This window comes from Patiria miniata, unplaced genomic scaffold, assembly GCF_015706575.1.
Source record: "Patiria miniata isolate m_02_andy unplaced genomic scaffold, ASM1570657v1 HiC_scaffold_7, whole genome shotgun sequence".
Lineage (NCBI taxonomy): Eukaryota > Metazoa > Echinodermata > Asteroidea > Valvatida > Asterinidae > Patiria > Patiria miniata.
Window position 1 is genome coordinate 25,451,928 of NW_024037074.1, and position 107,071 is coordinate 25,558,998.

The 107,071-nt window shown below is 40.7% G+C and overlaps 4 protein-coding genes across 6 annotated transcripts; 3 read left to right on the forward strand and 1 right to left on the reverse strand.

Moving 5' to 3' along the window:
* The first annotated feature begins 1,220 nt into the window (after nt 1-1,220).
* LOC119744501 (flocculation protein FLO11-like) lies at nt 1,221-8,513 on the forward strand. 3 transcript variants are annotated; one of them, XM_038220445.1, is made up of 2 exons: nt 1,221-1,455; nt 5,832-8,513. In XM_038220445.1, the coding sequence occupies exon 2, from the start codon at nt 5,877-5,879 to the stop codon at nt 7,608-7,610; it is 1,734 nt and encodes a 577-aa protein (XP_038076373.1). In that variant the 5' UTR covers nt 1,221-1,455; nt 5,832-5,876; the 3' UTR covers nt 7,611-8,513. The 3 variants fall into 3 exon arrangements, with proteins under 3 accessions (XP_038076373.1, XP_038076372.1, XP_038076371.1); XM_038220444.1 differs by lacking the exon at nt 1,221-1,455 and adding an exon at nt 5,207-5,275; XM_038220443.1 differs by lacking the exon at nt 1,221-1,455 and adding an exon at nt 5,223-5,452.
* Nucleotides 8,514-23,693: 15,180 nt separating this feature from the next.
* Nucleotides 23,694-48,383, forward strand: LOC119746488 (SKI family transcriptional corepressor 1 homolog-B-like). The gene is made up of 5 exons (XM_038223459.1): nt 23,694-24,151; nt 35,799-37,601; nt 40,086-40,242; nt 45,840-45,908; nt 46,771-48,383. Exons 1-5 carry the CDS (start codon nt 23,981-23,983, stop codon nt 46,836-46,838), a joined length of 2,268 nt encoding a protein of 755 aa, XP_038079387.1. The 5' UTR covers nt 23,694-23,980; the 3' UTR covers nt 46,839-48,383.
* Nucleotides 48,384-51,241: 2,858 nt separating this feature from the next.
* LOC119745411 (osteoclast-stimulating factor 1-like) lies at nt 51,242-65,879 on the reverse strand. The gene is made up of 8 exons (XM_038221735.1): nt 65,743-65,879; nt 63,963-64,009; nt 61,650-61,700; nt 60,037-60,100; nt 59,688-59,779; nt 57,039-57,237; nt 55,090-55,188; nt 51,242-53,897 (listed from the first exon to the last, which is right to left on the reverse strand). Exons 1-8 carry the CDS (start codon nt 65,795-65,797, stop codon nt 53,854-53,856), a joined length of 651 nt encoding a protein of 216 aa, XP_038077663.1. The 5' UTR covers nt 65,798-65,879; the 3' UTR covers nt 51,242-53,853.
* Nucleotides 65,793-82,996, forward strand: LOC119745409. The gene is made up of 14 exons (XM_038221734.1): nt 65,793-66,071; nt 66,252-66,288; nt 69,687-69,808; nt 71,000-71,142; nt 72,177-72,239; nt 72,831-72,941; nt 74,655-74,766; nt 75,233-75,343; nt 76,393-76,491; nt 78,200-78,379; nt 79,326-79,417; nt 79,907-79,985; nt 80,122-80,152; nt 82,822-82,996. The coding sequence occupies exons 1-14, from the start codon at nt 65,812-65,814 to the stop codon at nt 82,846-82,848; spliced, it is 1,467 nt and encodes a 488-aa protein (XP_038077662.1). The 5' UTR covers nt 65,793-65,811; the 3' UTR covers nt 82,849-82,996.
* The last annotated feature ends 24,075 nt before the right edge of the window (nt 82,997-107,071 follow it).

The window sequence follows — 107,071 nt, forward strand, 5'->3', positions numbered from 1 at the left end:
TTGGGCCCAACTCATCAAGTCATCATGAAAATGAATGAATGAAGAAGAAGAAGACTTGTAGCAGTGTTAAAATGAGATGGTTCTCGGCTGCATAACACTTGATCCACCCTTGTCATCAAATTCTTTTATAGGCAACGATATCTTGGAACAACATTGAAGACAAATCTCACATTTGCGTGACATTAAAAGACTCAACTCAGTTACGGAGTGGAGAAAATAGTCTTCAAACCGGGTACTTATTAGTTTGGCCTTTTAAGACTAGTTGTAGAAGCTGTCTTCTCATAATAACGTTTGTTACAGACAGCACGGCATATTGGTGATGGGATTGTTCATTTGACGATACAAGCACTGAATTTGGCACACAGTCAGAGTATGTCATGAGAAAGATAGTTGGATATAGGGCCATCTCTATTGAAATAATATATAGGTAGGATAACAAGCAATGGCAGCCATTTTGAAAATTGCTTGTTATTCTACTCATATTGTTTTTCAAAGTACAAATCTGCGATGGCCCTATAGCTAAAAAGTTTCTCTAGGGCATATTCTTACTGTGTGCCAACTGTCATGCTTTTATCATCAAATGAGAAATTCTATCGTATTCTGCACCAATCTCCCTGACTAAGACTATTTACACAAAACAGAGCAGTTATGGAGTGCATGGGAAATAAATAAGTTTTCTTAATGGCCATGTTAAGCGAGTCGTTATGCCGATTAGAAAGGCAAACTCGTCAGTCAAACATTACCAATTCAAAATTCTGCAAGCAACGGTCCATCTACTCCAAACCACTAATTAATTAATGTCAGTACTGCAAATTCAAGCATGACAAACTCAGCGAACATGTGAAATGGTTCAGAGGTTAAACCTTTTGCGAAATCTGGACATTAATCAGCAAAACTTGGGGCAGATTGGTATAACTCTATCTTTATCAAAATGGATTGGAGTCAGTATGGGTCGCTATATATTGCGCTAAGCAAATATACAAAGGTCCTGTGCTGCCAGCCGACGAGGTGACATCTTGCTACAACACAAAGACGGTGTACAATGTACAAAACAATGGAACAATGCAGAGAGCGTAGTGTGTATTATGAACCATTCTGTTCACAACTTCGTCATTCATCAACATGACAATGACACGAAATATTACCAAACCATTCATCGGTTAATGAAAAATGGCGGGAGGTTTCGGATTTCCGTTGTGTTCGAGCAGAGGTTTGTGATTAGTAATCAAAGTTCGGATCCCAAATAAAAAGGTTTGTAACGCGACACGTTAAGGTGCTGATTTTGTTTCGGGAAAATCTAGCCCACAGAAGAGAACATTCGAAACAAGATCCTCAAACGCTAAGTGAGTGCAGAAACTTAACTTGGCACTACTGATGCCAGAACTGAACGAGACGATCGAATATTTTCCAGGCTAGTCGACGTATATGGCCACCAAAGGAGGAAGCTCCTCAGGGGTACGTATTCAAACAAAATATCGCCGTTTTTATGTCATTGAATATAATAATTTGCTCTCTTTATTCAGTTTACTAGCAGTCAAACATCACCAGTCCAATAAGTTCATTCTAGTTGAGAGAACGAGTGAAAAATCTACGATGAATGGGAATCTAGTCAAAAACTATAGCGGCCAGTTTGTGTTGTAATGTATTTTGACATTTGTTCAAGTCATTCAAGTCAGTAATTAATATAAACCTGCACCAACCGCTACTGCGCAGTAAACAAATGTATTATTACAGATGTACCGTCCGTGTTAATTTGAAGTTTTAACTTGAAAGTAGACTAGTTTATTAACTATGTTTTTTTTTCCTCTGGCAATGAAAAAGTTATTCACTTTTAAATGATGAAAACTAGAATTAGCTGTTGCAAACTGCTTACCAACCAAAAGGACCTATGGTATAAATGCAAAAAATTAGTTAGTGGCCTGACGTCAGGCCACTAACTATTGTTTTGCACTTTTAAATGATGTATGTATATGGGAACGAGTAAATCAGGCCCGTTAACATGGAATGATAATTTTACACATTTCGAAATACTTTCGGCCAGACAATAATTTCGGTTTTCACAGCGGAGACTGGTTCCGTCCCTATCAGAAAGATAATATATAAGGACTGGGGACCAGTCTACTCACAGGGACGGATCTGTGTTCAACAGCAACACAAAATATACGAATTTGTTTTATAGAGATGCAGACGGCCAAAATCAAAAAAAAATCCTGAAAATAAAACATATAATTTAAGATTCGTTATAGAGCACGGGCAGTACATGTAATGGTGTTTAAAATGAAAAAAAAAAAATCAATATTGTCATCATGACAAAGATTAAACCTATACTTATCAGGATGAAAAATGTCTGATCAGGCCAGTGGCGTTACGAACGTGGAGGGGTCGTGGGTGCACGGTCCCCTAGCCGAGGCTTAGACAAAGCATGAATGTACTTGTTTGGTTTCACAATTGCAGGAAAAAAGTATGATTTTCCATTTATTCAACAGCCTTTTCATATTCATAACACCTTGGTGGCGTCCTCTTGATCACATTGGTTAAGCTCAGTGATAATTGATTCAGTTTAGTGGTTTAATTCATGATGTTTGGTTGAAGACCATGTACGCCAAAGACTGCCTCTCTAGTTAGGAAGTATTTTTTGACGTGACGGTGTCATTGGTGTCTTGTCCGCACCATTTTGTTCCTGCTCGCTATTAAGCAAGTGCGAGCGTCTCTAACGGGGGGATGATCAACGTCATTGCGTAATTTGTAGAGCCTGACTCATAAAGATATTTAGTCAAGGGTGTCAATCGCTTCTCAAAAGTGGGAGAGGGGAAACATACCTTTATCAGAACCAATGTGAGTGAAAAAAGGGCGAAGCCCTTGCGGCGTGGTTTCTAGATGCTCTGTGGTGCCATCTGCGGCAATATCTCACCACTTTTACCAATTGTTTCTTGAGTAAAAGATCATTAGGTTCGGAGTCATTGAATCAGCTTTTCTGAGCTATGGTATCAAATATAGGCTTTGATTTTTATTCGGGGACGAAAAAAGTTGGGGGGGGGGGACCAACGATGTGATATCCCCAACTTAAAAATATCCCCCCGTCCCCCACCGATTGACGAACATGTTTGGTAACCACTAATGCGGCCAACCTCGAACGGCTGTTCCAAAATGTTCGACGGGTTCTCGATTCTTGATAGACATAAAACATCCACTAGGAAGCTTAACAAGGAGGCAATAGACACTAGTTCAGCCGTTGTCGTCGACCAGCGTACGTTCGAGCAGATGAGTGTCGACCTATGGTTCACCTAGTTCTTGATCGAAATTGCCCTGGAATTGTGTCGTTTCCACACCACCAAAAAGTACCAGCCATACTTGAAAAAAGGTTTCAACAGCTACCCAGTGCGATTACCACTCAACTGAACATTGTCCAAGTGGTCCAAAGATGACAGGAGATGTCTAGCTCGTTTAGTCGTATCAAGCCTAGCCATCAAGCCATTTTGTTGATATGTTGACCTTTTGGTTAAAAACATATTCAAAGTAGTCGGCAAGCTCGGTTCGTAGTCTGAAGTCAGATTAAACTATTTCGCGCAACAAGTCATTTATAGCGCCAACGAATTAATTATTTAATTAACGATCGTTAATTTTGTCGAATCTATTGAACCCCTAAAAAGTCCCAGCATACAATCTCTCCTTTAAACTGGTCTTAAAATTGAAATCAGCCGCTTCATCATACCAGCAATGAAAGTGAGTTATATGACTAGGGCCTGAAATATCATGTCAGAATTTAGACTACCGGGCTGATACAGAAGTAACAATGAAACAAAAATGTTTTGCCATTATACCTGACTTTATATTTTCTAGTAAAAGCCGTGTTCAAATATTGTCCAAGTGTGTGCCTTTGTATTGTTTCACTGCTGCCATGCGCTGTAACAATACAGCGCGTCCCAAAATACCCGCAACAGTTTTTGCGAGGCTCTAGCATCGCCGCGGAAACACGTACCGCCATTCATTTTATATCATTTTAAAGCTTGGAATCTGAACTTAATCTCTGGTTAGTATTGGTTTGATTTACACAAGGGTTTTGAAATTATTTGCGTTCCAATAAAGGCATGTCGAAAACAAGCTCAACCGACTTCAAGGAAAATCGATGATGTGGTACATCAGATGCAAACTCGAGTCAACAAGCTGTTGAGATAACAAAAAAAAGTTGATTTATATCAAAAACACATTGAACTTGAAACGAAGAACAATATTGTTAATTTATTTAAGGTGTAGCCTACGTGGATCGATAAGAAAAGGAAACACAGAAAGTAAATGGCAACGAGATCGTCACATCATGAACCATTTCCACATTAGAAATTTTTTTCGCATGATTGACTTTATTGAGCTCTATACGTTTTCACTGTTTAGGTTGATAACATTTTTCGTGAAAATCCTTTCCGCAAAGGGCTCATGGGCCCCGTGTCTTCAAAAAGGATTGTTTCGCCAGGATTGTTGTATGATGCAATTATCGTTTGAAAATGTCTCATTGTCACAACGCCCTCTTACGTCCATAAAAAAACCTTTGCACCTGCTATGCCTGGAATTTCCCCTTGAACCTTCTTGAACTAAACGCGTCACTTCTTCAAATTTTCGAGCTGATTCTAAATCATTTAATTGATGTTGACATTTCTTTCATGCGACCATCAAACGAGGGTAATCATCCCATCGCTGTTAGTTCTTCTATAGCCGCAATGGACTCTCACAATTGCGCCATAAAACACCAAAAGCATTAATTTACACCCAGCAATGGTTAAAGAAAAGCTAACACGATTAACCCACAAGTTCCTAAATAAAAATGTTGGAGTATGTTTGTTGACAAGCACTTGTCCGGTTTTTTTTCCTCTCCGCGTTTTTTGACAATATGCGTCAAGATAACGATCCGATTTATTTTTTGTTTCTTTATAGTGCAAACAGTTTGTGTGTGTACCGGTGGCTGGTTTTGAGTGGTGGAGATAACGAGAACTAAAGCCAAACTTTGTACTCATTAGTAACTGAGGAGATGTCTGTGTGCCGACGGTAGATGTCCACGTGCTAATAGCCTATTGCCGTTGGGTTTTTTTTCTCTATCGGTTAACTTTGGGGTGGAACGCCTGTTTGGAAATAATTAACTCGGTACACACGGCTTTGTAGTGTTTGATTTGTCGCAATATCAGCAGCCCGTAATTGTATAGGAAGGTTAATTGGAGGTGTTTAGAGTCGTGGTTGATCCAGAACATGTTCACATCAGCAAGGTTTATAGCACGAGAAGAACACGGTACGATGCAGCTATTTCAATTTTACCGACGACTTGAAGGATTGACGGAATGTGAGCGAGCTGAATTCGTTTGATTGAAGATGAAAACGAGGCTTCTTTTGGCAGCACGGTTTGAGCTTCTTGCTCTGAGCGCGATGACTTTTTAAAGACGGGCAGTTGAAGTTGAAGACTTATCGCGTGAGCAAAATCAAGTTGCTGGCTAAATAATTGACATTCATTTTACAGCTGTTTTTGTTTACAGATGTTCGGCTACATGCACGGAGACTTACAATAAAAATTGTCTTTTTTTTGGTGTATAATTATGTCTTTGGCAAGTTGGCACATTAATAACGCAGTAGCTATATATTACGCAAAAGCTTCCAATGCCGAAACTGCACGTATAGGACATACAACTAAGTTATAGTAGTAGACATACATGTGCAAGAATATACGAGAGATATTCAAACCACGTCGCTCGGTGATTCAAGAAACACTGAAATTTATAACATAAACTTAGGAATAGATAGGAAAACCATAATATTTACAATGGACAATTTTCTCTGATTTTTTGCTTCAGATTTGTGAAAGGAAATTGGAAGAAAGAAGCTAGTGGACCGGTAAAATGGAGAACAGGCTGATGGCCAACCGACCGTCGACAGGGAGGACGCTACCGCCGCTCGTCACGGTTCCAGGTCCCTCGGCCAAATCCGGTGCCCAGCTGCAGACAGGTCGGTCCTTCGACAAGGCCCTACGGAACATCGGCCAGGAGCAGACCTACTCCCGGCGGATTCTGGATAACGAGAAGCAACAGATCAAAGCCCGCTATGAGCGGCTGAAGAAGAAGGCCTCCCAGATCCGGTCCAACCTGACCCCGGAGCAGATCGCCGAAATCAAGGGGATGGAGAGGGCGACTCCCAACGCTCACAGCACCGCCGAGGCCGGTAACAAGGTGGAGCTGAGGAACCATAGTGCGCGATTAACCGCTCAGCGCGGCCAGAGAATCTCCCTGGAACTGACTACCGCCCCAACAGGTTCGGCCGCTAACGCGTACGCCAAGCCACCCACTGCCTCGCAAAAACGTCCCAAGTCGTTGCGGGCAGAGTCCGCCATCATCGTCCCATCTGCGCTTGCGATGGGTCAGAAGCGAGTCCGTAAATCAGCGACCTCAGCTAAACCGGACTTCAAGAGCAAGGAGGACGCGATTCCCAAAACAACTGGGGCGCAGAAACCCGGTTTGACTAAAAAGAAGTCTGCCGAAGACGTAAGAAAATTAGACACTTCCACGATGACATCTTGGAGCGCCTCGCGTCCGATACCTATACCGCAAACCACGACATCGGATGTTCTGTCCAAACCCAAAGAGGGAGAATTGAAAAGGGACCGCTCTGCAACGTTCATATGCGGCCCACTCACCGGCGGTAATTCACCCACCAAGGAGGAGCCAAGCATTGCTGAGATGCTCAACCGTCCACGGGCCAGCTCAGCCATGGGCAGGTTGCAAACCATCCCGGCAAACTCTTCCACACATCTGCCCACCGTCCCCGAGGAAGTTCGTAAAGTTTACTCCCCGGTGACCACGCGTAAGTTCTCTACGCCCTACCCGCCCACACGGCCCAAGAGTTCCATCTGTGCTCCATCCTCCACGCAGATCTCATCCGAGCACCGGCTAGCGCCCGTCAATCAGGCTCTTCGGTTTGGTCGCAAAGTTTCAAGTATCACCCCATCCTCTGCCAGGCCTGCCAGCAGACGCAAGTCATGCCACGCCTTGCCCAGCCCTAGCCCCGTCAGCGCCCCCGTCCGTTCACCACCAGGAACCGCCTCAGTGGAGCCGCCGGCGGCGTTCTCGTGCCACGAGCCCAAACTTGAGGACGTCCTCTCTCGCTCGTACCCGGCCAAAACCCCGGCTGCCATCCGGCGGATTTCCACCGCGGTCTCGCCTTTTCAGGAATCTCGCGTGAGGAAGCTAGAGGAGTTGAGAGAGGCACGCCTTGACGACAACGAGTCGCTGGCCCTTGAACTTGAGCAGCGTAAGGAGAAACTCATGAAGGGCCTCCAGCACATTGGAGGGCGCCCTCAAGACGAGGGGAAAGAGGAATCCGTGCAGGCCAAACCGGAGGAGGTGCCAACCTCACCAGCAAAACTCAAAATGGAAAAACACGTGGATTGCAACAGCAATCAGGAGACGGTAGAGATCGAGGATAAAGGCCCGAACACCGCATGGCGCGAAGAGATGATGAAAATACGCTACCTCCGTCTTCCCAACGACAACGAGGAAGTCATAACAAGCGACATGTTGACCCTGGCAACGGCGCAGCATAAAGCTGTCTCAAAACTGCGCAAAATGGACAGTATATAGCTTAAATCGCCTTCTGAATCACCCAAAGGATCATATAAGTCCGTCAAATATGGCCATCGATCGTCATAATATTTCAAAGACTGAAACGTGATTAAATTAACTGAGCTTAGAAAGTATACATTGATAAAGAACAACTATTAAAAATTAAAACTAATCGTTTGCAGCTATTCAACAGGAAATTCTTTAAAAGTATCTCTTCTGATGAGACAAATCTTAACGAAAATGCTTTGCAATACCAAAAACAGACACACAGTCAATATTCAGTGCTTGAGAAACAAAATAATTAAAAATGATTTTGTTCTATTTCACAAGGAAATGTTTATTTCTTTATGCTCGGTCTCCAGATTATCCTCGAGATAATTATGACAGACGTAATATCCAACTAGCGCGCTGCTATTGTGTCAACCATGTCCAAAAGGTTAACAGACCATAATGCGTTCGGGCGGGGTCAGAGGGCAATGGGTATCGTTCATTGCTAATAAAACAAAATAGCAAAGAATCTCCTGAAACACCCACAACGCGCAAAGCCCGCCGCACACGGTGAGCTACGTGCTGAGCAAACGGCCTCAGAGTCTTTTGGCTCGGCACGTATAGCTCTCGTGCGCGGCGGGCTCTCGTTCTATATACAAACCAATCCAAAAGCACAGAATTCAGTGCGCCAGTTGGGAGGCCGTGGGGAGGCCACATCGCATTAATTTGTGACAATTTGGTGGCCGTTTTGAACACTATAGCTTCCACAACATGTGGCCATAACTGCGGTGTCCCGTAAGTGTTATATGATCACATGCTCCGGAATGTTCATGTATGTTTTGAACATACATACCCATAACTCTTCAAACAAAAAGACTTTTTTTTCCTAACGAATTTTGAATTCGTGTGTTTTTAGCTCAACAAATCATCATGTTTCTCTGTTAGTCCGTTAGTTAGTAACAAACGTTGACATTGTCTATTGCTCCTAAACATTTTGACCGATTTCAACCAAACTTTGTCAAAAGTATCAGTAGCCCTGCCCCAACATGTCACATGACCAAACTGGGGTCAAAGGTTACATGGGGTCACTGGGGTTAAAAAAAAAACCTGATTATTTTACTCAAAACACTTCTTCCAGAAATTACATGGCACAATCACGTGACTCATGCTTGAACACGAATTCGTTGGCTTCCGAGATATTTCCGATCGAGCTTGCTTTTCTCCAAACGAATTTTCAATTTGTGCGGGTTTTTTTTCTTGGTTTTAACGGAAAAAAAACCTACTTTTTTCGATTTTGGGAGCCTGCAACGCTTTAAAAAAAAAGGCTTTCATTTTGTGCACAAATAACCCTGTGAGAGCCGAATTATTGTCTGGCGGCCAAGAATTCGAACTTGTGAAGACATAATTCCATCAATAAACGTCGGTGGATTTTTTGTTTAATGTCTCATTCAAATGTGAATAACTTTTATATTGCTAGGAAAATAGCAATTGAAAACAAAATTTAAAATCTGATTTTAGAGTTCAAACTCAAAACTAGCATCGGAAATCCATCTTTAACATGGCACTAGGTCTTCCGTATTGAACATTTAATTCAAGTCAATAATGACACAGTATGACTGAGGTAATGTCTAAAAGAAATTGTTTAAAAAGCCGGTTAATAAAAACAAGAGGTAAAATGATATGTTGATAAGTGAACGTTTTCTGGTTACTGAATGCGCTTTATAAACGGTGCATAGCGCCACCTGATCCCCTAAAGCCCCTGTCACACATCCAAGACCAAAGACTAAGACCCCGCCAAGACCATGAGATTTAAAAATATCTTGAAAATCGTACCAAAAACGTAGGAAATGTGGCGCCAAATTCATATTTCTGCGATGTCGTCCCGAATACTTCGACTCCGAAACGACCTCAAACCGAATATTACGACTTTGCTACGACTCTTGGATCCGTTCAATTGAATTTTTATTTACGAGTGAGTCCCGATCTCGTTACGACATAACTGGCAAAGTACCGACAGAGTACCGACACAACCGATTGAGTACCGACACAAAAGATCGAGAACCGATGCCGAAGTGACGTCATCTTCCGTATTTCACGTCGTAATGGTCGTATCAAAGTCGGCTAAAAGAAATTGGCCGACCATGTACGGCCGCTGCCGATCTCGTACAGAGATCGTACAGACTAGGCGCTGTTGTATTACAAAACGCTGCGTTCGAATTGACCAATCACAGCGTTAGTCCTGATTTTGGAAAGAAATGACGTAATAAATGGAGCATTTATAAAGCGCTTTTAACAAAGATCAAAGCGCTGTACAAAACTACAAAACTACAAATCTACAAATAAACAAGGCAATTTAGTAAAGTCACGATTTAGTAAAGTCGACTCCGATTGGCTGGCGCGCGGCTTGCATAAATCTGCATGCTTTGACATATCAGACGTTAGACAGGAGATGGCTCCGTGGATAACGGGTGCTACTCACTAGACTAGCCAGTGCACTGACACCAAGGAATGTTCACTGCATGAAAATTCAACGTCAGTGACATGAAAAGCCGAACAAGCCACATTACCCTCGACGCTGAGATTCCATCGATAGGAATTGTAATCAACATAAAATCCGATTTTAATGGTAAATTAAAGCTAATTAATGTGCTTTTGGGTGATGCATTAGAATATTGTGTCCATGCTTCATTTACGAAGCAGTAACGTTTCACACACAAAAACTAGCCGCCTCGGCAGCAGAAGCGCAATATATTTCATGTCGTGTTATACCTACAAATACACAATCAACCTAATTGACAGCTTTATAATGAATAGAGGAAAGAAACAACATCCTGCCAAAAGTTTACGAAGCTTACCTCATTTTCCCTCCCTCTTAAATCCCTCTATTCAATTAATATGCTTTGTTTGGTAAGTGTCAGCCGGGCGGCTGTCGGCGGTAAATTTCAAGCGGAGCGCTCACCGCTGGACGGACGGGTGAAACACAACCCATCTCCCCGCTAAAGAGAGGACCTAATCACGCTACTCGGGCTGAGATTGAAAGTTGACTGTGTATTAAATGATATAGTGTTACCTGCAAATGGAGTACCGGCGGAGATAATTCACCCCGTTGACGGCCCGCTGTCAGCAGGACTAGATAAGGAACGTTATTATTACCCACGGTGGATGTTTATAAAGTGCTGCTTTATTATCTTGAGGAGTTTGGAGCGAGGAGCAAACTTCAGCTGAACCATTCGCGAGGCATCTTAGGCCAACGATCCGAAAGACAGAAGTTACAGAATCCCGCAGAAGTTATGAAAGCGGATGGAGGATTTGAAGATGCAACATGTTATAAAAATAAAATGAAAAATGTTGTTTATTTTTGTTCACTGGACCCAAATTCGTGTCAAGGCTCATCACGTTGGCAAAAACGTGTCCTCTGATCTGACGAATTTTCGCGTAGTCTTCTGCAAAAAAAAAAAAAAAAAAAAAGGAAAAAAAGAAAAATAGAAATTGTGTAAAAAAGAAGTAAAAAAAATAACTGCTTGTCTTATCCGGTCCGTGCATGAACAAGAGAGCGCTGTTTAACGTACAATCAGAGCCTGGAAACAGTGGCTTATCCACAGGTGATATTGGTCTGGGGGGGGGGGGGGGACCATGGGCGTCGGCAGACCAATTTGAATGAGGGGGTGTGACAAATATTTTGCGGCCAGCAATAATACTTGCCAACGATAATATTTGCAATGATATCCGTGCAAATTCGGCGATAGATTACGCATAACAACACTGCCTCTTGACCTCCAGATTCTGACCATTCAACGGGCGCCATCTATCGGGTCTTCGTTAACCCGTCGTATTAACCAAAAATGTGGGAGCAAATTTAATAATCAACAGTACTGTTTAATTTACAGTACTGCACGAAATGACGACACAATTTCTTAGGTCGAACAACGGATGATATATACTTAGACTGGGGGGGGGGGGGGGTATACCGGGTAGACATCATCTGACTAATGGGGACGTTGTTCGAAGTTGATGTTATTTGACATTATCGGATGATAAATGGCGCAAATTTTGTCCGTCAAAATGGTTACAAAAGGAGTGTAAGCTTTTGAGATGCTGTCGCTTTAATTTCTTTCAAAAACTTACGCAAAATGTCAAGGCCTAATGCAACGATTGCTATAGGCAGCTCTAACTACAAAAGAGAACGATCATTATATACATAACTCTCTGGCAAACGTCGATATCTATTCATAAGACGCGAGATCCCAGTGTATATTTAGATACTTTTATTCATGTTTTTAGGGGGGAAGGGGGAGTGGACACACCTATCTGTAGTTTGTGTCGGAGATATTTTGACGTTCGGTTGCAGTAATACTTCACCGATGTAGACTATGAAATCCGACGGGGTGGGGCTTATTTAAAAAAAAACCTAGCTCAACATTGTTCACCTATAAGTAAGAATACTGAAACCACAATACCCGAAGACATGGTGGTGCATTATGCAGGGGGGTGGGGTAGGGGAGCTGATCAAAATCAGGGGGAGGGGGAAGGGATTATATTGCGTGTTTCTTTGGGGTGGGGGAGTGGAGGTACTAGCATCCCCTCATCACGTCCTTGGCTATAGGACACTGCAATGGCAACCCCAGGAGATCTAGATGTACGGTACCGAGCTGGTTATCATTCGGCACCAGTTACTCCAAGCTTCTTCCCCGAACAACTTACACCGATGCCCCCTTCCGTAAATCTCCGGCCTACTCATAATCGTTGACACGGGCCGACTAGAATCGCTTACGAGTTGCTCCAGGAGCGCATGAAGAAAAGCCTTTTAACGGCTTCCATTATGTGTAATTGTATCATCATCTTCAAATCCCCAGTCGAAAGAGGCTTCCGTGTTTTTTTTTCCTTAAAAGATGAACCTTATAAAACACTGAAGCTCCATCTAGATTTTTTTGTTTCTCAATTGTGTAAGCCTTCGTTGTATTTTCCCTCCGTGAAGTTGGGTGGAATTCCCCGGGGGTGGATGGATCTCCAATCTACGTTCGTGGTGATTGAATTTTCCGGGATTGAAAGGAGCAGAAGACATGAATTTAGGGTTCATTAGTTTTGATTAGTTGAAATGTGTTTTTAAGCCTTGTTCGGTGGCGACACGATTGCCATCAATCGTGGTCTAAGAAACCCGGGGAATTTATACGGGAATTAGTCGACGCTGGGTGCGGGTTAATTCAAACGATCTATAAACACCTCAGCGGAGGAAAGGCCCCAACTAGCCTGCTTCTCATAGCTTTTTTCCCTCTTGTATTGGATGTTTGTTTTTCGTTTTTGAGGACATCTTTTCCCCCCAATAAGACCCATTTTCACTCGCGCGGATGTTGCACACATTCATCATCCAGATAACATGCAATTAATGCACTGCACAATATACTATTTTTCTTACCAAGAGATGAGATTACAGTATTCTGTCATCATCATCAACATCACTAGTGTCCCCAGTTCCGCGAGATTTAGACGGAGCGGGCGGGCCGGTTTAATGTTACCCGTGCTACGTGGCGATGATACGGCGTTGACGGCGACCGCAGTCGCCCGAAGAGATCACTCGGGGGACTCCAAAGCCTACTGATCGTAAAAACATTTTCCTATTTATTTATTTATTTATTTATACGGAGATAGCTGATGGTTCCTCCGACCGGCCGTGAAATGAGAGCTTTGATGACAGACAAAACGATTCATTTACATCGAGCCTCCACCTGTTTATTGTTTTTGAGGTTTTAATGCCGCTGCGAGATGTTCAAATGCCATGTCTCGTTTTCAGATTGATTTTAATCGCATCGTCGCTTCTCCAAATAAAACTTAATAATTCGATAAAGTGGCTTTTTAATTTTTTTTTTTATCAAAGTTCAAGGCAAATTGTGTCAATTTGATTCCTGTGTATGAAAAAAATACCCCCTTCTTGTACATAATTTTATCCACAACCTTCGCTGTAATAACGGATTTTCATACTGATTTGTCAAATTTTTTAATTCGTATGGTCTCGTCTACGCAATTTCATTTTCAAATTTCATTTATCCAGTGTCACCAAATAGCAGCAAAACGGGGACAATAACATTAATCAGAAACGTAGCAAACGGACCATGACTTATCATACACCTGAAAACAGAATTCATTAAAAACTCAATTAATTATTTAAGAGGAAATCTTCCAAAGTGCTGTGGTTTCACACAACTCATGTTAATCACCATCATTGACTGGTGTATGATTTCGTATGAATATTTAATTGTCGACATTATTATTACTCTACGGACCAATTGCGTCAGTGTTATTATGACAACCTGTCTGCTTAGCTCGCACACCGTACATCACTCTTTGCAAAATTGATAACTGCTGCCCACTTCCCTTTTCTTTCCCTTATTATTTTTTTCATGTTCTTTCTTTTTTAATTCCAGAGATTATTTTGCTTGGGGTTGTGCCTATATACTAGATATCATCAAAAATTAAAATCTAATTGCAGAGTAGTTCGCCATCAGCTCTCGGCCAATCACGACCAACTGCAAATCTGATGTAGCGATAAAAAAAAAGGCGGGAAAAGAAAGAAGTGAGAAGACAAATGCTCGTGCCTTGTCAGTTTTGGCGGGAAAAGATGACGTCTGGAATTAGGCGAGGCGTGCAAGACGGAGAGACGGGGGCCGGGCGTGCGACGGCTTGGGACGCGGTCAAGTGCACCGTGCTCCCATCTCCTACTGGTGAAAGTGCGAGCGAACCAGTACCAAATCATCATCGTCATAGTCGGTGTCGAAGAGACTTTCAAACCAAGCCAAGTTTAGACTGATGCTAGACGAACACCTGTTTGGCTGTGGGTTATAGATACGGGGACAACCTCATCAGTTAATTGAAAGGCAAATGCACTGTAAAATAACCACTGTCACCAATAACCACTGTCACCAATGTGTCTATATATACAGAGGCTGGGATTTAACAGTCTAACTGCATGTAAGATAATGCAAGTCCACCACGTTGGCGACCAACCGACCGTATCTGCAGTATGACTGATGATACAAAACCCTTCGAATCGGCCACAAAATGTGTCTTTGTCTCGGGAACATGGTTAGCATATCGGTCACATGCTTAGAGAACATAGATAAACGCAAAGTTGTAAATGTGCGTATCTGGGTAAAAATCATGGGCGGGGCATTGGAGGGGGTAGTTACACAGCGGGCAAAGAATTCTGAGCCGTAGGAGTTTCGTGGTATGTGCCCCGCCCATCTAGAAACAACACAGTATGACGTAATAATGTTCCGATTTAGCACATAGACCTGTTCCAAGGCAAATTCTATCCATTTCTATTTAACCGAAAAGCCTGATGTTTCATGAATGACACGATAGTTTAACATCTCTAAATATGTTTAATTGTTTCTAACTTTGTAAAAAAATAAGCACCCGCATCTAATTCAAAGCTTCCAAGAAAACCATTTTTACATTCCCACAAACTGGAGGTTTTTTTTAATGTGTATTAAATATCAACAGAAGGGATTTAAAACCGCATTACAAGGACCATTATGTGTTGTGCAATAACTAAGCCACTTAAGAGTAAAAGAAAGCAAAAACCATACTCACCGCAACAGGCTGAAGAGGGTGGCCATTGTATCAAATTAATGGCCTCTCCAAAGCACCGGCCTGTTAATTGCAACCTGCGTCCCTTCAAAAAAAGAAAAATATACGGGCCGATGGCAGTAGCAGGGGATTAATAATGTGCAAAAGGATGGACGGGAGGTAAGGGACACAAAAGACATGGGGAATTAACAGCATCACGCTGTACCTGAACATGAGTGGGCATCGAAGATAGAGTAACGCCTCACTGCATATGGCGATCACATGTTGTTGTTTCTTCATGATCATCGTTGCTCCGCAGTTTCTAGTTTCAAGTAGGTACTTGCGTCAGAAACAGTGGATTCAGTTTCGATCGGGAATGAGGATTTTGTCGTCAAACTTTGATTTAGTCGAATGGCAAACGGGACAGTAATGAATTAGTCCGACCTGGTTGTGCTCGCTGATCGGTTGTCCACACGAGTAATGTGACCAGCAGCTTTTTTTCCCAACCGAGTGAAAATGTGATTGCGCAGCACTAATACATAAATTATAAGGGACCTTTTCATGAAAAATTAGTTGCTCTAGAAATTTAAAGATGTGCTTCGGACCGCTTCTAAAAATGTTTTAGCTTGTACTCCAACCCCATAAGCGCGTTTGATGAAGTTATTTGTTTGTTTAAAGATGTACACCCCATGCTCTTCAAAAATGGATTTTTTTTCTCCTAACGAATTTTCAAATTGTATGTTCTGTTTTAACGCAAAAAAAGCAATTGATTCCGATTTTGGGCGTCTATACTGCCCTCTGAAAAAGGAATTTTATGTTGCGCACAAATGAACCTGTCCTGTAAGAGCCAAATTATTGTCTGGCAGCCAATAATTGAAGACATAATTCCGTAACTAATCGTCTCATTCCAAAATGAATAACTTCTATATTTCTAGAATAATAGCAATTGAAAAGACTAATCTATTTTTCGAGTTGAAACCCGAAAGTAGCTCGGAGAATCCTCTTTAATGTTTTCAAAGGACTGTGGTAATGTCACAGGTGTACACAAGTTTCCCCTTCATTTTGTAGACCCTTATTAATTATTTAAATCAATATCTCTTAAATATTCATTTCCAATGACCGCATTCGCCGTTACCACAATAGAGGTTTCGAATACGAGGCCCATGTTAGCATGGCCTCCAATGCTAACCGGTGCAGAGAGAAAGCCTTGTCTTAACAACTTCCCTTTTCGTATTTTCAATCTTCAGATTAAATCACCACACAATTGAGACACCGAAACCTCTTCCCCTTTTTAATTACTCTAATAAAACCAAGAGACACACTAATCAGGTCCATTTATTCCGTTCGGCCTTTTTTTAGGTCATACATGCATGTATTTATCATACTTTCGTCTTGTTTTGGGGTGTTCAGACCTGATATGGAATAAACAATCAATAATGTGGCTATATAGCGGCGTGGATTCAATGAATTCGACAATTATCACATGGGATTAGCAACTGCAAGCGGCCAATGTTTTCCATCTTTCTTAAATGGACCATCTGGCCAGTTTTTCGATTCATTTTAATTGCCGGCACCAATCAAGCCGATATAGATTGTTCGTGAAGAATTACGTATTGAGGCCTTAACATTACATGGAAACACTTAATGTTTTAATTTTATCTACAAAGACTTAAAATATCTCCTTTTTGTCAATATTTATGTTACTGGACATGTGTTTGGCCTCTGATTGACTTGCAGTTGAGTTTGATCATGATGGGCTTGCGATGCGCCTGACTATTAAGGGTGAAACATATTCACGATGTGTTGTAATGACATAAATATAGAACAAAAATAAAAGGCCATGCGATGTCATATGATTTGAATACAACCTCCTCATCCAATATTAACTGTAAAACTCACGACCTGTTATCGCATGAAAAGTTTATTTATTACTTATTATTATTATTTATCAGATAATTTCTCAGGCACGAGACAATTGAAATATAAAAATATAAGACAATTTAAATTCAATTACAAAAATATTGCTAGACACGACAACGAATATCAAAAGGACAGACTACAAAAGGTTACTATACACGAAACTATCAAACAAACACATTAAAACACATTCGACATTAAATTGAACTATGTGCAGGCCTGAGGGATTGTCTAAAAAGCATAAAATAAGCTTGTCGAGAGGCTCTCCAACTACAACAGTACTTTTTTTTAGACACAGAAACAAACAAAAACAAAGGACGACAAACATACAGGCAGGCACAAGCTCACACACACAAACAAGTAAAACAAACATGAAAAAACAAACAAACAAAAAACATGTTGTCGCATGCTTCTGCTACTTCTTTGCCTGATCATGTTGATCAGTAAATTCAAGACAGCATTGTCAACAGTTCGGGTCAGTATAAAATAATACTGGGATGGTGAAGAATGACCCGACAAACTAAACGCAATTATGCACTTCAAACTCGGAAGTGTGTGAGTGCTAAATCTTCCTGATCCCCAGGGATTGATGTCAATGTTTGGAGCGGTATTATGTAGTCTTGCAGATTTTAATCGCTTGACTCTTTCATGTTTTAGATCGACATACGGTAGGCATAGCCAGAGACTTTGTTTTCACTATCGTTGCAAATCCCATGTGCACATTGCTGGTATGATATCCCAGCGACTGACTTGCAAATTTCCACCCGTCTCACAAAAACAAGTTAATTAGAGACACGGGAACCTCATTACCGGTTGCGCTAATTAATTCTCCACGGGAAACGAAGGACAAAACATTGTGTAGATTTCTTGTAATTACAAACTTCAGGGGATGCAGTGAGTTTTAAAGCCTATTCTATGTCCAGCATTAGTCCACTAGACGTTTTTAATGACCTGTGTGGAAATCGGACCGCCTAACCTGAGTTAATCGTCTGTGGAAACATAGTTTGCCCAAAAAAATCGCCTTCATATTGCGACAGAAATAATTAGCGTTTTAGAAGGTAGTACGCAGGCTAATAATTGAGCCACGCGGTTACGTTAGTCGGAGCATCGACACAGGTATAACGGGAACAAGGCCGGCACCGGAGTCGATCCCGGGAGGGGGGGGGGGGACTTACGGTGTTATAATGTTCGTCCAGTTCACGTAAATTAAACAGATCACTGCGAAAAATGGGCGTAAAATGCAAATAAAAGTGTGCACAGCCACATTGTATAAAAAAAAATGTAAAAATCTGTAATTTACAACAAAAGTGATGGCAGCAGCGTCGCCAGACATTTTGGTGTTTCTTTTTTTTTTAGTTTCACGTCGAGTGTTGAGGACTCCCTTTGCAGCATTTGCGTAAAATGATGTTACACTAAAGTTGAAAAATAACTTTCATCTGAAAGTTGTTTTTTACAACTCTTTTACTCGGGTTGCCAACAAAATAACTCTACCCGTCACTTTGTAGCTCCAAAATAACGGTTGCTGCTATCCTTGCTCACATTTCCCGTAGTATTAACAGCAATGCACCGTATACCGCAATGAAACGGATGATATCTCGGATACTGCAGTTATAAGTGAAACGGATGATATCAGTACCGAGGCATTTGAGGGGCCGGACGGAGAGGGAATTGACGATGGACAGGACAAAAGGCCTTTATGATTAGAAGAATACGGGTAGGATGTGGAGGGATACTTAGTCTGATGGACAGTGGGGTTTGAGACGAGTATGGCGGGGTATTAAACGGGTCGAGGTAGGGTCGACACCTTCTTGAGCGATATCAAAGCCTTGCGATTGTGACACAGACAATAATCAGCCATGATACACCCATGGGCGTCGCGAGGGGTGGGGGGGGGGCTTGAAAAAGCACACACAAAAAGGAGGGGGAAAAGAAAAGGGAACAAGACGAGGGGCGAAGTCATATGAATGCTGTTAATTTAATGTACATTTAACAACATGGGCATCCGCAGGCGTGTCAATGAGGGTGGAGTGGGAAAAATGTGCCCCCCCCCCCAACCAACCCTCGAAAAAAATTATCAATTGCGAATATGCTAAAGAAAGTACAAAGATTTTGAGAGCTTTGCCGCCCTCTTCAAAAAAATACTGGCGACGCCCATGGATACACCTTGTCGTGTCATGTTAATATTGAGCTTAGCGCCGACGTGTATGAATCACAGCGTTAAAAAAAAAGCGTTTGTAAGCTTAAAAGTGACGGGCTGGGAATTGGTAACGCACATAAGTACAAAAAAGTAAAGTCTGTCACGAACCTCCGGTTTCAGTAGCATGAAACGACTGAGAATATTTCTACTCCCCCTGGATGGGATGCCATTCCATCGCAGGTTACTCCCCAGCTAATGCCGGTACCCATTGATACTCCTGGGTGGAGAGAGGCAAGTGGGATGAAGTGGATTGCCCAAGGACTCAACATATGGCCAGCAGCTGGATTCGAACCCCTGACCCTCTGATCATGAGCCACAAACCCTAACCACTAGGCCACACTCCCCCTTCTCGGGACAGTTCAAGCAATAACGGCAGAACTACTTATAAGTTTGAATTTATTTTTGAAATATACTGTAATATCAGGCATTACAAATGTGTTTTTTTCTCAAAGACATTGCATTGATTCTTTATTTATTTACAATGCGGATCTAGCTTTCAACTTTACCAATATTTCAAATAACAATCTGAATTAGTATTCACAGATTAGGTTACACATGAAAAGTTTATTTCTAAAACGCGATATAGGCCATATTCATCTTTAAAAAGTGACATTTGGCACTTTTATGAAACTGTACTATTGGTTAGACGTGCTATTTTGGTGTGGCACCTTGAAAAATAGATTTTCAAATCGACTTGATAATTTTCTAGCATTACACTAGTTATGAGCTTTCCAGATCCAATGAAACATATCACGAAAATAATCAGCCCACGACAAGTAATCAGTTAATTAATTCCAACTTTTGAATCCTAATTCGTTCTGAATAGTCTGCGCAATTTCTAAATTGGAGAGCGCCATTTAAAACCACTTTTTAAAACTGCAAGTTTATTTTCTACAGGACATTATACTCCTTTACATTTCGTTCGGAAAAAGAAAATGGAATTATGACAAAGCACAACTTTAAAGAATAAAAACGACAACAGCTGTTTCTAAGCTCCATATTGTTGCAACACCCCCCCCCCACCCCGTTCATCCGCTGACTAATGTTATGAAACTAGTAAAATGGGGCCCAAAATACTAAATGAAATGCTAAATGTATTCTCTAATTGCCTTAGAATGCAGGAGAAAGCAGCGTAGAAGCCGACACGCCTTTCACTCAAGCCCCCTCCACGTATCAACCCCCCCCCCCCGTTTCCTGAAAGCTAGATCCGCCCATGTATATGATGTTATTTTGTTGGTAGTTCTGTTGCTGCCCAATTGCCGGTTATTCATTAATTGTTTCTGGCAGCTGGGTTGTTTGGCTTTTGCTTGTCATTGTCTTAAAGATATGAGCAGTTAGCATAGCCTTCAAGCTGTATTCCGACCAGAAGTTGGCAATATTCTTTGGAACTTCATGCCATAATGTGGAACTTTTTTAGCCTATTCATCGTGAGGAAGAAATCCAACCAAATGACAATTGCTTACATATGCGAGCGACTAAATGAAGCAAATGCTTTTCTTTCAAAAGTCGATGATTATATTTAAATAATGAATAGACCTCAGACTCTTGATGGAGCGAGGGGGCACGATCTTTTAATCCCAGGTACAGAGCGGTACGGCGCAATCAGTGCCTACTCATATCTCATCAAAAAAGTAATCATTTTACAAGTAATCATTCAGCGGTGTGGATTAATACAGCGAATTTCTCTTGCCGTTTGGACTTGTCTCCTATACTCGTCTTCCCCTGCAGGATCGTCCCATTCCCCTGGGCCATGAGGTCTGCAATCCCCGGTCTGCGGACGAGCTCACCGGGCAGACAAATTACTCGGCACGGTTTACTCCGGCCGAAGTCCCTGGCGAAAGGCCGCTCGCCGAGCAATGAGCGAAAACTGTACAGTGATCATAATGCTACGAGGCTTACATTTAGAAGGCCTTCCGTCTAGCGGACAAAGTAAATGAATTTCGTTCCGGGCGTGTCGGGGAGATTAGCAGTCTAGCTGCTACCTACGCCGTAGGCAAAGCACTGAGCACTTTTTTCTTTGATTTTCTTTCTCTGTTTTGATTTTGGTTTGGATTCATGGCCTTTCCTGGTGGGTATTTTGTCCCGACTATAATAATAAGTGATGACCACTGCCGACATTGAATTAAGACTGAAGGACTGGACACATCGTGGAAATGATTAGGCGGGTGAAGAAAAAGTGGAAAAACTGGGATAATCTATCAATGATCTATCAATGGATAGGCAGACTGAAAAGCAAACGAGTGTGCGAAACACTTCAGCAACACGAGAAAAATTGCACTAACTCAAACACAGGCGGGTGAAGCAGTGATTAGGCGGCATTTCCCCATCCCAACATTTTCTAGTAAAATCATGGATTTTCCCCACTTTAAGATCCTGTATCTTAGAATCTGATGGACACAGACATTACACTGTCCCCCCCCCCCCGCATCATCTGCTCAAAAGTATACGGGTTGAGGAACACTTCAAGTACTTCTCTGGTTGAAGGGTCCCATGCTGACGATTATGTAGCGAACAGCCGTACAGCGTGTAGGATATGTGGAGCGTGTTGCATGACAAATACGTCCGTGAATGAAATGCAGGGGATCTGAATCCAAACTCATCAACTCAAGAATGCTTCGTCTAGGCCTTTTTTGCTTCTGGAAAGCATGAGGGATCTGTACATTTTCAAACAAGAAGTTTGACAGACTTCAATGTAGAAACATGACAACCATATTATAACAGCATACTGGACTTCCACACTTAGTCTGGTTCCCAGACCAAAAGATTCTGACTATTCCTAATGAATCTTAGGTCCGGTAGCCTCCGGTAATACATTGTATTACAATTTACGTCACGTGACTAAAACGTGAGGAATTCCTCCTTTTTCCGAAAATTTCCGAAGTTTGCCGAATTCGTTTCGTCACAATCGGATAGTGCCCGAGTATTTCCGAATATAATATAGGTTTAATTAACTGCTAATTGCTTATTACATTTATTTTTAAAATGAGTTGATAATTAATATTCATTGCTTTCATTTAGAAAACTTGAAATTCAACGACGATTTTGTGCATCAAATATACTCGGATCGTATGGGCGAACTGTTTGCTGCGTCATGTACAATTTTGAATTTGACGACCGTTACTGAGATTTTCCAAAACTCGGTCTTCATTCGGCTCCGCCTGCTAACAGTGCTATTTGGATGCCTAATTTTTGAAGATTCCAGATCAACATTAGTCAATGTTATCTTACAGAAACATCAAACTGCATTATCATAACTGTATGATATTACGAAGCAAGTGATTTACTTAAAAATTTAATCAGAACATTAAAAGCTAAAATGATAAAGCGCAATCGGAAACGAAGCCGAGCTTTGAAAAAGGGCCATCAATGTCGTCATGTATATTTTAAGCCACGGAGGCTGTCTGACCTAAGATTCATCAGGAATAGTCAGAATCTTTTGGTCTGGGAACCAGACTATTCCACACTCAGAGCCTATGTACATAGCGCCCTCAGCGTTCTGGGAAGAATGGTCTGAAGATCAAACTTGTGGGCACTAGCGACCATTGACTATACAGGTGAGTAAAAAAAAAACCGAAACCCAAATGGCAGGACCAATTTTCGAATGAAATTTTGCCTGTAGCATGCACTTCCAAAATGTAGGGTATGAAAGTTCAGTCATTGAGCTTTCTCTCAGTACAAGAATCATTCAAATCACTCAGGCACTTTTCAAGTTAAGGAATTTTGAACATAAACAAGGTTTTAAGTGTTCTTTCAGCAAAACGAAAACAATTCTCATAGGGATGCATGTGAATTGTTTTCGTTTTGCTGAAAGAACACTGACCTTTTCTGTATGGGACCGCATGCATGGAGTGACTTCCTTCGTTACCAGCGGATATCGTTTGCGTGCATGGCAAGAAACCTCTCAGTGAATCAAACCATAAAAACCTTGACTTCTTTTTTTTCTTTTTTCTTTTGGGGATAAACACTCTTACTTGTATGCTTGAGATCGCTCGATCTCCCAAACCACTTTTCGATTCAACTGCAAGATAGCGATGTGTTCACCCAATTTTTACCTGATCTTTAGATAAAAACAACGGGCTTCTATATCGCAAATGTCAGAATGTAATCAAACGTTTGAAAAAAAGTACACATCACCGGTCAAATTTAGCAATTGTGGTTTTGCCGTAAATAACTGGAGTCATTTTTGTTTGCCTGAAAGAGAGTCTTGTTTGTGTTTGCAAAAGATCAGCTGCGAAACGTGTCGACAAGTTTTGTAATCAGCGCAGCTCCCGATTTGCATATGGTCATAACACGTGCGCATGTAATGTTGCGTATAATCAAGCTGGCACGTCCAACAAACAAGGAAGTCATCCGGCCACGCGCAGCGCGTGCGGCCTGCTGGCTACCCGCTGGGGCCTCGGCGTACTCCCCGCCCGATCGTCCTACATGGTTGGACAGTACAGCGTTCACTCCAAGGCAATATCGGCACAAACTACATGACGCGTCGTAGCTCGTCTACCAGATGGCGCCAATCATCGTCCACTTACCCGTGATGACATACATAATCATATACTTGTGCTACAAGTGAAATCATAAAAGAAAGGAATAACAGTGAAATTTACATAAAGCAAACCGCACCATCCATTGGTTGGGCGACTCACCTGCTTGAGACCACACCCACGTGTTGAATTATTCACAGCTTTATTACCAGCGTGGCAACCCAGCTTTCCTGTTTGAGATTGTTATGGTAATTCGCGCGCTGTCATTATCAGAGCGAGCGGTATTTAAAGTGTATTACTTTTACGAGGAGGCACATTTCTGGTTGTGTTCTCTCTTCCGGCTGAGGACTAGAGTGAAGCAGGAGAGAGAAAGAGGTTTTCATTTGTCAAGTCGCTGCTGCAAATTGCTCATTTCGGTAAGTCGATAAACCTTGCGGTTTCTTTTTTTCACTTGTAGAAATTAATATACACACTTCGTGTGCTATCTTACTAGCACTATATTGATCAAGACCTTGAGAGAGAAGACCGAAGTGATTGATGTTGCGGAATCAAGCTCAGACCACCTGCCCGTAGCTCCGGCCCAAGTCCTGACGATAAACTCACCAGTTTTAGAGATTACCGAAGAAGGCTTTTTATTTTTACATTATACTGTTGGAAAAGTTCCATTAATATAAATTTAAAATGTCTACCATGTTTGGCTTAAATAGATTGTCCGACGGTTTGTGTAACTTTTGTTAAGCAAAAATTAATGTTTTGAAACGAAAATAAGTTGTTTTCTATCCTATTTTAATCATGTATTTTCAGAGGACAAAAATAGATTTTCAGGAAGTATTTTAAGAGACGTGTATTAAATGGACTTAACAGTGTTTAACTGATTTCAAATAGGCACTCGACCTTCGAAGAAAACTTGTAAATTGTAAACAGTTTTTACACGTTTAGAATCGACTTTGTGGTGGAGTCTAGATTTGGCCTTCACCGACATGATTGAATAAGCATTGTATACTGAGTGATTGTCGCAGCCTGCCCGAGAACTTGTCATTAAAATTTACGACTTTGATTCAGTGGGACTCGAACCCGCGACCTCCTACATACGTGCAGACGTCTCGTTCACTCTGATCTCACCGGGGACGGTTGGGCGATGGGAGTTAAGCGGGATGTCGTGGGTTCGAGCCCAACCCGAGCAAGCTTGTGATAATTCTCCGACTTTAGTATTCTCTTGGACTGAAACGTGTATGCATTTTCAGTGAAATTTCATCGGCGGAATCAAATATGAAAATCGAAACGCTAATATGTAGTATAATATTAAATTGATTTGGATTCAAAAACAAAATTCGAATCGCTCTTCCTATGCTATTTTCGTGTTTGTTCCCAAAAATCCTGCAAATGAGAAATTGGACGAAATAAATTGATTTGCCTACGTCAAAATGAAGCCAGAATATTCTTATTGTTGAAGAGCACAAGCAGAACAACTTAGAACAAAAATGACCATGTGGTGAATTGATCAATATCTTTGAATGTCATTGTCGTGATTTGTTGACGAGTTGTAACATTTTACCCCATCCCAAAATTTGAATGTAATCGATTGCTACTTTCAGAATTAGATGAATTTTCATTTTCCTTCTATATTTCTACCACAAGAAAGACGTCACATGATGTTTGGCACTATATCTTTTGCCTGAATGGGCTTTTTAGAAAATTCTGCCGGTTTCGGGTAAAAGTTTAAAATAATTATGACCACCGTGTAAGGTTTAGTTACATTTACTTCAATTTTGAAGTTGCCATGTTATGCGTGTTCAAAATCTCGAACACCGACAAACGGATGGTTTTACCAATTCTTGATTTCGTGTATAGAAGTTGGCCAAACGATCACTGAAACGATGAACCAACCAAAACAGTACTTACAGACTTAGTGTACCGTTCATGCAAACGAAGATGGAGTGAAAACTTGCTTAAAATATTCTCTTGTTTCTAAAAAAATCCACCTTATTCAAATGCAGCGATTGCAATCTGAAATCAGTGTTTTTGACACTCTGGAGCTAGCTGGTTACACTCTTTGGAAATGAGAAAAAGATTCGGAGCAATGATGCAACATATTGCTGTTCAAACTGTCAAGGAAACCGTGCGAATATCGTATTACGTTTTTCAAAGCGGTTTTTTTTTCATGCCACATATTGGTTAATATGTGTCCAACCAATCGGATTGGTTGGACAGATATCAACCAATATTGGTTATTTTGACCAATCTCTTTTTAGAGTGATAAACATGCCTTTATGATTGTATAATGCCCACCCACATCCCTAATATTTACATGGTTAGCATTGTACACCCGCCAGGCAAAATATGAATTTCTAAATACAAGTCATGTCTGACATAACTATTGTGCGTGTTATTCATAAGGTAGAATTTTGTGTCGGGGTAATGTAAATCAAATTAGGTTTTACCCTTCACCGACGTATAAACACTGTATACTCAGTGTGTTACCTCCCGAGTCAAAGCGGGAAAAATCGCTCGGATGGGACTCGAACCCACGACCTCCTGCTTTCTAGTGCAGACGTCTTACCACTCGACCACCGAGCTAACGGGATCGGTTGGCTGGTTCAAATCTGATGTACAACTATATACTCAGTGTGTTACCTCCCGAGTGAAAGTTGGAAAAAATTACTCGGGTGGGACTCGAACCCACGACCTCCTGCTTTCTAGTGCAGACATCTTACCACTCGACCATCTGGCTAACGGGATCGGAACCTGTATCTCATGCGACAACATGAAACTGATGTCGTTCTTATTTTATATTTAGAACCTCGGAGCTTTTACTATACAATCCTTTGCGGTTCCATGCGGTATTTTGAAATCCAAACCTATTTGTGACTACTTGTGTTATCCGTCGTGTTAATTTCTGGTGGTGTTAAAAAAACCACCACCTTCTCTTTTTGATAGCTGAACCTGATGTTTGGGGGTCAGTTTATAGCAGTTCAGAAAGATTTTATTCTTTGGCGCTTGAAATTTGTCAGCATATTTTCGTCACAATCCTTACATTTCGGAAGAGGGATAAATTTGTAATGTTTGTTCCACTTACAATTATTTACTAGCTTGAAAATCAAACTTGAACGCGTCATTGTTTGAGCAGGAAAATAAATGACTAAACTCAAAAACTTCTGCCACTTGTCCCCTTAATCTAATGGAAAACCTATAAGTAATTTTTATTCCAAAGTGGAATTAAACAACAGTTCAAGATGGATGTTATAATCATTCCTGATAATGACGGGTGCTAATTTGCATAATATGCATAAAATATATACACCATCATTGTAGAAATGACTTGAATGCATTCTTTGACCCTACCGGTATAAGTACATGGGTTTAGACACCTCGTTTGATACGATTTGACAAATTCTTGCGGATATATAGATTGAAGTTAAATTTTAGATGACGGCGGATACTAATTTGCATATTATGCATAAAATACATAAATTAGTCGTTGAAAAATGGCTTTAATGAATTTGTTGACCCCAAACATGGTCTAGGCACCTCGATTGATAAGTTTGGACGAAATCCTGCAGGGATATATAGAAAACTTCAAATTCAAATTCAAGTTTATTATCCACACTAAAAAGTATAGAAATTTAGCTTCCACTGGCATTTCTGAACAATGACATTACATAAAACTGCAATAAAACACATATATAGTACGATATACACAGATCACTGAACTCACACAACACAAAAAATAAACCAATACAATACAGTAAAATGGAGAGGACCATGATACATTGCACAAACAATTCTTAAGTCAACATAGCACGCAACAATAAAAAGCCAACCCCATGGATACAAATGACATATTAAAACGAATTGACGGCTCTTTAGACAGTACTATCAATAACTACCTATTCACAGACCTATTGAACAGATGGATAGCATTTGGAACAAACGAATTCCTAGTGCGACAACGTGAGGTGTGTGGGGACACAAAGACGGATACCTGATCTGTTGAATTTAAAAAGGTCATTGAATGGATGTGAGGGGTCCTGCATTATTTTGTGAACTTTCAACAAAACCCGCTGCTCATACAAAGAAGCGATTGACGGTATAGGTTTGTGCAGATGATGCGCTGGGCAATCTTCCTTGGTCTTTCCAACTTCTTTATGTTTTCTTTTGACAAGTTACCTAAGTTACAAATGAAACAAAAGGTAAGAATACTCTGGATAAGAGACTTATAAAACAGAATTAAAAACCTGTTGTCAACATGAAATTCCTTCAATTTCCTCAAGAAAAATAATCTTTGATTTGCTTTTCCTGCCACAGTCTTGCAGTTGTCAGTCCATGTAAGTTTATAATCAATCACAGTCCCCAAATACGTGTATTCAGAAACTTGCTGAATAGGATAATCATGAATAACCAGAGGTTCGTGGACAGCTGCCGACCGACGGAAATCAAAGACAGTTTCCTTCGTTTTGTTAACATTGAGAACTAAATGATGATGATCACACCAGACTACAAATTTCTGAACCGTGTTAAAATGCTCAGATGAATAATTATGCAAAAAATGCTGATGACTGTGTCGTCTGCATATTTAATCATGCTGCAGTTGGGGCTCAGATTATTAACATCACTAGTATACATTGACAACAAACCAAGGGAAATCACACAGCCTTGAGACGCACCTAAACTCAACAACTTTACACCAGATACCCTATTATTGGACTTGACCCTCTGTGACCCGTCAGTAAGAAAATTCTGTATAAGCAATGCAAGTTGTGGTGTGTTAAAAAAGGGACAAGTCGAAAATAAGTTTTGATGCTGAGATAATCACTACAACTTATTTCAATTATTCAGGGGTACTCGATAGCGCGCGGAGATGTAACAGGTCAAGTTTGCGCACCGTTCTCGCTAAATCTCCATTTTGGTGAAAACTTCTTGGATGAACAATGAATGCATTTACAGAAATCTATACTTCTCCATGTTCGTTCACCTTCTGTGACATTTTACTTTGTGGCTGCTTTACAGAATAATATAGAAACCTTTACGATTTTGGCATATGCAGATTACAGCAAATGCAGTTGCTTCGATAGACGTAATTAACAAAATGATACAGGCCTCCAAATTTGAAAAAAGCACCAAATTTTTCGCAAAGAATTGCACCCCATGCAGTACGTGTTGCCCTATGATATTACCCCATTGTTCCAGCACATCAATAAAATAACCAGCCATTTAAATCACAGTTCTTCATGCAAAAGGGTCTGCGAAATGGTGGAGATTAAACTTTTGTAAATATACAAAGTTGCAAGAAAAGAGTCATGTCATGCTTGCCTTGGTTTCGCAATCTACAGCACAGATATTTAGTGGGCGCTTGTTCAAACAACATATATCATTACCGTGACAGAGTCACATGATGTGAGCCGGGCAAGACTATTGTGTTGTTTTATTGTCTGTCAATGTGGCGCGAGTAGTCACTCAGGGCCACACGCGTGGAAACAAGCCATATTCAAATGTTGCCACAGAACAATACCGTTAATGATTGGGTTTGATGATTGGGTTCCCTGATAAACGTAAAAACTGACCTTGTGGTTTAATTTGACATATGAATCTGCACGCAGACAGCTTTATGAACACCTTGTTGTATTTTCTTTCTTTCTATCTCTCTCTTTTGTTGTAGTTATTTGTTTGGCACTTCCTTTGTGTCGAGAGTGTCTAGAAAAAGAAGTTGAGGATATAGTGGCAGAAAGTTTAAATTGAGAATAATTTGAAGAAAAAAAATCAAAAGAGGTTCCGATTTTTTTACAGGAAATATTAAGGAAAGCTGTTAGGGAAACCTGAAAATAAGGAATTTTTGACAACTTAAAAAAAATCCTTGCTTAAAACAAAATTGAGGGTAAACATCACACTTAAAGAATTATTTTATTATGATGTTTCATTTTTTTGAAATGATTTTTATGGTCACGTACACATTTGGAAATCGTGTGTATCGCCGCTTTTTAGTCCCCACACCAGCAGTTTCTCTCATAAACATAAGCATTTCAAGCCATTGATTTGATCACCTCTGCGCGCGCATTATGATGAAGTTTCAAATCGCACAAAAAGAAAGCAAAATCATCAGTGTCTCCACGAAGGTAACTTTCAAGCATTTCAACTGCATAGATTGTACATAATAAACAGTAATTTCTCTCTCTTGATTGATATTTGCCAGAGACACTTTCGAAATCATCAAAAAATCAAAGTTCGTCACCTCCGAAATTGTACATTCGTGGCGCAGCCTATTGCCATTTTGCAATAGGCTGGTTGCGAGCAAACATTACCGTTGTGGTTTTCAATACAGGAGGCGGGATTCAGACCTGCAACATCATGCATATCATTCGCATACATCAGGAGGGAACCCTCCTGATGTATGCAACATTTACCGCTATAGCTTCCAGTCCTGTCCCCATATTTGAAGTCCGAATGACAGTTGGGACGGGAAACCAGACTACCGAGGACCACTTTTTGTGTGTGTGTGTTCAGCCGGGAGAGGGGTGAACCCCCGACCCCATGTTCGTGATTTAAACCATCTCAACTCGTGTAGGCCTGTATGTATTTCTTTGATACGTCAAAATCTTTTCCAGCAGGAATACTGATTTAAATTGAGACTTCAGTTTCCTTAAAACGTTCAGAACGTACAAGAGATGAACCTCTGTAGGCCTACTTATAAAACAAAAATCTAGTTTTCTTTGACATCTCATCACAAAAGTGTCTTTAGTTTTCCCGAAATGTTTTCCTCCCGAACCAACTTTTGCCCTCGAGACGTTTGCATCCAGATTGCAAAGCTGCAAGATCTTAGCCGACACAATTACACCGACGAGCTTATAAGTTCGATTTACTTAAATCGAATCGAGAGCAGCAAGTGGGACGTCATGAGAATCATTGTTATTACTTAACTCTGGGCCAGCACAAACTTGAACGGTAATTCGGCCTTAATCCGGGGGTATTAGAAACGGGACCGCTCGAAGCTGTGTGTCACGCTTGGCCCAGGGGACATGCGCACACAAAGTGGAGGGAAAAGCAGAAGACGAAAAGTGACCCCCAAACGAAAACGATTGTGAAATCTCCTTTAATATCGATACCGGATAATGTCATGCGACTCCTCTTCCCTCTTCCCTAATCACTACAATCGAGTATTCGGTTTCGATTAAGAAAACACTCAAGAGTTCCTCAGAATATTTATTCAGCAGATAATGAAACCGCCTTTTAAAGCCCCTTTTAAAGCCGTGACTCAGGTATATTCTTTCAGTTTAAATAAAGAACACTTTGTGATGACTGCAGACAAACGTGAAAAGAAAGTTACCGTGTATAGGCAGGGTTGTGGAAGTATGGAGAAATGAGCAGCTAGCCTACAATCCGCGCGTCTATTAGCCACGGCGCCGTAGTTGTTCTGCAAGGCCATCGTCACAGTCATTTTTTGTTTATTGTTCAGTCTTCATTATAACTTTCGGTCTGCGTATGATAGCTTTGATCTGAAATTCACGAACGCCGAGCAACCTCGTTGAGTAGTTATGACTGCCTTTCCTAGCCCCATACATGAGGAGAAAATGTGGAGATATAGGCCTTTTTTCTCCCAGACAGAGAAGACGCATTAACACAGAGACATCGATGATATTGACGAGCACTTGGCCGGGAAAACTGTGACATTTGATGGCAGAACCTTAGCCTACATTCAGATTTCCTCCCAGAAAACGACTGAGCAGTCATCACACAACAAACTCTACTCTCAATTTAAACTATAGACACAGATGGTTTTAATAATTAAACCAATGTACAACCCTTTAACTCAAGTTTGTCCCGTTGATCTGTATGGCGTGCAAATAAGACATTTATCCGAGGTAAATGGTAGCTTTTGATTACGTGAAGATATCTCTATATAGTTCAAGATAGCTCCAATTATTTCCAAATATCTTTAAAACTTTTTATCTTTTGAAGAAAATTATCTGTAAAGACAATTTAAAAGCCCTCGAGTGATTATTTCGAGATACCTTGAAATCCATTTAAAGATATCTTAAATTTGAGTTAAATATATCTCAAATTCGATTTCAAGTTATCTTGAAATCGATTTCAAGATATCTCTAATTCCTTTCCAGATATGTCTTAATTCATTTCAAGACATCTCTCAACCCATTTTCAAGATATCTCTAAATTTATTTCAAGATATCTTTATATGATTTCAAGATAGTTTAAAATGATTTCAAGATATCTCTTAAGTATAGGTTTCCCGGCTATTTAAAAAAACCAAATTCATTCAAATTCACCAACTCTATCATGCAATTTCGTCCACGAAACATTTCACACGCTTTTAACAAAATCAATTTAGTCATTTACCATTCAATTTTAAAGTTGGGTCACCCTCTTTAGTCACCGGGTCGAGAATATTCGTCATTACAGATCAAATTCGTCTAAGCTGTTGCCGAATGGCAGCATTCAGAGATCGAATTCGTCTTATATAAATCAGTAGGACGAATTTGATTTCTGAATAACAAGGTTTGGCGTAGACGATACGAAATTGAATACTCAGGGACGAAAACGTGTGCTCATTGTTTAAATTTGCTTGAACTGAATTTGAAATTGTCTGACAAAAGACGAAACTTAACATTGGAAATGCACTTAACCGATGTTGATGGACGAATTTGAATATTAGAAACGGTGAATTTGAATGATAAACGTTTCAAAATAGCCGGGGAAAAATATATTAAGAGATATCTCTAAATATATTTCAAGATATCTCTTGTTGCGTTTAGAAATATCTTGAATTGCATTTACAGATATCTCTTAATGCATTTAACGACACTGTTGATGTAAATATGTCACGTTTGCGCGCCATTCATCTTGTCACCACGCCAGCGTACCCGCCGCCACCAAATTTTGCAGAATCTGATGGTCCTATACAGGGTGAGTCAAAAAGAAAGTGACCCGAATTTAGGATTTTTTTCCTTAAAAATCAATTACATTTGAAACACCAATGAAGTATATCTTGAAAGAGCATGTTCTTCCAGTTATCTCAAAAAAGAATTACTGAAATTGATCCATGCTATCAGAAGTTATGCAGGTTTTACTAAAAGAACCCATTTTTATAGCTGTCAATGGAATGCCATTGGAAGCTATTGAGCTCTGTGAGAATTACAGATTACACGCAATGATTCAAATACAAATGAGATTTTAATAATTGAAATCAAGACTGACACATTATTTTTACTGTCAGATTTTGCAATTTGAATGTGAGGAACAAGTCAACTGTTTTTTCCCCTGAAATATTGATGGCGATTTTTTTATGTTTTCCTTTGCAAGTTCTCGTTCATTCATCGAGATGGGAAAACGTCCATGTTTCATTATCCAAAATGGGCATTCATTAGTTCGTAGAATAATAAATGATCAGTGGTGGACAGCTGAGTTTTGTGATCTTTTTATTGAAATGTACACAACTTGGGAACAGAGTATGTAAATTACGTGAAATTTTCACAGTTACAAGTCAATAAGACGTACTTTATCCCAATTTCTTTATGAAATGGAGCAAGCCAAATATTTTACAAATATTTTTCAATTTCGGTCACTTTCTTTTTGGCTCACCCTGTACAGAGAAAACGGTGGAATACTTGTTCTCTCTTACCACGTTTCCTCTCCGATGTATGACAGACACAAGCCTTGTTTAATAATTAATACTCGTTAAAACGCGACCAGAGAGTGAGACACCTCAATTAGAAAAGTAGCAGCATGGTGTCAAGACTAGTGTCGGCTTGTGCTACGGTTACTAATTGATGTCCGATTTGTTGCTCGTTTCATGTCGTTTAATTCAGACCCAATATTGCTGGACGGATCTTTTTGTAGGGATCGTATTTATTTTTTATTTATTTATTTTATTTATTTCTTATTTATCCTGGGTGAGGGTGATCCATTCAGTGTAAAAAATTCACTGATCTCCCATGGATCCCAGCTCACACAAAACTACTTTTAAAATACAATTAAAATATTAAGAGTACAATGTAAGAATGTTAAAAAAAATCATTTATAAATAAACTTAAATAAAACAGGAATTACACAGATGATAAACAGACATTTACAGTACAATACAAAACATCACTGCAAGATGACATCCGCCCCCCCCCCCACCTCCGTTTTTTTTTCGTTTTTTTTTTCTTTCTTTTTCCCGCTTATTTTCTTCTTTTTGTAACTGAACTGTTTGAGTTGATTGACGAAGTGATTAAGACTTGCTGGATGCGGAGATTTCAAATGTTGCGGTAACTTATTCCAAGCCTTTTTTTTTTTTTTGGTATTGAGAGTTATCGATTCCTAGGACCTGATTTTTGGATGGATATTGTTTTCAAGAAAGTGTTTCAAAATGTTGGTGAATATTTTTGGCGAGACGACTCGTTTGGTCGGTCTAAAAAGTTCTATTGAAGGTGAACCAAAACTGAATCAGCCTATCTGAAAGACCGCTGCATCACTAAGCATTGAACTGTTACTAAAAGGATATGAATAGCAACGCATAATTAATAAGGCTCCTTTCTTTAGGAAAGTAACTCAACAACCGATTTGTCAAATACACAGGAAGATAAATGACACTCATAAGCCCTCGTATTTGGCTATCAATGCATTCATATTTTGGTCCTAAAATGCACACAGCGAGTTTGATGAGACAGTTGGACCGCCTGAAGATAATAATTTGTGTAATAACTTGTCATATCCATTGTGTTGCGCCAGCCCGACCTAATCAAGCAGAATGGTTGAAAAGGGGATCACATTATAGGAAAGTAGAAAAATACTAATCAGCATCAATAGTGGTAGTTTGATGGCGTCCCCTGACGATTTAAAATGCATCATCATCATCATCATCGCTACCACCACCATCATCATCATCGTCGCCGTTCAATTGGTGTGTTCCTCGGCAGGCCAGGAGCGGCGTGCGCGCTGCGCGCGGGCGGGTAATCCCGTGCTTGAGCGCTCGTATTGAAAGCCAATCGCATTTACAAAAATGACTAATGTTAATTAAACCCTCTCGTCGTCGGTATAATCCTGACAAGAGGGGAAAAAGAGTGAGGGAGATGAAAAGGGAGCTTTACGGGAGAGGCAAAGCTGGGCAGCGAAGCGTATCCACGTTGGCACCGTCTAGTTTGTTTAATTAAAGTAATTTCCTAATGGGGGCATCGAGAAAGGGAGTGGGGGAGGGAGGAGAGAAGCTAACGACAACCTGTTGAATTATTTCTCGAATCTCTACTCAACCAAAACAAGGGGGAAAAAATCCAATACCTATCTGCATAATTTGGTCTTTGCTGTCGAGGGAGTACGGACTACGCTGTGATGGTTATGAAATAACAATGCAATGGGTTTCTCAGCGGCTCCCTGTTGAATATTTGAAGAGTTGTGTGGATGTCGTTACGGTGCATAGTGCGAGACACGAAGGGGACAACCTCGTATTGCCCCCATCCCCCTCCGACACTGATGATCAATCATGTGGTGTGTACAAAAGCTTTGTATATCGGGCTGTGGATGAGCATAGACGAGTTTACATGGAATTATACCCAGGATGCATTATTTTTTAGACTTCGGTGGTTGATAACAAAGTGCCAACGGGCAAAGAAACAAAACGGCCAAACAGACAAGCCGGGGGAATTACTGGAGCATTAAAGTCACAAGTACAAGGGGCTTATTGGAGAAGCGAAACACACACAATCAAACTACGCATTAAATATCATTCGCCCAGAAAACAATAACACATTTTTGGGAGTCTTAAATCGTTTTTAAAATTACATGTAACGCTCTTAGCTCCTGTTAACACAACATAGTTTATTTGTTGTGAAATAAGGAATTTTGTGAAATACATAATAATATTGATATTTCAGGCGGAATTAACAGCATGACTTTGTGATTGAAAACATTTCTCTCAGATTTGTTCATACTTTTAATGAAGTGCAACTGTCACAACGGTATAAGAGTGGATCAGGAACGGTATAAGATAATCAGGAACAGAGAAGTATATATAGTATCAATTGTTTTTCATTAATTTGCCTTGCTTAATTTGTCTTGCTTATCTTTGTTTTACAATAGCTTGGGTTTAGTATGGAGCATCAAGACCTGAAACGTCAGGCATCTAACCCGACACCGAGTCCCACGACTCGTGCCCACGTCTGTGAAACCCCGTGCAAGCCCCCGGACCCCGACTGCATCGGCGGTACCAGCAACCAGTGCTACACCGTCAACCTCTTCGGTATGCCCATAGCCGCCCTGATCATCGACGGTCAGGAGCGACTCTGTCTGGCCCAGATCTCTAACACTCTCCTCAAAAAGTTCAGTTACAACGAGATCCACAACCGGCGCGTGGCTTTGGGCATCACCTGCGTGCAGTGCACCCCGGTCCAACTAGAGATCCTCCGGCGCGCCAACGCCATGCCCGTCTCATCTCGCCGCTGCGGCATGATCAACAAGCGGGAGGCCGAGCGACTCTGCAAATCCTTTCTGACCGAGAACAGACCGCCTAAGCTACCGGACAACTTTTCCTTTGACGTGTACCACGAGTGCACCTGGGGATGCCGCGGGGCCTTCGTCCCGTCCCGGTACAACAGTTCCAGGGCCAAGTGTATCAGGTGCGCCTACTGCAACCTGTTCTCGTCCCCAAACAAGTTTATCTTTCACGCGCATCGCACCCCGACCTCCAAGTTCCACCCACCAGACGGGCCCAACTTCAACTCCTGGAGAAGGCACATCAAGCTGGTCGATCCCAACCCATCAGAGGATCTCCTGCACGCTTGGGAGGATGTCAAGGCCATGTTTAACGGAGGCAGCCGTAAGAGGTCCGTCTGCGAGACATCCAACAAGCTCGCCCCGTCATCGTTCGGTAGACCCGTGGTGGATCCCATCTCGCTCAGTAGTGAAGCTCAACGGTTACTCCCCAGTCCGCCCACGAGGAGCCGCTACGACAAGGATCCTCATCAAGATCTCGAACCAACTCCACCTGGAGCGGTAAACATACCTTACCCACTCATGCCCATCCCCAGTCGTACCCTGTCTACATCGATGGCTGATACTTTGCCAGAGGACACCCCAATGAACTCCTCCCCTCCCTACTCAGTCGGTGCCATTTTCCCCGGACAGTTGTCCCCGCCGGCGTTTAGACAGCATCCGTTTATGGAGCTTGTGTGGAGCGGTGGCAGGACGGGGTACCCTCTACCTGCGGCAGCCATTTGGCCCAAGACTATCGGAATGCCGTTTGCTGGTAACCCTGGCTACTATCAACCCCTCATGGAACCAGATAATGAAATTCACACAATGATAGATGTTGCTCCAGCAAGCAACCATAGCCCGGCGAAGAGACCTCACCATCAGTGGGATGACTTTGACCCAATGAAATTCCGCAACCTTAAACCGAAGAATCTTACCATGAGACACCACTTTCACCATCATCATCTCCCAGATTTAAGATCCAGGAATGCGTACTACACGTCCGCCTTCCGTCCCGTTCTGACCGGGAAAGGTTACCTTGACCCAGAACGGTCGTTTCCCAGCGCCGAACGATTCATGTTTCCCCCGAAATCCCCTCTCGACGACTGTTGCCTGACCATCCGAGATCCCCAGACCAGCCCCCAACAACCCCCTAACCACCAGGTGAAAATCAAAGCAGATCACTACCCCGTCACCAAATCACCGATGAGTCTCAGTCCTCAGACTTCGGAGCTCATCATTGATGATCCCATCGATAAGACCGACTCCTACGCCGAAGCGACCGTGAAACGGACACCGGGCACGACGAGTGGCACGGAGCTAGACGCAGGTGGGAGTCCACCAGGCGGTGCCGCCGAGAGCCATCGTGACCTCGGGAAAGCGCACGCAAAAGCAGCCATCTCGATGGAAGAGGTAAAGAAATCTCCATTTAATTAGCTGATGTTTTGCCGATTAGGCGTCATAATCACATGTCTCAGGTGCGATGTTATGATCATTACTGTGCGTTAAGGCAATTACATCGATGGGTAACTGTTTCCTTGATCAAAACTGAGCCCCGAACACAGCAGACTTGGCATCCACTAGAAACTTGATTATGTTTTACCCGGAAATTAAAAAGATGGTGTAGGCCTGCTTGGGCGCAGCAGTCTCAAATGTCACAAAGAAAATAAAATTGCTCTCATGATGCCAGGATTATAATTTATTGTCAGAAAAGGAACACATATGGTGTGAATTAGAAAAGACTTAACATTGCTTTAATGTTTCTCACTATCTGAGCAAAATTTAAAAACGAACGACTGAATTGCGTCAATTAAGAGTATAATTTAACCGATTCCAAGCTTATTCAATCACAAACAAAACAAGTAATTAACAACAACCGCAGCACCCATAAACATAACCACAGCACCGTAGGAGCTGTCCCTTAACCACAAACCATAACCACGGCAGTTAAGCGAACCACAGGTACCGCTATAACCACAAAAGACAACCACTGGAGCCACAATATCTTCTGCAACCACAAATACAACTATACATTGTACATCAGCACCGCATGCCGCAACATCCACTACTTCCACAATTACAGCACTTGAAACGACCAAGTGCTATACAATAACCACAACAATCGCAAAACATTAACCATAGCGATCACAACAACAAAGACAAAAACACAAACGTATGCGGCATCGCAACAAAACCACATAAACTGCAACATAACTTCATAACAGTAGTTGTAAACCTCAAGCAACTTCATTGAGCGCACAAGTTACCAATAATTAGGGGAACAACCACGGCAACATCCGGTAGGCATGTGTATCCGAGGCACTGATGATGCAGCAATTAACCTCACAAAGTCATTACGTATTCATGAGCACACGGCAAATTCCTGTCTGTAATTAAAGGGAAAATACAACATTTGCAAACATCAAAAAATAAAACTAGCAAATCATTTTGAAATACCTTGCTGGACTGTTAGTGAATGACAGTGTAAAGCATTCTGTAAAATCATGGCACCTGGTATACTGTCATTTTCAAGAAAAGTGGTATTTTTGTATCAATTTCCAACGCTGGCCGGCCGACCAGCGTTGGAAAAAAACTGCCTTTTTTCAAATACTGGCCCTAATTGACCATCGCACTTGTTTGCAATCGAGTCAGGGAACCAGACTACATGAAAATGATTGTTTTTCTTGGTTTTTATAGCATTTTCGAACCCAAAACCTCAAAAAAAGGTGGAACTATATTTGCTATATATTTCCAACCCCCCAATTCCATCCATTTCTGAAAATTACAGCAAAAGCAAATGATGTATATTCCCTTTATACATGAAATGTTATTCATGCATTGCAAACTGCGCGGTGCCATTAAAGTAATGAAAGAGTTAATTTATAAGTAATGAAATGTTGTGTAGTGCAAGTTCGAAAAAGCAGGAGCCGCCACAGCAGTAGTTCAATGATCTGATGGTTGTTGATAAGTCCACCCTCACAGACAGTCGAAGACCTTTAGGATACAATACATTGCGATTGGAAACAACAAACCGATCGATTATGTTGATGTATATGACATGCTAGAACGAAATTTTCAAATTTTGCGCCCAATAAGCCTATGCCATTTTGTTTGAGAACCATACAATTTATGCTACTGTAAGCCCAGATCTAGAAGCTTAATTAATTTTATTAGTATTCTCTTCCATTAAGGCTGAATAACTAGCTTCCCTTGTTGACATCTTTAGGATTCTTTCAAATTACTCTGTGGTCCACACAGACAGTTCTCATAGACACTCAGTCTCCATGGGCTTGGTCGTAGAACCTAAAACCACATAGATTCCATTTGCTGTTACATGTTTATTGAACTTACACACAATCCATGTTCTTCATTTCTGTATTTAATCAGCCCCTCTCCCCCCAATTCTTCAGTCTCTCTTCTGAACTTCCACCAGAACACCTCAACTCTCTGTCTGTGTTGCCAAGAAACCACATATAGACCCGATTATCCTTGTCAGTAGTTATATTTCTTCAGTGTCGATTCTACACGAACTTCTTCTGCCCGCTCCAGCTGCCTCCGTGGATACATTTTGTATAGTCCAATTTTACATCTTTCCTGTTGTTGAACTAGTAACCATGACTCTAGGACTGGTGTAGTCAATACCGCCTATGAAGTAAATCATGTGTTACACTACCTTAATTCCGTGGCTTGTTTGTCATCCATACCCAGAATGCAATGCGAATATCGAAAATGTCATCACCATTACCATTCTCATCTTTGTTTTTTTAATCGTCGGCAATATTTGGTGACTTGTTCAAGAATATTGTTTTCAACTCCTGATGCACCCGCTCCGGAAATAAAGAGCGAGGTTATTTTTTTAACACGTTGTGAAGTGAAATATTTTCGTTGGTGTTGCAGGCGGAGAGCCCACATAGCTCGCCATCGGACGCATCGGTGTGCGATCGCCTGCCAGGCAACCGCGTACAACATCCCTGCCGCCATCTTGCCAGGGAATCCACAACGCCCTCACCGGCCACTGAAGATGAAGATCATGCTCCACACGAACCTGCCAAAGGTATGTGTTTTTTTCTATATTCTTTATACAATTTCTCTGAAATTTTATGTCTTTCCTCAAATACGCCTCGTGCTCCTCACATCGTTATAATTACAGGGTGAGTCAAGAAAAATAAACGAAACCCAAATGTTGGGACCATTGTTTTAATGAAGTTCTAAATGTAGCACTTTCAAAATCTAGGATATAAAAGCTCAATTCATAAGCTTTCTTTTAGTACAAGAATCATACAAATCACTTACGTACTTTTCAAGTTACGGACTTTTAAACACCGTTTTTAAAGTTTTGTCCACGGATCACAAAAAGGTGTTCTTTCAGCAAAACGAAAACAAATCACATAAGGATGTGTGTGAATTGTTTTCGTTTTGCTGATAGAACGCACACCTTTTGTGCTTCAAACGAGAACAAAATGCACAAAGAACAAATGAGCGAATGGACCTATACTAAAGTGCAAGAAAGACAAACGGTGGTTCTTATCTCCAGAATAACACCATACAGACAGATACGTCAATAACGAAAGCGAAAGCCGCCCGTTTGTTTTTCCCCAATAACCTGTGTTTCAGGTGTATTTGCCTCTGTTGTATAATGTGATGTTCCCCAAAGTGGAAAAGCAGCCATCTTGAAAAAGATTCTTCCACAACATGGCCTATGGAAGGACAATGTTTACATTTTGAAACCTAAACTGAATGCCCGCCCTCCAGAATATTGGCCCTCTAAGCACCCCTCCCTAAAAGTTGGACCCTACCTGATAAAAAGTGGTCAAATATAGCGTCCTGTTTCAAACCAACTACATCCTTAGAAATATCGTCTACTTTGTGGAGGTCTAAGAAAGTTCTCGATTCTCATTTTTAAGAAGATCCGGGCAGCTAATGTTGTTTTTAGTTCTCTTTCGCCCTATGCATCACAATCTCCGTGATTGACTGTACGGTTTTGAAGATGAAAAGGGGATCATATTATCTCTTCCAAATACTATCAAGAATCCATTTTCAGCATCCCCTTCTCACCAAAGCCTGAGTCTAATGTCTTGGTTGTCCTCCCTGATTTATTCATCGAAATCATCCGTCCGTTAAGCTCCACCTCATAGCACGGCATTCCAGTCTCTCGTCAGTATACTCACTCCAGCCTTCAAGAACAAAATACATGTAGGCCTATTCCCTCCCCCATCACATTTCCTGACAATGCTTACTGAACAAAGGCATTTCTGAACTTGGACGCGGTGATCTGATACAATATTCATGAAATTTGCCCTTTTTAAACTCTTTATTTTTGTTTCCTAGCAAGCCTTTTTAATCACTATTTCTATTTTTTTTGCAACCAAAATTTAATCATCATTAGCCGCACGTTGGATGCAGCCTTTCCCCCTGTCACAGATCGCCCCAGGCCCCTGCCACGTTCACTGCCGAATTGCGTGCGATGCCGTGTCAGTGTGTGGCCACTTATGGCCAAAAAAAGCTTTGTCGCACGCTTAATTCTGCTCGGCTCTCGAATTTAATTAGAACTCCTAATTAAGGGGTCTTGCCATTATACACTACGGAACGGTCTCCGTAACCGGAAGAGAATTTAGAAATGAATAACAACAGTTGTTCGAGTAATACTTTCCCTGGCCCTAATGACAGCGCAATCAGAGCATATCCACCAAGGTTGAGCCACAGCTGCGTATCGGCCTATGAACATCACCATTATTTTCTTTTTAATTCAATTCAATATCAGTCTTCTTTCTTATTTATTTATATCCCCCCCCCCAACACAACCACGTTTCACTGATTATGATTTTGGTCCAGTGGAAAAAGCATCCTTTGTTGGTGGGGCGCGTATGGGCAAACGCGCCTTGCACGGCAGCGGCCGCGTGGTGGAGTGCCGGGTATTTGGACCAAATTTGTCCCTCTGTGCCCCCCCCCCTCCCCCGCGGGAGAGTGCAGCAGACTTCCCATTCCCCTTTAGCGCGCAAAACCTTCTCAGCACTTGATTAACTGCTAAAGAAACAACTAGTGGCAAATATCCCTTAATTAAAGTCGCCCTGGGTGCTCTATCCGCTTGTAATCTCGTCAGAAAGGATTACGATAAAGTAGCTACAGATTAATTCCCCCATTTTTGGGTACAGTAACAATCTGCTGCGCTCCCGCTTTTGTTTGGCTCCAAATTAACTCGGATCCGATTGAAAGTGTTGCAAATGTTGCCAAATCGGAAAAGTCGGACATTTTGCCGCGACAAGTCCGTCACTCATTGCTACAGGGTGAGTCAAAAAATGCGTAACCCAACCCCCCCCCCAAAAAAAAATATATTTCATATTTTAAAAAATATATAGCACCAAAAATAATAACGACCGAAAAGCCAATTTCAGAAACTACTTTTAAATGAAAAAAATGCTGCAATTGCTCAGTCCGTTCAAAGAATATCACTATTTAAACGCAATGACCCTAAAACCTGTTTCGTCAAAAAAAAAGGCAATTTATTGTGTTCTGACTGTTTGGAACAACAAAGAAAAGGACATAGAAACTTGTTTTAACAACTGTCAACAACTGTAGTACACAATATCTGTTTTATAGGCAAACAATATGATTTATGAAATCCACTCTTTCTTTTTTTTTACAAAAGACGGGCCTTCAAAAGGACTTTTGTGAATATTTTTAACTTTTAAACTGAGGTTTTATCGTTGGTGATGTTTGAAGACAATTGTGACGACGATTCTTGAAATCGCATTTTTGGACGAAAGAGGTTTTAGGGTTACTAGTGCTTAAATGGTGATATACTTTGAACGGATTGAGCAATTTAAGTAAATTTTTCATCTAAAAGTAGTTTATGAAATTGGCTTTCCAGTCATTATTTGGTGCGATCTTTTTTTCTTTTTTTTTTAAATATGACATTTTTTTTTAGGTTTGGGTTCCGCTTTTTTGACTCGCCCTGTATCTCGTTCGTGCCCTTCCATTCTCTGCATGATGACCGCACATCAAAGAGTGACTTTTAATTCACGGACCGTTTTGCATTAAATTTTAGAAAAAAATTACTTCATTTTAATCATACTGGTGAATTTTCTATCAATTGGAACGGTCTTTGTCAAGCATGAGTCACTTTTAAGCTGGGAAAAGTTCTAACAAGGACGTTCACATTAATTATGCAAGCGCTATGACAGAATAGGCGGAGAAACCCCTCAACCAAGTCCAATAGTGACGATGGTTTTGCGAGTGAGAACAAAATAATTGCTGAAAAGGAGAACCATATATTATGGTGCTTCTGGTATTTATAGACGATAGTGACGAGGAAAAAAATACAGTTTCTATGATCTTATAGACATGCCAAAAGAAATCCATAGATTTGTTTTCCTGATGTGTATTTATAATGTTTTTTTTTCAAGAACGAATACAAAAGGAGATTGGCGAGCCTTAAAGGCTAGGTTGGCACGTGCGATCTAGCGGTACGTAGAGCACAGGATTCATTATCATGAGATTGTGGGTTCGAGCGCCGCCGTGGCCATGCGTGTTGTGTGTGCCCTTGAGTAAGGCGCTTTACCTCCATTACTCCTCTCAACCCAGGTGTTAAATGGGTATCGGCATTATTCAATGCTGGGAAGGTAACAGACTCGCTGTGGAGGAGGTGTGGTGATCCCCCCACAGCAGCATTTCATGGACTCGAGTCTGGCATAATCGCTTTGAAAGAGAGATGGGCACTCCGTTTCTGTGAACACAGGTTCGCCCCCCCCCCCTCCTCCTCGTCCCCTAAAGCCTATGTGGGAATGCTTTGTATTAGTTCGGAAGTTTTGAGGGGGTTACGTTCCTATCATTGGTGCAACCATTATAGCCCTCTCTCCCAATTTGGGAGATTTCCTGCGCCGGAAAAACCTGAGAACATAAAACCTGAAAACATGAATAAAACCAAACTTAAGAAAATGATGTTATGAGGTAAACCTACCTATAACCTGGTATAAATTCACTGAAAAAAAACTTACCAAAGGTAGACAACTGCAGAATAATTTTCAAAAAATTGGCCTACAACGATGTAGATAGAAATATAACTGGCTGGAAAGTATAGCAAAATGGGGATTCGACCCTGTACTTGAGGTAGACAAAATATTAAATAGAAATGCACAAACAAAAGACACACAAAAAAGGAAGAAAACAAATATAAGCTCAATTTTCAATTGATTTATCACTTTTCCAATATGAGAGTCAGATTTATAAAATGAAGTCCAACGACAAGAAGGCTTCAATGCCTAGTCGTTTCACAACATACACATGCAGCGTGATTTCTGCTCACTACACTCAACCATGTTCTGCCTATCAGCCCTCCAATTTCTACCAAAGCGTCAGTGTGTGCACCTCCTCCGGGCAGTGTTGACGAACAGAAAAAGAAACTGTTACTTCTTTTTTTTCCCGCCGTGCGAAGTTCCGTCGTCAGGCTGCTACGGGAAACTCCGAGGCAGGCCCGGCGCGTGGCTAGGCCAAAGCCGGGGCCACAATCGCCGGCCACAATCCTGGCTCTAGGGCCCCCGCCATCACTTTATTGTGGCACAACGCTCCGACCAATCAACCGGGGAACCGTAGGGGACTAAGGGGGTACCCACCGCTACCTCGAGAGCCAAGGGATGTTTAAACTGTATTGTTTGGGGGCCACGCACAATAGAAAAGCCCCGGCCAGAAGTCATGCACTTCCGGGCATCATTAACTGTGATTACTCCAGAAAAGTCCGACTTAAAAATGTTCATTTCCTTAATGCCTTTTTTCTCTGCGAGGGCTCGTACGGGAAAATAATTGATTATTTCTGGCAAGATTAACGTTTTCGTCCATTTTCTTTTGCCGGGGGTAGAGGAGGTGGGTTGATTCTAGGGACTAGCCCCCCGAGGAAGCTAGGCCGTCAGGATTCCATCTGTCCCCCGTCCTTGCGCGGTGTTCGCCCGGTCAACGTTCCACTCTGCTCCGCTCAACTCACCGTGACTTCGCTGCATGCGGTCTCTCTACCGAAAAAAAATACAACTTTTATATACACTTCAAACGACTTTCCGATTAGCTAAACATGTATTTTATCTCCGCAAGACTACCCCCGTGTTATCAGTTCCAATTTAGCAGCGGGACCCGTAAGTTGTAACTGATATTATAATGGAATTAAGGTAAATTACCCGTGCCATTTCCACCGTTGTCCTGCGCAGTTCGTCAGGCGGATTAAACCATATCGGCTTACATACCACGCGCGGACAATATTAAATGAATATCATTCGATAGTGATAGCGTAATACGAATTGTCAGTAAAAATCCGCTAACTGTTAAAGAAAAAGACAGTAAAAGTCGACTCGCGACTCCTGGGTCGTCATTCCATTAAGGAACTCCAAGAAGTCTGGACTGATCAGCGGGCACGAAGTGCATTTCGTTTAAAAAGATATTTCTGCTGTGGTCAGATTAACTAGAAATGTGCCCCGCTATACGGAGTATTATTGGGAAATATGATCGGCAAAGTTATTCCCAAAGCCCCAAATGAAGCTCAGGAAGAATCATTCGAAGGACTAATGATACCCATTGAACAACAAAATGGACAATGTTGCATGAAAGCTCCTTCGACGATTAATTCCTTGTATAACTGTTTACGTTTGCTTTTCCTTTTTTTTTTTTTAGAGCAACAAGTAAGCAAGGAGATGGAACTACGGCGAAAGGCATACCTGGCCATTCATCAGAAATACCTAGGTAGGGTGTCAAGTGAATAAAATTAGGGATAACATTTTGGGGTTTTTAGCTGCGGGATAGCAGCTCAACAAATCATCATGTCTCTCCGTTAGTCCGTTAGTAACAAACGAGTGTATATTGCTCCTACATATTTTGACCGATTTCAACCAAACTATGTCAAAAGTATCAGTAGCCCAGCCCAACATGTCACATGACCAAACTGGGGTCAAAGGTCATCATGGGGTCACTGGGGTCAAAAACCTGATTTTTGTCTCTCAAACCACTACTCCTTCCAGAAATTACATGGCACAATCACGTGTCTCATGCTTGAACACGAATTCGTTGGCCCGTAGCTTCCGAGGTATACCCGATCGAGCTTGTTTTTAGGGGGATTGTTGATAAAGGATTTATTTCGGGGAGACATTAAACGTCTTCTGTTTGGCAATTGGAAATTGTGTCAAAATGTGGATTTTATACTGGATGCAAGACACCATTAAATTGGATAAAATGGAGGATAAACAATAGCCCTAACAGTCCTGAATCCTCCAATTTCAATATGATTTTGCACACCCCCTAGGGAGTTGGGGTTAAAGGAACAACAAATAATGATAAAGACTAAAGAAAACTAAGCTGCGTTACAGGCTGAGAGAAATGACTATAATACAATGATAAATTTGGGCTATACACATCCTGTACTTTGACACATACTCTCGGGCAGCATATTGGGTTAACAACAGTAAAGGAGATTTATCAACACACCTTATTCTCGTTCACTGTAGTATTTGCTTTATGGCCTTCACATTGTCCTCTTCTTAATTTAAGGAACATCATCTTGTTCCCTTTTACTGACAGGCCTGACGAATTCTTATTCTTGTTTCTCCAGATAGCCAAGCCACTCTGAACCATTTTCCCCGTCGCCTTTTGTCTTCGCACGACGTTGGCCTGGACTAGAAGTCAGCACCAGCCGCGACGATGTGTATAAACTTTTATTGAATGAGTTAAACAGTTCGGTAATATAAAAGTTGAAAAAAATCAATGTATGTGATGCCGAAAAGCTACATGCAAATATGTGGATATCAGTGCATGCGAAAATAGAGGCAGATGTGACACTTATTTTGAATGCTGAACTGTAAAAATATAATTATGATTCTGTCTCCGTAGAGTTATTAAGACATTTTAATTATTACATTACTTTTTATTTCTAACCTGGACAAACTGTTGCACTAATTTCCAAGAAGAAAATATGACAAAGATTTGATACTCTGGGGACAGAAACCCCTAAATGCGAAGCACAGTGTAGAAAATAAACGGCGGTTGACTTTTTAAAATATATTTCTTTAAACAACCGTGACACGGTGACACGCTGCTTTGTTCTTCACTTCTATGGCACTGGCCAGTTATATCTCTAGCCTGATTTTTCAACTTGCGTTGTAGTTATGAGACAAATATCCCAAGTATAATGTTGCAATAAATATATTTCCGCTTTCGCTGTTAAATTGTGCACCTTGACACTTGACCACATCATTTGGTTGGAAAAAATATTATTGCACATTAATTTTTGCCGTTTTGATCACCCACAAAATAACTCACCACTCTTCTGTTAAAAAGAAAGTATAGTGAAATTTCCTTTTTTGAAATATTCAAAATGAACTTTACTGAAAGTTACATTTAATTCACATTATTGTGCCGTTGTTTTACAAGATTACACGTGATTTATGTATAACAATGTAATGGTTATGATAACCTACCTTTTCAGACTTTTGAAAAATTCTATATTCAGTCCAAATGTGCCACTTCATGTACCTTCGAATGATTAACTTATAATTGTCTTTGGTCATTGTTTATCACTGTTAATGTGTAAATATTTTCCTTATTTATTGAATCTTGTATTTATGGAAAATGTTCACCAGAGGGGTGAGTTCAATAGGGGACGTTGAACAATAGAGGACAATAGGGTCCCCAATTCCCGAGAGGTCCCCTATTTGGATTCGTGTACAAAACATATGGGAGGTCTTCCTAAAAAGAGTACAAACAAAAGAGGGACAATAGGGGGTCCCCGATTGCAGGCAAATACACACTTGTATGGGTGGGTTGGAGGTTGGAGGTTGGGTGGGTTTTGATGCTTGCTGGTACATTGAATTTCCTGCGCTCCATGTGACGTGAAATGGCCATGCAATTTGATGCAATGATTTAATGAGCCTCTTTTTTTTTAATTTAGTGGACAGTGACTTGAACAGCGCCCTCTATTTGTGTCCGCCATATCTCAAAAATGGTTAATGAAGAAGCAGTTTCTATATAAAAACAATAAGATAAAATCAAGACAAACATATCTCTAATCACGTTCTAACAGCCGCAGTATAGTTGCAGTCACTGTTCAAATACACCCACTGCAACGGATGATTGCCACGCCCACTGATTAGCATTCCGGACAGAATGTAGTATCCAGACGCCACAGTGGATGTGTACAAAGCCTATGGAGAGTCAAGACAATTTTCTAAGTATTTTGTAACAAAATGGAAAATGCTTTTTAGTACCAGATTCATGTCTTTTCAATATTTTTGCAATGACTGACCTTTATTGAGATGATATATGAAGAAAAAAAAGTGGCGTCGGGTTGCAACATTCTTTCCAGCATTCCTAGCATAATCCGACTTCGAGTGGAATTCCATCAGATTGCTCCACACAAGACATTTGGTGTCGAAATACGTATCTTATCGTACCAGGGTCCATATATTTCCCAGTCATTGATTATTTTATCTTCATAATGTCGTCTTCACTTCCAATTGTTGTGATTAATGTCAAATTGAAGTGACTGTTTTCCCTAACATTATATAAACCTGTGTGTCCAAATTCACAGTTACCGTTTGATTTATATTGTATTGGCCTTGTCATGAAATATAACCACGAATGAATCTATCTTTGATCTTCATTTCCTTGAAATATATTGGACAAAGAAACACTTTAAATGCAAAATAATATATGGTTAATAAAAGCTGCACCATCGAATCTGTATGAATCAATCCCCAAATTATTGCTTTCACTTATGTGCTACACTCGAAGGTTAACGTTCACTTTTGCTTCTTTGCATTCTGTTGATCTTCTTGTGAGCTGACTTTTGGAGCTGTCTTGTCAAAGAGCACGCAATTTTATCTGATGCCAAAAATCTATATAATTTTTATATCTTTATATTTAAAAATTCAAATTTGAAGATTGCGGACGCCACAACCGACATACCAACTTAAAGGGAATATACAACATTTGCAAACATCAAAAGATTGCAAAACTACCTAATTATTATGAAATGCCTTACTGGATGTTAGTGAATAAAAGTTTAAAGCATCCCATAAAGTCATGGCACCTCGTGTGCTGACATTTTTAAGAAATGTGGTATTTTGTAGCAATTTCCAACGCTGGTTGGCCGACCAACATTGGGGAAAAAACTGGCTTTTTTCAAATACTGCCCCCAATTTACCGTATACATGTAGTCAGAATTTGCTTTGCAATCGAATACATATATAGCAACTGATACAAGTATTTTAGACTAGTTCCCTGACCTTACAATTCCCCGACGTCTATAACTTACTCCTGTTTCAATTTAAGTGGGGTCAGAGAACCAGACTACAAGAACTGGATTGTTTTTCTTGGTTTTTCCAGCATCTACGAACAAAAATCTTCAAGTAGGCCTAAGTCAGTGTAACAATAATTTGCTACAAAATACTAATCTCCCAAATCCATCCATTTCTGAAAATTACAGCAAAAGCAAATGTTGTATATTCCCTTTAAAGAAAATCTATCGGTATTTCTGATATCTGACCTTAACTATTTTGGGCTGGGGTCGGCATGGGTCTAGGGGAGGAGTTTGAAGGGGTTGGGGGGGGGGGGGGTTGGCTGAGAAGTACTGACCCAAAGTGCAACCTTGAAATAACTCGCATTTCATTATACTTGAGATCAGAAAGATATCACAAATTTACAAAAGGCATTTGTATCATAAAGGTTTCCACAATTTTCATTTTTTATTTTATTGTAGACTACTCTAGAAGCATACATACTTCTACCGATCTCTATGTTGCGCTTTTATTCAAATTTCACACAGCTTTGCTCTCTGTATACAAGAATATTAAAAAAAATGAATCCCTTTATGTACATTCCGAGTAAAGGCAGAGTTATAGCTCAGACTACAGTTTAAGCTTAACGTCTACTTCTTATACAATTTATTTTGATGCCCTGCAGATCAGAAAAGAAAAAAAAAAGCTCTCAAAAAAAAAAGAATTTAGTGGAATTATCCAAAGGAATGGCCAAGAAGCATGACAAAAATCTTTGCATTCTATGCATGACACCTTCAGTTCACACAGAAATAATCAATTTTGAAAATCACTGATTCTCAATATTGGGTTTTGCCCTACTCCGATGTATTTTTGTTATTAACACTGTATACTCTGTGTTGTCCCGAGTGATAGTGAGAAAAACATTCACAAACTACTTGGGTGGGACTCGAACCCAAGACCTCCTGCTTACTAGTGCAGACGTCTTACTACTCGACCACCGAGCTTGCCGGGGTCGGCTGGCTGGGTTCGAATCTGATATAGCAGCGGGAACGCAACCAAACTATTCAAAAGTTAACTTAATTTTTTAAATCATTAACTTAAAAAAGTTAAAAGAAAAGCTGTCCTTTTTTTCCTGGTTCTACAGACTATGACTTCATTCCATTCAATCTTCCAAATTAAAAAAAAAACTCTAGAAATGCAGAATATGACAACTTGGAGGTTGTTGTCTACATCATGCAAACATTATCTGTCTCAAAGCAAGATGTGAAGTCAGTTCAACGGACTTGTGCTTATCAACAGGCTTAAATTTATCCGTAATTACCTGGCATGAAACGACAGAGATTATTTACATTTATTGCTGGATGGGATGCCAGTTCGCAGCTTGTTACTCCCCAGCTAATGCCGGTGTGCTATGAAGTTAGAGATTCCATGAACAATGCCCACGTCCTGGTCTCAACACACAACAGTGGCGCACCCGGGGGGGGGGGGGGGGAGCCCTCGGGGGGCTTGAGCCCCCCAAGAGGTTGTCAATTTTTTTTTTTTTTTTTTTTTTTTTAGTCCGTTTTTTTGGCCGTGGTGATATGAATGTGGCCTTTTTTTGGCGCCACCAACGTCAAAATAGGCCGCCCCTACAAAAAAAAAAAAAAAAAAAATTCTGCAGCCAAAAATTTTGGGCAAAATGTTTTGAAAAAAATTAAACTTTTAACAAATTTGTAACAAAATTTTTTTGAGCCCCCCCCCAACCAAATCCTGGGTGCGCCACTGACATAGGAGGAAGGTCCAGATGGAGTCAAATATACTTTGAGTATTTTTCTGAGTCCATTGTTATGACACAAGTAAGTATTTACACTCTTGGATGGAGGAACTTCAGTAGGTGGCTGTAACGTGCCTTGCGCAAGGACACAGCCCACCATTGGATTCGAACCCCTCACATTTCAAATCCAGCAGCTGCCCATGTGTTGAGTTACAATACTCAAATTGACAAGCATACAACCTTTACAGAATTGGATAAGAAGTATTTTTACATGTTATGTTTCTCAGTTTGTTAAGTTGATTTGAAAGACACCAAGAATATTTCACTTTCAATTAACATAAGTACATATATACCAATGCCAATTATGTACATTCAAAAAATGCTCCACTGTAAAAAAAAAAAACAATATGAAGAATTACAGAATATTTTTAGACATATCGTTTACATAAACTTCATTGATAAACTGCTGCAGAAAATAGATTTATTTCAAGATAGAAGTTTCTTCTTGCTGTCAATCTAATTTAGAAAAAAGAGCAAGATAGTTTGGAAGAACAAGGAAAGTTATCAAAATATAATTGTACATTATAGATATTTTGGTCTTTCTTTTATATTCAACCAGATACCAGATAGTCATTCCATAATGGTATATACATTATTCTAACATGCACCGAACCATTCAAACTCAAACATACAGTCGGCCCGCTAGAATACGATTATCAGTTTTTTTGTGTTCACCCTACTTTCATGTGAAACAGCTTCATGAGTTGAGCCTTTTGGCTTGAGATTGTTTATATGCATACACCTGCCCCTTCTCATAGGAAACTTTTATTTTCACCATGAGGTTTTTGATTATAGAAGTGAAACAATATTCATTAATTTAATAGCATTCCTCATTGGCCCTCTAGTGTCCAAAACATGAAAGTTACTGGCACTGACGTGTTGGCACTTCAACGCCAATGCCTGACTTATTCTAAAATTGAAGTTGATGTCTCAAGTGTAAGTTAGTAGTGCAAACAGTGCACCAAGGTATACACTGGTACACAAGCTACAACCTTTGAGAGCAGTCTTCAATTTGTTGAGAGGCCTGTATGCCACCTCTTTATGGGTGCGTTCGAGTAGCTCACCCGGATCGACTTTGGTCAGCCCTGTGCCGTTCGATTAGCTCTTGACGTCATTCTCGGGGCTCACCGAGGTCAGCCACCACAGACCCTGCTTGTGGAGCAGAGTCAGTGGTGGAAATACATCACACGCATGCATTGTTCGTTCCAAGAAACGGACAAATATGGCGGCCGGACAGCGGAAATCTCAAGTGGACACAAAAATCAACTGTATTTGAAGTCTAAAGATAATTATTTCTTGACTTCATTGCGACTTTCAAGGCTATAATTCCTGCCCAACTTTTTTGAGGTTTGCACTTGACTGAAAATGAGCAAATCTCAAATTAAGACCTAATCTGAAACGGGCGGCGTTTGTCAGTGGCTACAGCCACGGTTACGGACATCACCCGAGGATCGTGAGGGCCCGCAGTTGAGCGTTGGATTAGCCCTGCTGTTGTGGCCAACCCATCTGCCTTTACCGAGTCGATCCGGGTGAGCTACTCGAACACACCCTATATTATATACACAAGTGGGACTAGTGAAATGGAACTACCTATCAATGAAACACAATCACCTGAACTAGACTGCAGACCTGGCCTCATAATGTCAGGACAGACAATGACCTCTCTGTTTCTTACGTTTCATTGGTAGCTACGCATCTTTTCTGTAATCCGATTGGGCCAGTTTTCAAGTATGTGCACACGCTGAATAGAGTGGCCTTTGTGCGTGCCTCTGAATGATTCAATTTGAGCTGACACTATGTCAAAGGTCAGATGGGAACTACTGTGCCAGCTGTTCTCTGACTCTATAGTGGAATCCAGCGACCAGAATTTGAAGCTTTTACTGCGGTGGTGTCACGCTCACGCGCATGCGTTCTTAAAGACGAGGCACGTGCGCAAGTATTACCTGAGCGCGACTCACGTTAGCCCTACGCCACCACAGAAAATTGCTGCCGTCGGATTTGTCTATATTAGAGAGATATCTTTGAATGCATTTTAATCTCACAGATGCAACCAGGGGTTTGAAAAGCGAGGGTGGTACAGCATATGCAAATGATGGGAACCTCTTTCAACATGGCTACTTTTAAATTTTCTCATGCAGTTTGCAAATCTCAATGCTGGGATGTGCCTATTCAAATGTTCACATTTCAAATAAATATGAGCTAACAAAGTTTCCAAGACTTTATCGTGTGTGAAATATTCCAAAATCAGTTGAATGGAGTAGAATACATACACCTCTCTCTTCATATCTGTGCAAACTGTTTTGCAGAACTGTGAAGATTAAATGTTCATGATAACAAATAAAGATCTCTAAAAAGTGGCATGCTAAGGCAAGGATAAGCTGGGTGAAGTGGGTGGTACATATGACCACGGAAGGGGCAGGCGATAAGGCACATGGAATAAGAATTGCAATGCATCAACACTGCCTATAGATGACATATGTTCAAAATGGGCACACACACCTACTTTAACATCCCCTGGTTCCATCGCTTTAGAGTAATATACTACGATAGATATGGGTGCTTCACCTGTATCGCTGTAAGGCGGTGACTGGCTCTGACTCAACGGCTTCTAATCACTGTCCTCATCATCCAAGTAATCCTCATCATCGATTCCTGCAAATTTCAAACCAAAACAATAGTGAAGAAGCACAGATGACAATAAGCCTTTTCAGAGTTCCAACTGCTCATTCATAACCTGTGACAACGCGCATTATTTGTCTCAAATGGCCTTTGACATCATCGCGCCACTGACTTTACAAAAAGGCTGTTTGTGCATTGTGGGTACTGTCAAAGGGCATTTGAGACAAACAATGTGCGTTGTCACAGGTTACGAATGCGCGCAGTTGGAACTCCGAAAAGGCTTATACTGCAGTCAGGATTTTTCTGAATGAATACAAAGACTTTCAAATGTACACATCACTTGTGGAACACCCCACTTACACAACACTTACGGAGTACCTCACTAAGTTATTTATTTGGAGCTTGTAAAAATTGTCAATCACTCTTGTCCAAGGAAATATACAACATCTGCTTTTCTGAAATGGACAGATTTGATGGTTCGTATTTTATAGAAAAGATTGATCAACTGACTTGTTTAAAGTTTTGTGTTCATAAATGCCGAAAAAAAAAACAAGAAAAAATGCTGTTCTTTTAGTTCGCTTCCCCGACTATAAGCTTCTGACAAAACAGGACAATTTAAAGTCAGGTCAGGGAACCAGACTAGCTGGTTTATGGCCATTCACGAGTATGTTACGGAGTGAAAACAAAATGTTGGCTAACTAAATTCGGTTGAATCTACAGTCAAGTGAAGTATTTCATAATAATTTGGCAGGTTTTTTTTTGTTATGTTTTTCAACTGTTGTCTATTAGGCCAAAAAAAAAAATATTCGGTCTCTGGTCAGACCACAGTTCCGGAATTGACGCAGGGACGCGGCTTTGTTTTGTTTTTTTTTCTTTTTTTTTTTTTCTTCAAGCTTGGATTGTACAGACAAGGTGGGGTACTATTTTGCTTTTTTGGTGTCCTCATGAACATTGGTGTCCTCCACAATTTGCCTTGGTGCTCTCGATCATTTGCCTTGGTGCAATTTCCCATTCCTTGGTGCTCTTTGGTAAAAAAAATTGAGGAGGTGCGGCAAAAGAGGGCGCTGTTGGAGCTACCGCAGAACATTTTGGAAAAAAAAAAGATTGACGTGCATGATTAAAATCGACGCGCGCGCTGACCAGAGACCGACTTATTTTTTTTTTTGGCCTTAACTTGAACACAATGATAAAACAGTAAATAGATTTGAAGCAGTCACTCTCTTACTTGTTGTATGTGGGGCAAGTAGTGCAGCAGTCTGTGGGTCTTTGGAGGCAAGATCTATAGCTACCTTTCCTTCATTATTCTTAATATTTGTCCGTGCTCCTGAAAAAAAAATAGAACATTTTTGCGATGACAGATAAGCGTATTTGGAAAATCAAAGCACAGTATCCCACCACTAATTACAAAAAAACAGCCAGTATAAAAACAGCCAGTACGTGTAATCACGTCCGCCAACACGAACAGGTAAAGAGGCAGTTTAAAACCACCCACGTGATGAGCTCTGGACCAATAGGAATAGGTAAAATGTCTCGGTTATTTATGAATAATTGTTTAACCTTCAATTTAATTTGGGTAAACCCAAAAAAATTCAAGAAGAAGTTAAGGAGTTGCCTAAAGAACACCAGTGTGACTCAACCTCAGAGAGGAATACCAAATTAATGACTAATAATATGGACTGCGAGGCCGATGGGATGCAATAATTATCATCCCCAAGAGTTTTAAATATGGTCACAAAATGCAATTTCCACTCGCATGGACCACGCAGGAAACCTTGTACTTGTACCTGGGTCATTCCACTGGGTTGGGAAGCAGTGCATGTTACATCCATATATTTGGTTATATTATCAAAAGTATCAATGCATTCTTAACAATTGCTCAACATAATATTTGTCTTAGGGTGTTTCAATACTTGAGAAAGTTTGAAATCATTTGAAAGAACTTTGACAAAAATATGAGCAAAAATGTATTAATTCGGACGTAACATTGACACCGCGTCAATGTTACATCCAAATATTCTTTTTTCGCCATTTTTTACATGTATGTAAAATATTACCCAAACTGACTTTGCATATTTACAACTGGACACCTAAGCACCAAGAAAAGCTTTTGTTTTGGTATAGTCAGGGTTCAAATATTGCAGAAACAATACCTCAAGTGTGGATGTAACGGTGTAAAAATCACTTAATGGAAGTGTGACATTTGGGTTTTACACCGTGTAAATGTTACATCCACACAACCAAGTTATCATTTCTGCTCCATTTGATACCTGACTACCATAACAAAAGCTTTTCTTATTGTGTTGCATGTATAGTAAGAAGTACGCAAAGTGAATTTGGGTAATGTTTCGCAGAAATTTAAAAAAAGGTACAAATGTCATATTTGGATGTAACACTGGCACGGTGTCAATGTTACGTCCAAAATGACATTTTTTGCCCATATTTTTAGTTTCCATACATTGAAATGAATTGAAACTTTCTGCAGTGGTGAAACACCAAACAACAAATATTATGTAGAGCAACTGCTAGTAAGGCATTCATGCTTTTCTTAATATGGTCATATGTCACACATTGTTTCCCCAGCCCGGTGGAATGACCCACCTCTCAAAAGAGAAGTAAAGAAAAGAACAGCACACAAAGCACTTCTGAACTTACAAATCTAAAGTCATACGTGCCCCTCCTGAACTTCAAAAGGTTCCGAAGCTTGTAGGATATGGCGCACATGTTGACCAACAATTACGGTAGGTACTGAAGGTGTTGGTAATTATGGTAAGTATGTCTTTTTTTAAAGACAGGTATATGAAGTGAATGAGAAATATGAGACCCATTATGTAGCACCTTATAAGGGTTTACAAGGTGCTGTGCACATATTGCAGCCACTGCCAGATACACCGGGGCAAACCCCTTCTCTTAGCAATATTTTTAAAGTGTTACAGGATTCTTTAATGTGCATTACACAACACACGGGACCTACGGTTTTACATCCCATCCGAAGGGCGAAGCAATAATGGTAAAGTGCCTTGCTCAAGAGCACAAGCACCATGTTCCCAGTCAGGGTTCAAACCCATGTTATACGGCACACGAGTCAAACACCGTAACCATTGGCCACAGCACCCCACAAATCATCATCAACCCCAAGATATGCCACAAAGTTACACCCTTGACTGCAGCACTGACCTTTATCCAGCAACATTTTGACGACCTCTGGGTGACCCTTCCAAGCGGCTGCATGTAACGCCGTGTCCCCGATCTTATTCTGTGTGTTGATCTCCACCCTGGGCTGACCCAGGAGAATACTGACGCACTCAATGTGGCCACCGTGGGACGCCCAGTAAAGAGGAGTTGACCCTGACTTGTCCAATCCGTTAACGGACACCTGTGATCATACAGCGGGACAGAATTAACAATAGCATGAGTTGCTTGATTAATTAACCCTAACTCCCTAGGCATTTTCCTAGGATGTAGCCTCAATCCTGCAAAATCCTCCAATTGGCCTCATGGAAAAATAGCATATAGCCTCAATCCTGCAAATTCCTCCGTTATTTCTTGAATATGGTCCATGGAGAGGTGACCACTGCCTGAATCCTGCAAAATCCTCCAGCTATGACTGTCAATGGACTGAGGCAGAGGCAGTGACATCCTGGAGCAGTGCGGAGGATGTCAAGTATAATCAAGGACTAAATTTATGCACGGCTGAGCATAAACAACACAAGGTCGGGCCCAAGACCTTGACACAGTGCGTACTCCAAATCAGCAATGCACTTTTGCCATGTAACCTCAATCCTGCAAATTCATCCAATTTGCAAAAAGGATTTTGGAGGATTCAGGGCGGTCAGGGTTAACACTCATCATCTACTGGCAGATTTTGGAGGATTTTTGTAGGATTTAGGATCATATTGTTAAAAGATATTAAATGGGGCTTGATGCCCTGTCAAAGTTAAATATAAACAATTTGCCAATGGTTTACTGCACAAGGTGGTAGTAAACAATTGTGCACAAGGGCACACATTTTACGTGTGTCATCAACGGACTCCAAAAGAACATGTGCACATGTTTTCTCTTTTTCTCTCAAAATGTAAATAGTAGCCACTTAGCTAAAATTTCAACCAGTTAGTTATTATGCACCCTACTTTTAAAGGGAATGTACATCATTGGCTTTTGCTGTAATTTTCAGAAATGAACTATTCGAGAGGTCAGTATAATAGATCAAATATTGTTACACTGACATTTTTGAAGTTTGGTGTTCGAAAAGGTTGGAAAAACCAAGAAAAACAAAAATGTTCAAGTTGTCTGGTTCCCTGACTCCACAAAAGATAAAATGGATCAATTTATAGATGATGGAAAATTGTAAGGCAAGGGAACCAGTCTAGCTGGCCTGCACCCGTTCATCATGAACATGTAACCAATAGCAAACAAAATTTGGACTGAAAAAAAAATGGTAAATTTGGAGCAGTAGTTGAAAAATAGTTAGGTTTTCCCAACGCTGGTCGGCCGACCACCGTTGGAAATGTTTACCAAAAAATACCATTTTCTTGAAAATGACTTCAGACCAGGTGCCATAATTTTACAAGATGCTTGAGACTGTCATTTACCAACATCCTAGTAAGGTATTTTGTAAAAACTTGGTAGTTTTATTTTTCAATGTTTGCAAATGTTGTATATTCCCTTTAAGATTGTGAAAAATTTAGTTGCTTTAAACAAAAAGTGCACAAATAGCAAATGATCCCGTGTTTGGAAGTTGTGAAATCAGTTTGTGTGTGCGAAGTAAGTTTTTAACTTTCTTTTCTTTGTCTGCGTTGATATGCTTCACACAACAATAAGCCTCTGTACTGATGACGACACACTTTGTTTGTGTGTGCTTTCCTACGGTGCTCAGTGGACCGTGAGGCCCCACTGGCTCCATAGGAAAGTGCACATGTAAACAAAGTGTGACGTCATCAGTACAGAGGCTTATTGCTTTTACATTGTAAGTTTGCAAAAAACTTGACCATATCATAGACTGATAATGAATTAAATATGAGAGTGTTCTTGAACTCTGTTCCCTTAGTCCACATAATCAAAGTTTTATTCAAGAAGTTCAGCGCCCTATGGACCTCGACATGGCCCTCAAGCCTGCCATACACAAGAGCTACCGGTACGTGCTGAGCAAAAAGTCATTCGAGGCCGTTTGCTCATCACGTAGCTCACTGTGTGCGGTGAATTTTGCCGAGTTTTCTGCATTGCGAGCCCATGAGGCAAATATCTATCCTGTTTGATTTCTTTCGTCTCGCGAGGTGAAAAACTCACCGTGAGCGGTTAACCCGAGCTACGCGCTGAGCTAATAAGATTAACTAACCAATACAAGCATATTATTCCTGGTTGTCGGTCGCGTGATTTAAAAAATGGAGCCAATGGCCAATAGGCTTTAGAAGATTTGCACAAAAATATCTTAAAGTCACAAGTACAGAGTACGTGATTTCATTGGCTAGTTAATCTTTTTGGCTCAGCACATAGCTCAGGTTGACCGCACATGGTCAGTTTTTCGCCTCACAGCCTCGCGAGGCAGAAAACTCAGCAAAAATTCACTGCACACAGGATATTTTGAGAGCTACGTGCTGAGCAAATGGCCTCGAATGACGTTTTGCTCACCACATAGCCCTCGTGTGCGGCGGGCTTTACTCGACTGTCAAAGTACCTTGGTAGTACACTTCGAATCGAGATCAACAACCGTGCAACTCCCGAGGTGACACCTTCCCTTTGCTTCGGTACAAAACGGCTGTTGGATCTAAAGCTGCCACTGAATATCACAATACTATTTTCTGTTAATTGGAGTTGGGGGATACTTACAAGATTTGCAAGCGACTCTTTCAGGAAGTCGACATTTCCTCGTTTCGATGCTTCGTGGAGAGGATTGTCTATCTGTGCTGCACTCTGCTCAACTAAAAAAGGAGAATTCAGGGATTTTAATCAAAACATTTCAAATACAAGACTTCTGAAAAATTGGGGGAAAAAAATAAAAATTGTGAGCCCCCCCAAAGCCAAATCTACATATAATGGTAGAAATGCAAGAGTTACAAACAACAAAATTGTGAAATAAACCACAAAGGGAGAAAAATCAATATTAGTTTGAATAAAGTTGTCTTTGTTGCCTATTATTGGTCAAAAAAAAAAAATGCTAGAGAAGTGTCCTACTCACTGTAATTGCTTGGGATCAGCCCAGACTTCTTGCCACATCGAGCCTTGTACCAATCTTTGTTGGACTGAAAAAAAAGATGGAAAAACAAAAACACAATGTTCCGTCAGGTTTCTATACAGGGTGAGTAAAAAAAAACGTAACCCAAATGTCGGGACCATTTTTTTAGTGAAGTTCTGCATGTAGCACTTTCAAAATCTAGGATATGAAAGCCCAATTCATAAGATTTCTTTTAGTACAAGAATCATTCAAATCACTCATGTACTTTTCAAGTTACTGAATCTTAAACACGACCTCCGTTTTAAGGTTTTATCCACGGATCACCAAAACAAATCACATTGGGATGTGTGTGAATTGTTTTCGTTTTGATGAAAGAACGCACGCCTTGTTTGTGATCCGTGGACTGAACTTTAAAACCCTGGCTGTGTTTAAAACCCCGTAACTTGAATAGTACATGAGTGACTTGAGTGATTCTTGAACTAAAATAAAGCTTATGAATTGGACTTTTATATCCTACATTTAGAAAGTGCTACACGTATGCAGAACTTCACTAAAACAATGGTCCCGACATTTGGGTTTCGCTTTTTTGACTCGCCCTGTACTGCCATTAACTCTTGAGTAGAGAGTTGACAGATGGATAAGCTTCTTAGCCTCTACTCGCATGATCTGTAGATTGTCTTGGATCTGTTTAAAGTTTACTTCCAATTTATAAAACCAAACAGTTGTCTTCTTCTCTCCACACATTTCTATGAAGCCCGGGAAGCAATTTACTAAATCGTTTATTCGTACGATTGACTAATTCTTCCCCCAACTCACTAAATGGTTCCCACGATTTACTACATGGTTCCCACGATTTAGCTAATTAATAATGGTTCCCACGATTAACTAAATGGTTCCCACGATTTACTAAATGGTTCCCACGATTTACTAAATGGTTCCCATGATTTACTTAAGCTAATTAATTAATGGTTCCCACGATTAACTAAATGGTTCCCACGATTCACTAAATGGTTCCCATGATTTACTAAATGGTTTCCATGATTTACTAAATGGGTTTCCATGATCTACCAATTCGTTCGCACGATTTGCTAACTCACTCCCACGATTTACTGATTCGTTTGCACATTTTACTAATTTGTACGCAAGATTTAGTAAATCATGCACACAACTTAGCAACGGCGGGAAAAATAAGTCCACTGTGTCCCTTCCTAGGCTTCATACACTTCTTTAGGCATGTGGACTACAGTGCAAAGAATATTTTGAGGTGGTCTTAGTTTTCTTAAAACACCAGAATAATAACAAAAACCTAAGTTAGACTTGAAACTTTGCATGGTGGTGGTATGAACTAATGAAGGTTTGCAGTAACACAATGTAGAAATCTCTTTTGGGAAGATGTGTGGTTCTGAAAAGATGATCAGGGCATACTGATCGGAACGTCGACGATCAGAGCATACTGATCGGAACGTCGACGATCAGAGCATACTGATCAGAACGTTGAGTTTTACAACCCACTGGTTCTTTTCAGAACCACACATCTTCCCAAAAGAGATCTCTACACGGTGTTACCACAAACCTTCACAAAAACAAAAGCCTAAAAAACAAACATGGAAACTCACCATGTCTGTGACATACAGCAGATCTCCCTCCTCAAAAGTAAGCTCATCGCTCTGTAGAGTAACGAAAGTATAAAATTATAAGCAACATATTAGAAACACACAGCATGTGGTCTGCTGGGAAGGTTGCCCAGCTAACATCATGCTGCAGGGAGTACCTGATAGGGCAAGAACGAAAGGAATACTACCAAAGAAATAGACGGACAACATGAAGGTCTAGACCAACCATAGAGCTATTTTAAATTACTAGAGCGCTAACTTCGTGTACAAAGTAATGCCTGCTGGGCGCATCCACGTTTGTGCACAAACCTATGGAGACCTAGAAATTTTGTACGGCTTTTGTACGGCTATTTGCATCTGCGTTTGTATTCCATACCAGTGCGTTATCGAAGCCAATACGCCCAAAACCAAAATGCACGATCAGCAAATGAGCGTGTCATTTTGCTCTACACAAACAGCGCAACGCGTGCGCGTGTTCGCTGCAGATGCTTTTTGCCGTCACGTTTTTTTTAACCGTCAATGACGCGCTTAAGTTGTATGTTCTACTTGCGCGTTGCATGTAGAGTACACTTTCAAAATTAAATCCATCTAATTTCATTATGTTCTACCAAAACGTACATAAATTCAAAATGTTTGCCCCCAGGACGGTTTCAAAGCGTCTCCGCGCACAGAATGATGAGTTAGCGTTCTAGTAATTTAATATAGCTCTATGAGACCAACTCAGATTGACTGCTGACTAAAGAACTTGTGTCTTTACCGCTATAGGGCTGTGCATTGGGACCGAGTACCTACTCGGTGCTTGGTTGGTGCTTCTCCTAAATACTCCACAGGAGGCCAGAAACACTGGGGCAAACCCCTTCAATAGCGATAAGTGTCACTGGTTTTTTTACGTGCATTTCATTACACAACACATGGGACTAATGGTTAAGTGCCTTGCTTAGGGGCACAAGTGTTCAGACCCGGGCTCAAACCCACATTCTGCTGCCTCTAAAACACCAGAGCATGAGTCTGGTGCGGTGCTCTCAACCGCTGGGCCATGACACTCCATAGTGAGCTACCTGATCACTACCTGACCGCTGATGTCAGGAATCGGTTCCAGATTATGGGATCGGGGGAAAAAAAACAACATATCACATTTATGGTGCTTGCGAAAGTTGCAGTTTACACCGTAAAGCTATAAAGCTCACTGTACACACTTCTTTCGTGCAGTATTGATGCACTGATGTGGTACTATTATGTGATGTGCTGTGGTCCAATGGTTACGGTGTTCAACTCGTGTGCTGTGGGTTCCAATCCTGAGCGTGGGAACATGGTGCTTGTGCTCTTGAGCAAGGTACTTTACCATTATTGCTTCGCCCTTCGGATGGGACGTGAAGCTGTAGGTCCCGTGTGTTGTGTAATGCACGTTAAAGAACCAGTAACACTTATCGCTAAGAGAAGGGGTTAGCCCCGGTGTTTCTGGCAGTGGCTGCTTAATGCGCCACAGCTCCTTGTAAACCATTATAAAGGTGCTACATAATGGTTCTCATATTTCTCGTGTACTTCATTTACCTGTCTCTAATTATAGAAATAATTTCCAGCGCCTTGAGTACCTAATTGTTAGTAGATATGTGCGCTATATAAGACTTTGGTATTATTATTATTATTATGTGGACCTTGAAGAACAATTTGAATGGCAACTTCTGTGATCTAAATTTCGGGGTCGGGTTTCTTTAACGGGTACCTGAGTACCGTGCTCTTTTCAATCGGGTACCTGGTTCCCGTACTACCCGTACATGCACACCGTTAACATCCAGTCAGTGAGATACATAAAGTGGACTGTAGTTTGGCCAAACGGGACCAATCAGAACACAACTTGTACAGCTACAGTTTATTGGTTGTCAACATTTTTTTACTTTTTTTTTATTTTTATTTTTTTATTAAAATATATAGCTCTCCTTCATTCTGGGGTTCTCATCAATTTGTTATTAACCCTAACCCCTTTGGTGTTTTTTAATACTAGAAAGTATCCTGAATCCACCAAAATCCAACAATTTTGCCATGCAAAAAAAATGGTGGTGGCCAGTGAGTCCATCAGAATCCAGCAGTTAGCCGGGAGTAAATCTGTTGAGATCCTAAATCCATGAAGTCCCCCAACTGCTCAATAAGGAGGTATCCTGAATCCACCAAAATCCTGCAGTATCGTTAGGCTTACTGTGCGGAATCCATCAAAATCTCCCAACTTTTTCAATATGGAAGTATCCTGCATCTACCGAAATCCTCGGGTGTGGATTCAAATGGATTCAGGTACGTTGGGTTAAAGTGAAACAAACTTACATGTTGGGCCTGGTAGTTGTACAGGGACCGGAAAACTTTGACCTGACCTGAAAACAAGACAAAAGATATAAACAATTAATTATAGAATGATCACAATACTTGTTTAGCCACATTTCAGGTTTATCGGTACTGCCATAATACATGTACCTATAGGGCCTATTTTGCATTTTGAACGATGATGCTGAGTCGGGAACTAGGGCAGAGCTCAGCGGAAACCAGTTCAAGCTAGTTCCCGACTCCGTATCATCGTTTGAAATGCACTTGAGTGTACAAACGAGATCCGGTCCACTCATTATCATAAGGTAGTGGATATTTTGCCGGAGGTAACGCCGGCAAACTAACGTTTACTAAAGGTTTGCCAGCGGCAATCCATATCAACAGAGGGCGCTGTACTCTTTAAGATAGGGCTGAATTATAACATGTTTCAAATTCCCACTAAAGTTGTATAGCACAGTCGGTGCAGTGATTAAGCAATGGCTCTAGTGAGTGGGATGTCCTGAGTTCGAATCCTGATCCCCGCCACATTTTTAAGGTTTTTTTTCCCATCCCCAAATAAATAAGAATATTCTTCTTTTATTATTTTAATATGTCTCAAACATTTTATTGCAGAGTATTACTTTTTCTTTTTCAGATTTGTGGCTCTGGAGGATTTTTTTTTAAAGGGAAATAATTAAAGTCCGAAATTATAAAATGGTCTGATTCCCATCTTGTAAATACAAAAATACAACGATAATATTGGCATGGAGCCAGACTAAAATTTGTCACCGGAAAATGTTTAACTTACTTTAAGTCCCGAAAAACAGTAACTGCGCATGTTCAGTGCATATCCGGCAAGCTAACGTTTACTGAAGGTTTGCCGTCTCCGGCAAAAAATCCACTGCCTTATCATAATCGATGCGTCGCGCTCGGTAAGGGAATCGCACTGGGACCTTTAGAAGCAAACTCACCCTAGGCTAATCAGAAAGTGCTGCCTTTTTCAGATGTCTATTTTTCGTGAAATTTCCAGATTTGTTTGCACACATTTGCGTATCAAAATTTTTAACATGAAATTTCACGAAAATTAGACATCTGAAAAAGGCAGCACTTTCTCTGATTAGCCTATAAAGTATACGCAGTGGCTATTGTTACGGCAGCCGTAACGCATTTCCCATTTTCTATCGTTATGGTAGACTGCAACTTTTATAAAAACATGAGAAGAAAATATAAAATTAGAAGGAAAAAAAGTGAATTTGAACGTTATGAAATTCGGACTTTATTTCCCTTTTAAAAAAAATCCTCCAAAGCCTCAGGTTAGAAAAGGAAAAAAATTCGAGTGCAAAACTGAGATGCGAACCCGCAACCTAGCGGTGTAAAATCCTACCCTGTATCGCCTGAGCTGTCGCATTGCTCGCTAAAACGTGTGGAAACAAATAATTATATACCTGTGTGCGTATCAATAAAGTATCGTAGAGGGCGCCAAACAACGGCTGCCGTAACAATAGGCACTTCGTAAAGTATAAGAGGGTGAGTATGGTTCTAAAGCAATAATAAACTACAAACTAAGCTTAAATGCGAAAGTCAAAATTTGACAAACTTCGACATGTTTTTGTACATGGTGGAAGTGTGGCCTTTATTTACGGAGGTAGTCCAGTAAATTGGCCACATTTATGGGGCTATTGGATTGCCTATGGTACAAACATGACAAACAAACCAAACTCCAAAGTGGCGTCTGGATACCACATTCTTTCCACACCGTTTTCCGAGAAATACCCTTCCGATTAGTTTCATTTCAGAGGAATACCTGGTTTAGGAACCGGCTTTGGCGGTGGCGGTGCACTTCTTGCTGGAGTAGTCATAACTGAAAGCCAATATGCAGTTCAAGAAAAGGGGAAAAACTGTACTCCGAGCTAGCTCCGATGACTGCAAGAACCACTCACGTTTACGTTTCCGGGTGAGGTCTGACTTCTGTCGCTATCATCGCGATGGAGTTTCGCCATGCACAAGTCCGAGCCAGACTACTGAGCCGAACCCGGAAGTGTTATTACTAAAGTTCAGCTTAGAAATTAATTACCTACGATGTTTGCGACCTTCGCGTACGTGTTGTAATAGACTAGCGTGTCCGAATGACAGGTAGTAATCCGATTTGTGATATGAAAACAAAATAAACCGCAAACTTCGTGTGCACGACGAAGCTGTCACAGATCTATTTTTAGTACTGTTCATTTTGCTTTAAAAACATGAGCAATTAGCTGATACTGAGTTGACTGAGTGTATAAAATTAGGTGTCTTTTCTTTACATCTCACTTGCAGTATGGATGACGGAGAGGAATTACCACTTTCAATCCCTGTAAGTTTAACCATTTTTATGCGACCGGTGCCATTCTTCTTGTGATCTTCCTTGATGATCAGTCACACTGCATGTGTTGTGCCCATTCTTGAAAATCACGCATTCTCGAGAATGGGCATGCACATTCTTGAGAATGTGCAACTGGATCCTTGCTCGGTACAACTATAGAATGCAGGGCCACTTTACTCTACATCCGCGCCTCCGTACGGCTGCGTGGAGGCGTGGAGCCGCAGTCGACCTACCTCCGAAAATCGATCGTGGAGTCGTGGAGCCGCAGAGAATTGCGCCCTCTATCGGTGCGCGTCTCTGCGACTCCGCGACTCCGCGCCTCCGCGACTCCAGACAGTGCCCCGTCGCCCTCCCCCCCCCCCCTTCCTAATTGGCCCGCCCAATTAAAGCGACTCTGCGACTCCCCGACTCCGCGCCTCCGCGACTCCAGACAGTGCCCCGTCGCCCTCCCCCCTTCCTAATTGGCCCGCCGATTTAAAATGGATATGGATGCTTCGTTCTCAAAAAGATTCCGCCGAGAATTGCGCCCTCTATCGCTACGCGTCTCTGCGACTCCGCGACTCCGCGCCTCCGCCACTCCAGTGCCCCGCGTCTCCGCGATTCTGCGACTCCAAGACTCCGCGCCTCCGCCGCTCCAGACAGTGCCCCCAACACATTTACAAGCACGCCCTCCCTTCCGATCCTTCATGAGAAGCTTTGAAGACAAGTGCAGTGCATTCCTTCGCTGTACTTAGCACTTTTTTGCAGGTTTGCATATCTATTACTCCTATTCCATCCACGCCTCCAGGCAAAATAAAAACCTTGCTTCGGCGTGGCCCTGCATTCTATAGTTGCTCCCCTTGCTCAATCTTGGCAAAAATAACTCTTCCAGATTGAGCGCACATTCTTGAGAATGCGCGACAAGATAACGGTCTTGTCGATGCCGAGCACCGGCTGCGCTTGGCAAGTCTAGCTGAATCCTCGTTCACTGATTCTCAATAATTATACTGTTGCAACGCAAGGCGCTGAAAAGTAGAGTGGCTATGATAAGTAAAGGCGTATTGATATGGGGGGGGGGGGGGACACCGGGAAAATATAAGAGACATAATAATACTAGTGCAAAGAATTCTGATTTTTGGGATAATAAAAGCGGGGGGGACGGGGGGGGGGGGGGGGGGGGGGGGGTAAGAATGAAGAATGAAGAATGAGAATGAATACTGCTACATCCCATAGTGCTAATGCTATTTCCCATTTAAATTGCCACCAATTTATTGTTCCCATCCCACCATAACGTCGCAGAGCTGGATTCTATCTAGTCAAAAGAGCAATTTTGGCAGCTTCTGGACATCGTTTTTTTTTCGTGGCACGCATATGATACATGCAGGGACTTGTAACTTGTCTAGCCTAAACAAAGCACTTCCCAGACTAGTTCCCAGTTCTCTGTTATTACAAAACTTCCCATAGTGGGCAGAAAAAAGCAATAATAACAGGTTTAATTTGATTCAAATTATCGTAGTTATACGAGTACAGAAGCATAGCACATTTTCTTTCCTCTTTATATGAATTGTTTCCCTTTTAACCGCTATACAATTCATTTAACATAATTATGTCGTGCAATGTTTGTTAAGATTGGGCAAAATTCATAAATTGTGCACGTGATATTCCCACCCAATCTTATGAATGAGCGCTCATTCTTAAGAACGCGTGCTCGTTCTTAAGAATGGGCGCTCATTCTTAAGAATGCGCGCCCATTCTCGAGAATGTGCATGCCCATTCTCGAGAATGCGTGATTTTCAAGAATGGGCACAACACATGCACACTAGTCCGAACACGGAGGAATAAAAACACACGGATCGCTTTTTTAAGCGATCCGGCCGTAGAGTCCTAGTTACTCGGACTACATGTACACATACATGACGTACTGGGGCATGTCTGGAAACTCCACTTGACTTTGAGTTTGTGCTGATTTCAAACCAATTTGTCATGTTTGCCATATTTGTGAGATAGTTCGTTTTGCTTATTTTAATTTTCTGTGTTTGGTCTGTTGGGAAAGAATGCCCTGACGCCACTTGCTTGTTTTATGATCTCAATTCTCAATGAAGGTCAGCCGTTGCAAAAATGTTGATCTGATGAAAACATGAACATTTCTTGGTAACATTTTTGCACACACATGGGTACACCAAGGCACAGAGTTTAGTCCGGTGACTGGCCATAGACATGATAGACGGGGGTAGTCCAAAGGTTAAAAAAAGGTGATTTTGCCAGATATTTCACTCCCCAATTTAAATAATCCATATAAAAATGATTCTTTTCTCAGTAATCCTTACCTTTAGGACCCTGTTCCTATATTGTTGATGTACCCTAACGTGGCGCAGCCCCTAACGTGGCGCACTTTGATTTTTCGCCTGTAGCGCCTAGCTAGAGCAAAAGTTTTAACTGAAATTTCACAGAAAGCGAAATTTCATCAAGTTCTAAACACTCCCGTTCATAAATCGCGAGTTTATTTACCCGCTACAAAGTTAAAAGGAAAATTTATTTTGGCGTGATTTTGCGATTTTAATTTTTATTTTCAAGTGCAAAGTGAAACCTTTGAAAATGCCCCGAAAAATAAGAAAATAATGTTCTGACAAACATCTGGCTGGGTATGTAAGTAGAAATAATAATGATTTATCAGAATTGATCAAGTTTACAGAAATTCTTAAATGTTAATTTGGAATTTTCTGAGATTTACTTAAGTGCGCCACGTTAGGGAACACTCCGCCAATTTGTGCCCAATTTCCGGACGCCACCGTTTTTCAATTTCGGCTTAAATTTTATGAAACCGAAATTGTTCATGGAGGTTAAATAGCAAGCATTAATAAGGTAAAAGTACCATTATTTTACTGCATGAATTTGAGGTTTGTCAACAAAGAGGTTTGGCAACACTACACGAGGAAAGTTGGGTAAGCTTCGAAGTGCGCCACGTTAGGGAACACGACTATATAGGGTTAAAAGACTTACCAAAACAGCTGACTAAATGACACTCAAAAGTGACATTCTGATAATTGTTGACGCGTCTGAACAGTTGGCAATGACATCTTCTTGAATATCAGCAGGTTAATTTTTGTGGAAAGAGGGCAGGGCTTTGATTTATGAGGAGTTAAAGACGACGATGACAAACAAAAAATATATTTTAAAAAAGCAAGATGGCGAACTGCAAATAAAGGTAGGAAAGTCACATTTTCTTTGACAGTGCTTTCAAAATTACAACTGACATGAGTTTATCTGTTAGAAAAAAGACTTCTTTAGCCTGCAAAAGTCACTTGGTACTGGGCAGTCATCTGCAAAAGTCAATTTTGAACAGAACTTGTAAAAATAGCGGTGTCCTAAAGATAAGGATTACCCTTTTCTCCATGACTATGTACGAGCAGGTCAAGGCAGTGTCAGAGCACTTCACATGCCCCATATGCATGGAGAGACTGTCCCAGACATACATCACGCCCTGCGGCCATCGCTATTGTGGTAAATGCATCAAAGAGTGCGTCAATAGGAGGTAAGAGAATGGTTTGGCATTCATTGCATGTATTGTTGATGTACCCTAACGTGGCGCGGCCCCTAACGTGGCGCACTTTGATTTTTCGCCTGTAGCGCCTAGCTAGAGCAAATGTTTTAACTGAAATTTCGCAGAAAGTGAAATTTAATCAAGTTCTAAACACTCCCGTTCATAAATCGCGAGTTTTTTTTACCCGTTGCAAAGTTAAAAGAAAAAATTATTTTGGCGTGATTTTCCGATTTTATTTTCAAGTGCAAAGTGAACCCTTTGAAAATGTCCCGAAAAATAAGAAAATAATTTTCTGACAAACATCTGGCTGGGTTTGTAAGTAAAGATAATGATGATTTATCAGAATTTATCAAGTTTACAGAAATTCTTAAATGTTAATTTGGAATTTTCCGAGATTTATTCAAGTGCGCCACGTTAGGGAACACTCCGCCAATTTGTGCCCAATTTCCGGACGCGACCGTTTTTGCATTTCGGATTAAATTTTATGAAACCGAAATTGTTCACAGAGGTTAAATAGCAAACATTAAAAAGGTAAAAGTACCAGTATTTCACTGCATGAATTTGAGGTTTATCAACAAATAGGTTTGGCAACAATACACGAGGAAAGTTGGGTAAGCTTCGAAGTGCGCCACGTTAGGGAACACGACTATATGCGTTATACATTACTCAGCTATCTCTGGAGCCTTTATCAGCTTTGAGCTCCGTGCTCTAACAAAAGAGGGCGCCCTTTTACAAAGCAACGACGTCCCAAGGGCGGGACATTTCGCTGGTTGACGCGCACTGTTTCTTGTGTGTGATGCACGTACACCAGGGGATTTGTACTATGTACACGCAGTGGCCGTGATTCGCAGCAAATGAATTGCAGTCAGGCAAGATGGTGTCGGTCGGTCACCCCCAACTGTACTCACTTTGCCGGTGAGGGGGGTACTTGTGAACGGAGCGGATAGACTCCTCTTTCATTTTTTTTGCTCAGTCATCTGTGACAATGACTTAAAAATGACTCAAAATTAATATGACTGGATAGAGGATATCCTGGCCTTTTTCCTTGTAGTTCAATCTTTCTAAAATATTCAGTACATTTCTGATAATTTACAATTAAAAATAGGTACACTTTAGTTTGAGATACGCTGTTTTGCATTAATTCCGATAACTGGGTTTTATTCTTTCTTTTTTGATATGCAGATCCAGATGTCCATGTTGCAACACGAAAGTGACAGGAGACAAGCTGTTCCCTGATTGGGCGTTTGATAACCTCATTAGCATGGTTTCCACGGAGAAAAACAAAGCAGAGGATATGTACTTTGTGAAGTTAATTCAAGAAGCAGGTACTAAAAAGTTAGCCTTTAATAGTTATCCTGCATTTTTCAAACTCTCATCGTTTTCCCCTTCTAAAGGCCGGTTCATACTACATGCGAATGTGAATGCAATGCTAATTTGATGTCATGGAGCATTCGTTGCGAAATTTGCTGGAGTTGAAATGTGTTCAATTTTTGCCCTGACCTCACAAATTCTAGTTCGCATTCGCTTTCGCGCCGAGTATGAACCGGACTTAACACAAAAAGTGGAAATTTCCATCACAGTAAATGTTAAACATTACAGTAAATGTTAAAGATTGCCTGGGAATCAAAGTCAAAAATTGTTTTGAAAAAAAAAACAGGTTAAAGGGAAGATACAACATTTGCAAACATCAAAAAACGAAATGATCAAATTATCACGAAATACCTTACTGAATTGGTAGGGACTAGTCCAAATCATCCTTTAAAATCGTGGCTCCTGGTGTGCTGACATTTTAAAAAAACACTGTATTTTTCCAACGCTGGTCGGCCGACCAGCGTTGGAGAAAACTGGCTTTTTTTCAAAAACTGTTCCTAAGTTTTCGTATTTAGTTATTTTGACTTTTCTTTGCAATTGATTACACACATGTGAAGGGGTACAAGCCTGCTAGACTGTTTCTCTGAGCCTACAATTCCCCAAGTGTATTAATTGCTCTGTTTCATTTTAAGTGGGGTCAGGGAACCAGACTACAAGAACATGATAGGTTTTCTTGGTTTTTCCAGCGTCTACAAGCCCAAAACGTGAAACAAGTCAGTTTAAAAAATATTTTCTATAACATACTAATCCTCCAAATCCATTTATTTCTGAAAATAACAGCAAAAGCAAATGTTGTACATTCCCCTTAAGCTGTTTTGTTTCTGTCATGACAAGTGTCTTGAGTTAGATATTTTACTTCAGATAGTATCCTGCCTGCAGTGGGTCAAACTTAAAGTAGACTCACACAAACAAGCACGACCACAGTACTTGCCACTTAATGCTTGTTTATGTAATGTGTAATGCATTTCAAAATTTGTTTTGCTTTCAGGTCATCAAGAAAAAGAAGAGACAAATTCCAAGGAGGAGTCTCCAATTGTGGGTACATTACAAAGTAAGACTTGACATAAAATTTTACGGGGGAGTGTGGCTTAGAGGTTAGGGTTTCATAACTCGTGATCAGAGGGTCAGGGGTTCGAATCGAGCTGCTGGTCATATGTTGTGTCCTTGGGCAAGCCACTTCATCCCCACTTGCCTCTCTATCTCTACCCAAGAGAATGAATGGGTACCAGCATTAGCTTGGGAGTAACCTGTGATGGACTAGCATCCCATCCAGGGGGAATAGGAATATCGTCAGTCGTTTAATTCTACTGAAACTGGAGATAAACGCCGACCTGATGGGCCACATTGGCTCGTGACAGACTTTATTATTTCTTATTTCCAATATTTGCACCTTCCTTATGGTAATTTTTGTGTTATGATTATGTCAATTTTCAAAAAATATGCCACCATGAACCTTGCCAGTTTGAGTCCTGTCTGCACTGAATGGTACTTCCATGTGTCAGATGACATCCAGCACCCCCAATCCACTTAATGATTCTGCGACAGCACGATTTGCTCTAAAATCCTTACAACCCAGGCTGTTCACCCTAGAAGTTGAAATTCGAAGTTGAACTGTTTTTTTTTATACCCATAATTTTTTCAGAGCATCTCAAGATTGGCCTGGCCAGCCATGAGCAGTACTATCAGGACTTCAAGCGGGAGTTTACTCAGCGAATTCAGCAGGTCGATGTCCAGATGGAAGCAGTCCAAGGAGGTACTTAAGAATTTGCAGGACTTTGCTCAGACACTCATTACCAACATGTTTGTTGAAATTAGTCAGATGGAGGGCAGTGTTTGCATTTGATAATAGTACTGCAGTTGAACCGCTGACCTGAACCAAAATTTGCTGAATGTGGCATTTTGGTTGTACATTGTAATGTTTGTATAGCGCTTTCCATCGTATCAATGATCTCAAAACGCTTTACAATTATTGCCCTGTTCATCGGGCCACGAGACCACGCGGCAGTGGATATCAGCGCACATTCAGTCCCCTACTTTCACAGGTACCTATTCATACTCCTGGGTGGAGAGAGGCAATCGTAGTTAAGTGACTTGCCCAAGGGCACAAACACCAATGTTCCTGGCAGGGTTCGAACCCATGCACCATCGTACATGAGTCAAACACTGTAACCACTGAACCATGGCATTCTACATTCAAAACCATCAAAACTTACACAACTATAAAAATGATCTAAAGGAGGCTTTGCCTAGCCACTTCGTGGGGGTGGTGGCTTCATCACCCTGTTGACCGCTTCGCGGGCAAGTCACCCACTTTGCAGGCAAACACCCACTTTGCGAGTGATCAACTCGTAAACTGGTGAACACACACAGTATACTCCTTTTGCACTTTACTGTATAGTGATGATTCGCCATTTGATGGAGGAAAACAATATTTAAGGCTGACAAAAAGACGCAAGTTATAAAGGAGGTGACAACTTGCAAGTAATGAGCCTGTCCCACAGTGTATGCATGCACATACAAGATTAAATACTGTGGGAAGACCTCTAAACTTATTGCCGAATTTCTTGTGAATCCCTCAAAAACTATATGGGCTACTGCAGTCTGTTTTTTCAAAGGGTATAATCAAACATTTAAGCTTTTCAAAATACCAAGAATGGAAGTGCTTACATACTCTAGTGTTTTACTCTGTCCCCCCCCCCCCCCCCCCCCCCCCGTATATTCCCCGAATCTGAAAAAAATATCCTTCTGTCTTCTCGTAATTAACAGTTGTTGACTGTTGTGATGAGGGATATGACATTTTTAACACCCGAGGGATGCATAGCACCCAAGGCGAAGCCGAGGGGGTTAAAAACGGCATATCCCACATCACAGCAGTCAACAATTGTTTTGTTATATCGTGCCAATAACTCAAAAAGATAAATGGTTGTAACTTACTGTGTGAGAAATAAATTAAACCACTGCGATGTAGCCTTTGATAACTGAGAGTTTTGATGTCCTGCCGGACATGAGCAGTTGACGTTTGCAGTTCTCATTGCGCGAAGCTAGCGCGCCGGCAGGTTCTATACGCGTGCGCAAAGCGCGCAATGAATGCAGTGGGATATCACTGATCTCGTCTCAAAAAATGGATACAAGTGTGTGAAATGCTTTTTAACAGAGCAGACACGTGGCCGTTCTAGAATATTTAAAAAACAGTATCCAAACACACAATATAACAATTAAAGTTTGGACCCGAAGGAGAACAGTGCAGAAGCAATAACCAGGCTACATATTAGATGTACAACAAACAAAAGTGAGAAGAAGATTATATTGTATTTTTTTGGCTACATTTTCTTTCACCTGTGTTTTTACATTAATAATAAAGATTCATATAGTTTAAAAACATAAATCAAAGAGAAGGGAGGATTGGATGAGTTGGCATTACAGTTATAACCAGCTGGCTTGATGTTGATTCAATATCGATTCACAGGTGGTGATGATGTGTCGATGGCACAGCGGCTTCAAGAACTTGAGGTCAAGAAGCAATCGCTGCATACTGAACTCAGAACATGCACTCAGTTACTAGTAGACGCATATGACAAGTGAGTATGAGCTCCGTGCGCCAACAAAAAAGGGGGCCTTTTTACCACTTTTAAGAGACCTGTGGATGAGACACACAGCGTGTGCATACTGTACTGTACTGGTTCGCGCGCGAAGGGCGCATGACTTTCTGAATGTGCCAAAGCCATTAGCCACAGCGTCTTCAAGTGAGCGTCGGGCATCGTCAGCACACTAATACGCTCAAATTTAAACTTGCGATGGTCTCCCAGACTGATACCAGCCCCCAATAACTTTGGATCATTCGAAATATGCAGTGGATGGACCGGGAACCAGTCTAGGTCTCCCCCAACTCTCTTTTCTGGCCGTTGAAGGAGTACTTGTGTGTGGAGCCCATAGGGAAATCGCCTGTCTCAACTTTCAACGTCTGACATTTTTGGTTTGGCATGCAGTGCTTTAGATGTTGAGATCCAGTATTGTTTTGTACATATTTTTGTCAATATCTTTCAGGTATTTAACGGATCACCTGCCTACTCCTTCGTTACTACCGGTCACAGTCTCGGTGCGACTCCAAGGGAAAAACGTCACTCTGCCAGATATTAAACTAAAGCCACACAGTAGGTGAGCTTGATTGCTGATCATTCTGAACCCTAACCCTCTCAGATCCCTCCAAATTAGCCAGGAGGTTTCTGTTGGGTAGGATTGAGGAATGCAGGACCCAGCTACCATTTCAAGGAGTATAAGGTGCCGGGGAAATTGGGTTTCATGAGGTGATTTTTCCTAAAAGCCTGGGCCCTTTTATACCAGGATTTTGGATGTTTATCTTTGACTGAGCCCAGTGTAACATTATCGGGTTAAAGGTATAGTCCATCATTTGTAATTTGTGCATTTTGTTCGTTTGAAGCAACAAAAGTGCTCAAAATCTAAAGAAGGGTACTGAACAACTAACCTGATGAAGTTTCAGCTCAGCTTCAGCTGTATATTCCGAGGAAAACAGCATTCTAGGATCTCAATTTCAAATCAAAAGTTGCTGAATCATGTTTTGAATTGGGCCTGAATTCAGCGTCCGAGAAACGTTCTCACTGTGCCGATTGCAGCTACGCGATGTCGCGCACTGATCCGACGAATTATAGCATGTGCGTGTGCGTCGTGCAAATGCTTGCGCGCGCTTCGCCGAATAACAAAACGAACTATTAATTTAAATTTTCCTACGGTGAATTTTAAGAAGCATTGTTTGAAAGGCCTTCCCTCGTTGATTACTTCAAAATGACAGTTTGCCAGAAAGAATAAATTCACAGGGAGTTTAGTCCCCTTACTATCTTTCAACCAAGTATGTTTTTCAACAATAATTACACCAGTTACTTTTCGGATAGCTGCAAATGATGGACTATAGCTTTAATCACTGAAGGCAATGGTTACACCATAGGAGGCCAGTCCACACTCTTTGGCATGCATTAACGTAACTCATGTGCCACAGCGGCCACACTTACAGTCCGACAAATCCAGGATTTCTGTTGTTTATGCATCAATTTTACAATCAATAAAGCATCGTTCCTTTCAAATTATAGTTTCCATTACAGATTTGAAATCCGAGTAGTAACAACACGTATGTCAACAAGCGAGTTGACTGTGAATAAAACAATCTTGATGTGGTTGCTTTGTTTATCCAGTTTATCCGATATTAAGGAGGTTGTTACCAGGGCAATGGAGACGAGGGGAGATCCTATTGCTAGTTTCCCAGATGACAAAGTGAAATTTGTTCTACTTGGGTAAGTCTTGACTCTGTGCATGATCAACCGCGGGCAGTGTGTAGCCCCCAATAATGAGAGTGTTTCACAAGTGCTTTGCGCTGTTTTTATTAAAGGGAAGATACAACATTTGCAAACATCAAAAAACAAAATGATCAAATTATCACGAAATACCTTACTGAATTGTTAGGGATTGACAGTCTAAAGCATCCTGTAAAATCGTGGCTCCTGGTGTGCTGACATTTGATAATAATAGTAATAATAATTTTGGAGGCTAATCGTCCTTACTGGCAGCTGGGATGCTGAATTGCGAAGGACGTGGCTACAACGTGGTCGGGCCGCTGGCACATAAAGGCGACTATGGCTGCCGGCCACAGCGACCCATATATGACCACGGAGCACAGCCTGAGATCGAAAGTGTTTGATTTTTCCGGAGGGAGGAAAACCGGAGGGCCCGGAGAAAAACCCTCGTGGCACAGGAGAGAACCAACACCCAACTCTACTCACATGTGATCCGTGGCCAGGCCAGGATCCGCGGCCAAGATTCGAACCGTGGTCACCTTGGTGGGAGGCGAGCGCTTTACGCACAAGCCACCCATGCCAAGTAGCCTTTTCTTAAAGAGGTGGAATGCTCGAAGACATTTCCGTCATTTTTCGGGTATATGTAGCCTAAGGTGTGATGAAATAAAAACGACTATTGTTTCTGTCACAAAATGAGTACAAAAGGTACTTTTGAGAGCTGTTTTTCAGGTCCTGTTTCGACCCAAACGTGCAATTTGTGTAAAAGTCGTCGTTGCGGGCAGCAAACAAAACACAGTAAATCATGACGTAATAAACAGGACTCGTTTATGCTACTCTGCATCGGGATTCCTGTTTATTACGTCACGATTTACTGTGTTTCGTCGTTGCGGGCAGCAAACAAAACACAGTAAATCGTGACCTAATAAACAGGACTCATTTATGCTACTCTGCATCGGGATTCCTGTTTATTACGTCACGATTTACTGTGTTTTGTTTGCTGCCCGCAACGACGACTTTCACACAAATTGCACGTTCGGGTCGAAACATGCATGACAGGACTTGAAAAACAGCTCTCAAAAGTTCCTTTTGTACTCATTTTGTGACAGAAACAATAGTCGTTTTTATTTCATCACACCTTAGGCTACATATACCCGAAAAATGACGGAAATGTCTTCGAGCATTCCACAACCTCTTTAACAGCAAACTCTTGCAACACACTGGCATTGGTTCTTTTCTGGATCCAGGATATCCTTAGCATTCTTTGCCAGCACCACAACTCAAAGGCATTGATTTTGTCGCAGTCTGCTTTGTTCAGGGATCAGGATTCGCAGGCATAGGTTGCAATTGGGAACACAATCAAGTGCCCGCACTAGCGGTGTCTTAGTAGCATTGGTGATGTCCTTGTCTGCCAAGATTATTGACATCTTTGTTCATTGCAGATCTTGCCAATGCAACACGGCGCCTTATTTTGTCCTTGCATCCACCTTCCACCTAAACGTACTCATTTAAAACCGGATAAACACATTTATGAGCAGTAGATTTTGAAGTGAAGAGGTTCAAGTTGAAACTCTTTCATTGTTGATCTTTGTTTAACTTCAACAAAAATTTGTAGAAAAAACTTCAGGTTGGTTCATAGAGAGCCTGGTTTTCCAGTATGGAAGAAATATCAGTACATGTATTTTCCTTTTTCATTGTTGTTCTTGTGCAGACCTATTGAGAAGGGTCGAGAAATATTGGCTGAATTTCTAGAGGAGCTGTCATTGACTCCAGATGATACTGAGAGGTCAGAGGTTATCAGGCTCCTACCCGGAGGGTGTCATCCAGTACTGGAGTTTGGTGTCAAACCTGGGAGCGAGGTTGTAATAGCTGGTCCAATCAAACTAGAAAGGTGAGATTAAGGAATGTACTGGCCACGTGGTGACCCTTCATCTTACAAGATTTATATCTTTGAAGTATGAAGTGAAAAAATATTTTTACAGAACATATTTGTAAGCTCTGGCAGGAGCTTCTACATGTCACTTGATGGTTGGTTGGTCGGTCTGTCTGTCTGTCTGTCTGTCTGGGTGTCTGTCTGTCTGTCTGTCTGGGTGTCTGTCTGTCTGTCCCTGACCAAAATTATTTGACCAAAAATTGATCAAATGCCATGCCGTGGTCATATAAAAGCACTGTTGCCAAAAGTTTTCGGAAGACCGGATTGGTTTCATTCGATGCGCATCTATTTTGCATATATATGTCTGTCCCCAGAAAATTGACCAAAAACAAGCCCCCTAAGTTGCCCATAAAATATAACTACCTAACTTAAATTTTCAAAAAAAGTTAACAAAATAAATAAAATACTTAACAAAAATTGTTTGTAACAATTCCTGAAGTTGTTTATGAACATTTTGTAAATGGAGGCAAAATACATGTATGTGCAGTAAGGTTTATAGTCACGTTGTATAGCGCAGCGTTATTTTGACATGGGATGGCCCTGGCTTGCACGCACAATCTCCGGTCAACATTACCGTCCGTTGCACGGTGAAATCATTTGTGCCGGCGTGGATGGTACCCCAAAGCACACGGTTATTCTTTGGCACTTTTGGCATTGATGCAAGATGACCAGAGCTTATTGTGCACTCGCACTTGTTTATATAAAATGCAAGGTTCAGTCTTGTCACATTTGATGACAGATTTGTAGACAATATGACAAGTGAAGTCGCTCACAGTTTTTTCCCCACACTGCTGGGCAAAAAGCCATTGATGTTATGTTTTAGTGGGGGAAATTTATAAGAAAGCATCGATGGTATTTTATGGTAGATTTTGGTCTCAATTTGACATTTTTGTTTCGATTTCAGTGAGATGCCCAAGCAGTGCTTTGCACAGACATTTGTCAAGGATAAAGGCCAATCAATGGACTACTTCACCTGCACCGACTGCTCTTTCAAATGTAAGTACACTGGATTTGAACCCCTGACCCTCTGATTGCAAGGCACTGAGTAGTCACTGCAACTTCAAGAGACTAGCATTTTAACCATTTTTTTTTACCATTTGAAAATATAACTGAAATCAGGCCAATGCTACCTTTTTAGATATTTTGTTTTGTACAAAACGTAAGTAGCTAAAGAAGTCACCGAATTGTTCTCATTTAGAAAATGCTCTGGGTATGCAGTATTTTACAGTGAGAAAAGTAAGGTCACTAGAGATTGACCGATGTTCATATCTGGATCAAATTTATTTCGTTTTTCTATAACGAAAAGCTCATCTTCCAAAATTTCTCCACTCATACAGATGACATGAACAACAACTGAATTAAAAATGTTCATTTATTAATTGTTCAGGTAAAATATTCAATTTGTTTGGTAGTTTCCTCCTGTTTGCCGTAAATGTACTTGAGAAAACTATTATATGATGACAAAAATGTATCGCTTTCTTGCAGGGGTGTGTCGATCTTGCCGAGATTTTTGCCACAAGGATCACCAAACGGTGCCATATGTAATGGGACATCAACCTACATGGTAACGATTTCTAGAATAATTCTTTCTTTTTTTTATTTCTCATTTTTTGGAATTTCAGATCAGCATGTTTTACTGCAGAATTAATGACTTGCACAGGTCAAATTAAATGCTTAATTTACCCTATTTTTGCTTGCAGGGCATGTTGCTACTGTCCAAGAAAGAAAAAGGTAATGTGGTTTTATATTTTTCAACGCATATTATAAATTTGAGGGAGATTTTCATAAAAAAATGTTGTCCTTTTTGGGGGCATTTACAGTTTGGAATTTTGAGAAATGGAGCCTTGTGTTGGTTTTAAAAATTCCAATTACCAACCGTTGTCCTACTTTAGGCAAAAAAAAAAAAGTCTCCAGTGTCTGGTATGGAGCTTGCCCAAAAAGTGGTGCGGCGACGCGGCTTTTTTTTTTTTTTTTACCTGTTTTTTTTGCTTCAAATGTCGGTTGATGATTGCAAATGGTGCCCGACTAAACTTAGTGCAAACATGCAAATAATTTATATGGGAGTCCAGAGAGGCCACATTAAGCTTATTCTTGACCATAACCCAATCTAAAAACACGTTAAAATTGTGCAGCAGCAGGATTCCAGTCAATCCAGTGAGTTTGGCGGTTTTGAGACATCATCTTTCATTGAAAAAAAAACGTTTTCATTTTGCCGACGCGCATGGCTACGGCGACGCGCGCGCATACCAGAAACCGGAGATTTTTTTTTTTGGCCTTGGGTGCTTCCAGAATATTACATGTACATGTACAGGTGATATTGCAGACCGGTGTGGTAGGCCTCAAAATTGTTCGCTCTGACAATTGTGGGTTCTAATTCCCAATCTATTGACTGTCAATTCCAATAGTGGTGCTTAAAATTAGTAGGCAAGTCTCTGTAACAAATCTCAGGGAATCATCATCATCATCATCATCATCATCAGCGTTAAGAGTCCATTTGTCCCACTTTGTGGGGTTGGACATTTCATTTCCTTAATGGCTGCTCTCCAAGCTTTCCTGTCTGTGGGGTCCATGTGAGCGATACCAGATGTTTTGGCATCTTCTTCTACAGTTTCCCTCCAGGTTTTTCTGGGTCTCCCACGAGGCCTTCTTCCGGTGACTCGAAAATTTAAAGCTCTCTGGAGCCAGTGTGTTGCCTCTCTCCTAGCCACATGTCCATACCATCTAAGCCTGTTAATCCTCATAACCTGTGCTACCCCCATCAGGCCCACTGACTGAAGGAGGACTTCATTCCTCGTTCTTTCATGTAGTGATGTTCTGCACATCCACCTCACCATCCTCATCTCAACCTTTTCCAAGCGCTGTACACCTAGACGATTTCATTGCCCATGTTTCGCTCCCGTATGTCATGCATTTTCTTACACATGCATCATACACCTTCCCTTTCACTCTTAGAGGGGTCACCCTTGAGGTGAGGAAGGGAGAGAGTTCGCGAAACTTTTTCCAAGCACTTTGGATCCTTGCAGTCACAGCTGCTGTCTTACCTCCTCTGGCAGCTAACATGTCTCCCAGGAAACAAGTACTTAATTGTCAATTTGGGCTTGACACTACCTAATATGGACACTATACCTTAGATGACTCAGTTTGCACATGGACATGTCACTGCACCGACACACAGTTCAGATATATGCAGAACTTGTTTTCATCTCAATGCTCAAACCTGTTTTCTCTGTTCATACTCATTGGGTAAATGTTGGCTATAGAAATCCCTTTCTGTGTCACCATTGTGTACCTACGCGGAGTTCATCAGGAGTACAAATAAGGGAATAACTATTTGCTTGGCCAGTTTTAAATGTTGTTTAAAATCGGCTTGGGGCCTGGACGCGTATATAATGACACAACCCAAGCTGAAGGCAAGGGTCATTTTCTGCGTTCTGCCCCCATAGCTGGTTTTGAAACGTATTTGTTTAAATACAGCCAAGCACTTATTTATTGCCATTCATAAATACCTTTCGGTCAAAAAGTCAAAACAAGTAAGAAATTCAAAAAATGTTACTTTATGTTTTGTGAAACGTCCCTCTGGCCATGTCTATGGTATGTGTCTTGCGTGCGTAGTATACAAATATTGAGTGGCTCAGCGTGGAATGGGAGGAATATTATCGCAAGGTAAAATCTGGACTTTTCCATTTCACGAGGCGAAGCCGAGCGAACTGGAAAAGTCCAGATTTTACCGAGCGATAATATTCCTCCCATTTCACAATTTAAAGCCACTCAATATTTGTTTTATATAACTGACATATAGATCCTTGTCATTTGATATATTTGAACTTTTTTTCAATACAAAACTGGAGGAAAATGTATTTCTCTCTTCCAAACCACCCTTTCACGAAAATGTTTGAACCCAACACTGTAGCGCTGGCTCTTTGGAACAATATGCGCTACGCGCAATGCTGAACGCGCACACCAGCATGCATTTGCACACAAATACCGCGTCATGATCCTAACTGTTGAATAGTATTTCCCATTCCCCATGGGCGGATAGTACTTTTTGAGCCGCGGCGTGAATGGGAGCAATAACGAATGCCACGTGATTTGAGTTCCACCAATCAAATGACAAGGATCTGTGTGTCGGTTATATAATACTAAATATCTCTTTATATGGAAATTGGCGTATGGGTGGCGCGTACTGCATGAGTGGCGCAGAATACAGCAGTGATTTACCGGCGGTTTAAAGCCACCCATGTGATAGGCTCTCGACCAATAGGAATTAGTAAACTGTCTCAGGTATTTATGAATGCTGCATGGAGTACCATTCATAGTAGACTATTGCAGTGCATTGGATCTAAGTGAGATTATTATTAACATCTGGAAAAATCTGATTCTCTTCCTTCTTTTGCTTTTAGTGCCAACTTGGTGAAACAAGAACTTAAAGTGGACTTGTACAAGGACCGAGTATGGGAGCTCACCCTACACTCCTGAAAGCCTGTCAGTAATAAGGATGGAAAGTTTGCGGTAACACCCCCATGCCGGTGAATGATATCTCTTATTGAGTTGTGTGGTTCTGAGAAGAACCAGGTGTTTTAACTCAACGTTTTGAACAGTGTGCTCTGTTCGACACCAGTCTCCTGGGCCCAATTTCACGGCGCTGCTCAGCACAATATTTGCTTAGCACAAAAAGTCTGGCTTTTAAAAGCAGGTTACCAGCTGAATCTCCATGTGATTGTCATGCTAAGCAAACAACAGCTGAATACTAGTCACGAGCAATATACTTCATATGGAGTTTTGGCTGGTAACCTGCTTTTATAAGCCAACCTTGTTTTGTGCTAAGCAAATTGTTGTGCTTGGCCCCTGGTGTTACCGACAGCTTTCCATTCTTTGTTCGTATCCAACATGCAGACCCTCAAGTCTCTCTTGTAGTAAGGATCGAGTGCCGAAAGACTTTGAATGGACCTTACTCCAAGAGGGTTGTTCTTTTACGTCACAAAGTCACTACAGTACAGTAGTTGTTTCAGGAGAAATTTGACATGCATGACCAAACTGTATGGCATAGCATGGTCCAATATAATAACCCTGCTCAAAATGGAAAAACAAAATGGGTTCAAAAACTTGAGTGTTATTAGAAGAGCCTTTCACCGCAACAATTATTGCAATTTAAACCAAAACAAATTGTCAGTGTGTTGACTATAAAAAAAATATTGCTGCAAGTACATGGTTTTTATTGGCGCATTTTCTTGTGCACTGTAAAGAGGTTTAGACAATCTTTTGACATGTTTTACTATATAACTATGGACAAAAGTCTTTTGACATTGGCACAACCCCTTCTACGTGTATATTGTTTATGGCAACACGGTGTTGTAAATTGATGAGAAAAACAATATTTATTGTTGTTATTTGCAGACTTTAAAGCAGCTTTTGTTTAAGCCCCCCAACAAAATCACTTTGTGTACACCAAAACATTTGTGAAACTCAGAATATTTATTGGTCACGGCAACTATTACTTGTTTATAGCATATTTACAATTAAAGTCCATCTCTGGCGTAACTTTTCTAATTGAAATATAGGTTATTCCATTCAGAAATACGAAAGAAATCTGGTCTACGTTCTTGACAGGTTTTAAGAAAGACTTCTTTTTTAAGAGTTTAATTTAGAAAAATATGTACACTTTCTACAAGAGGAATTATACATGTACGTGTAAATAAAAAGATGACTTGATTTCACTCTTACCGTTTGTCTTTCAAATTGTTTTTCAAAGGCCTGTCTTTAAAAATCAGGCTTAAAGGAAAAACAAGTCTCACATTGATTTGTTCTGTCGTGTGCTTGGATTCTGTAATTTCATTGGTCTGCAACGTCAAGCACTCAGTCCAATGTCCGGTGGGACATCAAAACCTTCATGAAAAGTTAGTACATCACAGTGGTTTAATGTTCACACAGTAAGTTGCAACCATTCATCTTTTTGAGTTATTGGCACATTATAACAAAAATCCATTTTTGAGTGCTGAGTGATGTGGGATATGCCATTTTTAACCCCGTCTAATGTCATATCCCACATCACAGCAATCAACAACTGTTTGCTAATTAAGCCTGTACCTTAATTGTTGGTTGCCACAAACTTGCAGTTTCTCCCTCAAATGTACAATGCGTGGATTAAGTTTTATCTTGAACCAAAAAAACAATAAATATGCAGAATCTTTGGCTTTTTAAAAATAAATTACTGCATCTTTACCGTTTGGTGCACATAAATACCAAGGTTACACACCTATGTTCCGACATCCCTATGTTTGGATTGCACAATTTTGTTGTCATCTCACACAGATACTGTGATATATGGGCCTGCAAATAATATCTTGACCCTGTAGATAACGAGGGATTATAAACGTAGCCCCCCTCTCCAAATTTTGTCTAGCTCCCCCCCCCCAAAAAAAGTTCCATAAATTTTTTTTACAAATTGCACTAGCCAAATTAAGAATGTGACGTACATGCGAACGGTCTCCCCCTAAATAAATAGTCGTGAGAAGGGTGCATTTGTACACTTTTAGCTAATATAGTGTGCCTGATTGAAGGATTTCATCAGCGCTCCCCATTGAAAATATGGCACGAGCCCCCCCCCCCCCCCCCCCCCCCCCCCCCCCCCCCCCCCCCCCCCCCCTCGAGCTATTGATTTTCGGAGGCCTAAGTGTCCGGAAAAAATAACTAGTCTACACTTCAGCACGCCTCCCTAAAAAAAAATCTGGATCCACCCTGCTAGCCCCCCCCCCCCTCCCCACTAGTCATCAGAAAAAGACGTCGTTTAGTCATCAGAAAAATACGTCGTTTAGTCATCTGAAAAAGGAGGTCGTTTTAATCATTGTCAGAAGAAGACGTCTCTGTCGTCAGAAAGATACGTCGTTTGGTTTTGCATATACGACCAAAATAAGACGTCATAATTGTACGTCTAATAAAATCTCTTTTATTCGTCAGAAAAAGACGTCTTTTGGGCGTCAGAAAAAGACGGGTGGTTTGTTGTCAAGGGAGAAAGAGACGTCTTTTTGTTGTCAGAAAAAGACGTCTTTTTTTTTCGTCAGAAAAAGACGTCTTTTGGGCGTCAGAAAAAGACGGGTGGTTTGTTGTCAAGGGAGAAAGAGACGTCTTTTTGTCGTCAGAAAAAGACGTCTTTTTGGCGTCAGAAAGAGACGTCTCGTTGTCGTCAGAAAGAGATGTCTTTTTTTGTTTTGCATTTACGCCCAAAATAAGACCAAAATATAAGACGTCAAATTTTTACGTCTAAAAGACGTCTGAATGACATTGTTTACCCACTGGGATGATAAGAGAATATGTGATATTAAAATAATACTACAAAGTACATGCATTGACAGGAACGGTAACACACATCTTCAAATGTAGGCCAGGGAATAATTGCGGGGTGTCATGTCATGCAATGACTGTTGGGTGCAGCGGAAAACCAGTAATGAATATGACAAGTTATTGTTGGTGGAAGACTGCTGATGCTCCTCCATGGCCACGCCATTTCCGGGCATAGAAGCGGTACTATTTACCTTCATGGTATGCCTTGCTAACTTCAGCCTTCCATCTACGCTTCTCCTGGAGATCTTGTTTGGTCATCCTCTACACAGAAGCAAGTCTCCCCTGCTAGAGCCTGTCGCTGGTGCCGCAAGATTTCAAGCTTATCATGGTACGCAGTTCAATTTGAAGAGTAGTTGTTTACCGGGAATCTTGGGGCCATCACGGTGGGCTTGTTCGATCTTAACGTCAGTCAGACCAAAGTTGTCTCGAAGAAGATTCTTAGGCTCAAGCAGTCTTCATCTTTTTCTTGTGGAAGGCCGATAACTCTGACATTGTTACACCTGCTTTGTTAAAACGTTTGAGTTTGTTGAGCATTTTGTTGTGGTCAGGAAGCTGTTGATCTATTGTACTGACATCTTGGCACAATTTCTCCAGCTCCTTTACTTTGTTTTCAAGATCGGAAATGCGCCGGCTTTTGAATCGGATCGACTCATTGATGTCACGGGCGTCGCTAGACCATTTTGAATGGGTGGTTACCATCAAGAAATTTGTCGACTGACCGTTGCGTAAAATGAGTGTAATTGATAATTTACGCCCAAAATGACCCCTTTAACTCCATTTCTAATTGCCTCCACAAATATACGAATGGTTTATTATGTTGATTACTTAATAAATGGATAAAATTTTCAATGGGAAAAGTTGAACTTCAAAAGTAAATCGTCAAAATTTGGCCCAATCATAATAAGATTTTTTTTGGACATATTTTGCTCATCGTAACACCGTATACATACTCAGTACGTGTGCGTATACCTTGTTCAGGCCCATTCCCTGATTTCAGACGGGGGGGGGGGGTCTTCAAGTTTAAAGCTATAGTCCATCATTTGTAATTTGTGCATTTTGTTCGTTTGAAGCAACAGTGTTCAAAATCTTATGAAGGATACTGAACAACTAACCTGATGAAGTTTCAGCTCAGCTTCAATTGTATATTCCGAGAAAAACAGCATTCTAGGATCTCAATTTCAAATCAAAGTTGCTGAATCATGTTTTGAATTGGGCCTGAATTCCGCGTCCGAGCGCGAGAAACGTTCTCACTATATCATATAGCAACCGAATTATAGCAACCGTGCGTGCGTGTGCGTCGTGTCAACGCTTGCGCGCGCTTCGCCGAATAAAAAAAAACGAACTACTAACGGAAATTTCCAACGGTGCGTCTTAAGACGCCTTCTTTCGTTGATTACTTCAAAATGACAGCTTGCCAGAAAGAATAATTTCACAGAGAGTTTAGTCCCCTTACTATATTTCAACCAAGTATTTTTTCAACAATAATTACGCCAGTTACTTTTCGGATAGCTGCAAATGATGGACCATAGCTTTAAATCCTAAAGCGAACCTTTTTATATGCGAGCACATATATTTTGATTCTAGATGCTCTGTGGTGCATTGAGTCTAGGCATTTCCTGACCACTTTCCCCTGACTGTTTGAATGAACTGTGCTCGTTTGAGTGAGGGAGTGGGGTTGGGTCATAGTATACAAATATTGAATGCTTCGAGTGGTGTAGTAAAACTAGCCTCCCGAGACGATCCATAGACATTCTATTTTCCCGAGGCGCGAAGCCGAGGAAAAATAGAATGCTCCATCAATCACCGAGGGAGGCTAGTTTTACTTCACCACGAGATAAAGCATTCAATATTTTGTTTTAAACACTTCACCCACAGATTCTGCTTGGTTATAATATTTTAAATTATTTAAATCTAAACACAGTTGAAATAAACTTAAACTTCAATACAAAATTGGTGGGAAATGTATTTCTCTCTTCCAAAGTACCCCTTTGCGAAATGTTTGAACCCAACTCTGTGGCGCGCTCTCTTTGGAACAAAACGCGCTGCGCGCAACGCGCAACGTGCACACCAGCATGCATTTGCACACAAATACCGCGCCGTGGAAAAAGTACTTTGGTTGCTAATGGTAAAGTATATCTCAAATTAGGTTTTGCCCTTCACCGACGTTTAAACACTGTATACTCAGTGTCTTACCTCCCGAGTGAAAGTTGGAAAAAATCACTCGGGTGGGACTCGAACCCACGACCTCCTGCTTTCTAGTGCAGATGTCTTTACCACTCGACCACCGAGCTAACGGGATCGGTTGGCTGGTTCGAATCTGGTGTACATAGCAGCGGGTACCGCATAAACTATTATAAGATGGAATTTTGCGTCGGGGTGATATAAATCAAATTAGGTTTTGCCCTTCACCGACGTTTAAACACTGTATACTCAGTGTCTTACCTCCCGAGTGAAAGTTGGAAAAAATCACTCGGGTGGGACTCGAACCCACGACCTCCTGCTTTCTAGTGCAGATGTCTTTACCACTCGACCACCGAGCTAACGGGATCGGTTGGCTGGTTCGAATCTGATGTACATAGCAGCGGGTACCGCATAAACTATTATAAGGTGGAATTTTGCGTCGGGGTGATATAAATCAAATTAGGTTTTGCCCTTCACCGACGTTTAAACACTGTATACTCAGTGTCTTACCTCCCGAGTGAAAGTTGGAAAAAATCACTCGGGTGGGACTCGAACCCACGACCTCCTGCTTTCTAGTGCAGATGTCTTTACCACTTGACCACCGAGCTAACGGGATCGGTTGGCTGGTTCGAATCTGATGTACATAGCAGCGAGTACCGCATAAACTATTATAAGATGGAATTTTGCGTCGGGGTGATATAAATCAAATTAGGTTTTGCCCTTCACCGACGTTTAAACACTGTATACTCAGTGTCTTACCTCCCGAGTGAAAGTTGGAAAAAATCACTCGGGTGGGACTCGAACCCACGACCTCCTGCTTTCTAGTGCAGATGTCTTTACCACTCGACCACCGAGCTAACGGGATCGGTTGGCTGGTTCGAATCTGATGTACATAGCAGCGGGTACCGCATAAACTATTATAGGATGGAATTTTGCGTCGGGGTGATATAAATCAAATTAGGTTTTGCCCTTCACCGACGTTTAGGGCAAAAACCTAATTTGATTTATATCACCCCGACGCAAAATTCCATCTTATAATGGTAAAGTACTTTGGTTGCTATGGGTATAGTACTTTTGGCCGTGCACAGAAAGATAGCAAAAATAGAAAGTATCATGTGACTCGCTCTCGGCCAATCAAGACACAGAATCTGTGGGTGATGTGTTATAAAAGTTTACATCACAAACATCACATCAAAACTGTAGCTTAAAGCTGGAGTCCATCATTTGCAGCTATCCAAAAAGTAACTGGCGTAATTCTTGTTGAAAAACATACTTGGTTAAAAGATAGTAAGGGGACTAAACTCCCTGTGAAATTATTTTTTCTAGAAGGCTGTCATTTTGAAGAAATCAACAAAAGAAGGCCTTTCCCAGGGTGCTTCTTAAGACGCACCGTAGGAAATTTAAATAAGTAGTTCGTATTTTTTTGTTTTTGCAGCGAAGTGCGCGCAAGCATTGGCATGATGCACACGCGCGCGCAGTTGCCTATAATTCGTCGGATCAGTGCGCGACATCGCGTAGCTGCAATCGGCTCATTGAGAAAGTGTCTCGGACGCTGAATTCATCAGGCCCAATTCAAAACATGATTCAGCAACTTTTGATTTGAAATCAAGATCCTAGAATGCTGTTTTTCTCGGAATATACAGTTGAAGCTGAGCTGAAAATTCACCAGGTTAGGTGTTCAGCATCCTTCTTTAGATTTTGAGTACGTCTGTTGCTTCAAACGAACAAAATGCACACATTGTGGACTATACCTTTAATTTTCTTTCGAGATTTGCCCTCTTTAGCTTGATCCATGATTTTGAATCGTCACTAAGAATCAGCTCAATTCGTAACTGCCTTCGAGTGAGCACGTACTTGTGTTTTGCACAGCTGCAGCTGTCAACCGCCGCGTATATTAAGCGACCAGGCGCGGCAGTAGTCCGGTTCCCAGACCAAAAGATTCTGACTATTCCTGATGAATCTTAGGTCAGGTAACCTTCAACCTCGTCCCCCGACTGCTTACTTTATTTCCAACGTTGTTTTCAATAGTAAACCCTGGATAGGAAACTTTCTTCCTGTAGGCCTATCCTGATTCGATACCGCAATTGGCTAGAAATGGATTTATATCGTGTACTTGGTGTTGTTATTCACAACGTGCAGTACGTGTTTTCGTGATCATTCGTCCATGCCTTCTCGAAAATATTCCTTTCCTTTCCAATTTGTTCATATTAATATGAAATGTGATACTGCATGTTGTCTTGATAAGATCGTAACAGTTTAATTGAAAAAATCTTGTTTTCGTAACTCACGCAATGCTCGCGCTGCAACAAATTGACTCTGTTTTTACCCCAGACACCGCATACAAAAAAAAATGCAAATGTAACGCACAGACAGGCACCAGACTATTCCTAATTTGCATACGTGTTCAAAAATCTTGCACATGCAAATGATCCAATACCAGGGTGAGAGAGCAGCTAGTGGTGGGCGCGTACTGCTTGACACCCTGGGGACGAGGTTGGGTAGCCTCCAGTAATATACATTGTATTACAATTTACGTCACGTGAATAAAACGGGAGGAATTCCTTCTTTTTTCGAAAATGTCCGAAGTTTGCCGAGTTCATTTCGTCGACAATCGGATAGCGCCCGAGTATTTCCCGAGTATAATATAGGCTAAATTAACTGCTTATTGCTTATTAAAAACTTTTTAAAATGAGTTGAGAATTAATATTCATTGCTTTCATTAAGAAAACTGGAAATTCAACGACGATTTTGTGCATCAAGTATACTCGGATCGTATGGGCGAACTTTTTGCTGCGTCATGTATTTTTTTGAATTTGACGACCGTTACTGAGATTTTCCAAAACTCGGTCTTCATTCGGCTCCGCCTGCTAACAGTGCTATTGGGGTGCCTAATTTTAAAGATTCCAGATCAACATAAGTCAGTGTTATCTTACAGAAATATCAAACTGTATTAACATAACTGATATGAGCTTTGAAAAAGGGTCATCAATGTCGTCATGTTTATTATTAGCCACGGAGGCTGCCTGGCCTACAATTTAGACGTGATCGTCGGGAATAATTGTCAGGTCTAGGGAACCAGACTAGCGCGGCAGCTCGTGCCGACATGACAGTCTCGGGCACGCGCGATGGGGAAAACAAGGGTACGCGCGACGACTCCAGACAAAAGAACGTAGGGTTGGTTAATATCTATGCGATATATGTTCCTTCAACAGACCATTCTATTATCCACGAGAGGTTAATGCTAAGATGTATTTTGGGAGATAGATGATACATAGAAAATACAATAAAATAAGCATGTTAAAAGAATGCTTTTTGGTAGTTTATGTTTTTATTTTTGTGATATAACCCCTTACCGGATAATGGTACGGCCCTGTGGGATCATGAACAGGCGCAATGTTGCGTACTCATCTTCACTTTGCTGCAAGAGTTAGTACGTTACGGACGTGAACGGTCTTCACTGACATAATTGACAAGTTCTAGGGGCAGGAGCTAGACATGGATAGGGATAGCATTTGGTTGTGTTGGAGTCCCGATCCAAGTCCCTCTGAATTGGAGGAAATTGATCGACTTCAAAGAGGTGACTACATGCATTTTATGAATTATTTTCTTTTCTACCAAAGGCAATATTAGATTATCATATACTTTATTCAAGCATTCATTATAACACACAAGATAAACACACAAAACCAAATTCACATACAAGTACATTCAGAGAATCTGTGTTTAAAGCTACTACAATTATTACATTATTAAACAATTATTAAACAAATGATAAGATGGGACAAAGACAGTGAAGGGCTGCCTAGGAGGTTATTAAAAAAAAATTACAGGTCTTTTCTGAAACTAAGACCCATGGAAACTAGAAACTATCTGAAACTAAGACCTAAGTCTTTAATCATCACTGTCTTCCTCGTTATCTTCCACTTCATCTTGTTGGAATAGCCGTCAAATTTGGTCCGGTGTTGAGGCATTACTCTGTTCAGGGCTTTGTTTACTCTCATTCCTTTATTTTCTTTTCTTCGAGATCTTCCACAATACTTGATACTAGTATCATTATATTTCAAATGTAGGTAACTTGACCAAAAAAACCTTGTAGATGTTCAAAAATATTTGCCTGACTGCCCAGAAGGTCTTCCTATTGGCTTTTTCCTTGCTGCAATCTTACCCCTGTTAACGTACTTTTCATATTTTTCATTCCACAGCTCCTCAGTGGTGTCTTTGGCCTCTTCCATCCAATCTTGATATGTAGCATTGGATTCAAATTCAGAACTAAACTCATCTTCATCCGATAATTCGTCGACTTCTACCTCTGTTTCGGGATTCCGAATCATCTTCCTCGACATCTTCGTCCTCATCCTGCGTAGATTCAGTTCCACGGTTTTCTATTTCCGAATCTTCAAATCTACGATTTTTAACATCAGTTTCAGAATTCGTCAGAATAAGATTAAATAGTTTCAATTTCAAGATTACAACTTCATTCATATTAGATTCCTCTTCAGCATGTACACTTTCTGAATGCCTCCGTAGGAATTATATTGATGTTGAAAGTTTGAAGGTTGATCTCCGAATGACAAGAAAAGGATGAAATCGTTTAATATATAACTACTCGTGTTGTGCTCAATTGCACACTCCCTTCACATTCTCATGCTCTCTATGCTCTGGGGTTTGCTCTTTGTACGCATGTCACTCATTTTTTGCTATTTTCATTACTCACTTACTCATTTACTCATTTCGCTGCTCATTAGCACATGGTCACTCATTCGTTCTCTTTTAATACTAAATTTACTCAATTCGCCGCTCAAGGAGCTCGCGTACAAATGACTGTGGTTACATAGTTTACATGGGTTGAATACTAATTGTGATGTATTTAGCTGTCCAAATAGTGATCTCTTGTAATTTCTTATCTAAAATGAGTATTCAAATCCTACACTATCAGTGCGTTCGATTACTTCCCCCACGCTTACTCGTGCAAGCGCGACAGCGTTCGATTTACCTCTCACGTGACTTCTCGCGCTTAAGCCCGGTTCATACTTCACGCGAAAACGAAAGCGAAGCGAAATTCGTGACGTCAACAGTACGGTCGACGCGCGTCCACCATTGTTCACGACATGAATTTCGCTTCGCACTTACTTTCGCGTGAAGTATGAACCGGGCTTTACTCGAGCCTGGCCCAAGTGACCGACTCGTCGAGCCGAGTATTTGGGGAAGTATCCCATAAGGCCATGCAACGTCCGGCGGGTGCCTCAGGCCGTGTCCGAAACGGGCTTCTACGGAGCATAGAGCTACAAACCCTATGTAGCTCTATGCACGTAGCTATACGGCTACGAATTATTGTCAGCGCAGCGCGCCCCCGCGTATTTTCACTGGGCGTGGACGTGTTCCAGACTGTTGATTCGGATGCAGCCTGGGAAAAAATGTTGCAACCTGACGCCACTTCCGCGATTGTGTACAAAGTCTATGGAGAGTCAAGAAAGTTTTGTAAGTATTTGCTAACAAAATTGGAAATATATCTCAGTCCCAGATTCATGTCATCATAATTTTTGCAATGAATGACCTTCATTGAGATGATTTATGAAGGAAAAAGTCGCGTCAGAATGCAACATTTTTCCGCCTGTGTCATTTCAAAATTGAACTTTCCAGCCATGTCTTCCAGCTGCATCGAGAAGGGAGGGGGGCCGCAGGGGGGGGGGGGGCGCACCCCCCGGAAAAGCAAAACAAAAAAGAGAACAAAGAAAAAAAGAGGCGCGAAGTCATATTGGTGTAATTTTAATGGGTGGGGAGGCAAAATGTCCCTGCCCCCTCTAAAACTGATACATCGAGAATATTTTGAGGAAAAAACAGGAATTGTTTTGGAAAATATGTTTTGCCCCACTGTAGAAAAAATCCTGGCGACGTCCATGTTTCCAGCTCTTGCACGAAACTTTACCCGAAGCCGTTCGTTTATTTACCTCCACTGCGCATGTCTGTCATCACACGAGTAAGCTGGGGGAAGTAATCGAACGCACTCTATGTGAACTTTATCTTTCAAATCGTCATCTTAATGATACCCTTTAAATTGTTTGAGTCCTGTACTTTTCATCAAACTGTTTGAAGTTGTTAACTCTCAGACATATTTGATTCCTCGTTCAATATGTATGATTGTGTTTACATTGTTCACATTGTTTGGTTGAAATAATAATTATGAGTATTGAGTTGTTCAAGTTGAAGAACATATGAACTGTCTTGACTGGTTTTGTTTGATGTTGTTCAAATCTTTTAAAACTTAAAATCAACATTATTTCAATGGAGGTTCACAGACCTTCATTTCTTTCAACCTATATAAATCAACCCTTCGGTTTTTTTTGTCTTGGGTCGTCGGCATACGCTGCACGTATCTTTGTTTTCCCCTGCAAGCGCGCGCAACTTGGGGAGGACGACACGCACGCGCGCAACTTGGGGAGCTCCTCAGTGCGGAGCTTGGGATCCCCACGCGCGTAACTTGCACAGGAGCATGAGGAGCATGGGAGAAAAAAGATCCCCACACCATTCCCATGCATGTTGGCGAAATCATGACACTATCGCGTGGTGTCCTCAGATCCCTCTAAACTAGACTTCTTCTGCCCCATTCCACTACCCTTTCCCTGCAACATTTTGGGCCCTGCAAACTCCAAACCCTCAACACAAATACTTCGATCCACATGATCCTCAATTTGATCCTCCTCCACCTCCACAAACGGGGTCACATTTACCCCTCACATACTACTCCCGTCAGATCTCGCGCCGGCCCTCGAACTCGTTGCGATAGAAAGATCGTTACAAAAGTCACCATTTTGAGTTGGTTGCAGCACATTATTTAAGTGACAATTATATTTGTCTAAAGGCTGTAAGAAGGCGAACAAACGTGAATTTCAAGGTAGGAAAATATATTTCATCATATTGGAAGTCAATTATTTCGACGCTTGGACATCGCGAATGTTCCAGGTGTGCCTTTTTGTTTGTTTTTCACATGACGTCTGAAACGGAAATATTCATAAAACTTTAAGCAAAACCACTAAGATTTACTTGTTACAAAATTGATAAAAAGAAATACTCCAGGATATAACAGTTGTTGGTATTGTGCAGTATATTTGTTGTCATAGATGAAGTATTTACTTGATTTTTTTTATTGATTTTTTTGCTTTTCCGCATAGTTGCGGAAAAGACTTTCTTTTTGTGCTGGTTCTTCTTTCTTCTTCTTTTTGCCGCCTAAATCCCATAGACATTGTACACGTCTTTTCTCCGCGCCACTTTTGGCATAAATCTTTGTCGTACATCATTCAAATTCAGCATAGGCATAGTTGTGTCCCGAAGAGTGACGTCATCATGGGTCACGTGACGTCACGTTGAACATTAAATAGATTAAATCTTTCAAAATCAGTGTAAAATCAGCCGTGAGAGACCCGAACTTGACGTTTGCCGGAATTGATAGAATAATCTAGGATCTTCATTTTATCTCCAGTGAGCAAAATCACGTGACCCTTTCTTCCGGTCCAAACCGGAAGTAACTCAATTATAATTTAAAATTTGAAAGAGATTTTAACTTGCTTGTAACGATGTTAATCTGTGGCCAGATCGTACTTTACAAAAAAATTACCGGTGACGTCATAACATGCTAGAGCGCTCTCTAGCGGCAGGTTAAAAACAGTTGAAAATGAATTTTTAGTCGATGTCCTTGGCGAGTTTTGCAGTAATCATTTCAATATTGGTGTATATGATGATCTCTGCAGACAACACCTATGCGCGAAAAAAAGGTGATGACGTCATCAGAGTGGAAGTTACAATTAAAAGATCTTTAAACATGAAACAATTATAGAAAAATCAACCGCGAGAGTTATAAACCAGATGTTTGCTTCAAATAGCACAGTTAGCATAGCTCTCGAGCCAATATAAAATCAAATTTGAGAGATCTGATTTTGCTTTTACGGGATTGGATAGAATTATCCAAGGTCTTCATTTTTGTTTATTTTACATGCAAAAGCATGTGACCCTTCCTTCCGGTTAAAACCGGATGTGCCTTGTAATGTGAAATTGCTAATATAATGTGAACTTGCTTTCAACGATGTAAGTCTGCGGCAAGGGTGGGCTTTTCAAAAATCAGACCAGTAACGTCATATACATTATTTGAGCGCACTCTGTTGGTGGGTCTTGTGGCGTAGTCTTAAAGTTGCATATTTAAAAAATATATATCTAAAGAACCTGGTCTGATACTATTGAAACGTTGTACATGCATAGTCAGGGACGTGTTATTGATTTTAAAAAAATCATAATGCGGAAAGGCCCTATGTTCTGTTGCAAACAGAATTAGATCTCTAGTTTCATAATATATTTGTCTTTATTGATACAAAATGCCTATTTTTTTCCAGTTGGTGGATTTCTTTTGTTTTTTTTAGATTTTGCATGTGTACGAAAACAAGGTTTGTTGGAATTCAGTTTTTGAATTTTTTTCTATGGTTTCTTATATGTTTTTATTAATATATTTATTCCTCGTTTATGTTTTATAAGATTCACACTGAAAACACCGTTTGCCCAAATCTCGTTTTTAATTAGGCTTTCATCAAAGAGTTTCGTTAGATGTGGCCCCGAACCGAACAAAACAAATGCGACATTTCATAATTCATTTTAAAGTTAAAGATATGGTGCTCAGCGTTCACATTGTTATGCAGTTATCACTTAATAAGAAAGGCCAAAATGTAGGATTATGAATATTAAAAAATATAATTAACTGGCTTGAGCCCTTGTTTAATAAGGCTAAGTGAAAAGAGGCAGATTTCCTGTCTGGACTTTTGAAGAAAAGACATCGGTGTTTAAGGTACTGTATTATTTCCATTTTTGTTAATTTGTGTTTCCATTGGGAAATATTTCCAAAGTTGGTTGCCACGTGTAAGATTATAACGGCCGCTTGGACATATTTCAACATGGTTTATGATGGCATTTCAATGTATACAGTGCAATGTAGAAAAACAATTTATTCATACCATTATGGTCAGCTTGTCGAGCAAGTTGATAAATTCACAAACAGTACTTTCCAGTCAATTTTTATTCTTTATTTTTTTTTGGGGGGGGGGGAGGGGGGGGGTAACTGTTGATACACCACTAACACGTACGAAAATCTTTACGATCATGACCGGATGGAAAATATTTTACTGAGGGCTTGTCACTCACCTTATCGCATCAATTAATAAGCTATTATGGTTCATGGCAATAAGATAAGCCTTGTAAAAAATACATCTGTTTCCCATTACAAAATGGGTTAGGTATAAGTCAGTTATTATTTAAAAACAAGTTTTGCATTATTATTTTGCATTTTTTTATGCTGATAACATGTAGTAAAATTGTAGGCCTCGCGTTATCGGCCTTACAAAGTTATACGTACATGTACGGTATTTTACTTCTAGAACGGCCCGGATGCCTTATATTGCTATATTTGGATGTATTTCACATCAAATGCGTATATTCTGTATTTTAAGAAGATTTTGATTAAAAAAAACCTCAGTTTTTGGATTCAATGTTTGAATATTAAATAAACATATAATAGCTATCACTACAAACCTTAACCCCCAAAAACATATAAAACAAAAGAAAGAAACTAAACAAATAAAACAACTACAAATGTGTTTGTGGACAAACACAAGCTGTTTCGGCTGTTTACAATGACTCTGTGACATGTTGAACACATGATGAGGTCACTTGAAATTTCATCTATGACACATCCCGGTTTACATACATATCGAGTAATAACCAAATTGGACAAAAAGTGCTTTATATGTGGGCCTCAGAAAAGTGCACATTGAATATGACGTCACATAACATGTGATAACGTCATGTTACTTGAGGTCACTAGTATTTTCATCTATAACACATCCTGATATAGGAACATATTAAGTAACAACCAAATCGGACCTATAGTTCTGTGGACATAGTCTTCAGAAAATTGGCCTTTTAACGTAACGTCACATGACATGTGATGACGTCATGATGACGTCACTTCCATTTTCATCTGTAACACATCTCTGTCTATATATGTGCATACTAAGTTTCAACCTAATGTGACTTATACTTCCGAAGTTGTAGCGATATAGACATATGAAAGTGCCAAGTGTATGGTTTGAAGAAAAACGTGTACAAAACCTATGAAGAAAAAATACATTTTAATGTGACGTAACTTGACATCTGATGACGTCATGGTGGGAAACTCTTCTAGGACTATCTGTGGGTGGTGGTCTAAGTATGTACCAAGCCTGAAGTCGATCGGATTTACGAAAGTGCCAAAGTGTATGGGTAGAAGAAAAACGTGTACAAAACATATGGAGAGGAGTCTGAAAGAGGAGGAAAAAAATCCTAACGAAAAAACAGCTCAAAAGAAAAAAATTACCAAAAACAACAGCTGTTTCGGTGCCTACCGAAACAGCTAAATATAATATTCAAAAGAAAACCTGCTTTGAGTGAACTGGTTATTAAGTACTGCGTACCGGCAACCACCCTAAAGAATCTCTAAAAGTATACGAGCGTTCAAACCTCAAAATAAATTTTACTCCCCTCCCCGGAAAAAAAACCCGAGATACTTAATCAAAGAAACGAGATATCACGTAACATGTGGCTAAACTCCCAGAAAGCTTTATTTCTCTGTCGATGCTTGCATGTCGGTGACAAGTAAGTGTTCTGCGATTGACAGGCTGTGTTTGTCAATCACAGACCACGTATCATTGATATCTACAATATCCATCAACCAGGCAGTAGCATTTTACAATGTCGTTGATACAAGTTATATGGTTCATAAAGCCCAATACATGCCAGTGTCACAGAGAAGAGAGTCAGTTTTGAATTTGGTACGGAAGCGTAGAAGGGCAACGAGAAATAAATAAAAAAATCGACTTACTATCTCGTCGCGGACATTCTTTTTTTCCCGAGGCGAAGCCGTGGAAAAAAAGAATGCTCCATGGATCACCGAGGGAGGCTGGTTTTACTTCACCACGAGATAAAGCATTCAATATTTGTTTTATAACACTTCTCTCGCAGATTGTGCTTGGTTTTAATATTTTAAATTATCTAAATCTGAACACAGTTGAAATAAACTTCAATTTCAATGCAAAATTGGTGGAAAATGTAGTTCTCTCTTCCAAACTACCCCTTCACGAAATTGTTGAACCCAACTCTGCGGCGCGCTCTCTTTGGAACAAAACGCGCTGCGCGCAACGCGCACACCAGCATGCATTTGCACACGAATAACGCGCCGTGGATATAGTACTTTCATAGATATAGAATATCTATTAGTTCTTTGGATGCTAATGGTAAAGTACTTTGGTTGCTATGGGTATAGTACTTTTGACCGTGCACAGAAAGATAGTAAAAATAGAAAGTGTCATGTGACTCGCTCTCGGCCAATCAAGACACAGAATCTGTGGGTGAGGTGTTATAATTACATTTAGCTCCATTACTTTACGTTAATTTATTGCACGTCCACGAGAGACAACAAAAATGGCGGAGATTTATCTCACAGTGAATCGGCGCGTGTAGACGCGCAGCCGATCTAGTCTTTTTATCCTATATCTATGTTGCAGCCTTCGAAATACGCGCAGAATGCTCTAAATAGTTAATCAGCATCGTTTTGGTATTCTACAAGGTCGGGGGCATTGATGCTAGTGAAGAAACGCGCACGCAGCCCATGGGATCGAGGCTGCTGTTAGGGAGAACATCTCAAACTTCATGTTTCATTATTGTTATTTTTCAAATTTGGATAAATACTATGCATTTTGCACTTTGTTATGGGTTCAGTATTAAGTTGCATTTCGACAATTCTCATAATGGAATACCATCAGCGACCGCCTTTGATACACACTGTTTATTTGAGTTCATTTTGCTTCCTTTAGCTTGGTTTATTTTGTTTTTACCGGTTTTTCTCCCAGATTTAGACTCGCCATGGCCTTAATACGAAATACTACCCCGACATATGTATTTTCAATCCAATAGCACGCAACGCAAAATGAACATCCGAATGAATTACTGCCGGTGTACGTCATTTCTTTATCCGCCTATCAGAGTTAGGCTCCCAACAAGTCGGTGATCACAAGTGAACGGTCTGTGACTGACAGGTTGTTGCGGGCGTTTGTGTGTCTGTGTGTGTGGGTGTTTGTGTGTGTGTCAATCACAAACCATGTGTCATTGACATTCGTTGAATACCCAGTGACGGACGGGAACGTTTCACATCATTTGTACGGTTCATAAAGTCATGCGTGCCAGTGTCATATTAACATAACTTCCCGCTAACTAACGTTAAGGGAGCCAGTGCTGTGTGATTGACAAGGCACGGGTGCCAATCACAAACCGTGCGATGGCAAGATTTAAGGCAGGTGCGGCTGCTCTATCCTCACAACGACCGCAGCACATCCTCCACTGCAGACGACAACCCGAGAGAGAACTGACTACAACAACGACAAGAACTAGAATTGCTCTGTGAGTGTTTGAAACAATTATTGTTCTCCGAAGAAATGGGTTACGGTTTAGCACATAGTGTTTAAATCAACCTTGGATTTGGGTTCGGAAGATTATTGCTGACAACTACTTTCCAAAAATGGCGCACGTTAGAAGGCGCGGTGTTTCTCATTGGTTGTTCTTTGAAAATGTAATTATTCGAGGACTAAAAAAAATATTTAAAAACTTTACATGCGAACTGATCTTGCTTGCCTATGATATTGATACATGATGGCTAATGGTCAAAACTTTGCGTATATTTTCCAATCCAGAAATGTTGCTTTTTCCCGGCGTGCATTTTACAATTGAAATCAGATGATTTATGTTAGTGTTAAAAAAATAACCTTATCAGACGCGCATTGTGCTGTGCATGATACAGCTGAATTACATACCGCTCTTGGTATATTAAACAGTTGGTGCGTATCAAGACCAACATTTTGTAGAGGCCAAATTATCAGGCAGTACAAGCTAAGAGCATATAATATCTGGGATTTGTTTCGGACTAAGGAAATCCTGTCTACCTACAACATTTCCACCAACAACTTCGATTGTACGCTATTTAAACGAAATATTCAACCAAAAAACTTACTGGTTTCTCTAGTCATTTCTTGTCGTTGAGTGATTTTTGTTTAAGTACAGTTTCTTACATCTGGTTCTTGTCTGAATTTACTGAATGCCCAATTTATATTCCAGATGAAAGATTGCGGTTTCATTAGTTCGAAGCTTTTGTTTTACCATTTTCCCTTTTTTTAAAAATAAACTGGTTGTAATACTCATTCTCATTTGTTTTGGTAGCAATCACTAAAAAAAGGCCTGACGAAAAAAAATATTCTGAATCTGGTCATGGAAGAACTTTAGAGAAAAATCCGGGCCACTCAAACAAACCTGATTTGGATAATCTTACCTAGGCCCAAAAAAAATGGTGTGTTAACGGTAACCCGACCGACCTGGAATTTTTTCGGCCAAATTGCCGACCTCAAACTTTTATTGCCATTTTGAAGGTTGATATTGACAAATTTCAAACATTTCAAGTAGTTTGAATATATTTGTCATTTTCCACACTTGAATCTGACCATGATTTGACTCAAACATACCTGTGTTAAACGTGCAAAAATCATCGCGATGATCTCAAACCTTGAATTCTCAAACTACGAAGTACGATTATTTTTGCACAAACGCATCGGGGTGAACTGGTACGCATGGCTGGCCGACGGACGGCATGGTTCTCCCAACGTACAAACGTGCGTACTGCGTATCGGCCCGACATGCTGGAATTGCGGCCTGATACGCCGACAAAAATGCCAATCACATTTTTCAGCCCCTGATACGCACAATATTATTATCATACACACCATTAAAATACACAATTTAATCGTTACATACGCCATTATTTCATCTTGACATGCAAAATCTTGACAAAAATCCTGTTTTTCTGATGCATGTGTGATCAAAATGCACTCACTGACAGGTTCTGACCACCAGCACCCAGCTAGCAGCGCATACAGCATGGTACACTGGTTCCCTTCGCGCGCTAACGGGATCAATGCTATGATGAAAGACCGGTACCAGTGACTACTGCCTCTCTCCATACATCGTACCATACATGATGATGTAGTGGGCTGAAGTTGGATCGTAAAAATATTACCAAACAAACATCGCTGGAGAAAGAAAATTTCTGGAATTAACTCACAGAACGTGATCTTTACTTTCTGTGTATGTGTTTTCCATTAAAATGACGAGATTGCAAAGCTCGAACTTGTGGCGAAACATCGTAGCGTGTTTCTGCAGTAGTGCAAAATGTTCAGCCACGTGGGATGGGCCGTACACAGTGCAGTGCAGTAATGCAACTGATACTGCGCCGTGTGCACAGCGCGATGTACGGCCGGCCAGACTGAATGTTGGCGGCGCCAGCCGCCGTGTATATTATAGTGGAATCACCCACCTCAAATATATTGTTAATAAGGTGAGGCAAGTTTTAATCACTTTTGATAGCCAGTCTTGTTAATTTTCGGCGCAAATGAAAATAATCCAGGCACAAAATAAACATGATTCCTTGCTCTAGTATGATGCTCCATTAATCAACACCCCCAAACAAATTGGCGAAATAATTTTCCGACCTACTGACGCTATTTTGAAAGTCTTGTAATCGGAAGCAAAAGTGAATTTTTTTCTGCACCTAATTTTCTTAATTTGAAACTTACCTGTAAATGTAATCCATACTTTTCTAGTTCAGGAAGCAGTTCAACACAGGTTGTGAAATGTTGATTTTTTTTAAGTTAACAATTTTGATTTTTTTTTCTTTAATTACAAAAATATTAGGGACCTACAAGATCTCCTCTGAATTTTAAAGACAAATCTTAAGTAATAAAGACCCCCAGATTTGCTCTTAAATGCATCAGAGAGCTTCTAAAGTTCAAAATGTTTCGGGTAATTGAGTCACAGCAAATCTTCCCCCACAGGTTTGAAAAAATCATGGGGAGCTGGAGAACCCTGGGACGATACGAATTAATTTGGAATGAAATATATCGATTAAATATCTTGAATGCTTGAATAATGTTTTTATACAATTGTTTTGCGAAAGAACACGCATGGGCATGCGGAACTGAAATGAAAAAAAATTGACAAAATAAAATTATTTCCCTACCTACCTACCTGGATTTTTTTCAGGCCGTTACCGTAAACACACCATTTTTTTTGTTTGGCCCTTATATACACACAGTGTAATTTCGCTAGTTCAAAGTGCGCCATCCGTGCCCTTCGTTAAGTTTCATTCAAGCATCGCTGAATTCAATTGTCACTAGTCAGAATGGACTGTCACTGTTGGAGGGCGCAAATATAAATGGCTGGACATGAAGTGCAAAGCCTTATTCAAGTTCATTTTACTTTATCTAGCTGGATTTATTTCCGGGTCGTTTCACATTCTGAAGACAACACGATAGAAGTGATCACAGAAACGATATATCAAGGTGAGTGTTGCAAAGCTTTTCACATGAAAAATTTGGAAATTTTTTTTGCAGAAATCATGCAAAGAGTTAATGTTTGTACAAGTTATTCGGCCCTTCTGCTCTGCCCAATTTCGCGGCGCTGTTTAGCAAAAAATTTGCTTAGCACAAAAAAAGCCTGGCTTATAAAAGCAGTTTACCAGCCAAAACTCCATGTGATTTTCATGATATAGCAAACAACAGCTGAATACTAAGCACGAGCAATATACATCACATGAATTTTGGCTGGTAACCAGCTTTTATAAGCCAGACTTTTTGGTGCTAAGCAAATTTTTGTGCTTGGCAGCGCCGTGAAATTTGCCCCAGTTGTCTGCCTTGGAAGTTTCCAGCACAAGCCCTCCGATGAGGTCTCATTTTCGCAAGTAATGTTCTACTCAGCAAGCCACTTAGATTTTTTTTACGAAACTGCGATGGATGTGTTTGACTTCGTGAATATTTCTTGGTTTGAAGCTGCTAAATGTTTCCAAATATCCCGACATTTTACGAGACACATTCCCGCTTTGAAATTTATGGAGCTTGAAGCTAGTAACCATAAACCGGTGCGCTGATACGACCTTTTCTGAGCCTATATATGATACGGAACCATTTGAATAGCACAATTAATATTAAAAGGTTTTACATGTAGAATATGATAATATTTTTGGTTCATTAACTTCTTCAAAAAAGAGCAACGATATGGCATTTGTACAATTGTTACTACTTTATCAATTTATAGAATCTGAAAGAATCAAATCGACTTAAAAGAAACATATGTAGTGAGAATTTTACAAATCAGGGGTGGCCAAAAGGTGAAAAATAACATGAAATAGAAAATAAATATATTTTTTAAAGGTTTTTATAGGTTGTAAGAATAAATTCAAAAGACCCATTAGCTTTTAAGAAAAATTCATAAATACCAAAGACAGTTTACCCATTCCTATTGGTCGAGACCCCGTCACGTGGCCGGTCTTAAACGGATGATAAAGAAATGGCTGGCCGGTCTTAAACACTTTTCCAGTGTCACATGAAATTTGGACTCCTAAAAATCCAGTGCCTCTTACCGTTTTATTGGTTGAACGTTCACAATCATCACGCAGGTATGCGCAATACTACCAGTAGACTTGGCGAAGTCTGGGTTGCGCTCGGTCTGTGCCACTCACAGCGCATATCGCATACGTCCCAACCTCGTCCCCAGTGCTTACTTTATTTCCAACCGCGTTTCCAATAGTAAACCCTGGATAGGAAACTTTCTTCCTGTATCCTGATTGGATACCGCAATTGGCTAGTAATGGATTTTTATCGTGTACTTGGTGCTATTGTTCACAACGTGCAGTAAGTGTTTTCTCGATCATTCGTCCACGGCTTCTCGAAAATACCAATTTCCTTTCCAATTTGCTCATATTAATATGATATATGATACTGCATGTTGTCTTGATAAGATCGTAACAGTTTGATTTCAAAAATCGTGTTTTCGTAACTCACGCCGTGCTCGCGCTGCTACGAATTGACTCTGTTTTTACCCCATGATTGACTCTGTTTTTACCCAAATGATCCAATACCAGGGTGAAAGAGCAGGTAGTGGTGGGCGCGTACTGCTCGACACCCTGGGGACGAGGTTGCATACGTCCCATAATCCTTGCAGTACATAACGCGCGACCTCATGCGTCGAATCCGGACCATCATGTTAACGTACATGTACATGTTATTTTCAAGTGATGCAGCAACCCCATAGAGCTAATTCAATATAGCTCTATGAGCAACCTAGACTTGGCCAAGTCTGGGTTGCGCTCGGTCTGTGCCTAAATCCACTCACAGCGCATATCGCATACGTCCTTACAGTACATAACGCGCGCCCTCATGCGTCGAATCCGACCATCATGTTAAAAACGTACATGTACATATGTATGTTATTTTTTAAGTGATGCAGCAACCCAGACTTCAGCCTCGAGTCCATGGGCGCGTGCGCGTTCCTTACACTAACCCCTGGCCGTAATGATGACGTAAATAACGCTGATTGGATATTCACAGCGTACTGCGCGCGCATTTCGAAGATTGCACGCCGGGCGCGCCCATAATGCGCGCTCGCTTGCTTTGCACGTAAACGTCACGTACGAAAAAAATTGTTATTCAAAAGTCGCGATCCCTGTACGATATGGATTATGGCAGCCTCGTTTTTCGCTAAAAAAAAAAAATCCTGTATCTTCGGTTGTACAGGGACGAAAGGGGTACGTACATTTAGTACAAATCTTTGCTAAATAACGCAACGTCCAAACGTTATGTTTGAAAGAATTGATTCTTCAAAATCACAACTTTTAACATTTTAAGATGACGTCGGCACGTACAACGGATAAACTGCAGCCTAATTATAATGTGCCATATTTTGACACATTTAAATTACACAATACCAGGGATGCGTTTTGGCGGTCATAACCATTGATCTCCATATACACGGAGATCAATGGTCATAACCAAAAATTGGTTCGGTTGTTTCTTGTCGCAGAATTTCTTTGGTACGAAAGCCCTGGAGTGCCATCAAGTATATATTTTGAAAAAGTGAAGTATATTTTTTCCAAGTTCGTTTTTACGAGATATATTTTTTCCAAAGTTCAATTTTACGAGATATATTTTTTCCAAAGTTCGTTTTTACGAGATTTATTTTTCCAAGTTTGTTTTTACGAGAAATATTTTTTCCAAGTTCGTTTTTACGAGATAAATTTTTCCAAGTTCGTTTTTACGAGATTTTCTTGGGTGCAAAGTGTCACGTGCACGTTGGCGTTCATCACTTGTAATTCTGTGAGGACATGCGAGTTCTGGATCGATCCTAGGCCTAGCCCACAGTACAGGCCCTAGTCTGGTTCCCAGACCTGACAATTATTCCCGACGCTCACGTCAAAATTGTAGGTCAGGCAGCCTCTGTGGCTAAAAATAAACATGACAACATTGCTGACCCTTTTTTAAAGTTCGGCTTCGTTTCCAATTTCGCTTTATTGCTTGTAGCTTTTAATTTTCTGATCAAATTTTTAATTAAATCACTTGCTTTGTAATATCATACAGTTATGATAATACAGTTTGATGTTTCTGTAAGATAACATTGACTAATGTTGATCTGGAATCTTCAAAATTAGGCACACAAATAGCACTGTTAGCAGGCGGAGCCGAATGAAGACCGAAAATTGTACATGACGCAGCAGAAAGTTCGCCCATACGATCCGAGTATATTTGATGCACAAAATCGTCGTTGAATTTCAAGTTTTCTAAATGAAAGCGATGAATATTAATTATCAACTCATTTAAAATAAAATTAATAAGCAATTAGCAGTTAATTAAATCTATATTATATACTCGGAGATACTCGGGCACTATCCGATTGTCGACGAAACGACTTCGGCAAACTTCGGAAATTTTCGGAAAAAGGAGGAATTCCTCCCGTTTTAGTCACGTGACGTAAATTGTAAAACAATGTATTACCGGAGGCTATCGGACCTAAGATTCATCAGGAATAGTCAGAATCTTTTGGTCTGGCAACCAGACTATACAGGCCCCTGAGGCACGCGTATGACTATCGAATGAAATCCGCGTGAAGGAAAATATAATCCATAAAAACGAACTTGGAAAAATATATCTCGCAAAAACGAACTTGGGAAAAAACATATCTCGTAAAAAC

Coding starts and splice junctions, on each gene's coding strand:
- LOC119744501 (XM_038220445.1), top strand. CDS start 5,877: ATGGAGAACAGGCTGATGGCCAACCGACCGTCGACAGGGAGGACGCTA.
- LOC119746488 (XM_038223459.1), top strand. CDS start 23,981: ATGGTAATTCGCGCGCTGTCATTATCAGAGCGAGCGGTATTTAAAGTG. Junction 24,152..35,798: donor GCTGCAAATTGCTCATTTCG/GTAAGTCGATAA, acceptor GTTTTACAATAG/CTTGGGTTTAGTATGGAGCA. Junction 45,909..46,770: donor CATTCATCAGAAATACCTAG/GTAGGGTGTCAA, acceptor TTGTTTCTCCAG/ATAGCCAAGCCACTCTGAAC.
- LOC119745411 (XM_038221735.1), bottom strand. CDS start 65,797: ATGACTACTCCAGCAAGAAGTGCACCGCCACCGCCAAAGCCGGTTCCT. Junction 60,101..61,649: donor TGCTGTATGTCACAGACATG/GTGAGTTTCCAT, acceptor CTTTTTTTTCAG/TCCAACAAAGATTGGTACAA. Junction 57,238..59,687: donor AAGAGTCGCTTGCAAATCTT/GTAAGTATCCCC, acceptor GTATGATCACAG/GTGTCCGTTAACGGATTGGA.
- LOC119745409 (XM_038221734.1), top strand. CDS start 65,812: ATGCAGTTCAAGAAAAGGGGAAAAACTGTACTCCGAGCTAGCTCCGAT. Junction 66,072..66,251: donor CTAGCGTGTCCGAATGACAG/GTAGTAATCCGA, acceptor TCTCACTTGCAG/TATGGATGACGGAGAGGAAT. Junction 79,418..79,906: donor CACCGACTGCTCTTTCAAAT/GTAAGTACACTG, acceptor GCTTTCTTGCAG/GGGTGTGTCGATCTTGCCGA.